This window comes from Manis javanica, chromosome 4 (genome assembly GCF_040802235.1).
Source record: "Manis javanica isolate MJ-LG chromosome 4, MJ_LKY, whole genome shotgun sequence".
Lineage (NCBI taxonomy): Eukaryota > Metazoa > Chordata > Mammalia > Pholidota > Manidae > Manis > Manis javanica.
Genome location: NC_133159.1, coordinates 113,232,499 through 113,336,168, shown reverse-complemented (window position 1 = coordinate 113,336,168; position 103,670 = coordinate 113,232,499). Strand labels below are relative to the sequence as shown.

Below are 103,670 nucleotides of genomic sequence, written 5' to 3'. Positions count from 1 at the left end.
TTTTCAGGGTATAGGTCTTTCACTTCCTTGGTTAGGTTTATTCCTAGGTATTTTATTCTTTTTGATGCAATTGTGAATGGAATTGTTTTCCTGATTTCTCTTTCTGCTAGTTCATTGTTAGTGTAAAGGTGTGCAACAAATTTCCGTGTATTGTGTATCCTGCAACTTTGCTGAATTCAGATATATTCCGGGTCTTTTGTGGTTCCATATGAATTTTAAAACTATTTGTTCCAGTTCGTTGAAGAATGCTGTTGGTATTTTGATAGGGATTGCATTAAATCTGTAGATTGTTTTGGGCAGGATGGCCATTTTAACAATATCAATTCTTCCTAGCCAAGAGCGCGGGATGAGTTCTCATTAGTTGGTGTCCTCTCTTCTTTAATTTCTCTTAAGAATGTTTTGTAGTTTTCGGGGTATAGGTCTTTCTCAACGGTGCCTTGTAAAGGGTATTTTAATAAACATTAAAGACAAGGAATATAATTCAGTCACCAGGTAAGGAGCAAGTAAATTCAAACTCAGAAAGTGGCAGGAAGCATTGACTAAATGGTGAATATAACAAGCCTAATTTTCAGACACAGATTCCAAGAGCAAATTTGCAGTAAATCACTGGAGCAATCCTCCAGCTTTCTGCAAGGGGAGAAGATAGTTTTTCACAAACCAAAACCTATGTATCCCTGGGTAACTTCCTGAAGATATTGCAGAAGCAAGAAGGGACCATGAGTACTGCTGGGAACATTACAAGACATTTATGAGTAAATATTGAACATTCCAAAACATGCCTATTTTTTTTTCAAAAGGACTAGTCCCTTTTACAAAAATAGGTGTGGGCTTGTTTCTTGTGGTTTTAATTGGTCTTAGGCTTGACACAGTTTTTCTTCCTCAGTAAGGTTTACTTTAGTTTAAAATTCAGCAAAACTATTGAATGTCACTTTAAAGGCAGGGAAAGACAATAGAACACCTAAACTGAAGCCCAGCTCTGAGTCTCAGTTAAAACCCAGTTTGCTCCAGGTCACTGGCTGGGGAATGGGAGAGGGCTTCAGGATGGGCATGGCAGTTACCCAGCAATCACCCAGTAATGCATCTGGCTCCTTTCCCTCCCTCTAGTTTTGTAGAAAGTGGGAAGCACGCAGTGTGGAGCTGTCCACATCCCTCCTGACAGCTACACCTAGAAATATCGTAATACACCAGTGTGGTTTGTTTGGTATAAACAGCTGAGTGCAATTTTCCACCATTAAACTATCTAATTAACATGTTCCCTGAGGAAATGGCAAAACCTCAAGGGGCATGACAGTGCCATGCCTGAGGGCAGGCATATCTGAAGTGACATGACTTCCAGTCAGGGCAAAATCTCCTATGCCCCAAACAAGCAGAACTGCTTCCTTCAAATGATCAGCCAGCTTGGATAATGAACATTTCATCTCTGAGCTTTGTAGGCAAAGACAGAAGTTTTCCCTAGTGCCCTGGATTACCTTAGAGCTCCTTGTACAAACTTGGATGATAGAGGGGTGGGGGGATCCCCAATAATGGTGGTGGCTTAATTTAGTGGGAAAGGATCTTGGAACAAACTAGTTTGTTTATTGAAACAAAGGAATGTGGCATTCCAGTAAAACTCAAACCTGACACATATTCTTAGAGGCAGGAATGAATAAACTGATGTTTTAGGAAGTTAAATCACTTACCCAAAGTTAATAAAGCTAGGATCTCATTCCTGACTTCTGATCCAGTATTTTCAACCTTCTCTAGTTTATCTGTTCGTAACTTTAACATTAGATATTTCATATCATTTTTACTGAATTAACATATAAATGATTCAAGTTATTGGATTAAATATATATATATATTTTATGGAAAATTATTGTGACAAAGATAGCTATATCCTTAAAGACACTAAACAGATATGAATTTCTAAAACAGTATTTATGCACAGTAATTTCTACTAGATCCTTTACTAGATACTGCTTGCAACTCACAGATGAGTGAGATAGATTTCTATCCTTAAAGTATGCTTAAAATATGAAGTGCCTAGAGGGTAAAATTTTAAAAAGAATAATTCAGAGAAAGAATTCAGGATCAAACATGTATTTTTAAAAATTAGTTTTGAGATTGAGCTAAATTAAACTAATTGGGGTGTCAACTTCTGCCACACTGAGCAGGAAGAAATCTGTATATAACAGGGGGCTCCCTCAGAATTCAATAACCCAGTCAACTGACCAGAGTCTAACTAATAAACAGTCAATTAATACATATTCATTATTTGTATTATGTACTGCATTTTTACAATAAAATGGAGAAAAAATTATTAGGAAAATCATAAGGAAGAGAAAATACATTTACAATACTATATCACATTTATTTTAAAAATCTGCATGTAAGTGCACCCACACAGTTCAAAACTATGTTGTTCGAGTGTCAACCTATTTCCAATTTAATCACAAAGCTCTTTTTCACAAAATATCAAACAGAATTAGTATAGATGAATAACCTGTTGTCACACTTCTGTTACATCATGTAAAATAATTTAGGGCCACTCTTTAACTCCCCAAGAGTAAAATAATATCTCCCTAAAGTAAAAATAATTATGAAGGAAATACTTTCAGAGGTGAAATTTATTTCTTTCAACTTTGAGATAATCCATAATAATTTAACATGATGAACTTAAATAAAATGCCTCTTTAACATGTGTCCATATCAATAATAAAGCAGTAAATAAGAAAAAACAATTAGCATTATAATTAAAATCCTATTATTTCAGTTATTGTCAATAATAATTACTGACTGAACTGAGATACCCACTTTCACACTTTCATTAGTTATCGATGCCTTTTGGTGATTCTATTGCACTTGAATTCCTAAAAATACGTTTGAATTTAGTATATTTTGACAAAATCTCTCAACAATATTACATGCTGACTATTCATTCACCAAGCTTTCAACATGTTATTCAGTCCTTTCTAAATGCAGAATGTTTCTATAAAATCACGTGTCTATTTAAATATATAGTAATGCTTTTATAGAAAAAAAAATTCCCCCATATAATTTAAGAAGGTTGATGGAAAGTAGTATGGTATTAGTGATTTTCCTTATTTTCCTCTGAGACTCTAGGATGCTGGGATCACCTGATCTTAACCATCCAGAGCCTAGAATTTACTCACTTCATCCTATGGGCTGCCACATTAAAGCAATGAACCTAGTAAAGGACTAATAGAGTATGTTCTTGCAGCAGAAGGTACAGAGTTGGAAAATGTGAGCAATTTTCTTGCAATCTGATGGCTACTCTGAGGAGCTAGAAATTTGTTGGCAATTGGTGTCATTTGCTGGCAGTCGCCAACCAACTGTGCATTGTCTGTAGTTCAAGATAGTGGGAGAAAGGAGTGGTTTATATATTAACCAAACTCTTGTAACTCCAGAAGATCAAAGCCTGAACCAAATAGGTGAGAACTTTTCACTTACAGGGTCATCTAAGGGAGAGCTATCAAGATTTACAAAGCTTGCTAATTCCATCCGAGATTCAACACTAACCTAGAAAAAAAATACAGAAACAAGCAGCTTTTTTCCAAACAGCTTAAGGGAATGTGTTACATTTGTCTTCCTTCTGATGCAAGTACCAGCTTTGTGGTCACATTGCTTGAACAAATAGGCCCCTTGACATTTTGGTCTATCAGAGAGGATGGCTTCCTAAGTAGAACGGAGGTAATAGTAATTCAGAAAGGAAGCCAGGAAACCATGACTGTCATGATCACACAGTCAAGACTCAGAACCATTACAAAGGACACTCAGTAAAAAAAATGTAGTATAAAAGAAGAGAAATAGAAGCCTTGTTCACCAGCACCTCTGTAAGTGTGCACAGAGAGAAGAGAGAACAAGTGGCCCCACTGGAGAGTCACTGGAATACAGAGCACATTCATTAAGAAAAAATTTGATATTTAGGAGAGTCTGCTTACAAAGGTCCCTCAAGGAACATTTGATGAATGAATAAATGGTCAGATTAATAAGGAGGAACCAATCCTAAATTCTGGGAAATTTGGTATGATATGGGAAGAATAGGCATTTGGAGAGTGATCAGCACTATCATGGACCCATGGGCCAATACTGAGATGTGTTTTTCTTGAAGCACATGTCCAGGAAGTGACAGTTCGGAGACCACTGTCCACTCCTTTTGATTGAACTGGGAATCAACAGTAAGTCCAGAAGAAGTCAGAGAGAATATCTAAGGAATATTTAGAAGTATCCAGTAATATACATAAGAAATAATGATTTTGCAAGGGGACCAAAAAGAATACAGATACTTATGATTTCAGGTCTTCATATATCTGAGTATGGAAAATAAAGTAAATTTCAATTTATAATGAAGGGTAAGAAACACCAACTCATAAGTCTTCAGGGTAAGTTAAATTTTACATAATATGAAAACATGTGCATTAATGAATAGAAACAGATATTTTTTGGGGAAAAAGAGAACCAAAAAAAAAGGTAGGTTGGTATTGTACATCTGATATATATCGTGTTCCTAATGAGATATATATAAGGGATAAATAATCTGACACATTGTTGGTGGCTGATACATATTTACTGAATAGATAAAAGAAAACCAATTAAACAAATAAGATTTTTAAATAAGCAAAGAAAAGTCCCTCCATCTAGTTTCCCCTTTCCCTGATTTCTTAGTTTCAAAAATCTCACTGCATCAGAGATGGTTTGGAATCTTCTCAAAAATAGTTTTGGAATGAAGGAGGACAAGACCTTGCACCTGTGACTGTGGCCCTCGGGCAGTGCAGGCCAGAATCTCAACCTTAGCAGAATGTTAGTTTCTGGAGGAAAAGTATCTGTAAAAAAATCCCAATGCTTGGACCACACCTCAGACCAATTACATCAGATTCTGAAGGGGGTGGGGCCTGGCATCAGGTGGTGCCAGTCGGCAGCCAGGCTGGAGAAGCAACCCCTGCGCCTAAGCTGAACAGGGCACCTGCCGCCTGCCTTCCACTCCCTGCTTCCCACAGAACAGGGGCAAGATCCCACATCTGCCTAGCAGGACACTCTGTTTTTCCTCCCTAGTTTTTTCTTGGCCACCTTCTCATTTGTAGACCAATGAAAGGAAACAGCAGGTATGTCCTAGGAAACTGATAAGGACTTGCCACTGCATTTTTCTGGCTGGTCAAAAGACAAACAGCAGGAGGCGGAGCCAAGATGGCGGCATGAGCAGAGCAGTGGAAATCTCCTCCCAAAAACACATAGAGCTATGAAAATATAACAAAGAAAAATCTTCCTAAAATAGAGACCACAGGACACAGGACAACATCCAGACCACATCCACACCTGCAAGAACCCAGCGCCTTGCGAAGGGGGTAAGATACAAGCCCCGGCCCGGCGGGACACGAGCGCCCCTCCCCCCGGCTCCCGGCGGTTTGAAAGAAACCTGAATGGTTTTTTTTTTTTTTTGGCAAGTGCTTTTTGGAAGCCTTAAAGGGACAGGAACCCCGTTGCTAGGGAGGCAGGGTGGCGGGACCGGTAAGCGGGTGCCTGGGACCGGCAACTGAGGACGGAGGAAATCGCGCGTTTTTCCCCTTTTTTTTTCTCTTTTTGGCGAGTGCTTTTTGGAAGCCTTAAAGGAACTGGGACCCCAGTGCTAGTGAGGCAGGGTGGCGGGACTGGTGAGCTGGTGCCTGGGACCGGCGCCTGAGGACAAAGAATATCCCGCGTTTTTCCCTGCGGGACCAGTGGGCGGGTGCCTGAGACCGGCACTTGAGGACGGAGGAAATCGCGCGTTTTTCCTTTTTTTTCCCTCTTTTTGGCGGGTCCATTTTGGAAGCCTTAAACGGACAGGGACCCCGGTGTTAGTGAGGCAGGGCAGTGGGACTGGTGAGAGGGTGCCTGGGACCGGCGCCAGAGGACAAAGAATATCCCGCGTTTTTCCCTGCGGGACCAGTGGGCGGGTGCCTGAGACCGCCACCTGAGGACGGAGGAAATCAAGCGTTTTTCCCCTTTTTTTTTTCTCTTTTTGGTGAGTGCTTTTTGGAAGCCTTAAAGGGACAGGGACCCTGGTGCTAGGGAGGCAGGGCGGCGGGACTGGTGAGCGGGTGCCTGGGACCGGTGCTTAAGGACAAAGAATATCGCGTGTTTTTCCCTGTGGGACCAGTGGGCGGGTGCTTTTTGGAAGCCTTGAAGGGACAGGGACCCTGGTGCTAGGGAGGCAGGGCAGCAAGACCAGTGAGCGGATGCTTGAGGACAAAAAAAAAAAAATCACGTGTTTTTTCCTTTTTTTTTTTTTTTCTGTTCCCTCTCTAATTGTTGCTGTTGTTGTTTTGGTTTGGAGAGTGCTTTTTGGAAGTCTTAAAGGGGCAGGACAGTCACTTAGACCAGAGGCAGGGAATCTGGGGATCTCTGGGCACTCTAACCCCCTGGGCAGCAGGGAGCACAGAGGCCCCTTACGGAGATAAATAGCCTCCCAGCCGCTCCCCCTCCAACGGGGCTCCACCATTTTGGAGGAGCAGCCCCAGCCAGGCCACGCCCACAGCAACAGTGGAGATAAACACCATAGCAAACGGGCACGTAGCAGAAGCCCTGTCTGCGCACAGCTGCCCAGCACAAGCCACTGGAGGTCGCTAATCTCCCAGGGGGCCACAAACCAACAAGAAGGGAAGCTCTTCCAGCGGTCACTTGTACCAGCTCTGCACACTATCTCTATCACCATGAAAAGACAAAACTACAGGCAGACAAAGATCACAGAGATAACACCTGAGAAGGAGACAGACCTAACAAGTCCTCCTGAAAAAGAATTCAAAATAAAAATCATGAACATGCTGACAGAGATGCAGAGAAAAATGCAAGAGCAATGGTATGAGATGCAGAGAAAAATGCAAGAGCAGTGGGATGAAGTCCGGAGGGAGATCACAGATGTCAGGAAAGAGATCACAGAAGTGAAACAATCCCTGGAAGGATTTATAAGCAGAATGGATAAGATGCAAGAGGCCATTGAAGGAATAGAAGCCAGAGAACAGGAACGTATAGAAGCTGACATAGAGAGAGATAAATGGATCTCCAGGAATGAAACAACACTAAGAGAAATATGTGACCAATACAAAAGGAAAAACATTCGCATTATAGGGATACCAGAAGAGGAAGAAAGAGGAAAAGGGATAGAAAGTGTCTTTGAAGAAATAATTGCTGAAAACTTCCCCAAACTGGGGGAGGAAATAATCGAACAGACCATGGAATTATACAGAACCCCCAACAGAAAGGATCCAAGGAGGACAACACCAAGACACATAATAATTAAAATGGCAAGGATCAAGGACAAGGAAAGAGTTTTAAAGGTAGCTAGAGAGAAAAAGGTCACCTATAAAGGAAAACCCATCAGGCTAACATCAGACTTCTCAACAGAAACCCTACAGGCCAGAAGAGAATGGCATGATATACTTAATGCAATGAAACAGAAGGGCCTTGAACCAAGGATACTGTATCCAGCACGACTATCATTTAAATATGATGGTGGGATCAAACAATTCCCAGACAAGCAAAAGCTGAGGGAATTTGCTTCCCACAAACCACCTCTACAGGGCATCCTACAGGGACTGCTCTAGATGGGAGCACCCTTAAAAAGAGCACAGAACAAAACACACAACATATGAAGAAGGGAGGAGGAGGAATAAGAAGGGAGAGAAGAAAAGAATCTCCAGACAGTGTATATAACAGCTCAATAAGCGAGCTAAGTTAGGCAGTAAGATACTAAAGAAGCTAACCTTGAACCTTTGGTAACCACGAATCTAAAGCCTGCAATGGCAATAAGTACATATCTTTCAATAGTCACCCTAAATGTAAATGGACTTAATGCACCAATCAAAAGACATAGAGTAATAGAATGGATAAAAAAGCAAGACCCATCTATATGCTGCTTACAAGAAACTCACCTTAAACCCAAAGATAAGCATAGACTAAAAGTCAAGGGATGGAAAAACATATTTCAGGCAAACAACAGTGAGAAGAAAGCAGGGGTTGCAGTACTAATATCAGACAAAATAGACTTCAAAACAAAGAAAGTAACAAGAGATAAAGAAGGCCACTACATAATGATAAAGGGCTCAGTCCAACAAGAGGATATAACCATTCTAAATATATATGCACCTAATACAGGAGCACCAGCATATGTGAAGCAAATACTAACAGAACTAAAGAGGGAAATAGACTGCAATGCATTCATTGTAGGAGACTTCAACACACCACTCACCCCAAAGGATAGATCCACCGGGCAGAAAATAAGTAAAGACACACAGGCACTGAACAACACACTAGAACAGATGGACCTAATAGACATCTATAGAACTCTACATCCAAAAGCAACAGGATATACATTCTTCTCAAGTGCACATGGAACATTCTCCAGAATAGACCACATACTAGCTCACAAAAAGAGCCTCAGTAAATTCCACAATATTGAAATTCTACCAACCAATTTTTCAGACCACAAAGGTATGAAAGTAGAAATAAATTCTACAAAGAAAACAAAAAGGCTCACAAACACATGGAGGCTTAACAACATGCTACTAAATAATCAATGGATCAATGAACAAATCAAAATAGAGATCAACGAATATATAGAAATAAATGACAACAACAACACTAAGCCCCAACTTCTGTGGGATGCAGCGAAAGCAGTCTTAAGAGGAAAGTATATAGCAATCCAGGCACACTTGAAGAAGGAAGAACAATCCCAAATGAATAGTCTAACATCACAATTATTAAAACTGGAAAAAGAAGAACAAATGAGGCCTAAAGTCAGCAGAAGGAGGGACATAATAAAGATCAGAGAAGAAATAAACAAAATTGAGAAGAATAAAACAATAGCAAAAATCAACGAAACCAAGAGCTGGTTCTTTGAGAAAATAAACAAAATAGATAAGCCTCTAGCTCAACTTATTAAGAGAAAAAGAGAATCAACACAAATCAACATAATCAGAAATGAGAATGGAAAAATCACGACAGACTCCACAGAAATACAAAGAATTATTAGAGACTACTATGAAAACCTATATGCCAACAAGCTGGAAAACCTAGAAGAAATGGACAACTTCTTAGAAAAATACAACCTCCCAAGACTGACGAAGGAAGAAACACAAAAGTTAAACAAACCAATTACAAGCAAAGAAATTGAAACAGTAATCAAAAAACTACCCAAGAACAAAACGCCGGGGCCGGACGGATTTACCTCGGAATTTTATCAGACACACAGAGAAGACATAATACCCATTCTCCTTAAAGTGTTCCACAAAATAGAAGAAGAGGGAATACTCCCAAACTCATTCTATGAAGCCAACATCACCCTAATACCAAAACCAGGAAAAGAACCCACCAAAAAAGAAAATTACAGACCAATATCCCTGATGAATGTAGATGCAAAAATACTCAATAAAATATTAGCAAACAGAATTCAACAGTATATCAAAAGGATCATACACCATGACCAAGTGGGGTTCATCCCAGGGATGCAAGGATGGTACAACATTCGAAAATCCATCAACATCATCCACCACATCAACAAAAAGAAAGACAAAAACCACATGATCATCTCCATAGATGCTGAAAAAGCATTTGACAAAATTCAACATCCATTCATGATAAAAACTCTCAGCAAAATGGGAATAGAGGGCAAGTACCTCAACATAATAAAGGCCATATATAATAAACCCACAGTCAGCATTATACTGAACAGCGAGAAGCTGAAAGCATTTCCACTGAGATCGGGAACCAGACAGGGATGCCCACTCTCCCCACTGTTATTTAACATAGTACTGGATGTCCTAGCCACGGCAATCAGACAAAACAAAGAAATACAAGGAATCCAGATTGGTAAAGAAGAAGTTAAACTGTCACTATTTGCAGATGATATGATACTGTACATAAAAAACCCTAAAGACTCCACTCCAAAACTACTAGAACTGATATCGGAATACAGCAAAGTTGCAGGATACAAAATTAACACACAGAAATCTGTAGCTTTCCTATACACTAACAACGAATCAATAGAAAGAGAAATCAGGAAAACAATTCCATTCACCATTGCATCAAAAAGAATAAAATACCTAGGAATAAACCTAACCAAGGAAGTGAAAGACTTATACTCTGAAAACTACAAGTCACTCTCTTAAGAGAAATTAAAGGGGACACTAATAAATGGAAACTCATCCCATGCTCATGGCTAGGAAGAATTAATATCGTCAAAATGGCCATCCTGCCCAAAGCAATATACAGATTTGATGCAATCCCTCTCAAATTACCAGCAACATTCTTCAATGAATTGGAACAAATAATTCAAAAATTCATATGGAAACACCAAAGACCCCGAATAGCCAAAGCAATCCTGAAAAAGAAGAATAAAGTAGGGGGGATCTCACTCCCCAACTTCAAGCTCTACTACAAACCCATAGTAATCAAGACAATTTGGTACTGGCACAAGAACAGAGCCACAGACCAGTGGAACAGATTAGAGACCCCAGAAATTAACCCAAACATATATGGTCAATTAATATTTGATAAAGGAGCCATGGACATACAATGGCAAAATGACAGTCTCTTCAACAGATGGTGCTGGCAAAACTGGACAGCTACATGTAGGAGAATGAAACTGGACCATTGTCTAACCCCATATACAAAGGTAAACTCAAAATGGATCAAAGACCTGAATGTAAGGCATGAAACCATTAAACTCTTGGAAAAAAACATAGGCAAAAACCTCTTAGACATAAACATGAGTGATCTCTACTTGAACGTATCTCCCCGGGCAAGGAAAACAACAGCAAAAATGAGCAAGTGGGACTACATTAAGCTGAAAAGCTTCTGTACAGCGAAAGACACCATCAATAGAACAAAAAGGAACCCTACAGTATGGAAGAATATATTTGAAAATGACAGATCCGATAAAGGCTTGACGTCCAGAATATATAAAGAGCTCACACGCCTCAACAAACAAAAAACAAATAACCCAATTAAAAAATGGGCAGAGGAACTGAACAGACAGTTCTCCAAAAAAGAAATACAGATGGCCAAGAGACACATGAAAAGATGCTCCACATCGCTAATTATCAGAGAAATGCAAATTAAAACTACAATGAGGTATCACCTCACACCAGTAAGGATAGCTGCCATCCAAAAGACAAACAACAACAAATGTTGGCGAGGCTGTGGAGAAAGGGGAACCCTCCTACACTGCTGGTGGGAATGTAAATTAGTTCAACCATTGTGGAAAGCAGTTTGGAGGTTCATCAAAATGCTCAAAACAGACCTACCTTTTGACCCAGGAATTCCACTCCTAGGAATTTACCCTAAGAACGCAGCAATCAAGTTTGAGAAAGACAGATGCACCCCTATGTTTATCGCAGCACTATTTACAATAGCCAAGAATTGGAAGCAACCTAAATGTCCATCGGTAGATGAATGGATAAAGAAGATGTGGTACATATACACAATGGAATACTACTCAGCCATAAGAAGTGGAAAAATCCAACCATTTGCAGCAACATGGATGGAGCTGGAGAGTATTATGCTCAGTGAAATAAGCCAAGCGGAGAAAGAGAAATACCAAATGATGTCACTCATCTGAGGAGTATAGGAACAAAGGAAAAACTGAAGGAACAAAACAGCAGTGGAATTACAGAACCTAAAAATGGACTAACAGGTACCAAAGGGAAAGGAACTGGGGAGGATGGGTGGGCAGGGAGGGATAAGGGGAGGGAAGAAAAAGGGGGTTATTAAGATTAGCATGCATGGGGAGGAGGGAGCAAGGGGAGGGTGGGCTGCACAACACAGAGAGGACAAATAGTGACTCTACAACATTTTGCTAAGCTGATGGACAGTAACCGTAATGTGGTTGTTAGGGGGGACCTGATATAGGGGAGAGCATAGTAAACATAGTATTCTTCAGGTAAGTGTAGATTAAAAATTTAAAAAAAAAAAAAAAAAAAAAAAGAAAGAAAGAAAGAAGGAAAAGGGGGATTACTCCTTAACAGGATAAAACTATTGGTAAATCAAAGATCAATGCATGCTTTAAATATCCTTAATGTTGATCACTTAAAGGGTGTCAGATGATCAGCTATGGAGGTACTCTTTTCTGATAATATTCCTTTCTCTTAATTTAAAAAAAAAAAAAAAAAAAAAGCGGTCCCTGTGTGCTGACCTCCAATGAGTTCTGCACAGTGGTATAGAGGGCATGTCAAAGTGTGGGCAAAGGGTCTGTTTGTTTCTATGCAGGAGATCAAGGCCTAGCTTGGATACCCAGAAAATGAACTAAGATACGATATGAGGAGGAGCTTCCGGCATCAGCACTCTCTGGAGGACTTGTGCCAGGGGATGATCATCAAAAAGCCTCCACAGGAATCCGGACGATGCTGCGGTTGTGGCTGCATCCAGCCCACCATCTCCTGGACTTGCCATAGGAATGAGGAGGGAGATGTCTAGGCTGGCATGTGCATACAGTGAGACAACGAATTTGACCGGATCTGTACTGTTGGAACTCAACCAGGAGTTGGGAGGGGTGCAAGTTGTAGCACTCCAAAATCTCATGACTATAGACTATCTATGGTTAAAAGAACATATGGGATGTGAACAGATCCCAGAAATGGGCTGCTTTAATCTGTCTGATTTTTCTCAGACTGTTCAAGTACAGTTGGACAATATCCATCATATCATAGATAAATTTTCACAAATGGCTAGGGTGCCTAAATGGTTTTCTTGGCTTCACTGGAGATGGATGGTAATTATAGATTTGCTTTGTTTATGTCACTGTATTCCTATTATGTTAATATGTGTGTGCAAAGTAGTTAGTAGTTTAAAACCTATACATACTTAAGATACTCTACAAGAAGATATGTCAAAGAAATAATCAATCCTCCCATGTTTCCTTCCATATGCTACATCTATAGCTTTTCTTCTTCCTTCCTAATTACAACCCTTAAATAGAATTCGTGCCTCATATCGAATTTACCGAGTATCATAATTCCTCCAGGTGGTAAAGATACCTCGAGACAAGTGCTGGGCATAGAAGCCACAGGGCATAAATCTGCAAAGAAGTAAAAAGCTAACCTTTGCAAAGAATATGGCTTCTCTCTCACTTACCAACTTTACATTTCCCTGTATGGCCCCGGAAGATGACTGGTTAGCCAGAGACGGGTAAGATTCCTCAAGGGAGGAACAACCTAAGACAGGCACAGTCGCAGGGGGGCCATCAGGTGAGAATTTGGGGATCAACAGAGGTGAGGCTCAGAACCTCACCCCCCCTGCTTTGAGAGAAATCTTCTGCATCCGTGGATGTCTTGCTGCCCTTGTCTAGCCTGGATTAATACTTAGTCCATAGGCACACACCTGATCACCTGATCATCTATATTTGCCTTCTTACAGCACTAAACTATGTTTTCTACCCTTATCTTACATCTACCTACCACTTCAGCATTTTATTAAAAATAAAAATAATAATAATAGTAGGAGAAATGTGGGATCAACATACAGATCAAGCACAAAAATCAAACGAATATTCATATTTGACCTGATTGTTTATAGGTCATATTGCATGATCAAAACCAAAAGTTTCTGTGATGACTGCCCTTGTACTGTTCACCATGTAAGAATTTATTCACTATGTAAGAATTCGTTCACCATGTAAGAACTTGTTCGTTATGCTTCAGAAGATTGGAGACTGACGAGAATTAGGCTTGAGATGGATTAATGATTGTACATTGAGCGTTGACCCCCCTATACTGAATTTTATTGTTGTTAACAACCATTTGATCAATAAATATGAGAGATGCCCTCTCAAAAAAAAAAAAAAAAAACACACAACATATGAAGAATGGAGGACAAGGAATAAGAAGGGAGAGCAGAAAAGAATCTCCAGACAGTGTATATAATAGCTCAATAGCAAGCTAAGATAGGCAGTAAGATACTATAGAAGCTAACCTTGAACCTTTGGTAACCACAAACCTAAAGCCTGCAATGGCAATAAGTACATATCTCTCAATAGTCACCCTAAATGTAAATGGACTTAATGCACCAATCAAAAGACACAGAGTAACAGAATGGATAAAAAAGCAAGACCCATCTGTATGCTGCTTACAAGAAACTCACCTTAAACCCAGAGATAAGCATAGACTAAAAGTCAAGGGATGGAAAAACATATTTCAGGCAAACAACAGTGAGAAGAAAGCAGGGGTTGCAGTCCTAATATCAGACAAAATAGACTTCAAAACAAGGAAAGTAACAAGAGATAAAGAAGGACACTACATAATGATAAAGGGCTCAGTCCAACAAGAGGACATAACCGTTCTAAATATATATGCACACAATACAGGAGCACCAGCATATGTGAAGCAAATACTAACAGAACTAAAGAGGGAAATAGACTGCAATGCATTCATTGTAGGAGACTTCAACACACCACTCACCCCAAAGGATAGATCCACCAGACGGAAAATAAGTAAGGACACACAGGCACTCAACAACACACTAGAACACATGGACCTAATAGACATTTATAGAACTCTACATCCAAAAGCAACAGGATATACATTCTTCTCAAGTGCACATGGAACATTCTCCAGAATAGACCACATACTAGCTCACAAAAAGAGCCTCAGTAAATTCCAAAATATTGAAATTCTACCAACCAATTTTTCAGACCACAAAGGTATAAAACTAGAAATAAATTCTACAAAGAAAACAAAAAGGCTCACAAACACATGGAGGCTTAACAACATGCTACTAAATAATCAATGGATCAATGAACAAATCAAAATAGAGATCAAGGAATATATAGAAACAAATGACAACAACAACACTAAGCCCCAACTTCTGTGGGATGCAGCGAAAGCAGTCTTAAGAGGAAAGTATACAGCAATCCAGGCACACCTGAAGAAGGAAGAACAATCCCAAATGAGTAGTGTAACATCACAATTATCAAAACTGGAAAAAGAAGAACAAATGAGGCCTAAAGTCAGCAGAAGGAGGGACATAATAAAGATCAGAGAAGAAATAAACAAAATTGAGAAGAATAAAAAAATAGCAAAAATCAACGAAACCAAGAGCAGGTTCTTTGAGAAAATAAACAAAATAGATAAGCCTCTAGCCCAACTTATTAAGAGAAAAAGAGAATCAACACAAATCAACATAATCAGAAATGAGAATGGAAAAATCACGACAGACTCCACAGAAATACAAAGAATTATTAAAGACTACTATGAAAACCTATATGCCAACAAGCTGGAAAACCTAGAAGAAATGGACACCTTCCTAGAAAAATACAACGTCTCAAGACTGACCAAGGAAGAAACACAAAAGTTAAACCAATTATGAGCAAAGAAATTGAAACAGTAATCAAAAAACTACCCAAGAACAAAACGCCGGGGCCGGACGGATTTACCTCGGAATTTTATCAGACACACAGAGAAGACATAATACCCATTCTCCTTAAAGTGTTCCACAAAATAGAAGAAGAGAGAATACTCCCAAACTCATTCTATGAAGCCAACATCACCCTAATACCAAAACCAGGAAAAGAACCCACCAAAAAAGAAAATTACAGACCAATATCCCTGATGAATGTAGATGCAAAAATACTCAATAAAATATTAGCAAACAGAATTCAACAGTATATCAAAAGGATCATACACCATGACCAAGTGGGGTTCATCCCAGGGATGCAAGGATGGTACAACATTCGAAAATCCATCAACATCATCCACCACATCAACAAAAAGAAAGACAAAAACCACATGATCATCTCCATAGATGCTGAAAAAGCATTTGACAAAATTCAACATCCATTCATGATAAAAACTCTTAGCAAAATGGGAATAGAGGGCAAGTACCTCAACATAATAAAGGCCATATATGATAAACCCACAGCCAGCATTATACTGAACAGCGAGAAGCTGAAAGCATTTCCTCTGAGATCGGGAACCAGACAGGGATGCCCACTCTCCCCACTGTTATTTAACATAGTACTGGAGGTCCTAGCCACGGCAATCAGACTAAACAAAGAAATACAAGGAATCCAGATTGGTAAAGAAGAAGTTAAACTGTCACTATTTGCAGATGATATGATACTGTACATAAAAAACCCTAAAGACTCCACTCCAAAACTACTAGAACTGATATCGGAATACAGCAAAGTTGCAGGATACAAAATTAACACACAGAAATCTGTAGCTTTCCTATACACTAACAATGAATCAATAGAAAGAGAAATCAGGAAAACAATTCCATTCACCATTGCATCAAAAAGAATAAAATACCTAGGAATAAACCTAACCAAAGAAGTGAAAGACTTATACTCTGAAAACTACAAGTCACTCTTAAGAGAAATTAAAGGGGACACTAATAAATGGAAACTCATCCCATGCTCATGGCTAGGAAGAATTAATATCGTCAAAATGGCCATCCTGCCCAAAGCAATATACAGATTTGATGCAATCCCTCTCAAATTACCAGCAACATTCTTCAATGAATTGGAACAAATAATTCAAAAATTCACATGGAAACACCAAAGACCCCAAATAGCCAAAGCAATCCTGAAAAAGAAGAATAAAGTAAGGGGGATCTCACTCCCCAACTTCAAGCTTTACTACAAAGCCATAGTAATCAAGACAATTTGGTACTGGCACAAGAACAGAGCCACAGACCAGTGGAACAGATTAGAGACTCCAGAAATTAACCCAAACACATATGGTCAATTAATATTTGATAAAGGAGCCATGGACATACACAATGGCGAAATGACAGTCTCTTCAACAGATGGTGCTGGCAAAACTGGATAGCTACGTGTAGGAGAATGAAACTGGACCATTGTCTAACCCCATATACAAAGGTAAACTCAAAATGGATCAAAGACCTAAATGTAAGTCATGAAACCATTAAACTCTTGGAGAAAAACAAACGCAAAAACCTCTTAGACATAAACATGAGTGACCTCTTCTTGAACATATCTCCCCGGGCAAGGAAAACAGCAGCAAAAATGAGCAAGTGGGACTACATTAATCTGAAAAGCTTCCGTACAGCAAAAGACACCATCAATAGAACAAAAAGGAACCCTACAGTATGGAAGAATATATTTGAAAATGACAGATCCGATAAAGGCTTGACGTCCAGAATATATAAAGAGCTCACACGCCTCAACAAACAAAAAACAAATAACCCAATTAAAAAATGGGCAGAGGAACTGAACAGACAGTTCTCCAAAAAAGAAATACAGATGGCCAAGAGACACATGAAAAGATGCTCCACATCGCTAATTATCAGAGAAATGCAAATTAAAACTACAATGAGGTATCACCTCACACCAGTAAGGATGGCTGCCATCCAAAAGACAAACAACAAATGTTGGCGAGGCTGTGGAGAAAGGGTAACCCTCCTACACTGCTGGTGGGAATGTAAATTAGTTCAACAATTGTGGAAAGCAGTATGGAGGTTCATCAAAATGCTCAAAACAGACCTACCATTTGACCCAGGAATTCCACTCCTAGGAATTTACCCTAAGAACGCAGTAATGAAGTTTGAGAAAGACATATGCACCCCTATGTTTATCGCAGCACTATTTACAATAACCAAGAATTGGAAGAAACCTAAATGTCCATCGGTAGATGAATGGATAAAGAAGATGTGGTACATATACACAATGGAATACTACTCAGCCATAAGAAGTGGAAAAATCCAACCATTTGCAGCAACATGGATGGAGCTGGAGAGTATTATGCTCAGTGAAATAAGCCAAGCGGAGAAAGAGAAATACCAAATGATGTCACTCATCTGAGGAGTATAGGAACAAAGGAAAAACTGAAGGAACAAAACAGCAGCAGAATTACAGAACCCAAAAATGGACTAACAGGTACCAAAGGGAAAGGAAGTGGGGAGGATGGGTGGGCAGGGAGGGATAAGGGTGGGGAAGAAGGGGGGTATTAAGATTAGCATGCATGGGGGGGAGGGAGCAAGGGGAGGGTGGGCTGCACAACACAGAGAGGACAAGTAGTGACTCTACAACATTTTGCTAAGCTGATGGACAGTAACAGTAATGTGGTTGTTAGCGGGGACCTGATATAGGGGAGAGCATAGTAAACATAGTATTCTTCATGTAAGTGTAGATTAAAAATTAAAAAAAAAAGAAGAAAGAAAGAAAGAAAGAAAAGGGGGATTACTCCTTGATAGGATAAAACTATTGGTAAATCAAAGATCACCGCATGCTTTAAATATCCCTAATGTTGATCACTTAAAGGGTGTCAGATGATCAGCTATGGAGGTACTTTTTTCTGGTAATATTCCTTTCTCTTAATAAAAAAAAAAAAAAAAAAAAAAAAACAGCAGTTACTGTGTGCTGACCTCCAATGAGTTCTGCACAGTGGTATAGAGGGCATGTCAAAGTGTGGGCAAAGGGTCTGTTTGTTTCTATGCAGAAGATCAAGGCCTAGCTTGGATACCCAGAAAATGAACTAAGATACGATATGAGGAGGAGCTTCCGGCATCAGCACTCTCTGGAGGACTTGTGCCAGGGGATGATCATCAAAAAGCCTCCACAGGAATCCGGACGATTCTGCGGTTGTGGCTGTATCCAGCCACCGTCTCCTGGACTTGCCATAGGAATGAGGAGGGAGATGTCTAGGCTGGCATGTGCATACAGTGAGACAATGAATTTGACCGGATCTGTACTGTTGGAACTCAACCAGGAGTTGGGAGGGGTGGAAGGTGTAGCACTCCAAAATCTTATGACTATAGACTATCTACGGTTAAAAGAACATATGGGATGTGAACAGATCCCAGAAATGGGCTGCTTTAATTTGTCTGATTTCTCTCAGACGGTTCAAGTACAGTTGGACAATATCCATCATATCATAGACAAATTTTCACAAATGCCTAGGGTGCCTAAATGGTTTTCCTGGCTTCACTGGAGATGGATGGTAATTATAGATTTGCTTTGTTTATGTCACCGTATTCCTATTATGTTAATATGTGTGTGCAAAGTAGTTATTGTTTAAAACCTATACATACTTAAGGTACTCTACAAGAAGATATGTCAAAGAAATAATCAATCCTCCCATGTTTCCTTCCATATGCTACATCTGTAGCTTTTCTTCTTTCTTCCTAATTACAACCCTTAAATAGAATTCGTGCCTCATATCGAATTTACCGAGTATCATAATTCCTCCAGGTGGTAAAGATACCTCGAGACAAGTGCTGGGCATAGAAGCCACAGGGCATAAATCTGCAAAGAAGTAAAAAGCTAACCTTTGCAAACAATATGGCTTCTCTCTCACTTACCAACTTTACATTTCCCTGTATGGCCCCGGAAGATGACTGGTTAGCCAGAGACGGGTAAGATTCCTCAAGGGAGGAACAACCTAAGACAGGCACAGTCACAGGGGGGCCATCAGGTGAGAATTTGGGGATCAACAGAGGTGAGGCTCAGAACCTCACACCCCCTGCTTTGAGAGAAATCTTCTGCATCCGTGGATGTTTTGCTGCCCTTGTCAAACCTGGATTAATACTTAGTCCACAGGCACACAGCTGATCATCTGATCATCTACATTTGCCCTCTTACAGCACTAAACTATGTTTTCTACCTTTATCTTGCATCTACCTACCACTTCAGCATTTTATTAAAAATAAAAATAATAATAATAATAAAGGGAGAAATGTGGGATCAACATATAGTTCAAGTACAAAAATCAAACGAATATTCATATTTGACCTGATTGTTTATAGGTCATAATGCGTGATCAAAACCGAAAGTTTCTGTGATGAATGCCCTTGTACTGTTCACCATGTAAGAATTTATTCACTATATAAGAATTCGTTCACCAATGTAAGAACTTGTTCGTTATGCTTCAGAAGATTGGAGACTGACGAGAATTAGACTTGAGATGGATTAATGATTTTACATTGAGCATTGACCCCCCTATACTGAATTTTATTATTGTTAGCAACCATTTGATCAATAAATATGAGAGATGCCCTCTCAAGAAAAAAGAATAAAATACCTAGGAATAAACCTAACCAAGGAACTGAAAGACCTATACCCTGAAAACTATAAGACACTCTTAAGAGAAATTAAAGAGGTCACTAACAAATGGAAACTCATCCCATGCTCTTGGCTAGGAAGAATTAATATTGTCAAAATGGCCATCCTGCCCCAAACAATATATAGAATTGATGCAATACCTATCAAATTACCAACATCTTTCTTCAATGAACTGGAACAAATAGTTCAAAAATTCATATGGAACCACCAAAGACCCCAAATAGCCAAAGCAATCCTGAGAAGGAGGAATAAATTGGGAGGGATCTTACTCCCCAATTTCAAGCTCTACTACAAAGCCACAGTAACCAAGAAAATTTGGTACTGGCACAAGAACAGAGCCACAGACCAGTGGAAGAGATTAGAGACTCCAGACATTAACCCAAACATATGTGGTCAATTAATATATGATAAAGGAGTGATGGGCATACAATGGGAAAATGACAGTCTCTTCAACAGATGGTGCTGGCAGAAATGAACAGCTACATGTAAGAGAATGAAACTGGATCACTGCCTAACACCATACATAAAAGTAAATTTGAAATCGATCAAAGACTTGAACGTAAATCATGAAACCATAAAACTCTTAGAGAAAAACATAGGCAAAAATCTCTTAGACATAAACATGAGTGACCTCTTCTTGAATATACCTCCCCAGGCAAGGAAAACAAAAGCAAAAAAGGAACAAGTGGCACTATATCAAGCTGAAAAGCTTCTGTACAGCAAAGGACACCATCAATAGAACAAAAAGGTACCCTACAGTATGGGAGAATATATTCATAAATGACAGATCCAATAAAGGGTTGACATCCAAAATACATAAAGAGCTCACACACCTCAACAAACAAAAAGCAAATAATCCAAATGGGCAGAGGAGGTGAATAGATAATTCTCTAAAGGAGAAATTTAGATGGCCAACAGACACATGAAAAGATCCTCCACATTGCTTGTCATCAGAGAAATGCAAATTAAAACCACAATGAGATATCACCTCACACCAGTAAGGATGGCTACCATCCAAAAGACAAACAACAACAAATGTTGGTGAGGCTGTGGAGAAAGGGGAACCCTCCTACACTGTTGGTGGGAATACAAATTAGTTCAACCATTGTGAAAAGCATTATGGAGGTTCCTCAAAAAGCTCAAAATAGAAATGCCATTTGACCCAGGAATTCCACTTCTAGAAATTTACCCTAAGAATGCAGCAGCCCAGTTTGAGAAAGACAGATGCACCCTATGTTATTTACAATAGCCATGAAATGGAAGCAACCAAAATGTTCATCAGTAGATGAATGGATAAAGAAGATGTGGTATATATACACAATGGAACATTATTCAGCCATAAGAAGAAAACAAATCCTACCATTTACAATATGCATGGAGCTAGAGGGTATTATGCCTAGTGAAATAAGCCAGGTAGAGTAAGACAAGTACCAAATGATTTCAGTCATATGTGGAGTATAAGAACAAAGAAAACCTGAAGGAACAAAACAGCAGCAGAATCACAGAACCCAAGAGTGGACTAACAGTTACCAAAGGGAAAGGGACTGGGGAAGATGGGTGGGAAGGGAGGGATAAGGATGGGGAAAAACAGGGCATTACAATTAGCATGTATAGTGTTGGGGGAGGTTATGGGGAATGCTATACAACACAGAGAAGACAGGTGGTGATTGTACAGCATCTTGCTATGCTGATGGACAGTGAGTGTAGTGGGGTGGGGGTGGGGGACTTGGTGAAGGGGGAGTCTGGTAAACATAGTGTTCTTCATGTAATTGTAGATTTATGATACCAAAATTTAAAAATAAATAAACTCAAAAAAAAAAAAAAAAAAAGACAAACAGCAGATCCCACAGTGTCCCATCTGGGCTTTGATGACATCTCAGGCTTGGGTTTTTAAAAGCATTCATAGCTCTTAGTACATGACACCGTTTTTGTAAGCACTCTCATGTATTAACATCTGTATAGCGATCCTGCAAGGGGTACTGATGGTGCCATTTTACAGGTGAGGACTGTCCTCAGTGAAGAGCCACCAACCTGCACTCCTACCCCCTCCTGGGGACCCGTGACTTGGCCACATGGCCCACCTGTTGGCCAGCCCAGCACCAGGGCTCCCTGCAGCACTGGGCGAGCCCTTGGTGAGGACCTGGCCCCCCAGCCTCCCCTGCGCTCAGACGTGGCTGCCCCAGCCCCACTGTCGGTCCCCAGAGCCCCTCTGGAAGACCTCCTGCTGCTGACGCCTGGCAGCCTTTTTCCCAAGGAAACAACCTGCCAACCCCATATCCCCCAGAGGCTCAGACTCCAGATCCCATCCTACTGCCCAAAACCGACTGGTTGGGCACTCTTCTGGAAGGACACTTTTTAGGTTGAGATTCTACCTCTTGGTGACTTCCCCCACAAGCTCCTAATGCTCAGAGGCCCCTGGAACCCCGTGCCATCCTTTCCCTGGGGCTGGTCCTCTACGGGAAGTGAGTCCACAGCTCCTGCTGCTATCCTTCCCACTGCGGCCAAGCTTGAAGTCTGCTTGCCGTCACTCTCGATGTCTCAGGATCTGGTGCCCCGGGGCATCTGCCTGTGCTGCGCCTCTGCTTGGAACCACCATCGCCTGCTTGCCGGTCACTTCCCATCAGACCCCCCAACTCCACCACATTGCTGAAGCACTCTGCACCCCTGGTCCGGTGCTCAGGCTGTGTGAATACGACATTAGCACTTGCTTCCCACCCTGCAAGCCCCTTGGGGACAGGGCCTGGCCCCTTTCTGCTCACCATACATTCCACTTGGATGCTCTCTGGCTGGGAGCCACAAGCCAAGTGGGATAGCCATTTACTCAACAAGTACTGCGGGCCAGGCTCTGTGTTACGTGCTGTGGATATGAGACACCTGTATGGCTATGTGGACACATGCCCCTCCCCACTTTCAGGCACACTCTTTTACCATGCAGCCCAAGACAACATCTTTTTTCATTCCTACTCACCTGGTTTCTCACCATCACCCTTGGTCCAGGATAATAGGGTTGATGCCGCTTCCCCAGCAAACACTGCCAGCCACTGCAGCAGAAGGGAGGTGGAGAGCTTAGGAGCACACACCAGTCCTCCGAGATGCTGCCCAGAAACTACACCATTTCTTCCTTGTTAAAATGCAAGTGTATCTGATCCATTCAGCGGTTATTGCCCCATTCCTGAGTGTCTAGTGGGCATACCTGGCAACTGTCAGGATCCCTTCTTCAACTCTGATCCACTGGGTGAGGACTCCAACAGTTGAAGAGCTATGGGTGTGCTCCTGAACTTCACTTCCCTACAGAGAATGGAAACAAGAGGCAAAACTGTATCCCTGGGGACTTCAAAGATAAATGTCCTCAGACTTGAAAGCAGTACAGAACAAGCTCTCACATTTCCGAGTAACTCACCTGTCGGAACAGTGCTGTCTTGGGACTCGAAGGGAAAACAGCCTCAGCAGGGGCCATCAGAGAGACAGCGTCTTGACTGGAGTGAATTGCCCAGCCCAGCACTAGTGCGCAGCCACCGACCTGGCTCATAGTCTTTCCCTCCAATCTGTAAGGTCCACTGATGTGGACCACCTTACCCAGCACCAACAACAACGTGCTTCACAGGAAAACCCCAGGGCTGCACTGCTTGTGTTCTGCTACAGCAGTCTACAGACAGACTGACATTTTGCTGACTGGATCTGATAAGCAGGAAGCAGCAAATGCTACAGATTACACTGATTCATGGGGAGTTACCGACAGCTTGAGAAGATGGTCAAGGACTTGGAACAGGATTGAAAGTGAGTGACAAGATCTGCTTAGGGACAGACCCCTCAAAATGGACATACTGTGAAGATCTGTGTCCACACATGCCCACCACCTCTACAAAGGATGCTCTTAATGACGGGGAACAAAAGTGCACATCTGGTGCATGTCAGCATCCCTGCTTGTCAGACCCATGAACTAAACAGCCATCAAGACAAGTGGAAGCTAAAATAGGCTCACCGTCAGACTTGCCTTGACCAAAGCCCCCAGGTTAACTATGGCTCAGTGCCTAACAACAGAGTCCAGCGCTGAATCCTGGAATGGCACTTCCTAAGACCAGCTAGCCACCTCGTGGCAGGGTGACTGCACTGGGCCTCTCTGTGATAGAGAGAACAGAGACTTGTCTTCACTGGAATTAACCCTTATTCTGGGTATGATTTGCTTGCCCTGCCTGCCACGACCACCACCACCACCACCACCAGCCACCGTCATGATGTTCCACATAGCCTTGCTTCTGATCAGGAAACCCAATTCACAGCAGAGGACACCCACAAGCAGCGGGCTCGTACCTGCAGACTGCCTGTTCTTACTGCACCACCCACCACCTGGAAGCAGGTGGGCTTACTGAAGACTTGCTTGTGGTGAAGGGATAGGGCTGTCTTCCAGGAACTGGGGACATTAAATGGTGCTGACTCTGCACAGCCAGCACCTCCAGGTCTGAGGGTTGGCACTTTTTAGTATTATACTTAACTCAATTGCCAACTTTTCGTAGTCCTGTCCTGAAAACCGGGCTTTGCCAGTTGGAGATCTTAGACCCCAAGAAGGGAGCTCCCCCAGGACACCACATGGGTTCTATTAAAGCTGAAGGGCTGGCTGCACTGCGGTACAGGACTAGGCCTGGAACCCATAAGGATTCTCTGGCGCCTCTTGGTGTTTCCATGAAGGGCTGTGAAGGATCTTGCGACCATAGGGACAGGAACAGACACTTCAGAAAGGAAGGCCTGGGTTGGCCTGGTGAAGAGCAGCTGAGGGCAGTTCCCAGGGCAGGCGAGTGGCAGCAGGAAGTCTGTGCCATCAGAGAACCAAGGGCCGTGCTCGTCTTGCTCGCTTGCAGACGCTGCAGTCATCACCTGGAGCCCTCACTACAAATGCACCTCCCAGGCCCTGTGATATACCGTAGCAGGAGTTCCTGCATTTAAAGCCTCTCAGGGATCTCCTATGACATCAGACCAAAAGCCCATAGTTGTCCTGAATCCCAGATACATCACTATCCTGCCCGAGAGAGGAAGCAGCTGAAAGCAGCAGGGGGCCACTCATGAAAAAATTAGGAAATGCAGGGCACATGGCCGCCCACCGCGCCAGCACAAACCCCAACTGCAGCTCCAGCTGCTGAACTCGGGGCTTCCGTCTCAGCAAGGCCTGCCCTGGATGGCGTCCACGGGCCGGCGTCTCACCCTCTGCTCCATCTCACTGTGGCTGCCACAAGTAAAGGCAGAGCCAGCTGACTTTCAGGACAAAATGCAACTTTATTATGAGAGGAAAGACTACAAGCCAATAAGAGGGGAAAGAGACGAACAGTTCCTCAAAATGACAGGTAAGGGGAGGTGTGAACATCTTAATAGTAAAACTCACAGCACAGTCACTGGAATTTTTTCCTTACAACTTTTGTTTTCAAAGTTATAGTAAATCAAACAGCCACATGAACTGTCAGAACAGCTACTTTATCCCATGAAAGCAAAAGCACCGAGCCCAACTAGCGCCACTGTGGGGGCAGGTGCTGCGGGAGGCCTGGCGCAGAGGCCGCAGCCCCACAGGTGCCCCTCTCCTGGGAACACCATTCAGCCATCAAAAGGCGGGCAGCCCTGTCCACTGTTCATGGGGACTGCTGAGATGACAGCCAGCATCTCAGAAATACAGGTTGTTTTCATTAAGCTGGGGATGTGGAGGGGGTCACCAATGACTCATCAGTGGTCAGATGCACTTGGTAATAGACTTAACACCAAGAGAGCCTTTTTCCTGAATTTGGTAACTGGATAGGGAGCCCAAAGAAACGAAATTCCCAAACCCATGTACTCTTTTGTTTCTAACAAGGCAAATCAAATGTGTACAACGGTGCAGGTGGCTGGGCAAAGGGGCTGGAGCTGGCAACAGAGAGCTACATGCTCAGAACACCAGTGCCAAAGAAACAGAATGAACATGGGTGCAGAAGTTTAAAATAACGTCTACAGAAGAAAAACATGGCCTCAATGTTCTTCCAACCCTAGCGTTCTTGTGTAGCTGAGCCTCTGAACACCAGCAGAGATGGGAAGGGGTGCAAGGGAGGACACAGGTGTGGGGACGCAGGGCTGGCCAGGCCAGAGGTCATCTGCCAGAAAACCCCAGACCAATGCGTTCACTCTGTCCCCGGTGCATCTAGGACGTGCCAGGAGAGCAGGGAGGCTGTGAGGTAGCACATGGCAGGAAGGGACTTCAGTGGCTCAGAAAGCTACAGGCCAATGTCAGCTGATTCTCCTTTCCACAGATTTGTTCCTTTTTGAAAAACAACACCTCTCCCAAAAAGAACCCTTCATAGCACAGTCACACACAGAACTCAGGCTCATGGGGCTATTTCTGAAGATCTGTACCCATCCACACTTCTCTGGTAACACCTGCTATTTTAAAACATGTTTTCTTTAAATACAGAAACATAACTGAGCATCAGCCGGGCAAGTGCCTGGACAGCCCCGCCACCAAGGAGCGTGTCGTGTCATGTCACACACGGTGCCTCTGCAGCACGGCTCTGCTTTACAGTGCTTCATGCACCTAATGCCTTCCACACCTCGCAGCATCTCCTTAGCCCCTGCTGTCCCTGCCCCCAAGCCCTGACTTAACCAGTTATCAAGCCAGACCCCGCCCTACCTAGGTGTCTGTGCACGGCCTGTCAGCTAAGAATAGTTCACACATTTTTAAAGAGCAAAAAAAAATATAAAAGAGCCTAATATATTGAAATTCAAATTTAAGTCACCATAAAGTTTTATTAGAACACAGCCCCGCTCATTTGTGTGAATTATCTGCGGCTGTGGCTGAGACCATTTGGCTCTTTGAAAACCACATGCTGGCCCATAAATTGAATGATTCCATTCTTCTCCAGGAACAAAAATTCCACAGGCTGCACTCCCAGGACAAGCATTGCTTTTTGCACAAACTATTAAAGCAGCTTTTCCTCCCCCATGTCTCTGGGTTCTGATTTCTCAGAAACGGATAAACAGTCTAAGTTTGGGTTTGAATATAGACACATGCAAGGTATCTTACAAGAACAACGCCCAGCGTTCCAGCTCCTCCACAAGGACTGAGGCCACACAAGGGAAGCAGAGGCCCTCGGCCATGAAATGCAGTCTCCACAGAAGCCACCCCAGCTTCTACCCACACCACCCAGCAGCTGCTGGGATGGCCGGTGGGATGGTGGCCAGGAAGAACACGAGGAGAACAATGGAACCACCAGATGATTCATTTCGTCAAAACATCAACAGGAGAGAGACAGGCAGATTCAGCTCTGCAGCATCCGCCAGTTTAACCAGGACATGGATGCACACTGGGGGTGGGGGGAGGGGAGCGATGACAGCACCACACTGAAAAGCAAAACTCACTCTTGGGAGCAAAGGAAAAACTATCTACATTTCAGTATAAACTCAGTAATTCATTCACATTACTACCAGTACATTTATGAAATTCACCATTTGTGGAAAAAGAGAGAATGGGTGGGGGATAAGAAAATGCCTATTTCTAGAAAACCGAGAGAGGTGACGCTTCCGCATGCAGCTCGATGCTAAGTTATCTGCAGAACAGACGTGCCTGGAAGCCCAGTTAGTGTATTCAGTCCCGTGGGCTCTGGGAGGCCCTTCTTACAGCACAGAGGCTGAGCTTCACACTTAGGTACACAGACGCGTGCAAAGTCCTTATCCCATACACTGCCTCCTTCACTTTACTGCTTTAATGGATCCATGCTTTTTAAATGGGCTGGCGCCCTTTTAAACTCTGCAGCTGTGCAGCGGAATGAAGCGCCTGGGCAGGGCCGCCCCACGCCCCCATTGCCCACAGGAGGGGCCCAGGAGTCGTGCTGGTAGCGTGTCTCCTCTGCCCCCAAGGGCATGCCCGTCGTTCCACTTTTCTGTTTGCAGCCACCAGAGCCATCCTGGACCGTGCCTGCCATACCCACGGCGATGCCAGGCACTGGCTGCGGCCCCACCTCGGGCCAACGCTCTTCTGTGTGGGCGGTGTGGTCATGACATCGGGGGCTGGAGTCGTTCGGAGACGGAGGCCGAAGCGCCACCTTGACTTCTCCCGACCAGCTGCAGATAAGGCTACTCGTATTCCAGGAACTGTTTGTGGTAGAACAGCAGGTACCTGAGGACAGAGAGCGTGCTTACACACTGATCACGGGAGGCTGAAGCAACACCGGCCTCCCCAGCCAGAACCACTGCACCAAGGCCTCAGCGCACAGCTGCAGTCTGATATGTCAGCTGGGTGTTTGGGGTTCTCAGGCCCCAAGGAGGGTCCTCAACAGGGTAGTGGCAGTGCCCCCGCCTAAGGCCCCCGCATACCAGAAAGCTCAGCCCTCGCACCCGGCTGCTCCCACCTATGACTGCTGCGTCCTTTGCGTTAGAGCTATTTTGCTAAGTTTCCAGCACTGGATTCCAGTCTAAATCCACCCTTCCCACTGCCACAGGCTGTCCTCTCAAACGCAACCCTCTCACACGGACCCGAGGGGCCCCCCATGGCCGGGCTCACGGCAGCTCGTCACTGGAGCCAGGAATCCGACAGATGGTCTCACAGCGAGGCCTCAGTGAAGCTAAAGGATAACGATGAGACGGGAAGGAGCAAAGCAGGTGCAGGGGGGCTGCCATGGAAGCAGGGTGCCGACTCCCATGATCAAGTGAGCGGCCACCAGCATGACCACCTCAGGGTGCCAGGCCGGGGATGCCCTCCTATCCAGTGAGCAACTGAGGCTGGTGTCCTGTCCAGAACAAGCCTCATCACTTCGACAAAAGAAGCGAACAGCCTTGAACAGTCCTAAGCACAGCCGTGCCTTGGGCTCTGCTGCCCACGCGGAGAAACCGGCTGCCGGCTTGACGTACCCCTCACTGTCCAGCACATCCTCGATGCTGGCCTTGGTGATGATGGCGTCGTCACACTTGAACCACTGGTCCTTGTGCTGCCGGATGAAGCTGGTGTAGTGGCCACTCTCCAGGGTGCCTTGGTGGTTGACTACTGCAAACAGGGAGTATCTGGTCCGGGAGGAAAGGGTAGATGGAGCAGTTAATTTACCACCACCAGAAACCAGTGAGAAGCCTGCATAGTAAGGGGTAAGCCCACTGACCCCAAATGGTGACATCCCAGGGTTCATAGGTGAAGGGGGGGAAGAAAGGGCCTGCCTGGCCCCCACTCAGCTCTCTGCATCGGGAGACAAGGGGCCACTCTCCCCTTTGGTTCTTTCTACCACACCAAGGGTAAGGAGGACAATGACGGCAAGGTCAGGGGCCCAGAGGCCCAGAATTCAGACACTGAGCTTCCACTCTAGGACTGCAATGGCCAGGCTGACCTGGGTCAGGGGTCAGGACAGAGCGTTTAGGGTGCAGGTGAAAAGCCCCCTACTAACGGGAGTCTCAAGTATTTTCAACAAGGGCCATGGGGCAGCATGACAGAAGGCCAGGGGCCAGACACAGGAGCTGTGTCACCGCCACACACAGATGGAGTCACCTCCCCGGGACACACCGGCAGGCTGCCCCCATCCCACACTGCACCCCCACCCAGAGAGGTCTGTGCACACCCACAAGCCACCACTTACTTATTATCATTACTGAGACTATCTGGTGGCTGCTGGTACTGCCCATTCATTCTGCTCTCTTTGCTGTAACAAACAACAAACTCAGCATCTTGTAAAATCATTAACCAAAGAGCACGGCTTGAAAGAGAATACCAGTATTCCTGGGGGCCCACCACACCAGACGCCACACTGGGGCCCCACAATGCTTTCCAGTTCTTCCAGCCACTCTGCCTTCCAGGAGGTCACTCCCGTGCTACGGTGGGGAGCCGAGGCTCAGGCTGGCAAAGTGAACCATGCAGGGCATACCTCCTGCAAGGTGCAGAGCCAGAGCTGGCCCAGACCTCCCAGCTACACCTCCCAACAGGGACTGGAGCGGCCCCCTGAGGAAGCACTGCCCTGCCAATGCCTGTTGCTTTTGGCCACCAGCTTGTGGTCACCTGCAGAGTGGCCCAGGGAGCCAGTATGTGTGTGCTCTATAAGTTTGTGTCATGGTTATTTCCGAGGGCAAATTTTAAGTGGTCTATGATATAAAGATCTGAAACTACAGAGGTGGAATCTGTAACTGAAAACCCAAGCATGTTTTATCTGTATCCAAAAGGCACCACCAGCTGAAGCACAGCAGCCTCCTCACTGTGGTCCTACCTTGATGACTGCTACAGGGAAACCCAAAGCTAGGACAGCGGATGGGGAGCAGCTCAAACTGAAGTGTGTCTTGGGTTAAGATGAGGATAGTGACTCAGTCTCAGCAGCTGTGGCTACAGCCACCTCATCAGGGACCCAGTGCCATCACTGACCACTGGAGCCACAGCCCTCCCGACACAGAGCTGAACAAACCCCCCCATACCTGGATGCCATGAAGGGGGTCATGTCCAGCTCCAGGGGGAAGGACACATACGTGGTAATCTTCCGCCTCAGCTTGGCTGAGTGTTCAAATCGCTACAGGGGAAGAGGAGAGAGGGGAGGAGGGAAGCTGTGGGCTCCCCCATAGTGCTTGCCTGCACTTCCCAAAGAGGTCTTTTCGTTCACTCTGAATTGATTTTTGGCCACGTCCAGGCTTTCAGATTCAGTAACAGTACCAATCCATGTAAATTTAAGTGATGAGGTTGAAGTCAAGTCTTCAAATTACGTGATTATTCAAAGTGATAAACACCAAGTGTACAAAGAAGTCACCTCACAACAAACCCAGCAAAGTGCAAGGTGGCAGATAACAGAATGAACATCCGTAGCATCTAGGAGCAAAAATGTACATATGGTTCCCTTCACCAGACAAAAGACACTCCTTTGACTAAACCAGGGGCCACCAAACTCAGCCAGCCAGCCAGGGATGGTTGGTTCGGGTTTGTTTGTTTGTTGTTGGTATTTTTTCACATTTTTAAAGGGGCATAAATGGAACAAAAATATGAAACAGAGATTGTATGTGGCTGGAAAGCCTAAATATTTACTATCTGACCCTTTACAGAAAGAGCTTGACGATCCTGGGACTAGATTATCATGTTAAGGGTTTGTTTTTAGGTAAAAAGAAAGCAGGTGATGTGACGTGGGGAGGATGGGGGAGCTCGGCAGGAGCAGCAAACTTCCCGCCCCCAGCAGAACTTCTGCACCTGTCACTCTAAGTGATGACGTGGCTCCCACGACAAACCTCTGCAGTAACAGGGGGCGCAGAGCTGAGACTCGCCACCTGCCTTGCCTCAGCTGAGTCACCGCGTCACAGAACGCTTCTGGACACCCACCAGCAGGCTCTAAGTTGGCCTGGGGACTGAACACTGAGTCAGTCACAGGAGTTTGTTTCCTGGAAAACTTACTTTGAGATGAAAACAGGCCACAATGGGCAGTTTCTTCATGGTCAGCTGTTTAGTGGACTCCTGGTAGCTATGGCAACCACTGCACTTGATCTTGGCACTGCTTCCTAAGTGCTCCGGTCTGGTGAATCTACGATTTAGAAAACATGTTTTTAGGAAGAAAATGGCAGGGGTAAAGGAAAGAAAAGAGTTAACTTTATCACTTTTAACAGGTCAATTTTCCTACAAAACCACACAATTTCTTCATCTTTTCATTTTAGCACTTTAATAAAAATTTTTTCAATGAAATCTGATGAAACAGTAATTTTCTAACTACCATAAGACCCAGCAATCGAATTTGTCCCAGAAAATGAAAAGTGTATTCATACTAAAACTGTGCACGAATGTTTTTTAGCAGCTTTATTCCTAATAGCCCCAAACTGGACACAACCCAGATGTCCTTCACTGGGTAAATGATTGAACAAGCTGTGATATACAACACACGGAATACTAGTCAGTGATAAAAAGGAACTATTGGTATACGCAACCTGGATGAACCTCCAGAGGATGATGATGAATGAAAAAAGCCAGTCTTGAATGGTAACATGTTATATGATTCCATTTGCATAACATTATCAAAATGTGCAATTTGCAGAGGTGGACACCAGATCCCCCTGTCAGGGCTTAAGGAGGCAGTAGTGGTGGGAGGGCAGAGGTGTGGCTGTGAGGGATCCTGGTGATGCAAATGCCCTGCATATCGTCAATATCCTGGTGGCTGTGTTCCATATCCTGGTTGTGATATGGAAAGAAAATTTTGTAAGATGTTCCCACAGGGGAAAACTGGGTTTTTAAAAACTACATGGGACCTCTCTGCATTTGCAATTTCATACATGAACGGGATACTACAATTATCTCAAAATAACAAGACTAATTTAAAAAAAAATAGAGAGAGACGTTTGGAGAGATGGTGATTCTCCACTGATGAAGCTCCATTACAAGACAGAATGGCCGCGCTGGGTAAGCCAGCAAGCATTTCTGGCACAGTCGCAGCTACCAAAGATAAAACCCGTAAAGCAGATGTTTCCACACAGTTCATGCCGGATTTTTAAAGCTTAAAGCTGAAAAACAAACAGAAAATTCAATCTTCACAATGGGGTTTGGACATCCTGGCTTATCCTTAGGAACCATCTTCTAAGCAGGGCCAGACAACGGCCTCTGAACAGAGCTGGCCCAGCCTTGCCTGAGAGGCTCCCAGAAGCGAAGTGTGAGAACAGGTAGGCCTGGTCGGGGAGGCAGTCGGGGGCGAGGCATCTGGAGCCGGCTCACTATGACCTGCAGGACTAGCCCACAAATGCGATCAGCAAAATCCAAGTGTGGGAAATTCTCCGGACAAATGACCCTGTCTTTTCAACACAGAAATGGCAAGAAAGAAAAGCACAGACTTACAAGACCAACCAAGCAAACTTAACATGTGGACCTAGTTTGGATCCTGACTTGAACTAATTGTAAAAAAATAGCTTCTAAAAAATAGAGGCAGTTTGAACACTGACTGGACACCTGATTGGAGAAGAATGTGCCCCTGTGACACTGTACATAATCTGACTTTCCAGCTCAAACAGTTGTGCCCCAACCACACTCCTCAGGACACCAAGAACCACAGCTGCTCCTCCAACTTCTTGGCCAGCTTCCTCCGTCAGTCAGCCACCACCAGAGCAGGGACAAGTACTTGGACATGTGTCACTGTGGGGCAGAGAGGACAGGGCACAGCAAGCCCTTGCTTTTAGAAGTGAAGTCCAATGCCAACCCACAGCTAAAATCAGGCAGAGGACTCCACCTGGCTCTCCAGGATGCGGAGCGCTAAGCAGGTGTGACAGATACCACACACTCCCTTGCCACAACCTGGCTACACGAACGCTTCCTTTAAGGAGCCCATGGGCACACCGACGACTCAGAGGCTTCCATGACAAATGCAGAGTGCTGTGGCAAGCCAAGCTGGACTTGGGGTGTGAGCATCCCAATAATCCTCAAAGCTTGGCTCACATGCTTCACGTCAATTATATTCACTTTGCTATTATCAATTAAGCAACTGATCAATAAGCACACTGCTTTTCATGACAATATTTAAAAATATTTTTTAAAATTTACACCAGTGCAGTGTAAAATGCTCAAAGTAACCTTCTAATGTTTTCTCACTTTTTATTCTTCTGGAAGTTTCTGATCATTTGTTATTTTCCTTCCCGTGTGTAGTGCCTGCATGTTCAACTACAACAGCTTCCAGAACCCATCTCTGCCAAACTATGCCACCTTCCTACCAGCAGAATGTCAACCAAACCTGCTTCAGTGCTGCTGGACATGAGAATCTGACTTCAAATTCGCGTAATTATAAATAAAACAATTATGGTAGGAAGAGGGCACCCAACCCATATGCCTTCTCAAATATCTATCAACGCCTCCCTCCCCTCCCCTTTGGAGAACCCTAAGCCTGGGAGGAGGCAGGGCCCACCTTCCCTTTATGGAGTTCACCACAAAAGCCAGGTATTTGCTGTCCCGCCCACCAGCAGCGAGGGCAGGAGCTGGCAGCCTGCTATCTCTGAACCAGGACTCTGCATCTGGACAATCATTCTGCGGAAGCAGCCAGGGGAAATACCTGTCCTGCAGAACAGCAGCTTAACGGCACCGGGGCAGGGAGCCCAGCGGCAGGCTGCGAGCTTCCAGACATCGGTCACCAAGCCTCTTGTGGTTACTGCCTGTCTGCTGAGCAGGGTTCTCCTTCCCCTTCCTGGGGACTCTATATACCACCCCGTATCCCTTCCTGCTTAAGGTCACCAGAGTCAGTTTCTGCCATTTGCAACCTTATAAGGCCTCTCACCCAGAAAATGCAGGCAGTGCTCAATGTCGTCACCATGCCCAGGGCTACAGGGGAACCCAAAGACAGCTGGAGACACTCTCCTCCCCTGAAGGGGTTGCCCTCCCATCCAGATTGAGACCACAGGGCTAAAAAAGCAGCACAAAGCTATTGCCAAGTTCAGGTGCACCACGGGGCCGGTACAGAAAGGACCATGGAAACCCCAGGAAGCAGCCAGCTTTGCCAAATGGTGCCACAGGCCTGGAAAAGTTCCCATGGTCCCACTGAGTCCACCTCCTCCAGGAACAGTTCCAAGGGCACAGTGTGAGCACTCCTGCAAGGAGGCCACCATGGGGCGACGGCCACTGAGCCACCCCACAGTGCTCACCGCATCAAACACTAACTCAGTCTATAGCTACAAAATCACATGTACCTCAAGTTCCTCCCATCAGCTTTGTAATCTATGCTCAGTATAACTTGAAACCAACCCTTTGCTGTTAATAAAAGCTGGACACAAACACACTCCACCTTTTCTCAGCCACTTGGGTGCTGACTCAGCACACCAGTCCATACCACAGGACTATGCATTTCAGTTTGCCAAGCGAGGTTTCTCCCTCATTGCTTGCTCTGTGGCCAAAGTTTCAAGTTAACTGAAATTTAGAACTAAATCTAATTTACTTGATGACTAGGATTTTATTTTTGTTTCTTGTTTTGGTTTTATTTGCTTGTTTTCCAAATTAAAAATTTGGTACCCCATTTATATGTGGACCTACCAGTGTAACAAAAGATGGTCCTTTTTAAAATTCTAAACATGAACTTTTGGGCCTGCTGACTATGCATCAAGATAAAACCCAGAACAATCATCCCTCCCTGTAAGTGCAGAACACCACAAGTATGTTTCCATCCCCCTTAGAGGAGGCCGGGCCAAGGCGGGAGGGGCCGCTCTTCTTGGCTGGAACCCAAAGCAAATTATTAGCCACAGAGGGAATGAAGCTTTTTCTGCCCTTTGGCCCTCCATTAACTCATACAGGCAGCAGGGTGGAATAGCAGCGGCAATGCAGACACCCTACAATGCAAAGCCAGGTGGACAGACATTTCCCATCATCATGCAAAAATGTGAGAAACCATTATGAGCCCGAGTGCCCACTGCACCCCAGCTGTAGGCTGACCTGTCTTTTCTCTGTTCTATATGGAACTTGTGAAAGGAAACACTATCAGGGCCCTGAGTTTATTAGGACTTCACTCAGATCAGTAACTTCTCTGAACAGCCCCAAGGCAGGGAGAGACCCTCTCTTTCTTGAAACTGCCAGCAGGTTTCTTACCTTCGCAAGCAGTCGGTGAGAGTGGTGGTTCCCGACATGTGGCTTTCCCCATTCACCACACTGCCCTCGCTTCCGGGACTCAGGGGCCAGAACGGGGTAGAAGAGCCAGGCAGGTCAAGGCTGATGTCCCAAAAGGGGTCAATGGTGGTGGAGACACCACTGGAAGCAAAGGGAGATGGACACACGTGAGCCTGACAGCCCTGGGGAGCCCCAGAGCAGCTGATGCCAGAGCAGATCTCAACCTCCTTTCACAGCTCTGCCATTTTAGTCAAATACATGGAAGGTCAGAAAAAGCAGATGTGTTCTCACACCCTGCACATCCCGGGCTCCCAAGTTGGCCCCAGGGAGGGACAGTGTGTATACCACTAAGGTAAAGGCTGGTCCTAAAGCATGTTTCCCAATCCGAAAGGCCATCACAGTCACTCTGGAAATTTTTGAAAAATATAAACTCCTGGGCCCCACATCCAAAGACTTTGAACTGACAGCAGAGCATCTGAGAGCTACAGATTCTTTGCCTGGGGCTGGAAACTGCCAGCCTAGTGGTCCTGCAGTCCCAAGCACACCTTGCACAAGAGCGCACACTGGCTGGCCTGGCGTAAGCTCAATGGCATTCAGTGTTCTGTTTAGCAAAGCAATTCCTTCCTGGAGACTTATTTTACAACACACAAAAAGGAAACTCAGATTGGGCAGTTTACTACAGGTATTTAAATAGGACATAAATGAGAGACAACCTCCTGTTAATGGAATTCAGTAGTATGAGGCCAAACCATGGGTCTAAACACGGCTGGGAGCGATAGCCATGAGGATGTGGGTGACAACAGAACAGCAGGTGACAATCCATTATAAGCTCTGAAATAACCTTAGTTGATCAAGGCCAGGGTTTTCAAGAAACATAAGTGGAACAGAAGACACCACAGGGCACTGAGATTGAATGGGTCTTCCTGAAAGTAAGAGGCCTTGAGCTCTGAGCAGAGACAACACACGTAAGTAGTTAGGGATACTACTTTGGAGAAAATGGAAAAGGAGACTGTAAAATAATTAAAACCGACACTTTGGAACTTGTATGTCACATATGTGCCTTATGTGGGTGAGACGTTTCCGATGGGGGCTCTTAGTTGGCTCCTGATGTCGGGACCCTCAGGAAAGCAGAGGTGGGGGGAAGACTCCAAAGTACAGGTTGCAGGGTGTGCACAGTGACAAGACGGCCCCAGTACACAGGGTTGCCCCTGGGTACTCCTGCCCGGATGCCCTCCAGCCCGGGTCTTCCTGCCGAGCTATTCCACTCAACACAAGCTTGCGCACGGCTACTGAAGATTCTGCTTCTCCTGATTGCTGCTGCAGGTGCTCTGGTGTGTGAGTCACACCACCTTCTGGCTCCCTCATCACCAAAAACGCTCAACTGGGGTGGCAGCAGCTAAATAAACTCCAGGCCCCAGGCCTATAAAGACTTTAAGAACATCCCAGAACACAAGCCTCACTGCCTGAGCCTGATGCTCCATAGGCAGCAGCCACAGCGGCTTCAGCCACCCCCACAGCAATCAGCACCCCGCGGGCACTTACTGGCAGACCTGACAGGTGACGTCCGACTGCAGGCCGCCTGTGAAGATCTGGTCGATGATACAGTTGCAGTGGTTGGGATTGCTGGCTTTCTTCCCATTGTCGTCGCCTGCGGAGAGACCACAGCGGTGATGCTCTAGGCACCCCGAGGTCAGCAGTCCCCCACAAAGGCGCAGCGGAGCCAAGTGCCCATGTGCTCCCACGGCCAGGAGACGCGAGGACCAACGGGACGACCCTGCAGCTTCTTCTGACTTTTGTCTTTTTCTCATGCCCCAGATCTGCTCAGGCTCTTTCTTGGCACCAAAATATATCTGATGCCCAGAAACTGGGGAGTTACAGACCCCTTTTCAAGGATGGAACAACTGAAGACACAGTTCCAGTGAGGAGGCCTGACAACCCCGGGGAAGCCCTCCTACCTCAGGACTAGATGGGAACATGCCCCTGCGTCGGAGCAACATCATGGCAGGACCCCTGCTGCTGGTCTTTCTCACCTGCTCCTGCATTTGGGAGTAGCTAACTCCCATCCCTGGCTGCCTAGTCCATAGGCAGTTCATTTATGTACCTCTGTGTAGGCGTACAGACATAAAACCACACGGTGGCCACAACACATTATACACCTCATTCCACATCCTACATAATGCTCATTAAACTAGACAAAAGGGATGCCATCCATATATATTACATACCAGAAAAGTCAGATTATGGCTACTGGATCTTCTAACAGTGGTTGCCTAGAGAGAGTGGGCGGAAATGCTACCAGAAGCGCTTCTAATTCATGGGATACAATGCTAGGATGTGGATGAACACAGAAAGATGTAAAGAAAAAGCAGCTGAAAGATACCTGATGATAGCAGCTTCATGAAACAACACTCAACCAAGTGCATGGTAGGCCTGGCTGCACGCCTCCCCATGTGCTCTGGACTACCAACCCACGGGTCCCAATTCTGCTGACTGTGCTTCTAACGGGAGGGGCCTTCCATTTCTTCTCAGACATTTCAAATGGATCATCAGAGTAGATCACAACACTTCCATCATTTTGGTCATACAAACATTTAACAGAAATGCATTTTCAAACAGTTGATTTTTATAACACATTCATGCTTACGACAGATGTCTCTTAATTATTCTCAAGTGCTGGGAGTAACAGATCAGTAATCCTTCACAGTGCTTCTCTTCTGTGTGTTACACTTTATACTAGGAAACCAAACCTTAGCCAAACTATTAAGCAATGTTTATTTCGTTCCCAGGGAAAATATTAAAAGGATCATGTGTATTTTTTCAGGAGAAAAAACTGAAGTACAAATAAAAGCTAGGATCCAAAGCGTGACAGCCGATCCCAGTAAGCCTGTTTTGAGGCTGGCCTGTCTCTGAGCTGTGATTCCAGAATGCACAGGGCACCACACAGCAGCCCAGCACCAGGCCACTAAGGAGCAGCAGGAGCCATGCCACAGCCGCACCAAGCAGGACGCTACTCTCCATGAGGGTGACCCCAGTGAACTGTCACCCACAGCCACCTGCACTGGGGAGGTCACAGGTGATCGTGTGACTGCCAGCAGCACAAGTTGGTAACAGTCGAGACTGTACTATGTGAACAAGTGGAGACCCACTAGGAACAAAGCGTCCCCTGAACTTACCCCAGACCCAGCAAGGAAACACCAGAGAGCTCTCAGGTGGCTCTGACCCATGCTCAAGCTTGAGAATCACCATTCAGCTGATGCCTGTGATGGTGCAGTTCAAACTGGAAGCCCGCAGTGCAAGGGTGGAAAAGAAACCACACTCGCTGTTATGCAGGCCTCATCTCCAGCCCCAAGAGCTGCTGCGTGCTGCACCACCCCACCCCCAAACCAACAAAACCTGTATGTATCTGGGTATCCCACTGAGGCCACCACCCCTTGGGCCAGGTGGTGGGACTATATTATGGGAGAAGCCAAGTTCCAGTGAAATCCTAAGAGACACTTTAAAACAAAAGGCCCGATCTCAGGGCCAAGATGGCAACATGAGTAAAGCAGCAGAAATCTCCTCCCAAAACCATATTTATCTATGAAAATATAACAAAGACAACTCTTCCTAAAATAAAGACCAGAGGACACAGGACAACATCCAGACCACATCCACACCTGTGAGAACCCAGGGCCTCGCGAAGGGGGTAAGATACAAGCCCCGGCCTGGCGGGACCCGAGCACCCCTCCCCTCAGATCCCAGAGGGAGGAGAGGAGTCAGCAGGGAGGGAGAAGGAGCTCAGGACTGCTGAACACCCAGCCCCAGGATTCCGGACCAGAGCACAGACACACTGCATGCGTGCGGTCCTGCATACTAGGGAAACAGGGCGGCAGGACCAGTGAGCGGGTGCCTGAGACTGACGTCAGAGAACAAAGAAACGGGACCGTCTTTTTTTTTTTTTCTTGGGGAGAGCTTTTTGGAAGCCTTAAAGGGACACGGACCCCAATACTAGGGAAACAGGGCAGCAAGACCGGTGAGCGGGTGCCTGAGACCGGCGCCTGAGGACAAAGAAAATTGCACGTTTTTCCTTTTTCTTTTAAAATTATTTAATTTTTTTTTCTTTTGTTGTTGCTGCTGTTGTTTTGGTTTGGAGAGTGCTTTTTGGAAGTCTTAAAGGGGCAGGGCAGGATACTTAGTGAAGAGGCAGGGAATCTGGGGATATCTGGGCACTCTAACCCCCTGGGCAGGAAGGAGCACAGACGCCCCTTACGGAGATAAATAGCCTCCCGGCCGCTCCTCCTCCAACGGGGCTCCACCATTTTGGAGGAGCCGCAGGAACCAGGCCACGCCCAAAGCAACATCAGAGATAACTCCATAGCAACTGAGCAGGAAGCAGAAGCCCTGTCTGCGCACAGCTGCCAAGCACAAGCAACTAGAGGTCACTATTCTCCCAGAAGAGGAAGGCCACAAACCAACAAGAAGGAAAGCTCTCCCAGCTGTCACTCGTACCAGCTGTGCAAACTATCTCTATCACCATGAAAAGGCAAAACTACAGGCAGACAAAGATCACAGAGACAACACCTGAGAGGGAGACAGACCTAACCAGTCTTCCTGAAAAAGAATTCAAAATAAAAATCATGAACATGCTGACGGAGATGCAGAGAAAAATGCAAGAGCAATAGGATGAGATGCAGAGAAAAACGCAAGAGCAATGGGATGAATTCTGGAGGGAGATCACAGATGTCAGGAAGGAGATCACAGAAGTGAAACAAACCCTGGAAGGATTTATAAGCAGAATGGATATGACGTAAGAGGACATTGAAGGAATAGAAACCAGAGAACAGGAACATATAGAAGCTGACATAGAGATAAAAGGATCTCCAGGAACGAAACAATACTAAGAGAACTATGTGACCAATCCAAAAGGAATAATATACGTATTATAGGGAAACCAGAAGAAGAAGAGGAAAGGGATACAGAGTGTCTTTGAAGAAATAATTACTGAAAACTTCCCCAAACTGGGGGAGGAAATAATCTAACAGACCACGGAATTACACAGAACCCCCAACAGAAAGGATCCAAGGAGGACAACACCAAGACACATAGTAATTAAAATGGCAAGGATCAAGGACAAGGAAAGTTTTAAAGGCAGCTAGAGAGAAAAAGGTCACCTATAAAGGAAAACCCATCAGGCGAACATCAGACTTCTCGACAGAAACCCTACAGGCCAGAAGAGAATGGCATGATATATTTAATGCGATGAAACAGAACAGCCATGAACCAAGGATACTGTATCCAGCACGACTATCATTTAAATATGATGGCAGGATTAAACAATTCCCAGACAAGCAAAACCTGAGGGAATTTGCTTCCCACAAACCACCTCTACAGGGCATCTTACAGGGACTGCTCTAGATGGGAGCTCTCCTAAAAAGAGCACAGAACAAAACACACAACACATGAAGAATGGAGGAGGAGGAATAAGAAGGGAGAGAAGAAAACAATCTCCAGACAGTGTATATAACAGCTCAATAAGTGAGCTAAGTTAGGCAGTAAGATACTAAAGAGGCTAACCTTGAATCTTTGGTAACCAAGAATCTAAAGTGTGCAATGGCAATAAGTACATATCTCTCAATAGTCACCCTAAATGTAAATGGACTTAATCCACCAATCAACAAAAGACACAGAGTAATAAAATGGATAAAAAAGCAGGGCCCATACATATGCTGCTTACAAGAAACTCACCTCAAACCCAAAGACATGCACAGACTAAAAGTTAAGGGACAGAAAAACATATTTGAGGCAAAGAACAGTGAGAAGAAAGCAGGGGTTGCAGTACTAATATCAGACAAAATAGGCTTCAAAACAAAGAAAGTAACAAGAGATAAAGAAGGACATTACATAATGATAAAGGGCTCAGTCCAACAAGAGGATATAACCATTCTAAATATATATGCTCCCAACACAGGAGCACCGCATATGTGAAACAAATACTAACAGAACTAAAGAGGGAAATAGACTGCAATGCATTCATTTTAGGAGACTTCAACACACCACTCACCCCAAAGGATAGATCCACCAGGCAGAAAATAAGTAAGGACACACAGGCACTGAACAACACACTAGAACAGATGGACCTAATAGACATCTATAGAACGCTACATCCAAAAGCAACAGGATATACATTCTTCTCAAGTGCACATGGAACATTCTCCAGAATAGACCACATACTAGCTCACAAAAAGAGCCTCAGTAACTTCCAAAATATTGAAATTCTACCAACCAATTTTTCAGACAACAAAGGTATAAAACTAGGAATAAATTCTACAAAGAAAACAAAAAGGCTCACAAACACATGGAGGCTTACCAACATGTTTCTGAATAATCAATGGATCAATGAACAAATCAAAATAGAGATCAAGGAATATATAGAAACAAATGACAACAACACAAAGCCCCAACTTCTGTGGGACGCAGCGAAAGCAGTCTTAAGAGGAATGTATATAGCGATCCAGGCACACTTGAAGAAGGAAGAACAATCCCAAATGAATAGTCTAACATCACAATTATCGAAACTGGGAAGAGAAGAACAAATGAGGCCTAAAGTCAGCAGAAGGAGGGATATAATAAAGATCAGAGAAGAAATAAACAAAATTGAGAAGAATAAAACAATAGCAAAAATCAATGAAACCAAGAGCTGCTTCTTTGAGAAAATAAACAAAATAGATAAGCCTCTAGCCAAACTTATTAAGAGAACAAGAGAATCAACACAAATCAACATAATCAGAAATGAGAATGGAATAATCACGACAGACTCCACAGAAATATAAAGAATTATTAAAGACTACTATGAAAACCTATATGCCAACAAGCTGGAAAACCTAGAAGAAATGGACAACTTCCTCGAAAAATACAACCTCCCAAGACTGACCAAGGAAGAAACACAAAAGTTAAACAAATCAATTACGAGCAAAGAAATTGAAACAGTAATCAAAAAACTACCCAAGAACAAAACCCGGGGCCGGACGGATTTACCCCAGAATTTTATCAGACACACAGAGAAGACATAATACCCATTCTCCTTAAAGTGTTCCAAAAAATAGAAGAAGAGGGAATACTCCCAACCTCATTTTATGAAGCCAACATCACCCTAATACCAAAACCAGGCAAAGACCCCACCAAAAAAAGAAAATTACAGACCAATATCCCTGATGAATGTAGATGCAAAAATACTCAATAAAATATTAGCAAACCGAATTCAACAGTATATCAAAAGTATCATACACCATGACCAAGTGGGATTCATCCCAGGGATGCAAGGATGGTACAACATTCGAAAATCCATCAACATCATCCACCACATCAACAAAAAGAAAGACAAAAACCACATGATCATCTCCATAGATGCTGAAAAAGCATTCAACAAAATTCAACATTCATTCATGATAAAAACTCTCAGCACAATGGGAATAGAGGGCAAGTACCTCAGCATAATAAAGGCCATATATGATAAACCCACAGCCAACATTATACTAAACAGCAAGAAGCTGAAAGCGTTTCCTCTGAGATCGGGAACTAGACAGGGATGCCCACTCTCCCCACTGTTATTTAACATAGTACTGGAGGTCCTAGCCACGGCAATCAGACAAAACAAAGAAATACAAGGTATCCAGATTGGTAAAGAAGAACTTAAACTGTCACTATTTGCAGATGATATGATATTGTACATAAAAAACCCTAAGGACTCCACTCCAAAACTATTAGAACTGATATCGGAATACAGCAAAGTTGCAGGATACAAAATTAACACACAGAAATCAGTAGCTTTCCTATACACTAACAATGAACCAATAGAAAGAGAAATCAGGAAAACAATTCCATTCACAACTGCATCAAAAAGAATAAAATACCTAGGAATAAACCTAACCAAAGAAGTGAAAGACCTATACCCTGAAAACTACAAGTCACTCTTAAGAAAAATTAAAGGGGACACTAACAAATGGAAACTCATCCCATGCTCATGGCTAGGAAGAATTAATATCGTCAAAATGGCCATCCTGCCCAAAGCAATATACAGATTTGATGCAATCCCTCTCAAATTACCAGCAACATTCTTCAATGAATTGGAACAAATAATTCAAAAATTCACATGGAAACACCAAAGACCCCAAATAGCCAAAGCAATCCTGAAAAAGAAGAATGAAGTAGGGGGGATCTCACTCCCCAACTTCAAGCTCTACTACAAAGCCATAGTAATCAAGACAATTTGGTACTGGCACAAGAACAGAGCCACAGACCAGTGGAACAGTTAGAGACTGCAGAAATTAACCCAAACACATATGGTCAATTAATATTTGATAAGGGAGCCATGGACATACACAATGGCGAAATGACAGTCTCTTCAACAGATGGTGCTGGCAAAACTGGATAGTTACGTGTAGGAGAATGAAACTGGACCATTATCTAACCCCATATACAAAAGTAAACTCAAAATGGATCAAGGACCTGAATGTAAGTCACGAAACCATTAAACTCTTGGGAAAAAACATAGGCGAAAACCTCTCAGACATAAACATGACTGACCTCTTCTTGAACATATCTTCCCGGGCAAGGAAAACAACAGCAAAAATGAACAAGTAGGGCTATATTAAACTGAAAAGCTACTGTACAGCAAAAGACACCATCAATAGAACAAAAAGGAACCCTACAGTATGGGAGAATATATTTGAAAATGACACATCCGATAAAGGCTTGACGTCCAGAATATATAAAGACCTCACACACCTCAACAAACAAAAAACAAATAACCCAATTAAAAAATGTTCTCTAAAACAGAAATACAGACGGCCAAGAGACACATGAAAAGATGCTCCACATCGCTAATTATCAGAAAAATGCAAATTAAAACTACAATGAGGTATCACCTCACACCAGTAAGGATGGCTGCCATCCAAAAGACAAACAACAACAAATGTTGGCGAGGCTGTGGAGAAAGGGGAACCCTCCTACACTGCTGGTGGGAATGTAAATTAGTTGAATCATTGTGGAAAGCAGTATGGAGGTTCATCAAAATGCTCAAAACAGACCTACCATTTGACCCAGGAATTCCATTCTCAGGAATTTACCCTAAGAATGCAGCAATCAAGTTTGAGAAAGACAGATGCACCTCTATGTTTATCGCAGCACTATTTACAATAGCTAAGAATTGGAAGCAACCTAAATGTCCATCGGTAGATGAATGGATAAAGAAGATGTGGTACATATACAATGGAATACTACTCAGCCATAAGAAGAGGGAAAATCCTACCATTTGCAGCAACATGGATGGAGCTGGAGGGTATTATGCTCAGTGAAATAAGCCAAGCGGAGAAAGAGAAATACCAAATGATTTCACTCATCTGAGGAGTATAAGAACAAAGGAAAAACTGAAGGAACAAAACAGCAGCGGAATTACAGAACCCAAAAATGGACTAACAGGTACCAAAGGGAAAGGAACTGGGGAGGATGGGTGGGCGGGTAGAAGAAAGAGGGTATTAAGATTAGCATGCATGGGGGGGAGGGAGAAAGGGGAGGGCTGCACAACACAGAGAGGACAAGTAGTGATTCTACAACATTTTGCTATGCTGATGGACAGTGACTGTAATGTGGTTTATAGGGGGGACCTGGTATAGGGGAGAGCCTAGTAAACACAGTATTCATGTAAGTGTAGATTAAAGATAAAAAAAAAAAAGAAAGAAAAGGGGGATTACTCCTTGATAGGATAAAACTAATGGTAAATCAAAGATTAACACATGCTTTAAATATCCTTAATTTTTATCACTTAAGGGGTGTCAGATGATCAGCTATGGAGGTACACTTTTCTGATAATATTCCTTTCTCTTAATTAACAAAAAGAAAAGCAGTTCCCGTATGGTGACCTCCAATGAGTTCTACACAATGGTATAAAGGGCATATCAAAGTGTGGGCAAAGAGTCTGTTTGTTTTTATACAGAAGATCAAAGCCTAATTTGCCTACCCAGAAAATGAACTAAGATACGATATGAAGAACTTCCAGCATCAGCACTCTCTGGAAGACTCATACCAGAAGATGATCATCAAAAAACCTCCACAAAGATCCAGGCGATGCTGCAGTTGGAGCTGCATCCATCCCACCGTTTCCTGAACTTGCCATTGGAATGAAGGAGATATCTAAGCTGGCCTGTGCATACAGTAAAACAACAAATTTGACTGGATCTGTACTGTTGGAACTCAACCAAGAATTAGGAGAAGCGCAAGTTGTAGCACTTCAAAATCTTATGACTACAGACTATCTACGGTTAAAAGAGCATATGGGATGTGAACAGTTCCCAGAAATGGGTTGCTTTAATTTGTCTGATTTCTCTCAGACTGTTCAAGTACAGTTGGACAATATCCAGCATATCATAGACAAATTTTCACAAATGCCTAGGGTGCCTAACTGGTTTTCTTGTCTTCACTGGAGATGGCTGGTAATTATAGACCTGCTTTGTTTATGTAACTGTATTCCTATTATGTTAATAGGTGTGCGCAATTTAGTTAGTAGTTTATAACCTATACATGCTTAAGTTACTCTACAAGAAGATATGTCAAAGAAATAATCAATCCTCCCATGTTTTCTTCCATCTGCTACCTCTATGGCTTTTCTTCTTCCTTCCTAATTACAACCCTTAAATAGAATTCGTTCCTCATATCGAATTTACCGAGTATTGTAATTCCTCCAAGTGGTAAAGATACCTCAAGACAAATGCTGGGCATAGAAGCCACAAGGCATAAATATGCAAAGAAGTAAAAAGCTAACCTTTGCAAACAATATGGCTTCTCTCTCACTTACCAACTTTATATCTCCCTGTATGGCCCTGGAAGATGACTGGTTAGCCAGAGACGGGTAAGATTCCTCAAGGGAGGAACAACCTAAGACAGGCACAGTCGCAGGGGGGCCATCAGGTGAGAAATTGGGGATCAACAGTGGTGAAGCTTAGAACCTCACCCCCTGTTTTGAGAGAAATCTTCTGCATCCATGGATGTTTTATTGCCCTTGTCTAGCTCGGATTAACACATAGTCTACAGGCACACACCTGATCATCTACAATTGCTCTCTTACAACACTAAACTATGTTTTCTACCTTTATCTTGCATCTACCTACCACTTCAGCATTTTATTAAAAATAAAAATAATAATAATAAAGGTAGAAATGTGGGATCCACATATGAATCAAGTATAAAAATCAAACAAATATTCATATTTGACCTGATTGTTTTTAGTTCATAATGCGTGATCAAAACTGAAAGTTTCTGTGATGACTGCCCTTGTACTGTTCACCATGCAAGAACTTATTCACTATGTAAGAATTCGATCACCATGTAAGAACTTGTTCGTTATGCTTGAGAAGATTGGAGACTGACGAGAATTAGGCTTGAGATGGATTAATGATTGTGCATTGAGCATTGACTCCCCTATACAGAATTTTATTGTTGTTAACAACCATTTGATCAATAAATATGAGATGCCCTCTCAAACAAAAAAAGAACAAAAGACCCTTTGTTAGACCCACAAATGCAATGGACTTAGGGTCAGGGAAGTACACGCTGTGCTCAGGCTCAGCTCTGTATTCCCAGCTCTCTCTGGTTCCCAGCTCTCTCTGGCTTTAGAATGACACTCAGGCCTTTTGGAGACACCACAGAGGATGGAGCCAGTTCTGAAGGTCCTGCCGTTTGGAGCCTATCTAGAAGCTTCCAGCCTGCCTTGATAACCCAGTGGAGCCGAAGTCCACCCCCCTCACAAAATCAGGCCAAGGGAACCTGCCAAGGAGAGCAAGCTCACTGTTCACTCTCTGGGTTACAGACCACCCAGTGCCACGGCACTTATACCCAGCAAGGTCGGGATGCAGCTCCCAAACTGCTCCCTCCTCTCTCAGAAACAAACCATGAAGAACCTCTCTGCGGCACAGCAGTGTTCTTCCGACTGGGACATAAACGCAATCAGAACACACGCCACCTGGGCAGTGCTTCAGTGCACACGCCTGCCCTCTGCACCCCCACCCCCAGGAGCCGCACCTTTGCAGTGTCGGTGCAGGACATCCAGGGCTGCAATGAGGAACTCGTGGGCATCCTGCTGCTCGTACCCTGCCAAGTGTCGCGCATGCGTCCACACCAGATGCAGCAACTTGTATGGGATGTGGGGGGACCGGTGCCCTGAGTAGAACTGCTCAGATGGAAAAAGAAACATTTGCAGGAATGACTGATCCTCTCTGAGCACAAAGCACAGAAGAGTATTTAACAGCTGCCTGGAATTTCCTATGGGCTGTTTGCCAATAATGATACTGTTTCACTTTCCTTTTATTTTGCAAGCTGTATTTTTATTTGGACTCATTGTATGTTTTGAGTCTGCATATCATTTTCTCCTTTCCCACCATCTGTTTTCTGCAAATAAGTCAAAATGAGTTATGACATGAATTTGTGAAAACAAACAGATTTGTGCAGTAAAAGGTCAATTTTCCTGTCTATAAATTACACCTTAATAAACCTGAGCCTCAAAAAACACCTGACAGAGATGAGCTGGTATCACCCCAGAGAGGGGGAAATGTGCGCATACACGGCACACTGCAGGCCAGGCCCCCAGTTGTGCCCACCTTCCCCTTTTCTGGTCCGACAATCCTTTCCAGCTGGTTCACTGCTATGGCCCCACAGTTATGGTGTGGGTAGACAGAGAATGGCTCAGGCTAGACCAGGCACCAGCAAACTTGCCTTGAGTGAGTAATCCCACTTTGCAGGCAGATGGTCCTGGCTGCCCCAGTGCTCTGCAGCCAGTGCCCATATGCAAAGTAGGGGGGGTGACAGGGGGCAGGGCAGTCCAATCTGAGTGGTGTAGGACGTCCAATCAAAGGCTACTAACAGAGACACACAGCCAGCCTGCTGGCTCCTGTGCAGACACCTCAAGTCCATCCGGGCCCTCTCAGCAACTGGAGACAAGAGCAGGGGGCAGAGCTACTTTAGCTCAGAGCCTGTTGTCAGGTCACTGTGCACAGACAGAGGGTCTGCGCACTGTCATGCTATGAGTATTGGCCAGGGAGACATGGGCAGGCACAGCCTGAGCGCAGCCTACCATCCCATCAGAAGAACAGACCCTGATGTTCAGGGCAGACGGTCACAAGGACAGGGCCTTCCAGTGAGGCACTCACAAGGTCTGCAGAGAAGAGAAGGTCCAAAGACAGGGCAAAGTAGGCTAGTGGCGTGTGTACATCCAGTCCAGAGGCCTTACTGTGAAATCAGGCTAGCAGACAAGAGAAGCTTGTTTATAGACTAATGTCACCCACTGTTATGCCCCTTTCAAAGGGCTCTCTCATCCTCTAGTCAGCAGTGTGCTTCTAAAAGTGATGTCACAACCTCTTCTCTAAGAATTCCCTTTGGAAAAAAATGCATGCCCATCATAAATGCACATACTAAATATTTACTCAGAATGTCAGAATATAAGGTTTTAGAAATTTGTTCTCCTTTATCATAGTAAACCTCATTTTTTTTATTTTTTTGCTTTCTTTATCGTCAACCTCATTTTTTTTTTAAAGGGGGGAAAGCAGTTACAGAAGCAACCGTGCAAAAGCCAACACCACTCACCTCCTGAAAAAGCGATGACATCTCGCAGACCAGACATGAGCTGGGGCTCTGCATTTCACACCTGTGCCGGTCAGACAGGAAGAAGTCTCGCAAGAGTGGCGTGTGGGTGAGTGCCTGGACAATGCAGTTCATGAAACACGTGTTTCCAAGGTTGATCAGACCGCGCAGACCTGGGCCAGGGGCCAGCAAGAGACACGGGCATGAGTTGCATGTCCTCCAGACCCCCGACGGCCCTGCAGCAGCTTCCTGCACGTTCACACGTCAGTCCCTCTGACTCACTCATATGAGAAGCAAGAAGAAAGGTACTACTTATTTAATTTTTATACCCCTTTTATACAATCTATCCTGAGGGATGTTCACCACCACATACTCCCCTTCAGCCATTAATGTTTTGACAGAATTACCCAACATCTTCTTTAACAGCAGGACAGGTCAGAAAGGAGCCAAACAAACCTTTTTAAACAGCTTCTAAAACGTATTTCTTGAAATCTCAGAAATCCGGAAAAGCCTCTAATCCACATGCCTTTCTCTCTCTGAAGACTACTGTGCACAGCCGCGACCTGGCCAAAATAACTGGAGGCCTTTCCAGGGGCGTACTGTGCAGGCCATGGGGCAGGGACAGCTCCCACCCAACACTGCGGCCGCCTCCTGCAGGCCCCACAGAGAACAGGTGCTCAACCAAAACTGGCTGCTGAGCCAACAGGTGAGTGACATGCAGGGAATCCTCTAAGCCCACCATGGGGGAAATGAGTCTGTTCTCTCAGATCCTGATACAAAGCCCATGTTTTTACATTATGCCGGCACCCTGGGAGGTTGGTCTGCCTGGAGCAAGGATGCACCACCCCGGCAGCCCTGCCACCCACCTACCTATGGTGCAGTTAGATGTGATCTTCCGCCTTTTTGGGTTGTGTTTCAGCAGTTCAAGCTCACATTTGGTTGGCTCCCAAGTTGAAAACTTCTCTCCGATGCCTAAGCAAGTCAAAGACAGTTCCAGGACTGTTAGCTAAATCTTCAGCAAGTGTGTTTATAAACAAAAGGGGTGATGACAGAGTATTTATCAGGTTGTATTTTAAAGAGGGACATCCATAACATGAGTTCTAAAACCCTAATACATGTAAGCAATGGGCTACACACAGCGCTTATAGGAGCTTCTGTAGCAAACGTGCTGCTAACAAGCTGTTTCTGGCAAGGAAAGTGACACCTCCAGTTAAAGCTGCCTTAACACTAATGCCAAGATGGGGTTTTTTCAAACCCTTCAATACTTGCAGGGACAGACTTTAGCATCGGTGTCAGTGGGAAGTACTTGGGGACTCACATGAAGGATTCTCCTGTGAGCACATGAATGACAGAAAACACATTTGTCAGAATATATTCTGAAAATGCATCTTGCTGAAAGCTGTCCCCGTAAAAGGTTTAAACCAAACACAGTAACAGTGTCGCAAACACCCTATTCATGCAGACATCTGCTCCATCTACCTCCAATTTCTGCATGATTCAAGAAGCTTTAAAAGACATAGCATCTTGCTGACAGATGGAATTCTGGAATGATTTTAGGAGAATTCTATTTTATTCTGGGTTATCCATTTCTGCACATACACCCTGTGGTTCACATGATCTGCATAAAGAAACAGGACACTCAGACTTAGCAATGTCACACTTTGAGGGAAATGAACAGAAAAGTGGGCGAAGAGACTATTCTTTAGAAAAGATCCATTAAACACAATTCTGATCACTAAGCACCCATTCCGTTTTGTTCCATTCTCAAAAAATGGGGTTGTTTTTAACAAGCAGAACAATTAAGGCAAAAATATTGTATAACACATGCTGGGTTTATGTTGTTGGTAAACGGTGGTGGTTCTGCTAGTTAAGAGATGCTCCTAGTCAAGTGGGGTAAACTATACCATTACCATTATAGTAAGCCATGAGCATCCGTTAGAAATGAAAACTAAGAGAAAGAAAAACACATCAGGAAAACTGGTAAAAAAATAAACAATAAGGATAGCACTGTATAATGTTTGGTGCATCCCTGACTGTGCACCAGATGAAGAGAGCATGTGTGGACAGGGAAGTGATAGCGAGCAGGAACCCACACTGGTTCCACAGCTCCTTGAGACCACAGAAAATACACACACTGGTCTCTGCCCTGGCTCCTGAAACCCTTGTAATTTCCTACGTGACAAGAGTACCAGGAGCATCTTTTGTTCTGCTGCTGTGACGCAGGGTGGCTCCTGGTCACCAGGAAGACCAAATCATGGTCAGAAGCTCCAGCGAGCCCCACTGCAGGAGGTAGCGGACAGGCATGGGGCGTCTTCCCGCCTGATCAGAGCTCACCCTGCAAACACCCAGTGGCCATCCTCTTTCCCAGACACTGATCTTCTCCTAGGGAATTCTGGCCTTAACAGACATGAGGAATAAAAGCAGGACTAAGAGATGAGTCAGGCACATAAATCCAGGCAAAACCAAACCTTGTATTTTCCAAGCTTTCCGCTGTTCCTCTTTGGCAATGATTTCTATGTCTTTGTCGTATATGTAGTCCTGACACAAAAAACAATAGATGCCTCCATACATAAGCTCCATGGCTGAAAGGTACAGGAGAAAAGAGACACAAAATTTAATTAAATATTAAAAGGTAATGCTTAAGAGACTCAGAGACTCCAAGAATGAACTAGTGGTTACCAAAGGGGAGGGCGGGTGGGGAGGGAGGGAGAAGGGGACAGAGGGGTATTATATTTAGTACACATGGTGTGGGGGAGAACAGTGTAGCATAGAGAAGGCACACAGTGGATCTGTGGCATCTTGATGCACTGATGTACAGTGACTACATTGGGGTATGGGTGGGGACTTGATAATATGGGTGAATGTAGTAACCACATTATTTTTTCATGTGAAATCTTCATAAGAGTGTATATCAATCATACCTTAATAAAAAAATTTTTTTTAAAAAGGGTAATGCTTAAGGACAAAAATTAAACATGTAAAGTTTTTTGGACTTTGACTGTTTGCACCATTTCCCTACTCTTAAATCACAGAATCCAATAATTATAGGATTTCTTCCTACTTCAGTTTATCCTGAGCAGATGAGGTATCTTCTCTGGAAGGTCTGAGTGTTGTGGATGAGAGAGGAAGGTCCCACATCCGTAAAGGACCTAATCTTGAGTATCAGGACTCTACTTTTCTCTGAAAGCATGATGTTTGAACCCAGGGGGACTCTCACTGAGTATTATCAGTCCATGAGGATTCATGGCCACCTGACGTATGGTAACCATGTTTTACTACATCTAGAATTCCTGTACTATTGCAGAAAGGAGTGCAGCAACTACTAGCCTACTCCTGCATTACAGACAGGGGCAAAATATCCTGACCAGATAACCCTGACTTCCTGACCCACAGAGCTACCTGCTACCCACCTGTGAGTGGGTCTTGCATACTTTCCCAACTGCATTATCTATAAAACAGAGATGATGCCTGGATCTTTGTTACTTCATTATAAAGATAAATGAGATACAGTCCTTGAGCACCTGGAAGAAAGGCACCATCTCAATTCAATAATTAAAAGGAATTTTTTGGGCTAAATTTGCTAAGCATTATCAGATGTTTGAGAGGCAATGCAGCATGGAGGAAAAAGCACAAATTTAGAAAAACTGGAAATCCTAGCTCTGCCACTTACAGTAATGTGCCTTTGATAAATTACTCCACTTCTCTGGGCCTCAGTTTCCCCATCTGGTACAATATAACAGCACTAACACCTTGTAGGTTTGTGTGATAATCAAATTAATGCACATAATACACCTCCTGATAAACATCAACATCTCACTAAAACACAGCTTTTACCATATTTCATGTCCTAAGTTACCATGACACAGACCAGTGATATTGTGGTGGATCTTTAAAGTCCTCTAAAGCAGATCAAAACTAGTTAGGAATCCCACACCACCCCTTGCATCTACCAAAAAAGCCGATTCAACTTTGAAAGTCCACATGGAAGCTACTGCAGCAAGCTCGGTCTCTGTAGCTTGGCACTATTTACTCCTGAGTGGTACCTGCCCCGCATGGGGAGAGAGAGGATCCGACCAAGACTCATAGCGAGAACGACGGGGGTGAAGCACAGGCACCGTGGGAGCGTGCCAAGCATACAGCCAACAGCAAAGACACCAGCCTGGCGAGACACGGCAATTAATTCAACGTGTGTTCAGCTCTCCTGGATGAGCCCTTCTTCAGGGTACCTTTCCACACCAATAATACTGCATAAAACTAATGCGCTAAAGGGGTGCTAACACCACTCATGGGGAAAGGGCATCCTTCTCAACAATGGTAGTGGGATATCTGGATATCCAGATGCAGGCTGAAGCTCAACCCTTACCCCATACACAGAAATTAACTCAAAATGGATCAGTGACTGAAATAAAAGCAAAAAGTACAAAACTCTTAGGAAAAAAACACAGGGCTTCACAACCTTGGATTTGGCAAGATTCTTAGACTTGACCCCAAAGCAGCTAAAGAAAATAATAGACTGGGTTTCATCAAAACCTGTCTTTATGCATCAAAGGACACCGCTGGGCAAGTGGTGAGACAAAGCCACAGAACGGGATGAACTACCTGCAATCGCACATTTGAGAAGGGTTTACCATCCAAAACGTATGCATCTCATGGACAACAAAGACAGATGCCCAAGAAAATGGGCAAGGGACTTGGCTGGCATTTCCCCAAAGACAGACCAGACTGACGAGAAGTGCAAACGCACTGAGCACATCAGGCATTAAGCAAATGCACATCACAGCCAGATGGCTAGACTTAGGAAAGTGTTGTCAAGACCAGGGAGATACACTGCCAGTGGGAATGTGAGCTGGCACAGTGAGGCACCTGCAGCCTCTGCCCCCAACTCCTGCTCATTCCTTGTGGGGCAACTAAAATAACTCTTCTAAGCTGCATGGAACAAAGCTAAAGGCATTACTTTTTAACCTTTTGTGACTCATTCAGGCAAAATCTAAGTACCCTAGTGACTCAACATTAAAAAAAACCTGCATAAAACTAACAAGTACGAAATCAAATAGCTCCACCATTTTCAACAACATAGCTGGACCTAGAGGATATTATGCTCAGCAAAATAAAGCCAGGTGGAAAAAGACAAACATCTTACGATTTCATCTATACGTGCAGTCTAAAAACAAAACAAAACAAACAGCAGCATACACACAGAAACCGAGAAGTGACCGGTGGCCAGAGGGCTGTGGCTGGTGGTAAGACAGGTGAGGGGGATAAAGAGGCACAACATCTCACTCACAGTGTAAGTCGTGGGGATGAAGGCATAGCACAGGGAATACAGTCAATAGTTCTGTAACTTCTATGTTGACAGATGGTAACTGCACTAGTTAGGGTGAGCATTTTAATAATGTACGTTAGTGTTGAATCACTATGTTGTATACTTGTAACCAGCATATTGTACATCAAAAATAAATTTTAAAAATCAATTAAAAAAGAAATAAAGGAAAAAAAGAAACCAAATAGCTCCAAGCTCATTGTCTTACTTTATTTACTACACAGCCTCAGTTACCTGGGGCTCCAACATGTACTCTTGGACACCTACCACAGTACAGATGAAGTAAATCTTCAAATCAGACTGAATACACCAAATTAAATTCTTTTGAAGTGGGTATTTTATCACAGCACATTATGGTAATTTTATAGGGTTGGCTGCACAAAGCAAGGGGAACCCCCCATTAGACTGCTGTCACCGTTCCTGTCCCATGGCAAGCTCTGTCCCCCAACAAGGCCCTCCAACAACGACCCCATTACCCAACCCTACTTTTCAGGGCATCATACCCACATTCACACAAGGCTTACTGCAGGCCTCCTATTCCTCTCCTACTAAAACCGGGTGGCCTGTGAGAAAGCTGTCTGGTAACCCACTGAGGCAGAAGAACTTGGCCTCGAGGAAGCCAAGGCTCCCCACATCTCAAACAACATTGATATGTTCAATTAAATTGCCCTGTAACATTCTGTAAAACCGCTCCACAAAATGACATCCAAAACACAGCCAGCCTGTGAAGCTGCTCCAGGAGGGCAGTGGGCGCAGCACCGGCTGGGGGATGAGCACTCTCAAGTTGGGAAAGAGAGACACCAAACCCCGAGGCGCACAGCAGGCTGCCCATGCCCACCCCATTCTCTGATTTTACACTTCAGCTTCCTTCTGTTCCCACCCTCCTCCCCACCTGGACACAGAAACCTACATTCTAGCCAGGGACTTCACAGACTCTAACACAGCAAAGAGCTGATCTTTCGCGTGTTTCATGGTTTTGTTTCTTAAAGCAAGCTTTCTAAGTCATTCTAGCAAAAGTAGAGGCAGAGTTGACCCATCAGGCTGATGAATTGGATTAAGACCACAAACTTCTTAAGTGATTTTTATAGGTGATGCTGGGTAGCAGTGAGAGTCAGTCTTCAGACAGCTTCTCTTGAGTGCAAATATATTTCTGAATTTCCATAACCCTTGACCACACACAATCACTGCCCAGGCCTAACAGCAGCCTAAATGGGTCTGATACTCGGGTACGGCAGGAGCTCTTCACTTACTGTTAAAAGCAAAGATCTACACTAAATATATAGCCCAGAACGTATCACAGCTACAGCATTCTGCTCATGCCTTCTTCCTCTGGTTACTCAGGACAAGCAGGGATCACTGCCTGCCTTGTCCCTCCCTGGGACGGCAGCCTGCACACCCATAGTGCACCAGCCCATAGTATCATTAGCTCTCCTTCCAAAAAAGCCAATCTGCTCAGCATCACCATCCGAGCCACTATTCCAAGTGTCTTTCTGCAAAGGCTTGCTTAGTTAGTTACAAAAGAGGTCTGTCCACTGGCACGACTGAGTACTACTCCATCTTTACTACTTAAAAAGGCCTCAAAATAACTTTCATGGGAATTGGTAGGATCACACAAAGTATTTCCTAGAATAGGTTCTCTGGTTTGGACCTTGTAAAAATGATTTTCTTAAGGATACCCTAACAACCTCACAGTCATTTAACAGAAAGCATTTTCTAAAGGAGAGAAACATTTTTAATGACCATAGTTTGAAAATAAAGCCAAGGGCAAAACTTTAACTTCCAGAATGTGTGATGAGTCTGAACTTTAAGTACATAAAACATAACTTATCTTCATGCTAGCCTTTCTGTGAACCTATACAGCTGAACTTTGAACAACACAGGGTTACAGGCTACTACCCCCCACTGTCAAAAATCCAGGTATAACTTTGACTACCCCAAAACTTAAGTACTACAAAGCCTACCATTCATTGACTGGAAGTCTTACTGTAACATAAAGTCAATTAACACACCTACTTTGTAAGTTGTATTATATACTGTTTCTTACCAAAAAAGCTTGAGAAAAAATGTCTTCTCAAATTGTCACAACTCTCCAAAAAATCTCCCAATTATTTACTGACAAAAACCCGTGTATAAGTGAACCCACAAAGTTCAAACATGTTATTCAAAAGTGGTTTTTATCAAGAACAACGAAAATCTACTAGAGAAAGTAGTATCAATCGCCTCTGTAGACCCAATTCCACGATGACTTCAGTAACCTAATACTGCATTTAATATCTTTCTTTGCAAACTTTTGCCTTAAGCTAATACCTTAATAATGCTTTTCAGAGGGAAAGATGAGTTTCTGGTATTCCATTAAAGAAAAAGCATTTTTCAAAGAAAGTTTGCTAAAACAGTGAGTGAACCACCAGAACTCATCATTTAAGGTTACATAAAACATGAACACCAACTTAAATGCCTAAGGAAGGTGGCCATATAGTCCAGTGAGTTAATTTCCTCCCCCTGTGGAGTCCCACAGGAGGGCCCACACTGTTGTAGGTAAAGGACACAGACTTCTGAAGAGGGGTGCCGTACATCACACTTCAAAGAAAAGAAAGCGGGGCGCTGACTCTCCTCAACATCCAGCATCTCCGGAGGGCGCCTTACCCAGGTTGTGCCGTTTTGACTTCGCATGTTCGTGAATGTGCTTCTTTGTGAAACAGCCAAAGAAGACACAGTGGAGGCAAGAGTGAAGCCTGCTCAGGTGGACACCACAAACGTGACAGACGCACGACTTTGCCTGAAATTCAGAGAAGAGAATTCAAAGCCAGCATGCAGAATGACAGTTCTCAGAGACATTCAAGTAGACGGCGCGTGGCAGGCACTAGTACCGGGAAGCCTGCGATCGCCCCTTGGTTTCACACACTAGAGAACATTTTGTTAATCCTTTCAATGGCCACAGGTACTTTGTTCATTTAGCTCAAAACCAGCTCCATGTAAGAACACTCAGTCCACAATCTCAATTAACAAAGCCCGTAAGCTACTCGGATGTCTGCGCGTGCAGCTTTAGGAGCAGTCTTGGCAGTCTCCAGAGCCCTAATGGATGCCCCAACCCCCAGCCCCCAGCACCTCTCCAGGCCGGCAGCTCACAACCTCATCACCCTCATCACCCTGGTCCTGGATATCACGTACGTTTGATATTACAGGTTGCAAGCCCACACAGCAAATTTAGACGAAGTGACACAGAGGAATGAGAAAAAAGAATGGCTTACTGCCAAGAGCTGGATCACAGAAACCCAAACTCCTAGTTGTAGCAACCACGAGGACAGGGGAAATGATTCTTATACACCCAAACCACTCAAGAACACCTCTGAAATATGACAATTACACTTACTTTATAAATATAAATATTTATCAAATTAAAACCTCTAAGATGCCACCATAGTATGTAGTTCTGTTTTGATTGGGGTGGGGGGCAGATAAACAAAGGCTGAAAATGAACAGCATATGAGGAAGGGAAGGTTAAACTAGATAACAAAGGTTGGCAACATACATAATGCCTGCTAAATGCGCCACACACTAGTGCCTGGGGTTCTGGCCCATTTCTCTCATTGAGTCCTCACAACCACCCCACAAGAAGGGTTCAAGCCCTTCTGAAGCACAAATAAACGTGTGTATAAGCTGGTGACCGCACAGCCAGAATGCAAACTAGGAACAGCCTGACCCCAAGAGCACACACCCTCCCAGAGCCCGCAGGCAGCCCTGCCCAAGGTCCCGTCTGCACACCCAAGACCACGGCTAGTGCAAAGGCCAGGGTGGCCGGCTGAGCATTCACCTACGATCCTATAATGGAGGGCTGGGGGAGGGTAAGGCCTGGCAGTGGGCTCAAACCTGTACTTACGTAAAAATCATGGTTTTACCCAGATGGCAGATGTCCTAACGGAAGCTGCACAGGAACATTAGCAGCTTCTGCAGCCTCCAGAAAAGGCACAATTGGTAGCCCTATGATGAGGAACTAGGTCAGGAGACCAATCAGAAAGCCAGAGTTGTGCATACGCTTGTGCCATATATACACTCCTTCCCAACAGGGCGCACCCAGCCGGAGCCTGTGAGACAGCAAGTCCTCCCCAGGCACGTGGGGCTCAGCAAGCCCTGCAGGCGACTACCACGCTCTCCCAGAATCACAGCCTTACAAGAACCCCAGCACGCCTGGGTAGCCATCTCCCAAATCCAGACAAAATTTCTGAACCCAATTTCAAATCTCATCATTAAAACTACTTCTTGACCAAGCATTTACTCTCAATGGCTACCTACTTTTTGAGTGTTTTTCAACAACATGAGGAGGTTATCTCTGTGCACCCGTAAGGTTTAGCCCCGCTGTATGACTTTCCAACAGCGGCACAAGGGATATTTGGGGCCCGAGCGTCGGGTGTGACACGTGCAGGACAGGGCTGCGCACATCCTGGGCTCACCGCTAGGACACCAGTAGGGCCGTCCACCCTCTGCTTGAGCACCACGGCTCTCACGCAATGCCACAGAGGCTGAGGCTTATTCAAAGACTTGTCTAATATGCTGTAATAGTAGGAACAATACTTGTACCATCTATTTATTTCTCCAATGGTAAGTCATTAACTGGAATTGTTTTCAGTAGTACAGGGGAAATTTTTAGATTATACTTACACTTTTATTTTGATGTTAAATGATGTTAACTTATTCAACAATGTTTAAGTGTTATAGAAAATTTCTCTTTACCTATAAATACTATCAGGAACAGGTTCCTGGATAGTCTTGGTTATACCCACAAGCTAGAATCCATTTACTGTTCGCTGCAATGATAGAGGTAAAGAATGGAAAAGATTAATTGGTGTCCTTTATTTTTATCACTCAGGATATTTTTTTTAATTTTTTTTATTTTGGTATCATTAATCTACAATTGCATGAAGAACATTATGTTTACTAGGCTCCCCCCTTCACCAAGTCCCACCCACATACCCCTTCACAGTCACTCACTCAGGATATTTTAAAGGCATGTTCATGATTTGTTAAAAATTTCTCCATGAGCTTATTAAATAAATAAATCCAGTTCTATCTATGTAGCAAAAAATTCAAGTGTATTACCCTGAACATATAAACGTATCAGAACAAGTACATAATTTTAACACCATCATTACATTCCCTTGAAACACAAAGTTAAAAAATTTTAATTAACGTTTCATTAATGTACAATCTTATGAAAGCTTCACATGAAACATTGGAGTCTCACCATTCACCCATATTATCAATTCTTCACCCCCCACTGCAGTCACTGTCCATCAGTGTACTAAGATGCTAGAGAGTCACTACTTGCGCCTCTTGTTGTACTGCCTTCCCCAAGACCTATCTATATTGTGATTGCAAATTAAAGTGCCCCTTAATCCCCTTCTCCCTCCCCAATCCCTTCCCTTTCGTAACCACTCGTCCCTTCTTGGAGTACGTGAGTCTGCTACTGTTTTATGAACATCAGTTTTGCTTGTCGTTATACTCCACAAATGAGTGAAATCATTTGGTACTTGTCTTTCTCCACCTGGCTTAGTTCAATGAGCATAATACCCTCTGGCTCCAGCCATGTTTTTGCAAATGGCAGGACTTCTTGTTTTTATAGCTGAATAATATTTCACCGAGTATATGTACCACCTCTTCTATCTACTTATGTCGCTTCCAAATCTTGGATATTACAGACAGTGCAGTGATAATAAACAAGGGGATGCACATGTCTTTTTGAATCAGGGATCTTGTTTTCTTTGTGTAAATTCCTAAGAGTGGAAATACTGGGTCAAATGGTATGCCTATTTTTAGTTTTATGAGGAACCTCCACACTGCTTAAACTAGTTTACATTCCCACCACCAGTGTAGGAGGGTTCCCCTTTCTCCATATCTACACCAGCATTTGTTGTTTCTTGTCTTTTGGATGTTTGCCATCCTAACTTGGTATGAGGTGGTATCTCATGTGATTTTAATCTACATTTCCCTGACGATTGGCAATGTGGAACACCTTCATGTGCCTGTTGGCCATTTGCATTTTGTTGGAGAAGTGTCTGTTCAGATCCTCCACCCATTTTTTTAACTGGGTTATTTGGTTTTGGTTGTTGAGGTGTGTGAGTTCTTTATATATTTTGGATGTTAACCCCTATCAGTTATGTGATTTACAAATATACTCTCAAATACTGTAGGATGCCATTTTGTTCTACTGATGGTGTCATTTGCTGTACAGAAGCTTTTTAGCTTGATGTAGTCCCACTTGTTCATTTTTTATTTTGTTTCCCTTGCCCAAAGAGATGTGTTCAGGAAAAAGTTGCTCATGTTTATATTCAAGAGATTTTTGCCTTTGTTTTCTTCTATGAGTTTTATGGTTTCATGACTTACATTCAGGTCTTTGATCCACTTCAGGTTCACTTTTGTATGTGGAGTTACACAATACTCCAGTTTCATTCTCTTGCATGTAGCTGTCCAGTTTTGAAAACACCAGTTGTTGAAGAGGCTGTCACTTCTCCACTGTACATTCATGGCTCCTTTACTATATATTAACTGACTGTATATGTGTGAGTTTATATCTGGACTCTCTACTGTTCCATTTATCTATCGGTCTGTTCTTGTGCCAGCATCAAATTGTCTTGATTACTATGACTTTGTAGTAGAGCTTAAAGTTGGGGAGCATAATGCCCCCCAGCTTTATTCTTCCTTCTCAGGATTGCTTTGGCTATTCGGGGTCTTTGGTGGTTCCATATGAATTTTAAAACTATTTGTTCCAGTTTGTTGAAGAATGCTGTTGGTATTCTGATAGGGATTGCATTGAATCTGTAGACTGCTTAAGGCAGGATGGCCATTTTGACAATATTAATTCTTCCCGGCCAAGAGCATGGGATGAGTTTCCATTTGTTAGTGTCCTCTTTAATTTCTCTTAAGAGTGTCTTGTAGTTTTCAGGGTATACACATCTTTCACTTCCTTGGTTAGTTTATTCCTAGGTATTTTATTCTTTTTGATGCTATTGTGAATGGAATTGTTTTCCTGATTTCTCTTTCTGCTAGTTCATTGTTATTGTAAAGGAGTGCAACAGATTTCTGTGTATTAATTTTGTATCCTGCAACTTTGCTGAATTCAGATATTAATTCTAGTAGTTTTGGAGTAGATTATTTAGGGTTTTTTATGCATAATATCATGTCATCTGCAAACAGTGACAGTTTGACATCTTCTTTACCAATCTGGATGCCTTGTATTTCTTTGTTTTGTCTGATTGCCGTGGCTAGGACCTCCAGTACTATGTTGAATTAACAGTGGGGACAGTGGGCATCCCTGCCTTGTTCCCGATCTTAGAGGCAAAGCTTTCAGCTTCTCGCTGTTAAGTATGATGTTGGCTGTGGGTTTGTCATATGTCATACCTTTCTATGTTGAGGTACTTGCCCTGTATACCCATTTTGTTGAGAGTTTTTATCATGAATGGATGTTGAATTTTGTCGAATGATTTTTCAGCATCTATGGAGATGATCTTGTGGTTTTTATCCTACTTTTATTGATGTGGTGGATGATGTTGATGGATTTTCTAATGTACCATCCTTGCATCCTTGATATGAATCCCACTTGGTCATGGTGTATGATTCTCTTGATGTATTTTTGAATTTGGTTTTCTAATATTTTGTTGAGTATTTTTGCATCTATGTTCATCAGGAATATTGGTCTGTGATTTTCTTTTTTGGTGGGCTCTTTGCCTGGTTTGGTATTAGAGTGATGCTGGCTTCAGAGAATGAGTTTGGAAGTATTCCCTCCTCTTCTATTTTTTGGAAAACTTTAAGGAGAATGGGTATTATTTTCAGTGGTGATAAATTCAGTGGTGAATCCATCTGGCCCGGGGGTTTTGCTCTTGGGTAGTTTTTTGATTACCCAATCAATTTCGTTGCTGGCAATTGGTCTGTTTAGATTTTGTGTTACTTCCTTGGTCAGTCTTGGAGGTTCTATTTTTCTAGGAAGTTGTCCATTTTCTTCTAGGTTTCTCAGCTTGTTAGCATACAGAATCTCATAGTTTCTCTAATATTTCTTTGTATTTCTGTGGGGTCTGTCATTATTATTCCTCTCCGATTTCTGATTCTGTTTGTGTGTGTAGCTTGTCATTTTCTTAATAAGTCTGGCTAGGGGCTTATCTATTTTGTTTGTTTTCTCAAAGAAACAGCTCTTGGTTTCACTGATTTTTTTCAATTGTTTTATTCTTCTCAATTGTATTTATTTCTTCTCTGATCCTTATTATGTCCCTCCTTCTGATGACTTTGGACCTCATTTGTTCTTTTTCCAGTTTCAATAATTATGACTTTAGACTATTCATTTGGGATTGTTCTTCCTTCTTTAAATATGCCTGGATTGCTATATACTTTCCTCTTAGAACCGCCTTCACTGCATCCCACAGAGGTTGGGGCTTTGTGCTGTTGTTGTCATTTGTCTCCATATTTTGCTTTATCTCCATTTTAATTTGGGCATTGATCCATTGATTATTTAGGAGCATGTTGTTAAGCCTCCATGTGTTTGTGAACCTTTTTGTTTTCTTTGTACAATTTATTTCTAGTTTTAGACCTTTGTGGTCGGAGAAGTTGGTTGGTAGAATTTCACCCTTTTCGAATTTACTGAGGCTCTTTTTGTGGCCTATTCTGGAGAATGTTCCATGTGCACTTGAGGGGAATGTGTATCCTGCTGCTTTTGAGTGTAGAGTTTTGTAGATGTCTGTTAGGTCCGTCTGTTCTAGTGTGTTGTTCAGTGCCTCTCTGTCCTTACTTATTTCCTGTCTGGTGGATCTGTCCTTTGGAGTGAGTGGTGTGTTGAGGTCTCCTAGAACGAATGCATTGCATTTTATGTTCTCCTTTAATTCTGTTAGTATTTCTTTCACATATGTTGGTGCTCCTGTGTTGCATGCATATATATTTATAATGGTTATATCTTCTTGTTGGACTGACCCCATATCACTATGTAATGTCCTTCATCTCATTACTTTGTTTTGAAGTCTACTTTGTCTGATGCAAGTATTGCAACACCTGCATTTTTCTCTCTATTGTTTGCATGAAATATCTTTTTCCCTCCCTTCACTTTTAGTCTGTGTATGCTTTTGGTTTTGAGGTGAGTCTCTTGTAAGCAGTATATAGATGGGTCTTGCTTTTTTATCCATTCTATTACTCTGTGTCTTTTGATTGGTCCATTCAGTCCATTTACATTTAGGATGATTATTGAAAGACACGTACTTATTGCCATTGCATGCTTTAGATTCGTGGTTACCAAATGTTCAAGGGTAGCTTCTTTACTATCTAACCATCTAACTTAACCCGCCTATTAAGCTATTATGAACACCGTCTGATTATTTCTCTCCCTTATTATTCCTCCTCCTCCATTCTTTATGTTAGGTGTTTTATTCTGTACTCTTTTGTGTTTCCTTTGTCTACTTTTGTGAATAGTTGATTTTATTGTTTGCCTTTAGTTAGTATTTGGTTGGTCTGCTTGCTTTGCTGTGATTTTACTTTTCTCTGGTGACACCTATTTTGCCTTAGGAGTGCTTCCATCTAGAGCAGTCTCTTTAAAATATCCTGTAGAGGTGGTTTATGGGAGGCAAATTCCCTCAACTTTTGCTTGTCTGGGAATTGTTTAATCCCTCCTTCATATTTAAGTGATCGTGCTGGATACAGTATTCTTCGTTCAAGGCACTTCTGTTTCATTGCATTAAATATATCATGCTCTTCTGGCCTGTAAGGTTTCTATTGAGAAGCCTGATGGGTTTTCCTTTGTAGGTGACTTTTTTTCTCTCACTGGCTGCCTTTAATACTCTGTCCTTGTCCTTGAACTTTGCCATTTTAATTATTGTGTCTTGGTGTTGTCTTCCTTGGGTCCCTTGTGTTGGGAGTTCTGTGGGCTTCCATGCTCTGAGCGACTATTTCCTCCCCCAGTTTGGGGAAGTTTTAGCAGTTATGTCTTCAAAGACACGTTCTATCCCTTTTTCTCTCTTCTTCTTCTAGTACCCCTATAATGCGAATATTGTTCCATTTGGATTGGTCACACAGTTCTCTTAATATTCTTTCATTCCTGGAGATCCTTTTTCCCCTCTCTGTCTCAGCTTCTCTGTATTCCTGTTCTCTGATTTCTATTGCTTCTCTGTATTCCTGTTCTCTGATTTCTATTCCATTAATGGTCTCTTGCACCTCATCCCATCTGCTCTTATGTCCTTCCAGAGATTGTTTTATTTCTGTATTCTCCCTCCTAACTTCATCCCTTAGCTCTCGCATACTTCTCTGCAGGTCCATCAGCATGGTTTTGACCTGTATTTTGAATTCTTTTTCAGGAATATTGGTTAAATCTCTCTTCCCAGGCCCTCTGTTTGGGAGTTGTCTGGGTAATTCTGGACTGGACCAAGTTCTTCTGCTTTTTCATGGCAGTAGAGATAGCTGTAGGCAGGTAGCGCGTGTATCCGCTGGAAGAACAAAGTCCCTTCCTGCTTGCTGGTCACCTTGCCCTTCTCCGCTGCCTGTGTCGGTTCCCGCACATTGGGAGCAGCCTCCAGGTTAATTCCCTGAGCTGCTGTGGGCGGGGCAGCCGTCGGGGTAGCCCAGAGCCCTGTGGGAGTGGCAGGTGTTCTGGGTGTGCTCTCCTGCAAGAACAGTATCCCTTAGCGCCGTGCCCCAGCTTCCTCTGCCTGCGCCCGGCAGCTGCACACCCATGGCGGCCTCTGGGTCAGGCCTGGGCGGCTGTGCACCGGGAGGAGACTCTGGGTGGCTGCTGTGGGCCCGGCCGCTCTCTGGCTGCTCCACTGCTGCGGGCGTGGCCACGCCGGCCGGCAGAACAAATGGCAGGGTACTTATCTCCATGAGGGGCTTCAGAGCTGCATTGCCACCCAGGGGACTGGGGCACCTGAAGTTCCTCAGGATTCCCAGCCTGCTGGGCTGAGTGTGCCAGAACGATTCCTTCCAGCTGTGAAGCCCCTGTCCCTTTAAGACTTTCAAAAAGTGCTCACTTTTCTTTTGTCCCAGGGGAACCAGCTGCAGGGACCCGCTCGCAGAGTTTACTTTTCAGTTTCCCTAATATCCAGCACACCATGCAATATGTGTCTGCTCTCCCAGTGGAGATTAATAGGACTGGTTATTTAGCAGTCCTGGGCTCCTTCTCCCTCCCCTATCAGACTCCTTTCCTCCCGCCAGTGAGCTGGGGTTGGGGGAGCGCTCAGGTCCCGCCAGGCCGCAGCCTGTATCTTACCCCCTTCGTGAGATGCTGAGTTCTCGCAGGTGTAGATGTACCCTGGCTGTTGTACTGTATCCTCTGGTCTCTCTTTTGGGGATAGTTGTATTTGTTGTATTTTCAAAAAATATGTATGTTTTTGGGAGGAGATTTCTGCTGCCCTACTCACACCACCATCTTGGCTCCTCCTCTTACATTTACATTTATTGATAGATATGTACTTATCACCATTGCAGGCTTTAGATTTGTGGTTACCAAAGGTTCAAGGGCAGCTTCCTTACTATCTAACAGCTTAACTCCTTTATTATGCTATTTCAAACATAATCTAAACGTTCTTTTTTCCCCTCTCTTCTTCTTCCTCCTCCTCCTCCACTCTTTATATATTAGGTGTCATATTCTGTATTCTTTGTGTAACCCTTGACTGACTCTGTGGGTAATTTAATTTTGCATTTGCTTAGTAATTGGTCTACTTCCTTTACATTGGTTTTATTTTCTCTGGTGACATCTATTTAGCCTTAGGAGTGCTTCCATCTAGAGTAGTCCCTTTCAAATACACTGTAGGGATGGTTTGTGGGAGATAAATTCCCTCAACTTTTGCTTACCTGGAAACTGTTTAATCCCTGCTTCAAATTTAAATGATAATCTTGCCTGGTAGAGTATTTTGGTTCAAGGCCTTTCTGTTTCATTGCTCACTGGGTCCAGGGGTGTGGGGCGGGTTGAACAGGGTTTTTTAAGGCCAGTAGACTCTGTGTAGCACCACAGTGGTAGATGCATGGCACCAAGCATCTGTCAGAACCCAGTGAACTTTAGAACCTAAAGAGCAAACCCAAATATATGCAAAATTTTATGTAACTGGTTAGGCAGTCAGGATGCCAGGCTGGAATGCAGGCTATGGCAAAAGAATTTGACCATGTTACAAATAAATGTATGCATAACTTCAGTGAAAGGGGTGGAGGGCCAAGTTACCTAAATAACTTGGAAAGGAGTGGCAAGTATAAAACTGAAGGCAAAAGATTTGTATGTCAGTACTGCAGGTGACACAGTGGGCACAGATTATCAGTCCTGAAATGCTGAGGTTAAAGACAGCACATGAATGGTGGATGGTGGGAGCCAGGTTTCTCTGTGGGACAGTCACAGATAAGCAAGAGAAGACCAGATGATCCACATTGTACTGGACTGGAGTCAGAGATCAGAATGAACTCAGGTACAGTTTAACAGGGGTGGAGATATATATATATATATATTTTTTTTTTTTTTATTTAAATAATTGTAGATATGTTGTATTCACGAGTTAGTACACACCACACACCTGTTTCCCAGCTCTGTCCCCAGCAGGCTGAGAAGCCACAACACTCCAGGACCAACAAGCACAGCCAGGGCTCAGACTGTCCTAACGCCACTCTCCAACCAAACAGTGCCAGGGCTCCCGGGAGAAACAGAGGACTCCGAGGCTGGGGCAGAAAACACACACGATGAACCCACCTCTGGCAGTACCAGAAGGCAAGTACCAGAACAACAAACAAAAACTGGTAACGGTTTGTCCAAGGGACACCGAAGACAACTGGCAGAGCAGTCCCAACCGTGTTCCAATGGCTAAAGCTGGAACAGTCTGAGCAACACAACAACGTAGTATTAGATTATAACCTGTAACATACAATAAATATCCGAGTCCATGCTGGTATAAATGACTGAAAAAATACCAAATGGGTAAGAAAGGACAAATCTTCCATAGTGGAAAATTCCAAGTAATTTATGTGCAGATACTCTGGTCTCAAGGAGGTAAAGCATAGCTGCCCCCCGTGTGGCCTGTGCGTTTGCTCTAGAGGGCACAGCAGCAGAGAAGGGAGGAAGAGCCACTCCACAGTGCAGCCACCTGGCGGCCACGAAACTGACTTCCCACCAAAGGTGGGGAGTCACGTTGACTCTACGGCCCTTGACAAGACTTGAGCAGGGACTTCATTTCTGTGGTCTTCCTCCCAAAACCCAGAACCAGTTATGAATCACAAGAAAACCATCAGACAAACCCAAATTGAAGACACCTGAGCAATACTGCCCCTAACTGCTACGGTCATCAAACAAGCCTGAGACACGGTCATGACCCAACAGCGCCCAGGGAGCCATGACCACTGAGCCCCGCATGGGGCACCTGACGGATCCTGGGAGACGAGAGCGGCAGGGAAAACCAATGAGACCTGAGTAAAGCGTGAAGTCTGGTTACAACGCATCAAGCTCGGCCGTTATTTGTGACAGAATGTGTCACAGTGACGTTGGAGGTCAGCCACTGGGGAGACTGGGAGGGGGTTGGTACAGGACCTCTGTTATTATTGATAACTATTCTGTAAATCTAAAACAACTCTACTATTAATTTGCATAGAACTAAATATACTCACACAAACAAGTACAAGTAAGACTGGGAAAAGGTGAACAAAACGGGCACATCATGTAAAAAATGGACGCATCAATTTGACATCTGGTTGGAATGTTGTATTACAGTTTTGCAAGATGTTATCATTGGGGGAACCTGGTTAAAGGAACAGGGGACCCCTCTGCATGATTTTTTTACACAAGTCAGTCTACAATCATCTCAAAAGAAAGCTTTTACCATTTTAGACTTTTTACTTGGAATAATTGCTGGGCCCCTGCTCAGTCTGAATGGTGTAAAGTTTTGTTGTTAATGACTTAAAGATTCAGTTCATCAATAGGCCTAATTTAGTCTCACTGCCTGAGCCGGGAACACATGCACCTGTCAAGGCTCTCCGTCTACTTACCAGCCAATGTGTCTGTCACTCCAGGTATTTCGTCTAAGCCAGTAACAGCAAAATGTTATTCCCCAATGATGATTCCTACTAAAAAGTTTAAACATGAGATTCATATCTCAGGAGACAGATCTGATTCCAGAACTGAAGCAGACTAAGAGAAATGACCAGAACAAAACCACAGAGCACAGCATTTCCTCAATCACATGGCAAAGTACCAGTCTCAAGTAACATAAGCCCACTTCCTACTTAAAATGACCTCCCTTTCCACACCACAACCAAAGGCCTGGACCACACTTTTAAAACACTGCCTACAAAAGCTGCTCTCTTCTCAGGCGAGCATCCACAGATTGACGATCTATCTTGTCATTATAAGCACACAAACTGAAGTTACAGCATCACATTTGTATTTTACCAAACTCTTAAACTTTCATGTTTTACACTTAGCTTGTGTATTTCTCTTTTAGTCTCCCCTCCCCCACCTCCTTTTTCCCCACACTGCACCTTTCAATGCACCTCTGGTTTGATACCAAGGAGACCAATCACATTTCAATCCCTCAGCAAACCACAACATATGCCTCTCGCCTAAGTATTCCTTAAACTGATCACCAGGCTTAAGTTCTACAAATTCTTAGTAAACTCTCCAAACTGAAGGCTAGAAAAAAAAGAGAAAATACACAATGCTGTTTCCATTCAATGGAATATTAACTGCACAGCTTAACAGAATGAATTCTACATGCATGGGCGAGCCAAGAAAGGAAACAATATACAGGGCATGTACATTTACATAAAAATAAAAATATGAAATAAATAATTAATTAAAAAATATGTAATTTTACTTTTTTTTTCTTTTTCTTCCATTTATTTATTTATTTTTTTTTTTGACAGGGCATCTCTCATATTTATTGATCAAATGGTTGTTAACAACAATAAAATTCAGTATAGGGGGGTCAACGCTCAATGCACAATCATTAATCCATCTCAAGCCTAATTCTCGTCAGTCTCCAATCTTCTGAAGCATAACGAACAAGTTCTTACATGGTGAACGAATTCTTACATAGTGAATAAATTCTTACATGGTGAACAGTACAAGGGCAGTCATCACAGAAACTTTCGGTTTTGATCATGCAATATGACCTATAAACAATCAGGTCAAATATGAATATTCGTTTGATTTTTGTACTTAATTTATATGTTGATCCCACATTTCTCCTATTATTATTATTATTTTTATTTTTAATAAAATGCTGAAGTGGTAGGTAGATGCAAGATAAAGGTAGAAAACATAGTTTAGTGCTGTAAGAGGGCAAATGTAGATGATCAGATGATCAGGTGTGTGCCTATGGACTAAGTATTAATCCAGGCTAGACAAGGGCATCAAGACATCCACAGATGCAGAAGATTTCTCTCAAAGCAGGGGGGGTGAGGTTCTGAGCCTCACCTCTGTTGATCCCCAAATTCTCACCTGATGGCCCCCCTGCGACTGTGCCTGTCTTAGGTTGTTCCTCCCTTGAGGAATCTTACCCGTCTCTGGCTAACCAGTCATCTTCTGGGGCCATACAGGGAAATGTAAAGTTGGTAAGTGAGAGAGAAGCCATATTGTTTGCAAAGGTTAGCTTTTTACTTCTTTGCAGATTTATGCCCTGTGGCTTCTATGCCCAGCACTTGTCTCAAGGTATCTTTACCACCTGGAGGAATTATGATACTCGGTAAATTCGATATGAGGCACGAATTCTATTTAAGGGTTGTAATTAGGAAGGAAGAAGAAAAGCTATAGATGTAGCATATGAAGGAAACTTGGGAGGATTGATTATTTCTTTGACATATCTTCTTGTATAGTACCTTAAGTATGTATAGGTTTTAAACTACTAACTAATTTGCACACATATATTAACATAATAGGAATACGGTGACATACACAAAGCAAATCTATAATTACCATCCATCTCCAGTGAAGCCAAGAAAACCATTTAGGCACCCTAGCCATTTGTGAAAATTTATCTATGATATGATGGATATTTTCCAACTGTACTTGAACCATCAGACAAATTAAAGCAGCCCATTTCTGGGATCTGTTCACATCCCATATGTTCTTTTAACCATAGATAGTCTATAGTCATGAGATTTTGGGGTGCTACAACTTGCACCCCTCCCAACTCCTGGTTGAGTTCCAACAGTACAGATCCAGTCAAATTCGTTGTCTCACTGTATGCACATGCCAGCCTAGACATCTCCCTTCTCCTTCTTATGGCAAGTCCAGGAGACGGTGGGCTGGATGCAGCCACAACCGCAGCATCGTCCGGATCCCTGTGGAGGCTTTTTGATGATCATCCCCCGGCACGAGTCCTCCAGAGAGTGCTGATGCCGGAAGCTCCTCCTCATATCGTATCTTAGTTCATTTTCTGGGTATCCAAGCTAGGCCTTGATCTTCTGCATAGAAACAGACAGACCCTTTGCCCACACTTTGACATGCCCTCTATACCACTGTGCAGAACTCATTGGAGGTCAGCACACAGTAACTGCTTTTTTTTTTTTTTTTTTTTTAATTAAGAGAAAGGAATATTATCAGAAAAGAGTACCTCCATAGCTGATCATCTGACACCCTTTAAGTGATCAACATTAAGGATATTTAAAGCATGCGTTGATCTTTGATTTACCAATAGTTTTATCCTGTTAAGGAGTAATCCCACTTTTCTTTCTTTCTTTCTTTTTTTTTTTAAATTTTTAATCTACACTTACCTGAAGAATACTATGTTTACTATGCTCTCCCCTATATCAGGTCCCCCCTAACAACCACATTACGGTTACTGTCCATCAGCTTAGCAAAATGTGGTAGAATCACTACTTGTCCTCTCTGTGTTGTACAGCCCACCCTCCCCTTTCTCCCTCCCCCCCATGCATGCTACTCTTAATACCCCTCTTCTTCTTCCCCCCCCTTATCCCTCCCTGCCCACCCATCCTCCCCAGTTCCTTTCCCTTTGGTACCTGTTAGTCCATTTTTGGGTTCTGTAATTCCGCTGCTGTTTTGTTCCTTCAGTTTTTCCTTTGTTCTTATACTCCTCAGATGAGTGAAATCATTTGGTATTTCTCTTTCTCCGCTTGGCTTATTTCACTGAGCATAATACTCTCCAGCTCCATCCATGTTGCTGCAAATGGTTGGATTTTTCCACTTCTTATGGCTGAGTAGTATTCCATTGTGTATATGTACCACATCTTCTTTATCCATTCATCTACAGATGGACATTTAGGTTGCTTCCAATTCTTGGCTATTGTAAATAGTGCTGCGATAAACATAGGAGTGCATCTGTCTTTCTCAAACTTGATTGCTGCGTTCTTAGGGTAAATTCCTAGGAGTGGAATTCCTGGGTCAAATGGTAGGTCTGTTTTGAGCATTTTGACGCACCTCCATACTGCTTTCCACAATGGTTGAACTAATTTACATTCCCACCAGCAGTGTAGGAGGGTTCCCCTTTCTCCACAGCCTCGCCAACATTTGTTGTTGTTTGTCTTTTGGATGGCAGCTATCCTTACTGGTGTGAGGTGATACCTCATTGTAGTTTTAATTTGCATTTCTCTGATAATTAGCGATGTGGAGCATCTTTTCATGTGCCTCTTGGCCATCTGTATTTCTTTTTTGGAGAACTGTCTGTTCAGTTCCTCTGCCCATTTTTTAATTGGGTTATTTGTTTTTTGTTTGTTGAGGCGTGTGAGCTCTTTATATATTCTGGACGTCAAGCCTTTATCGGATCTGTCATTTTCAAATATATTCTCCCATACTGTAGGGTTCCTTTTTGTTCTATTGATGGTGTCTTTCGCTGTACAGAAGCTTTTCAGCTTAATGTAGTCCCACTTGCTCATTTTTGCTGTTATTTTCCTTGCCCAGGGAGATATGTTCAAGAAGAGATCACTCATGTTTATGTCTAAGAGGTTTTTGCCTATGTTTTTTTCCAAGAGTTTAATGGTTTCATGCCTTACATTCAGGTCTTTGATCCATTTTGAGTTTACCTTTGTATATGGGGTTAGACAATGGTCCAGTTTCATTCTCCTACATGTAGCTGTCCAGTTTTGCCAGCACCATCTGTTGAAGAGACTGTCATTTTGCCATTGTATGTCCATGGCTCCTTTATCAAATATTAATTGACCATATGTTTGGGTTAATTTCTGGGGTCTCTAATCTGTTCCACTGGTCTGTGGCTCTGTTCTTGTGCCAGTACCAAATTGTCTTGATTACTATGGGTTTGTAGTAGAGCTTGAAGTTGGGGAGTGAGATCCCCCCTACTTTATTATTCTTTTTCAGGATTGCTTTGGCTATTCGGGGTCTTTGGTGTTTCCATATGAATTTTTGAATTATTTGTTCCAATTCATTGAAGAATGTTGCTGGTAATTTGAGAGGGATTGCATCAAATCTGTATATTGCTTTGGGCAGGATGGCCATTTTGACGATATTAATTCTTCCTAGCCATGAGCATGGGATGAGTTTCCATTTGTTAGTGTCCCCTTTAATTTTTCTTAAGAGTGACTTGTAGTTTTCAGGGTATAGGTCTTTCACTTCTTTGGTTAGGTTTATTCCTAGGTATTTTATTCTTTTTGATGCAGTTGTGAATGGAATTGTTTTCCTGATTTCTCTTTCTATTGGTTCATTGTTAGTGTATAGGAAAACTACTGATTTCTGTGTGTTGATTTTGTATCCTGCAACTTTGCTGTATTCCGATATCAGTTCTAATAGTTTTGGAGTGGAGTCTTTAGTGTTTTTTATGTACAATATCATATCATCTGCAAATAGTGACAGTTTAAGTTCTTCTTTACCAATCTGGATACCTTGTATTTCTTTGTTTTGTCTGATTGCCATGGCTAGGACCTCCAGTACTATGTTAAATAACAGTGGGGAGAGTGGGCATCCCTGTCTAGTTCCCGATCTCAGAGGAAATGCTTTCAGCTTCTCGCTGTTCAGTATAATGCTGGCTGTGGGTTTATCATATATGGCCTTTATTATGTTGAGGTACTTGCCCTCTATTCCCATTTTGCTGAGAGTTTTTATCATGAATGGATGTTGAATTTTGTCGAATGCTTTTTCAGCATCTATGGAGATGATCATGTGGTTTTTGTCTTTCTTTTTGTTGATGTGGTGGATGATGTTGATGGATTTTCGAATGTTGTACCATCCTTGCATCCCTGGGATGAACCCCACTTGGTCATGGTGTATGATCCTTTTGATATACTGTTGAATTCTGTTTGCTAATATTTTATTGAGTATTTTTGCATCTACATTCATCAGGGATATTGGTCTGTAATTTTCTTTTTTGGTGGGGTCTTTTCCTGGTTTTGGTATTAGGGTGATGTTGGCTTCATAGAATGAGTTTGGGAGTATTCCCTCTTCTTCTATTTTGTGGAACACTTTAAGGAGAATGGGTATTATGTCTTCTCTGTGTGTCTGATAAAATTCCGAGGTAAATCCGTCCGGCCCCGGGGTTTTGTTCTTGGGTAGTTTTTTGATTACTGTTTCAATTTCTTTGCTTGTAATTGGTTTGTTTAACTTTTGTGTTTCTTCCTTGGTCAGTCTTGGGAGGTTTTATTTTTCTAAGAAGTTGTCCATTTCTTCTAGGTTTTCCAGCTTGTTGGCATATAGGTTTTCATAGTAGTCTTTAATAATTCTTTGTATTTCTGTGGAGTCTGTCGTGATTTTTCCATTCTCATTTCTGATTATGTTGATTTGTGTTGACTCTCTTTTTCTCTTAATAAGTTGGGCTAGAGGCTTATCTATTTTGTTTATTTTCTCAAAGAACCAGCTCTTGGTTTTGTTGATTTTTGCTATTGTTTTATTCTTCTCAATTTTGTTTATTTCTTCTCTGATCTTTATTATGTCCCTCCTTCTGCTGACTTTAGGCCTCATTTGTTCTTCTTTTTCCAGTTTCAATAATTGTGATGTTAGACTATTCATTTGGGATTGTTCTTCCTTCTTCAAGTGTGCCTGGATTGCTATATACTTTCCTCTTAAGACTGCTTTCGCTGCATCCCACAGAAGTTGGGGCTTAGTGTTGTTGTTGTCATTTGTTTCTATATATTCCTTGATCTCTATTTTGATTTGTTCATTGATCCATTGATTATTTAGTAGCATGTTGTTAAGCCTCCATGTGTTTGTGAGCCTTTTTGTTTTCTTTGTAGAATTTATTTCTAGTTTCATACCTTTGTGGTCTGAAAAATTGGTTGGTAGAATTTCAATATTGTGGAATTTACTGAGGCTCTTTTTGTGAGCTAGTATGTGGTCTATTCTGGAGAATGTTCCATGTGCACTTGAGAAGAATGTATATCCTGTTGCTTTTGGATGTAGAGTTCTATAGATGTCTATTAGGTCCATCTGTTCTAGTGTGTTGTTCAGTGCCTGTGTGTCTTTACTTATTTTCTGCCCGGTGTATCTATCCTTTGGGGTGAGTGGTGTGTTGAAGTCTCCTACAATGAATGCATTGCAGTCTATTTCCCTCTTTAGTTCTGTTAGTATTTGCTTCACATATGCTGGTGCTCCTGTATTGGGTGCATATATATTTAGAATGGTTATATCCTCTTGTTGGACTGAGCCCTTTATCATTATGTAATGTCCTTCTTTATCTCTTGTTACTTTCTTTGTTTTGAAGTCTATTTTGTCTGATATTAGTACTGCAACCCCTGCTTTCTTCTCACTATTGTTTGCCTGAAATATGTTTTTCCATCCCTTGACTTTTAGTCTATGCTTATCTTTGGGTTTAAGGTGAGTTTCTTGTAAGCAGCATATAGATGGGTCTTGCTTTTTTATCCATTCTGTTACTCTGTGTCTTTTGATTGGTGCATTAAGTCCATTTACATTTAGGGTGACTATTGAAAGATATGTACTTATTGCCATTGCAGGCTTTAGATTCGTGGTTACCAAAGGTTCAAGGTTAGCTGTAATTTTACTTTTTATGTACATATGTATTTGCAATTTTTTAAAAATCTGGAAGTCCCAGATAGCAAGCAGATCTTAACAGTGTTTCTATGGGTGAGGGAATACCTGCACATTCTTGCACATTCGGTAAGCCCTTAAAAGGTGTTTTATATTTACATACTGAGAAAATATTGTTTCTGTAATTGTTTTTTAAAAATACGTATTTTTCATAAATTTTACTCTTCCTCAGTAAAGCTCATCAACATCTGAGCATTTAGAATTACCTATGCATTCCTTTTTGTGTGTCACAGGACATCTACAATTACTCTAAATTTTAAGGCAGACATTATGACCTTGCTATCTGACACCTACTGGTTATATGGCTTTCTGACAGTTACGATTTCCATTCAACACAGAAACCCAGGGTTAAGCATTAACTCAACTGGAAAGAGATGGAAGAACCACAAAAATATGGAATAATCCCACTTTCTTCCAAAGGATGCCCACTCCCACTCCAATTTCCTTAAATTATGGTGTTAGGACCACAAACACAGACACAACAGTGATAAAAGCAAGACAGGACTTCTAGATCTCAGCGTCCTCTAGCCTCTCACCTAACTCCCAGCCAGAGCTCATTCTCTTTAGCCCCTTTCCCAAACAAAATTTCCCTGAGAGTTTCTACCCAAAGAGTTGATTTCGGCCCTAATTTTGTGCCTTAAAAGCCTTCAAAAAGCTGTTTCCTGTCCTCCAAATTAAGCCAGAATTGATAATGATCCAAAATTACTAACAGCAAGTTTGACAACGCTTCTTCACTCGTACTAAAGTATATTTTGTAAAAGTGTTTATCACAGCTTCAAAAAGAAGAGCTCTGTGTTTTGAGGACAAGCTGCTGAAAAATCTTCGAGTCAAAGAAATGGTTCAAAGAGCAGAGAAATGGTTATTTAAAAGACATTACCTGGCCCCCTGAAGGTATCTATATATTCAAATATGATGTAAACTATGTTGTCATAATAACCAGAGAACCGAAAATTACTGTTATTCTTACTGTCCATTTCTATTTTCACACACAAACCGTACAGTAACATATTGGCTATATTTAGCACATGCCAGAAATTCACAGGTGAGTCCACTGTGGGTGCATGGAGTTGTTCATCTTGGAAACAGTTTTACATTCAATGGTAAGGAAGTTATAAGCCTAAAATGGGCAGACAGTTATCAAATCTGATCATGTTCTTCTGCCCATCAAAAAGAGAACCAAAGGTTGTACATAAAAACCATAAACCACCTCTACTTAGAGGAAAGTTCTAACACCTGTTCATCCAGAGGCTCATTTTTTAAGTTGACTGCAGTTCAGGCGTCAACTTGAAAAGGCATCTTTGTTTGTTTACAAAGATTGAAACTTAAATAAGTATTTTTATAGGAAACTCCAAAAACATATTATGCCTATATATCTGCTGAGAATCCTATGCAAACTGTCAAAACTCCGTACTATCATCAGGGCCAAGCTTTTCCTTGGCTGGTTCACTAGGGAAGTTATAGGACCTCAGCGATTTAAGAAAAACACCCTCCAAAATCAGAGTAAACATCGATTCATTGCTACCAAACTACCAAAAGCTACTGCAATGCCGACAGACCTGGATTTTGAAAGATGTTATTTCTTCTTCTTGTCTTGTCCGACAAGACCACCTCTTGCTGGTCTACAGCTCAAGTACTTACTTGCAAACAATATGAATGTGGTTCAATACCTTTCAAACTAAGAAAACATTACAAAATTAACCCAAGCCACGTATAACAACAAAAAGCAAGTCCTTCCTTTAGAAAACTAGGTAAAGTTAATAATGGGTTAAATGTTACTCCTCCTGATTTGTTAAAAATCACCGGGTTGGAGGTTGTGGAGGGGAAGGGGGAAGGTGATGAGTCAAGGGGATTTCCTACTTAATCCCCTGTGGAGATGAGTCACACAGTCACATAAATCTTAACCAGCGGACAATACAGAGCGGTAACAAGATCATCACCTGAGGAACACTGGCTTCAACACGGCGGTATTTTAAGGGCACACAATTTCATTAGCAAAAATCTCACTGTCCTAACAGAAATCATCTCTGATTTTAGTTCATCTTCAGAGGTAATGCTTCCCAGCATCATTACTGATAAAAAGAAAACTGGTGCTTAACATTTCCCTCAGTCTCAACGGATGTTAGTCAGTCTTGCCATAAAAACTGCTACTCCAGCTGGAACCTGCCAGCACAACTCCCAACCTCAGACAAAACTGCAAAACCGCTTTAGGTTGGGAAGACAACGGTTACTCAGACAAGAGGGAGGAGTATCGTTATTCTCTGGCTTCCAAATCATTAATAAGCCTAACCACCTAGACTGGAGGCGTATCTGAAAAAGGTAACACTAAATGCCATTTCCTCGACGGCTCACGGGGTGGTCGGTTTCTTGCTACAGCCTCCTAGCGAGAAGGCAGGACCAAGTCCCACCTTCCAGCCAGACAGATCTTCCCTCCAACCCACGCCCCCGCAGCTCCGACCCGCAGGCCTGGGTCGAGAACCAAAGGCTGTCCTATACAGGCTGCGCCCCGCCCACGGCCGGACGCGAACGGCGGCTGGAGGCCCTCCCCACGCTCGTGCTGCAGAGCCTGACCGGGGCGGAGTTCTGCCCGGCTCTGCAGCTCTAACCGAGCCAGTCCGGACGCACGGCTCCGCGCCCTACGAGGCAGCCCCAATTGGCCCTGGACACTCAAGATGGGAACAGGGGACCGAGCCCCGGCAGACCGCCCGGAAATCTCGGTCCCTTCCTTAGGCCCTGCCCGTCTTTTCTCAGCGACCGCATCCCGCGCCCGAACCCTCCCAGCCCCGGAGGGCTCCTCCGAGCGGGCAGCGTTGGAACGCCACCAGCGTCCCACCTCCGGCCCAGGCCTCCGCCACCGCCCAGGAAGGGACGCCCCGTCCCTTCCCAGGTCCGCACCCGCCCACCGCGGACCCCGCCCAGAGCGCGGGCGGAGGGGGCGGGGAGGCGCCCGTGGGGGAGGGGAGCGGGACAAGGGAGGAACGGGGTTCCAGCCCCCGCGCCCACCCCGGGACGCCGGGCGCCAGAGACCCGCACAAAGCCCGCCAGCCTCCCTGACCCCTCCCGCTGGGCCCGGGGCCCCTCCTCGCCCCGCGCGCCCTGCAGGCTGCAAACGGAGACATCTCCCGCAGCCCCGGGGCCGCACCTTGCGCTTGCGGGCCTCCGCCGTGCCGCTCCACACGAAGCACTGGTAGATGGCCCGCAGGTTCTGCTTCCAGTTGTCCACCTTGAAGCTGCTCAGGTGCGAGCAGCCCGGCAGCGTCACCACCAGCTCCGCGTCCATGGCCTCGCTCTCCGCCTCGGGCCGGGAGACCATGGGGGGAAAGGCCCGGCCGCGCGCGGGGGGCGGCGAGGGGGACGAGGACGACGCCAGCGCGGCGCGGGGACAGCTCGGCGGCGCAGCCACGCCGGCCGCGGACGGGCGCCGGGAACAAAGGCGGCGGCTGCCTAACCGGCGGACAAAGACGAGACTGCGCGTCGGCGGAAGGGAGACGACGGCTAGTCAGGCGCCGCCCGCGCTGGACTCGCCGCGCTCGAGAGGGCGGCTGGGCGGGGCGCCGGGGCCGGGGTGGAGTTACGTCACCCGCCTGTCGGGGGTGCAGCGCGCAGGCGCGGCCCGCAGGCCCCGCCTCGGGTCGGCGCCCGGCGCAGTATGAACCCCGTCCCGAGCTGGCGAGGCGCGTCCGCTGCAGCCGCGGGGCAGTTGCCTGCTGTCAGAACACCCCCTTGTGGGAACGCTGGCCACGCGGCCTTCTCGGGCTCCCGCCGAGAGCTGGGCGGCTGGGGCTGGCGCAAGTGCGCCAGGGCGCCGAACCGGTTTGCACCGGCCCGTGCTGTGCCGCTAGGAGGCGGGGCCGCCGAGAGGTCTTGTGGGGGCTGTGCAGGCCTCTCCCATCCCCGCAGCCGGTCCTGAGCCCCACAGGCTCGTCACCCTGGGCCGGAGCTGCCGTTGCATACTTGGCGCTGCTTCGCGGAAGCAGGCTGGGTCCCACTCCACCGGGATCCGCAGTCTAGGGGCGGCCTAATCCCGCGCTGTCCTAAGAAGCAGGACGCGAGCCGCATGTTTAAGATTTTCCAATAGCTACTACACTTTACAAGTGAAGTCAAGAAATAACATCCTTTGATACAGTATAGCCAATATATCATTTCAATATGTAAGCAATTTGTAAAATTACCAACGAAAATATTTTAGATTTTGATGAATTCTTAGAAATCTGGTATTTTGCATTCGCAGCACGTCCAATCCGTACTAGCCATATTTAAAGTACTAGCCGCCACCGTATTGGATAGCGCAGGTCTGATCAGTACACACAATGACAGAACCGGTGGAGACTGTGAAAAGATCTTTAATGATAAACGCAGACAATGAGAATAAAAGCCCAAAGGATGAAGGAAACCTTGGAGGCAGCCTGCTGCCACTCAGCTGTGCTCATCACACTAACTGCTTTGCTGCATTCCTGGACAGATGGAGAAAACGGCAATTGCTGGCCAGGCCAGGCCAGAGTAATCACAGGTTTAAAAGTAAATAAATAAAGATAATCTCATAGAAATTAAAGCTGCAGGGTTTAATGGGCTGAGAAGTGATAACCCATTTGTGGTTAGGACAATTTGTCAAGCACTCTTTGGCCTCACGCCTTATGCTTGCAGTCCCTTCTGCCTGTTTCACCTCATATTCCGTGTTTATACTCCCTAATCTCCTTTAGGGTTTTATCAGAACCTCCCTTCTCAGTGAGGTCTCCCCCTACCACCCCAGTGAAAATCAGAACCCCCAAGAATTTGCCATCTCCTTACTGAAAGGGCAAGAGCCCAGATTCTATTTCAGCCAATTGGGACCAGGATTCTACCTCAGCCAATCAGGACCTGGATCCTATTTCACCTAATCGGAGCTTGGTCTCTCTCCTCTCCAGTGAGCAAAGAGCTCACCCACCACCCTTAGACCCTGCCAATTGACCAGAGCCACGACCTATCACCCCACTAACTACCCCTAGATCCAGCCAATCCGCCAGAGCCACGACCATCACCCCACCAACTGCCCCAGAACCCCATAAAACCTTTGTGGTATTGAAACTCTCTTTCTCTGGCATCTTGCCAGTGCATTGGTGTAGGTGAGAGATTGAGCTCCAGCTAGCTCCAATAAAGGCTCTTTGCTTTTGCATTGGTGCTGGCTCCTTGGTGGTCTTCTGGGATTCGCGACTTTGGGCACAACATTGGGGGCTCGTCTGGGATCCCAGAGACCCTCAGGACTCCCGACCGGGAGGGCCCTGTGCCGGCTGGTGAGTGCACTCAGTTATTTGTCTGTCCTTGTCTACCTGTGTCTCACTCTGTCTTTATCTGTGTCTCACTGTTTTTGTTTGCGAGCAAGCCTGTATAAGCCTGTAGGAGCTCCAATCTGTATCTGGGTCGGCATTGACTTAGGCGGACACGTTGGCAGGTCGCTGACGAGGGGTCTTGGGAGACGTCCCTTGCCCCCGTCTGGAGGACGAGGAGTCCCACAGGCCCTCAACTTACTTTCAGTTTTGCCTCCGTGGCCGCGGCAGATTCTTCTCTGTAGGCGCCTGTTTGTTGTTTGTCGTGTTTGTCTTAGTCTTGTTGACAGAAGAAATGGGACAGATGCAGACGACCCCCTTGTCTCATGACAGACCATTTTTCTCAGACGTTAGTGAAAGGAAAGGAGCGACACATAGCAGCAATTCACCGGAGAGTTCCGCTTTATTAGGGAAAGGTGCTGGGTTATATAGGAGGGGGCATGAATTGATTGAGGTGTCACTTCTACGGGGCTGGTGGCTGTTGGCTAGGTGCTGGGATTGGGAGGGGGGCGAGAGGTGATTGGGCTTCAGGTGGCGCCGGCGGGAACTGAGGACCCCGAAGAGAAGCCGGAAGTTTGCCATCTTACTGGTGGGGACCCTTCATTCCCCCCTTTCTCCTCTATGGGTTTGTGGACGTTGCTTTCTCTCTGGCTGCTTCCTGCTGAACAGGGGCGGAGAAGGGAGTGAGGGCTTGAGGATTGGGAGGAAAGGGTTGATAGGACTCCCCACAGTAAGGACGAGTAGATGTGGACTTCTTCAGGTTGGAAATCAATGAAGGTTCCCCGTAACCATAGGTTGGCCAAGAGGATATGGGTGTCAGGAGCCAGGCGTCTGCGGCTATTGTTTCCAGGAACAGTTTCCAGTGGAGAGAGGGGTCCATCTCAGCGTGTGGTGAGGAGGTCACATGAGGGTGAGGGATCTTCTGTGGCCAGAAGCTGGTAGTTCCTGAGTAAAAGCTGGTTGAAAGCTTGATTAGAGATTTTTCTGACTTGGGATTTGATGAACTTTATTATACAGGGTAAGAAGAGACAGGCGAGAAGAATGATTATTATGGGGCCTGCAATGGGCCAGAGCCAGGTGAGGAGGGGGTTTGTTAGTATTGACGAGAATGGGTTGGAATAGGAAGCAGAGTGGAGACTGGAGGCAAGGTCGGTGAGTTTGGTAATGTCAGTTTCTACAATGCCGGATTCGTTGATGTAATAGCAGCATTCTTCCCAGAGGAAGACGCAGGTGCCGCCCTTCATGGCTGTAAGCAGATCTAGGGCCCGCCGGTTTTGAAGGGTGACTTTAGCTAGCAAAGTGACCTGTCTTTGGAGAGAGGCTAGAGAATCGGCAGTGGATGTCAGGGCTCCCTCAAGTTTGGCGTTGAGATCTCTAACTGCCTATAGAGAGTGACCCAAGGCTTCTCCCGAAAACCCTGCCCCAATGGCAGAGGTGATCAAAGAGCTACTGACCATGATGGGAAGGAAAGCAGCTCTTTTTCTGCGTGAGGGCAAGGGAGGTTGGAGCTCAAGGAATTCTGCCATGCTGTAAAGTGTTAACTGTGGGATTAGGGTGACGAGAATGCAGGGTGTATCGGAGTTGAGAGGCAGTGAGTTGAAAAGACTGCCATTACACCAAAAGACGTGTCCCAGTTGCGTAAAAGTCTTAGAGCCAGAGGTAGGGGTGTAGATAGAGAGGCAGTGAAGTGCGCTGGAGGGGGGTGGAGTTGGGCCTACACAGTGGTGGATGGTGAGATTATCTGCGTATTCTGGTTCACATAGGGGTATGTCTGCCAGGGGGCAGAGGGGTTGTCTTTCTGCATGGAAGGAGTAGTTGGAAATATTAAGGGACACGGCGGCTAGCAGTGGGCGCTGTAGTGATGCGCAAAAGAAACAATTGGCTGTGTTAAGGGTGTGGTTGAGAAAGATGGTGGTGTCCTGAATGAGCTGTAATGAAGAGTAGGAGAAATGGGAAGAGGGGTGGGGATAAGAAGATGAAGAGGCGCCGTCAAGAGTTTGGATAATGACTTTTTCGGAATGTCTGCTATCTGATGCAACTTGAGAGATCTGGGAATGATAGGGAACATACTTTCGAGAGATATGAAGGGTACTGTGGGGGGTCGAGGACCCCCCGTAGTAAACTGAGGCTGTGACTCTGGCAGCCCATCGAGACTCCCAGGGATCTGGGATTGATAAGGAGAATGAGCCATTGGGATATTTCATGAAACGGTTGGAGGAGTAATACTGTGGGTACTGGAAGTTACTCACGTAGTGAATGGTGCAAGACTAGTAGGGACATCTCCTGTAGGTGTCTGGCCATCGCCTGCAATAGGCTTGTTTTTGGTCATAGAAGAAGCAGAGGTAGGGAGAATAAGGGTAGCTGCTAGTGAACACTTCAGTGGAGGGAGGAAAGTGGACGTATAAAGGCTCAGAGCAGCTTTTCAGAGGGCAGTCTGGTGTGGCAATGAGGGCAGTAACTTGTTTGATGCTGTGTGTAAGTCTGTCTGACTTTGAATCGCCATACAAAGGAGGCTGGGGTGGTGGGGAAGACAATAGGAATGAGGAAAAAAAGCGAGACAGCAGTAAAGGAGGAAAAAGTCATGATTCGGGTATGGATGGCAAAGGGGGTGAACGGGATTTTGGAGGAAAGAGGACAGTAAGGTCAGGAGTCTGGAGGGAGGGAGAGTCTGTAAACTTTTGTAGGTTAAGAGATCTTTTAGGTGATGTGGGGACAGAATGGTAAGGGGCGCTCTGAATGTCAGTTTATGAACTTCTTTCTGCAAGAGCTGTCTAGCGGCTAATGCTCGTAGGCAGGGGGCCCATCCCTGTACTATGGGGTCTAATTGCTTGGAGATATAAGCTACTGGGGCAAAGCATATTGGCCTAGGACTCCTAGAGCTTGACTGGACCTCTCATGAATGTATAATGAGAAGGGCTTCGACAAATCAGGAGAGCTGGGGCTTCTACAAGGGCTTGACGGAGCTTAATGAAGGAGTGTCGGGGTGAGGAGGATAATGGTTTTTTAGGGGGGCTCTTGCTGAGGTTGTATAGGGGTCTTGCCAACAGGGTGCAGGGAGAAGTTAGGGATCTACATTCTAAAATATCTAGCTAGGCTTAGAAAGGGCCTAGAAAGGAAAGGATTTTTGTCTTGGTTTTGGGAATGGGCAGGTCAGAGAGGATCCATTTTCTGTCTAAGGTAATGAACTTTCTTTGTTGAGATAGAAGGAATCTGAGGTAAGTGATAGGAGGGGAAGAGATGTGAGCTTTGACGGGGGATACTCGGTAACTTCTGGAAGCTAGAAGGTTAAGTAGGGAGGCAGTGTCAAGTTGAGACTGTTCCCACGAGAGACTGCAGAGTAGAAGATTGTCTATGTATTATAAGGTGGACTTGGAGTGATCATGATGAAACTGTTTGAGGTCCTGAGCTAGGACCTGTCTAAAAATATGGGGACTATCTCGGAAGCTTTGTGGCAAAACTGACCAAGTGAGTTGTTTAGAATGTCTTGTGTATGGGTCTGTCCAGGTGAAGATGAAAAAATCTTGGGAGCAGGCGTCTAGAGGGATAGAAAAATGGGTCTTTGAGATCTAGGACTGAGAAGTGGGATGCTTAGGCTGTATGGATTTGGAACTAAGGGATGGATAGGGACAATGGCTATGTTGATGAGGTGAAGGTCTTGGACAAGGCAGCAAGATCCGTTGGTTTTTTTTAACAGCTAATATGGAGGTATGTCTTTGAGATCTAGGACTGAGAAGTGGGATGCTGAGGCTGTATGGATTTGGAACTAAGGGATGGATAGGGACAATGGCTATGTTGATGAGGCGAAGGTCTTGGACAAGGCGGGAAGATCCGTTGGTTTTTTTAACAGCTAATATGGGGGTATTAAATGGGGAGTGAGTGGGTCTGCTTGAATGATGGGCTGGAGGCCTATGAGGCCTGAAGTGGTTAGGGGGTATTGGGCCTGACAGATATACTGAGAGGGGTCACATAATTTGATAGAGGCAGGGGGACATAGGGCCACGGAGGGGCTTGTAATGTCCCAAACTTTGGGATTTACAGGGTGCATGAGGGCGGAACCGGAGCTTTCATTGGGTAGAGGGGGGTCGTCGGCTATGAGGGCCATCAGAAAGGGAGTACTGGGGGCTGTGGGAGTGGATATAGTTATGGAAACGTGGAGGAGGGAAAGGATGTCTCGTCCCAGTAAAGGGATTGGGACACTGGGGCATAACCAGGAGGGAGTGGGAGAAAGGTATGGGATTGTCTTGGATTGTGCATAAAAGGGTGGGTGGGGGGTTTAATGGGAAAATCTGTTTACCTCCTACTCTGACTATAGGAGTAATGGCTGGCGTGGTAGGGCCCCAGTATTCTCACAAGACTGAGAAGGTGGCTCCTGTATCTAGGAGGAAGGAGATGGGGTGACCGTCTACTGTTAAAGTAACCCTGGGCTCCTGTTTGGTGATGGAAATGGTTGGACGAGAAGCTCCTGGGCCCCATCAATCTTCTTCTGCCAGCCCCACTACGGCGGGCTTAGGATGGGGGTTGTTCGTCCAGCCTCCCCTTCGGGTGGTTGGGCAATCAGACCCCCAGTGGCCCTTTTTGTGGCATCTGGGGGAGGGGCACGCCCTTGACCAATGTCCCTCTTTTCTGCACTTGAAACAAGCTCTTGGGGGGACTTGTTTGTAGAGGGGTGCCCAGGTTGTGGTTTTATCAGCTGGGCCAACATCTGGAAATTGGCCTGATCAGCCTTTTGTTTACGGCATTCTTTCTCCTCCTCCCGCTTATGGAAGACTTTAAAGGCCACTGTTAGGATCTCAGTCTGTGGAGTAACGGGGCCCTGTTCTAACTTTTTGAGTTTAGCTTTAATGTCGGGGTAGCCTTGAGCTAGGAAGTATGTCATAAGGACATGTCTTCCTTCAGGTGTTTCTGGGTCCAGGCTGGTATACTGTAATAGGGCTTGAGTGAGTCTGTCTAAGAACTCGGAGGGGATTTCATCTCTCTTTTGAATTATGTCTTGGAGCTTTTGAAAATTGACTACTTTACAAGCTGCCCTTTTTCAGACCTGCTATTAAGCAGGAGGCAAAAATATCTCGAGAGCGGAGACTCATGGTGGTGTTATAATTTCAGTGTGGGTCTTGTTCGGGGACAGCAGTGGGGCCAGGGGGATAGGTGAGGTCAGTCCTGTGGGTTTCAGTAGCCTGCATTTGGGCGAAGTCCTAAACTCGTCTACGCTCTTCAGGGAGGAGAGTATTGGCCAGGAGCATGAAAATGTCATGATGTGTGAGGCTGTAAGACTGGAGGGTCTATTGAAACTCCCTGATGTATGTCATGGGATCAGTGGAAAAGGAACTTAAGTGTTTCTCTAGTTAGGCTAAATTTCTTAAGGAGAAAGGGACATGAACGCGCATGATGCCTTCGGATTGTGCTACCTCCCGGAGGGGGGCGATAATTTTGGGAGGCTCTCGGGACTGAGTCTGAGGGGGACTGAAGGGTTCTGGCTCAGTCTGTGGGGGAGTGACGCGGTCTAGCCGTGCCTAGTCGAGCAGGTCCTGAAGTGCAGAAGGGGGGCAAAGAAAATAAAGAAAGATAGAATCGGACCCACATGTCGCCAGCTAGCAGCCCAGCTGCTTGCCTCTGCTGCTTTAGTTGGGCTTGAACTCATGACTCTGAGGTTGAGTCCCATGCTCTACTGAGCTACAGCAGGGCTCCAGTTAATTGCTTATGGAATGCGTTGTTTTCTATTCCTGCCACATCGGCAAGTGGGGGAAGGGCATAGCTAGAAGCAGGGGCGGTGTTTCTACACATCTTCAAGGTCTCCCTATTTTCAGAGTGAGGAGTCTTGGCAAGATATGTTTTTGTGGACAGATAACTTCTAAGGACTGCACCGGTTGTTCTCTAGCTTGTGCTTTCCCATGCTGCATTCAGACATGGGGGAAGGTGCTTTCCCATTCTCTCTACAAACATGTGAGAAGACAAAGGCGGTCCCTAACAGGGGAGAAACAGGTGATGAGGGCAAAGACGGAGGAGGCCCCTGGGACCTAGTTAAAGGGGGGCTGAAAGGCTCAGGCTTAATCTGCAGGGAATGAAGGTGGAGGAGGTGAGATGGGGGAGGAGATGGTTGGGGAGGAAGGGAGAAGGGCTGTTCTAGGAGAAGAAGGGGAAGGGAGTGAACAGGAGGCTTCTGTGGGGGCGGTGGCTTGCAGGCTAGGAGAACTTGGGAGGGGGCGGGGAGAGGAGGAGGCAGAAAGCTTCGATATAGGGAATCTCCTTCCATTTTTTCAGGCGCTGGCAGTAGTTAAAAAGATCGCAAGTGATGTTAGGATCAAGAGTTCCCCCTGCAGGCCATTGGTTTTTATTGTCTAGGGGGTATGTCGGCCAATCTTGGGAGCAATATTTACGGAGAAGTTTTGGTTTTATATCAGGCATCAGGGAGAGGGTAGCCAGATGCTTAAGCAGGCATTCAAGAGGTGAACTTTCAGGGAGGGATGAGGAGGCTCCCATGGCTAAAGGACAGAGAATGAGACAAACAGGGGAAGACGAACGGAGATCCTCGGACTGGAAGCAGACCGCAAGGAGACAAAGGGCGTCCCCAATGATCCTTGGTGGTCTGCGGAAACTCGTATATGAGTCGGAATTTCTTGGGAAGTGTGGGTCGTCACCCAGACTTCCCTAAGAAGGCAGAGTACCGGAGTCTCGAGGTACCTAACTCTAGGCGTTTTCGGCGGACGGAACAGAAGGAGGAGGGGGGGGAAAGGGAGCGTTCTCATCCAAAAAGGAGTCACCTTGTTTATGGCTGTTGGAGTGGGGTGCCTGAGAGTCAGCCGCAGCTGTGAAGGCCTGAGACGGGGATTTATGACTGTCGGAGGAGGGGCCTGAGCTTCCGCCACAGCCGCAGCCGTAAAGGCTTGAGGCGGGGATTTATGGCTGTTTGGGGAGGGGACTGAGGGTCCGCTGCAGCCGTGAAGGCCTGAGGCGGGGAGAGTTCCCTCCTCATCCCCGAGCGTCAGGGCCTTGCCGGATGATCACGGTCAATGGCACTGCGATAGCTCGGGGAAGAGTGGCCCACCCCGGGGAAATTTTGCTTAAAAACTTTCAGCACTGATGGAAGGGATGGTGAATGCGTTTGACTGTCGGAGGAGGGGCCTGAGCATCCGCCGCAGCCATAAAGGCTTGAGGCGGGGATTTATGGCTTTTGGAGGAGGGGCCTGAGGGTCCGCCGCAGCCGTGAAGGCCTGAGGCGGGGAGCATTCCCTCCTCATCCCCGAGCGTCAGTGCCTTGCCGGACGATCACGGTCAATGGCACTGCGATAGCTCGGGGAAGAGTGGCCCACTCCGGGGGGAAAACTTACCTAAAGGCCAGAGAGGAGTGGTGAGTGTGATGAGCCAGAGCCGGAAAAAGAGGACGAGGGCAAGCTGCTGCTGGTGTCGGGGGAAGATGGGGCCCAGTTGGGGTGTCCCGTCTCCCGGGTTTCGGCACCAATGAAAGGAAAGGAGCGACACATAGCAGCAATTCACCGGAGAGTTCCGCTTTATTAGGGAAAGGTGCTGGGTTATATAGGAGGGGGCATGAATTGATTGAGGTGTCACTTCTACGGGGCTGGTGGCTGTTGGCTAGGTGCTGGGATTGGGAGGGGGGCAAGAGGTGATTGGGCTTCAGGTGGCGCCGGCAGGAACTGAGGACCCCGAAGAGAAGCCGGAAGTTTGCCATCTTACTGGTGGGGACCCTTCAGTTAGGGAGAGAGCTCACAATTTGAGCATGGACATCAGGAAGAGAAAATTTCGTGTTTTCTGCACCTTGAGTGGCCGTCCTTTAACGTTGACTGGCTGCCAGAGGGAACCTTATCATTATGTCTGAGTCTGTATGTTTGTGTGTCTAAGTGTGTAAATGAAAATATCTTTCTACCTCTGGATGGTATTAATGAAATTGATTTAAAGACAAGCGCTTGTGAAAATTGGGCATTCTAAAACTTCCAGAAAATCTGATAAAAAATATTAAGCTTTAATGCTAATTTGGGTTTGCCTGAGGCGGGCATGTCCTTGTAGTTATCAGCTGCCTAAGTTTACCTAAGGTCATTTAAGTCGATGTTATCTGCTAAATCTTTTAAGAATAAAATGCTTAAAGGCTTGGCTTTGTCTAATATTCAGTAAAGGTCTTGTAAGTAATCTAGCATAGTTGTTACGAATGAGTGAACTATGTGAGTGTGGCAAGTGAACACCTCTTGTGTGTTACAGTGTGTATACCTACCTGCAGCCTGAGAATCTTTGTAGTAACCTAAAATCTTAAAGTTTTGCCAAGTTGATATACTTTATGTTTAGTGAGAGATTGTGCTGTAAAGCTCACAGTTACAGAAATTATAAAATGTTCATAAATTTGTCAATCTAAAGAATGCTAGTGTAACAGTTTACAATAGCCTGCTTCTCAGTGTTCACTAGAAATTAAGGTACCTAATGGTTTTAAGTTCTAATTAAAACTACTTAAAGTAATAAGGAAAACATTTCTGTATGCTAAAGAACGTGTCTTTTGATAAAAGAAAGTAACTATTGTAAAGTACAGCTGTTTATTTAGAAAGAGAAATCTAAATATAAGAAGAAGGTTGTAGAAAGCTTTGGAAGAATTTAATATGGTCATGCTATATAAAATTAAAGCAAATGAATCTCAGTATCAAGTACACAGCAAAATTAGAATTTTGTTTTCAGTTAAAAAGACAAAGTTTTCTTAAACTGTTAGTCTGCTCTTAATGTTGAAAGAATGCAAAAGGCTTTCTAATTGTTTTATCAAAGAAGTTTCTCATGCTTAAAGTCTCAATGAGTTGTCTGAGTATTTAAGAAAATGACATCTTAATATTAAAAAGAGTAAAAGCTAAAGTTTGCTAACAACTGTGTAAACTTCCTTATTTGCCTTTGAGGTATTTTGTCATTCTGGTTAAATAGAAAAGTATTGCTTCATAGCAACCTATAATCCTATTTAAGCAAATGCCAAGAAACTTTCTTCTGACAACTTCCCAAAATCAAATTCAAAAAGGTACTTTTACCTCTAGTTAACTCTGATATTTTCCAGAGGGCCCATGGAACATGTCAGGAATTTTTTTTTTCCTCATTGGAGAAAGTATTTGACTAATTTGGCTTATTTATCTGATATATACTTACCTGCTTAATTACCTGGAAAGCACTGTCAAAGGGAATGATGCTAAACTTTGTTACTGTTTTTTTGTTACAGAAATATCCGAATTTCCTTATGTCTACTGTCTTGCAATAAGCTCTCATCAGATCTTTAACCATTGTCATTTGTAAGTCTTTTGCCATTTATATGTTGTGCCCAAAGTCGCAAATCCCAAGGAGACCACCAAGGAGCCAACACGGAAGCAAAAGCAAAAGAGCATTTATCGAGCTAGCCTGAGCTCAATCTCACACCCGTGCCAACACAATGGCCAGGTGCCAGAGAAAGAGCATTTTCCCCAGAACAAAGGTTTTATGGGTTTCCAGGGCGGTTTTGGGGGTGATGGCTGTGGCTCTGGCTGATTGGCTGGGCCTGGAGGTAGTTAGGGGGGTGATGAGTCGTGGCTTTGGTCAGTTTGCAGGGTCTAGGGGTGGTGGGTGTACTTCTTGCTGACTGGAGAGAGACTAAACTCCGATTGTCTGAAATAGGATCTGGGAGCTTGCCCTTTCATATAGTGACTGTTTTATTACTCCTACACTAGTAAAGAACTAGATTTCAGCAGAACAGGTATTGGTTACATAGGATTAAGTGAACTAAGGAAGATGGTTTTGTGACTTTTTGTTTCTGATGTTGCTGATAAAGTGTTTTAAGCTTTTTCTCTTAAGCTGACAACAGTTTCATGAATGACAATACCTTTATAAGCAGAATTGAAACATTTATCTTTCTCTCTACCTGACCCCTAAAGAATTTAAAAGCTTTCAGTAATTTTATGTTTCATGGCAGTATGTTTATTTGCATAAGTTCAATAAGAACCTGCTTTCCTTGTAAGAGGACCAATTAAAAACACAGGTTATACTACCAAGGCTTTGACTGGAATGTCATACCTGAGAGACACGTGCATATACTCAGATATGAACAAGACAGCTTTAAGCAACTACGGGTGACTTTATAAAGCCAACAAAGCCCCTTGGAAGAACTGGCCTGGTACCTTGCTTACAGAGTTCCCAGCAGCCTTACCAGGTGAGTAAGGAAGGTCACTTCCTGGCAGGCGCAGGAACCTCAAGAAGAGAGGAATTGATCCAAATCTACAGGTAGTGCAGGCAAAACCTGATGGCAAGTCTGGCTTGGCTGTCTGGCCTCAAGAGGCCTTTAAAAGTTCAATCTGAAATTCCTTACAAAAAGTTCCAGCAAGGCACGTTTTAAAGAGCCTATGTAATCAATTGCTCTTCTTGCTGCACTTATGCAAATAATCAAGCCAACTCTTAATTGTTTTCTTAATCTGGCTAATTCTAGTAAAAATAAGGGTGATTTTAGAGAAAAGTGTTGTTTCAATAATGCTGTCTTATCTATACTAAATCCTAATATCCAGAATTCTAGTTTCCCCCATAATACCTGACTATGATTCTCAATTAGTCTTCATATTTCTAGTTCTCATATTCAGCCATGCATTCTTAATCTCGTCAAGTTTGTCCTTCCAGAATAGAAAATCCAACTCCAGATGTTGCTACTTAACCTAATAACACAATTTGTTTTATCTTGCCTAGAAGCCGCAAAACTGCAAATAGTAATAGAAATGAAACCCAGAATAGAAGTGCCAACCTTCTGAGGCCCTCTCAACTGACCAGTGATGGAGACCTAGCTGCACCCTTTACTGCACCCCCTCTTGGCATGAAGCAGCCAGAGCGGTCATCACCCCTTTTCCCTAGCAGCAGCTAGGGTCTCCATCTGTAGAGGGGAGAATGAGACAGGGACCATAGGCTTAGACAGAATAAGGTGAGAGCCTCTGGAGAAAGCAAGGCAGGATATTTGCAATCAGAGCAATTGACTTAGCATGCAGACCCAGCTGTAGACAGCATAGTAAAAGGCAGGTTTCTTTAGCAAATAGACAATATCTCAGCCCACCTTAGAGGCTGGGCACACAGTCTTTTGATCTGTGCCTGAACCAAGGCGCCAGTGTCCCAGAGAGAAATCAAGGCAGGAAATTATTTTTAATATTCAAGGACCCCTTGCCATCCTACTCCTTTTACTAACCCTTGGGCCCTGTATCATCAACAGGCTGGTCCAGATTCTCAGAGACCATGTGGGGGCCATCCAACTGATAGTCCTCCATGCTCAATACAAGCCCCTAGTAATCTTGTTACCTTTAGACCATGTATCCTCAATAAACTGATAACTTTTATTAAAGATAGAATTAATACAGTCCAGCTAATGGTGCTAAGACAACAGTAGCAGCCTTTATCTCCTTACAACTGCAAAACCTTATTAGACCCATGATTGGGTCCCTTCTTAGGATCCAGAGAAAGGGGGGAATGAAAGGGCAAGCTCCCAGATTCTATTTCAGCCAATTGGGACCAGGAACCTACCTCAGCCAATCAGAACCTGGATCCTATTTCACCCAATCGGAGCTTGGTCTCTCTCCTCCATTCAGCAAAGAGCTCACCCACCACCCTTAGACCCTTCCAATTGACCAGAGCCACGACCATCACCCTACCAACTGCCCTAGAACCCCATAAAACCTTTGTGGTATTGAAACTCGCTCTCTTTCTCTGACATCTTGCCACTGTGTTGGTGTAGATGAGAGATTGAGCTCGAGCTAGCTCGAATAAAGGCTCTTTGCTTTTGCATCGGTGTTGGCTCCTTGGTGGTCTTCTGGGATTTGCAACTTTGGGCACAACACTTACCCTGCTTTATTTTTCTCTAAAGAATTAATTTGTTTACTTTTTACTCTGTTCCCTCAGTAGCATGAAAACTCCATAAGGGTAATGATTTTTGTGTTTTGTTAACTTCTCTATCCCCCAGTGCCCAGAATAGCAATGGTTACATACCGGTTCTCAAATAGAAAGGTTGAATTAATTAATTAGTCCAAACAACTGTTATAAGAGAATCTAACAAAATCATTCTTAGAATAAAACACTTGTCAAGTTAGGGACTATGGATGTGTTAAAGAAAGGACTATCAGTTTACTAAAAAGTCAAATCAGAAATAGTAATTTAGGAATCACAAATTATATGTGAAACACCTCTATGAATATTACATGTGGGAGTACTCCCAATATTACTGGGCTTACAAATGTGATTTGGTTTCAAGAATGTGCACTTAGAATTCAGGCCCAATAACATTCTTATTAATATGGTCATCTAATCATGGAAGAATTTCAATGTTCTTTACTCAAATTATTAATAATTATCTTAAATGCTCTGTAATCAGAATAACCTTTTACAGAAATAAAATTAAAATGCAGACTATATCCTTGAAAAACCATCCCCAGAAGAGACACCAGCAAGACTGTATAGTACAGCATTTTTCTCTACTGGGAAAAAGCCGAAAATACCCTAAGTGCCCATGAATAGAAGAATGATTGAATAAGCTATGTTACAGTTATCCGAGGGGATGCTATGCACCTGTTAAGAGTGAAATATATCTATAATTACCAATATAGAAGTCTAAAGACAAAAGTGAATAAAGCAAATTGCAGGAAAATACAAATGGAATGCTGACATTTACAGAAAAAAAATACTATGTAGGTATATATTAAAGAGCTGGAAGAAACAAACCGATCAATTAATTTCTGGTGAGGGAGAACTTAATATACAATGTTTGAAATGTTTGAATTATTTACAGTAAGAATCACATATTTTGTACTTAAAAATCAATAAAAATGAAATAACCAAATGTTAAGATACAAAGGAGCATAAAGAAACTCAGGCCCAGAGAAAGAGGACTTGCTCAAGTTCACACATTCACAGTGTTCCACACATCTAGAAAACAGTTGGGTCCAAAAGTTCCATTGATCATCTATCCAGAAAACAAGCCAGACTGCTAAGTTAGAATCCTGGCTGTACCACCTGTGTGACTTTGGGCAGGTAGTCTAATTTTCTCAGCCCATTTACGTCTCTGTTAAAATTGGGGTCGTGTCAGCTCAGTACTTACATTAAAGGGTTGTGGCAAGGAATAAACGAGATAACCCACCAAAGTTCTTAGCAGCATGCCTATTATTCATTAAGGCCCCAAGCAGTGTTAGCAATTACCTGCTCATCCCTGGGCATTGAAATGATAAGATAATACCCCATTTTAAGAATCCCATAATGTAGTGGGATAAACAGCAACATTAACAGGTAATTAAAGTAACATGAAATTGTAGAGATAAAAGGAAGTCCAGATAAGATAAAATCACTCCAAGAAACCTTACCCTAACCCAGCCCAGGCAGTCACAGTGGAGGGGACAAGGAAATGTTTTCTATGCCTTTCATAAATGTAGAAGGTGGGTAGTAGGACTTAGACAGTTTTAAAAAATAAGTGACAGAGACCGTGGATGTAGTCAGAGTAGGGTGAGGGCCTCTGGAGGGGGCAGGGCAGGATATTTGCAGTCAGCAATGTAACTACATGCAAGGAAACCCCCCTGCTAAAACTCTTATGTTAAACATTGAGCTCTAGAATCATTCTTCAGTGAAATCAGTTAATGTTCCCCAGATAAAGAGCAGCACATGTTTTATTATGCTAACCATTTATAATCATGTGTAAGGTTCATTTTAGCATACTAAAAGGCCCAGGCCTATGTGCTGTCTTTCCTCCTTCAGATCTGATGAAGTGGTTTTACAAGCCGGGCAACTAATTTAGCAAGTAAGCTCAGGCATAAACAAACACAGTAAAAGGCAGGAAGGATTCCACCTTAAAGATAAGATTGCATTTTAATACCCAAGAAGTTGAGACGTTAGAAATTATTCACTTACTCTTTAGCAAACAATGCCTTAGCCCGCCTTGGGGGCTGAGCAGGTGGCCTTGTTTCATATGCCCCCAGACCAAGATGCTGGTATCTCAGGGAGAAATCATCAGAGGAAGTTGCTTGTGTTAAGTTAATTCTAAATATTCAGAGACCACTTAACAAGTCCACACCCCTAAGTTTTTTTCATGTTCTGGAAAAATCCTCAGCTGCCTATAAAACCCCCTAGACAATGCACCACTAGGGACTCTCTTGTCCCCTCCTGGCGTGAGTCGGGAGCTCTGTCCTTTCACTGTATCTCTAAATAAAAGCCTGTACCTTGCTCTCCTACCTTGGGTATTTGTGAAGCTCATTCTTTGGCTTCATGAACAAGAAACCCGTCCGGCATCAACATGATGAAGGATCGGCCTCAAAAGGTATTCCCCATGATCCAGGAGTAACATGGCCTAAAATGTTATTTTCTATATTTATCTTTTTTTAATTTTTGCTTTTAAATTTAAGAAAATGTAAAACACCCATGGAATTATGCTTCCAAGATAGTCAAGTGATATCCTAGACTTTTGCTCCCTCAGATAACAACTGTTAACTCTGGACAGAATAAAAATCAAATCCCAGCAGACATTGAAGACTGAACCAAAGCAGGCAGTTTAGGAGGGATCAAACACTTGGAAGGGACCTGCGCAAAGGAAGAAACCTGTTTTTATGGCTTATAGACTGAGGACAGGCTACCCTCTGAGGACCCCAGACAGGGAAGCTGAAACTCTGATAGGAAACCCACAGCCTTTCTGTACTGAAACCACTGAAAAGAGGAGAGAGTCAGAGAGAAGGAGCCTCAGAGTCTGTGTCCAAATTATGCCCAAGTGTCTAGTTGACCACTGAACCACTCTTGTGTGGGGAAAATCCCAAGCAGCCCAATGAGGGCAAAAAGAACTGAACAGATACCACGCTGCTGCCAAATAAGTCAAATTCTAAATTAGTTGCGCTAAAACAAAAACGTCAATTCTTTTTGGAGGCACATCGCAAAATTCATACTGTGAACAATCTCGTTCATAATGTTCAGGATACAATCCAACATTATTTGACATATAAAGAAAAAACCGGAAAAGATTATCCATTTTCAAGAGATAAGACAGGGGTGAACAACCCTAAAATGTATCAGATGTTGAAATCAGCATGTGAGGACTTCAAAGTGGCTGTAACTGTGCCCAGTGAAGTAAAGGAAAATACACTTGAAATGAATAAAAAAGCCAGATAGAAGTACTTTGAAGAGAAATACACAGTATCTCCCAGAAAAGGTCACCAACAGGGCTTAAGAGCAGAATAGAAATGATACAGGAAATAGTTAACTTGAAGTAGATCAATTGAACTTATCCAATCAGAACAGAGAATAAAATACTGAAAACAAATTAACAGAGACTTGGAGATCTACGGGACAATATAAGAGACCTAACATATATATAATTCAAGTCCTGGAAGGAGAGGTGAGAGAATAAGACAGGGAAAAATATATTTGAAGGAAAAGAAATGGCAGAGATTTTCTCAAATTTGCCAAAAAATATAAATGGACAGAATTCGAAACTGCCATTGAATCCCAATTAGAATAAATGTGGCAAAAACATGCCTGGGTTTATCATAGCTTAATTACTGAAGACAATAATAAACAGCAAATCTTGATAGAAGCTAGAGAATGACATTAAATACAGGGGCTCTTCCTTTACAAAACCACCCCACTATGTCTTTCTCTTTTTTAAATTATATACTCCTGTCTTTGTGTCTTCTCTGTATCCCAGACAAGTTGTTCCTTCCTGTGTTTGCATTGCAGGGAGCAGGCCAGCATGCAGCCGGGGCAGGAAGGGATGGCTCAGCCCTGGGCTGGCAATGCATTCTTCCCCAGTGGATGAGTTGCCACACCACCCAAGAGGCTCCCCTGCCCCATACCAAGAAAGGAACATGTGTGTATGTGTATGTACAGAAAGCTTGAACCTTTCTCCTTGTTTCCTTGAACTCTGCCTCCTCCCCCTGTTACCGCCATGTCACATTGCTGCCCACCCCCTGGGCTCCTGTGGCAGTCCCTTCTCTATTCCCACTTTCCATTCTCTGCTGAGCAGAAGCAGTAGAACATAGTGAATAAAAACATAGGTTCAGGGTCAGACTGCCTGGGTTCAATCCCACCTCCAGTATTTAGGGGTGTGTGACTTCTAGCAAAGTAGCTAACTGTGCCCCAGTTTCCTCGTTTGTAACATGAGGGTGACAACAGTGTCCACCTCATGGACTGTCATAAGGATTCAATAAACGAGTTACCACAAGCAAAGCATTTAGGACCAGGCCCAGCATGTGGCAAACCTGAGTCACACATTTGGCCCAATCATCATTTGTACTGCACGATTTAGAAGTACACAGACACCGACTGGAGGGCATCATACAGCAATGAACACCATCACCACCACTAGAGCACTGATTGAGTACCTACTGTGTGCCATGCATCATGCTGGGCATGTGAGATCCAGCATCCTGCAGGGAAGTGGTATCAGCTGACCTTTAAGGATGAGGGCACTGGAACTAGGTAAGTCGGGGGACCCTCTCAGAATCACAGGACATCCAGTCCCCAGACTCTAGGTCTCGTTGACTAGAACCAACGCAGCTGCTGCATTTAAGGAAAAAGCTTATTCAGCACCTTACTGAGGGCCACAGCCTGAGAACAGCCCATTGACACTGTTCTGACAAACTGTTCTGAAACCCTTTGTTTGGGAACATCATAACTTTTCTTTACCTCAAGGGGTACCTCAAGTTGGTGCAGGGAAGAGCAAGGAGGTCCATGCGATGACGCAGGGAAGACAGAAGGAGACACGAAACCTAAGTCAAGAAAGCAAAGCAGGTTTTATTGCCCTTTGTACAGAGTAACACCATTACTGCTCCCTGTAACAGACTGACACACGGGCCCTGTAACAGTGACGCAGAGTGCCCTGTAAAAGTGACACTGCCCCCTGTAAAAGAGTGACACATGGCCCTCTGTAACAGTGACACACTGTCCCCTGTAACAGTGACCACACTGCCCCCTATGACAGAGTGACATACTGCTCCTTGTAACAGAGTGGCACACTGCGCCCTATAACAGAGTGACACACTGCCCCTGTAACAGTGATGCACTACCCCAAGTAACAGAGTAACAAACTGACACACGGCCCCCTGTAACGGAGTGACATACTGCTCCTTGTAATAGAGTGGCACACTGCGCCCTGTAACAAAGTGACACACTGGCCCCCATAACAGAGAGACCCACTGTCCCCTGTAACAGAGTGACCACACTGCGCCCTGTAAAAGTGACACACTGCACCCTGTAACAGTGACATACTGCACCTTGTAACAGTGACACGCTGCCCCGAATGACTGAGTGACACTGCACACTGTAACAGAGTGATGCATGTCCCCCTATAACAGACTGACATACTGTGCCCTGTAACAGACTGACACACGGCCCCTGTAACAGTGACACTGCACCCTGTAACAGTGACACTGCACCCTGTAACAGAGTGACACACTGTGCCCTGTAACAGAGTGACACACTGCCCCCGTAACAGAGTGACACACTGCCCCCTGTAACAGAATGGCCACACTGCTCCCTGTAAGAGCAAAACACTGCCCGCTGTAACAGAGTGATGTGCTGCGCCCTGTGACAGAGTGGCGTATTGCACCCTGTAAGAGTGACACACTGTGCCCTGTAAGAGCGACACACTGCACCCTGTTACGGACAGACATACTGCGCCCTGTAACAGAGTGACCACACTGCTCCCTGTAAGAGCAAAACACTGCCCCTGTAACAGTGACACACTGCTCCCTGTAACAGTGATGCCAGGGTTCTTGTTTGCGGAGCCAAAGAATGAGCTTCACAAACACTCAAGGTAGGAGAGCAAGGTACAGGATTTTATTTAGAGATAAAGTGAGAGGACAGAGCTCCCGGCTCATTCCAGGAGGGGACAAGAGAGTCCATAGTGGTGCATTGTCTAGGGGGTTTTATAGGCACTTGATTTTTTGAGAACATGAAAAAACTTAGGGGTGGGGACTTGTTAAGTGGTCCCTGAATATTAAAAATTAACTGTAAGGAATTTCCTGCCTTGATTTCTCTCTGGGACACTGGTGCCTTGATGTGGGAGCATATCAAAAGGCTGCCTGCCCAGCTCCCAAGGTGGGCTGAGGTATTGTCTACTTGCTAAAGAATCTTGCCTCTTGAATTTCCTGGGTGTTAAAATGCAATCTTTAAGATTGAATTCTTCCTGCCTTTTACCATGCCATCTACAGCTGGGTCTGCATGCTAAGTTAGTTGCTCAGTTTGCAGAATTACCTCGTCAGATCTGAAGGAGGAAAGACAGCGCATAGGCCTGGGCCTTTTAGCATGCTAAAGTTGTAGGATCTGAAGAATCAAAAGTTAGCATAAGTACAGCCATCTTAAAGGCTTAAATACCACCCCCTACCCTAGAAGGAGGAAAATTATTAGAATCTTGAAAAACAAGTTAGTCAGCCAGTGTTAAATGTAGTGACCTTTAATTAGCTGACCTCAAATCAGGTAATCATACACACCAAGCTTATCTTACTAGAACCACCCTAAACATTCCGAAGGTAATCTTATCTAACCAGACCCCAGGATGTGGCCCCAGGCAAAGATTTATGTGTCTATGAAAAAACTGTATTGTGATTGTGGAAAATGTTGCCCCCTTTGAAAATGCTATAAAACCTTCTGGCTTTGTGTGCTCAGGGTCCTTGTTGAGACCCGCTGCTTCGGGCTAACTTGGACCCCAGCTAGCTGGTTCCTGAATAAATTCCTCTTGCTTATTGCATCAAGAGACGCCTTTTCGTGAGTGATTAGGGGCGGCGTCCTCCTCTGGGAGAATCCAACAAAGTGACTCTTACACATGGTTACAAATGATTAGCATAATAAAACATGCTACCCTTTATCTGGGGAACATTGACTGATCTAACTGAAGAATGATTCTAGAGCTCAATGTTTAACATAGAGTTTTAGCAGGGAGGGTTTCCTTCCATGTAGTTACATTGCTCTGACTGCAAATATCCCACCCTGCCCCCTCCGGAGGCTCTCACCCTACTCTGACTACATCCATGGTCCCTGTCTCAACAGAGTGACACACTGCGCCCTGTAAGAGTGACACACTGCGCCCTGTAACAGAGGGACCACACTGCGCCCCGTAACAGAGTGACCACACTGCCCCCTGTAACAGTGTGACGCACTGTGCCCTGTAACAGAGTGACATACTGCCCCCTGTGACAGAGTGACAGAGGGGCTCCCTGAGGTTACTGTGAGGCTCCTTTCAGGGGGTTCTTGCCAGGGCAGGGAAGTCCTTGATAGACAGTCTTTGACCTTGGTTACCTGATCTAGTTGGTGAAATGAAGTATGGGCTGTGCTGTGATATTTTCCTTTATCTGGGGAGTTGTTTTTTTATCTAGGGTGTGTCTGGACTTTCTAAGTCACTCCTGGCCCTTGAAACTTCAGCTAATTACCTAATTAACTCTGTGAGTCCTTTCTGGCTCTCTGGTTCTATGTGGTTAACTCTTTGAGTCCTTTGCTCTCTTTCCACCCTGTTCATGTCTTTCTGCCTAACAGTTCTGTCAGTATATCAGGCAGTGTCCTAAAAGAACTGACAAGGACTCTTCTGACCCATCTCTGTGAGAGGATGCAAAGGTTAGGACTGCAAGTTATTCCCCTGAAGGGTTCTACCAGGCCGAAGAACTAGACCAGTTTGTCTTGTTTTGAGCATTCCAGGCTGCTTTTTTCTGGTCAGGGGTGAGGGGTGAGGGGCTGTGTCTTTTGATGCAGGCAAGAAAGGTTGCAGGGCATCTTCCCAGCCCAGTAAGAGCTGACCTGGCTGACTTGGGCCTCCGCAGCTTGCACAGCTCTCTTGTTTGTGGGACCATCTTGGAGAACCACAAAATTTTATACCATTTTATCTCACCATTGTGCCTGCTCCACCCCTGCAGTGGGCCAGAGATGGCATCTCCCTCTGATTTTCAAAGTTCTGTTAATGTCATCATTGCCCCACAGCAAAACAAACAGAGATTGCCTTATGCAAGCTTATCCCATCAGTCTGTGGCAAGCCAGAGGAGGCGGGGTGGCTGCCTCCTATCCTGGGAGTGGGGAGGGCTAACAATAGAGGACGAATGTGTCTGTCAAGGCCAAATTCTGCCAACTTCACACTTTCCTGGGTTCTAGCCCTAAGCTGTCCACCTGGGCAGCAAATCAGCTATCCGGAAACATCCAGTCCCACCCTGCAGTCATTCTTAGTGTGTCCTTGATGCTTGGCTAGTTGGGCATGGAGAAGTCTAGCTCAGCAAGGAGCAGGAACTGCTCACCGTGTGACTGCTTTGAGTGCTCGACTCTTAACTCTTTCTGAGGGCCCAGTGACCAAGAACACACCATTGCATGGGAACACAGCTCTTTACTTGCTTTTTCCAGGAAGCCATAAAGGTACAGCCCCTTGTAGGGTGCCACCCTGTTGGCCTCAAGAAGTGTGAGGCCCAAGGGTGATGAGAGCTGAATGAACTGCAAACTCGTGCCCTGAAGTGGCTTCCCAAGATCCAGCTCATCATAGCCAGATGGCAGTTAGGAGTGCCTAAACTTCTGCAAGGCATGGGAGGTCAAGGATGTCCAACCAGCCACCCCTTACCACTCAAGCCAGGTGGCTCAGCTGGACCCTGGGATGGGGGTCGGAGCACATAGAGCTCATTTCCTTCCTCCATGTGTGCTTCTCAGGGCATGGCTTCCTCACATCTGGATGATAGAGAGCTCTGCTTTCCATTTGCCCCCCATTGCTGCTGTGTATGAGGAAGCCCCCCTCCCCTGCACCCAGGTGGCACTCCAGCGTGTTTCCTGGCAGAGCAGCCATGGAACAGGGGGCTCCCCAAGGATCTATCTGCAGGTGCCTGTCTGCCCTCCATGTCCCGTTCCTGCCTAGCTCTCATAGCTTCCAGACCACAGGTTCAGACTGGCCGTAGCAGAGGAAAACTGAATCAAACCTCTAGGTTTAAAATTTAACACTGACATTAACTTGAAAATAAAGTCAAGTATTCCCCAGAATTTGTCACCACTAACAGGATGCATTTTCTTTTCATTCACCCTATTTTTGAGTGTCATGGTCAGAGGTAAAGCAGAAAGCTGATTTTGCAGAACCCAAGCCATCCTGCCCCAGGGACTGAGGGGGAACTGATAAGAGAAACAAAAAGCAATTGAATTGGCCCAACAATGTCAGCTTGGATCCTTGCCAGTTGCTACTTTGTGTGTCTGCACTCACGAGCACCACGGCCTCTCCCACTGGTTCCCTGTGAAAGCCCTGGGTGCTGGTGCTTCAGGGGCACAGTGGTTCTTTAACCACAAGCCCGCCACTCCCTCATTTGCGGGCAAATCAATGAATTATTCCTTTCCTTTCCTCAAAACCTTGTCATTGTATTTTGTGATTTGACTTTGGTAATAAGGACCAGTCTTCAGTGACAGGAGGAGGGCTAGTGCCTGCACTAGCACTTGGGCCAAACCACCACCAAATCTTTCCAGTGGTCACTCCAAATCCCAACAGGTCTCCCTCCCTGCTGCTCTCCTGCAGCAGCCAGAAGTGTTAGGCAGGAAAATATATATGAGTGGGGTAGAAAGAGAATAAGGCCAGGAAAGACCACTAGAAGGGACTCAAAGAGTTGACCAGTTAAAACTATAAAGCCAGAAAAGACTCAGAGTTAATGATTTAGTCAATGAAAGCTCAGAAGTCCAGGAGCAACTTAACCTACAGTGTTGAATACTCTCCAGATAAAGAAAAGTATCTCAGCAAAGCCTATGTTTTCATTGTATCAATTAGCACCCTCTAAAAGGTCCAACTTATTCAAAAATAATTCTATCTTAAAGCTAAGATTGTATTTTAATCAAACAGGCAATAACTCAGCCCACTTTGGAGGCAGGGCAGACAGTCTTGATTGATCTGCTTCCAGATAAAAACTGCTATCCTGGGAAGGAATCAGAGCCATAAATTTCTTGTGGTAAATTAGAAGAAGGAACTTAATGTCTTTTCTTAAAGATGAACATTCTGGGACCACTTAACAAGTCCACACCCCTAGCCCTTTGTCAAATTCCTGAAAATCCTCAACTGCCTATAAAACCCCAGACCCTAAACTGTTAGGGGCGTACCTCTCCCTGAGGTCACCTGCGCTTTCTAAGTGCATAGCCTTTTTCCAATCTTTCAGCAGCTCTTCTCTGAGGTAGTCCACACTCCCCTTTCTCTGAGTGTGCACCTTTTTGCGTTAAACTTCTCACTGCTCAACTTATAAAATTTTGTCCCTCTGCTTTTCCAGTGGTGTCTTTATTACTTTTCTTTGTCATTCTAATTCTCCAAATTTAAGTTCAAACCTTCACTCCCTCTGTCCTCTTTCAGATAAGTAAAGCAGGGCTGCTTAGAGCTCAGATCTGGGCTTGCAAATTACCATTGCCTGGGTACCCTGGAGGGAATTGCAGCATACTGTCATGCTCTTTAGCAGCCTGCATGAAAATCTCCTTTCTTTGCTTTTAGGAAGTTCACAGAACATAATCTCACTCCATCCAGTGCTCTGTGGCTCCCTGTAATCCTGGGGTGGTCAATCGTGCAGATCCAAGTGGACACTGAACACCAGGTGACACTGGCTTAAGAAGTTAGCAGAGGATGTGCCCCATGCTGAATAGCAGTTCAATGAACTTCCTTTATCATTCTGATCTGTCATTCTCTGACACTCTCGCTTTAATAAATTCCTTTCTCACCTTGTACTCTGACTTCCCTGCATCTCTGGACTGACTTCCCCCCATCCTCTCCTCAAATGAGGTTGCCTGCACTTTCTCTCTCTCTTTACGTGCATAACTTTAAATAAAACTTTTACTCTGCTTCACTACTGTGTATCTGCCCTTCAATTTGTTGCAGCGGGGACAAGAGCCGAGGAAAATAGACAAAGGCCCCCTAACAGAGGGACCCTGTAAAATGCATACCAGACCCTGTCCTCTGTTCAGAGCCCTGCAGTGTCTGCCTCCTCACTCAGAATCAAAACAAAGTCCCTTAATCTGAGCACTTTGAGATGGGTTAGGAGACT

The 103,670-nt window shown here is 44.3% G+C and overlaps 1 protein-coding gene across 2 annotated transcripts; it reads right to left on the bottom strand.

Annotated features, from left to right (window-relative positions):
- Positions 1-25,292: 25,292 nt before the first annotated feature.
- Positions 25,293-78,964, bottom strand: USP22 (ubiquitin specific peptidase 22). 2 transcript variants are annotated; one of them, XM_037027267.2, is made up of 13 exons: positions 78,555-78,964; positions 57,121-57,253; positions 51,626-51,739; positions 50,028-50,129; positions 49,161-49,330; positions 47,604-47,751; positions 37,095-37,200; positions 35,535-35,693; positions 31,392-31,518; positions 30,434-30,525; positions 29,611-29,673; positions 28,901-29,050; positions 25,293-28,169 (listed from the first exon to the last, which is right to left on the bottom strand). In XM_037027267.2, exons 1-13 carry the CDS (start codon positions 78,723-78,725, stop codon positions 28,127-28,129), a joined length of 1,578 nt encoding a protein of 525 aa, XP_036883162.1. In that variant the 5' UTR covers positions 78,726-78,964; the 3' UTR covers positions 25,293-28,126. The 2 variants fall into 2 exon arrangements, with proteins under 2 accessions (XP_036883162.1, XP_036883163.1); XM_037027268.2 differs by lacking the exon at positions 57,121-57,253 and having other exon boundaries at positions 78,555-78,690.
- Positions 78,965-103,670: the final 24,706 nt, after the last annotated feature.

Excerpts from the sequence above, each read along its gene's own strand:
- USP22 (XM_037027267.2), bottom strand. The coding sequence starts at position 78,725 with ATGGTCTCCCGGCCCGAGGCGGAGAGCGAGGCCATGGACGCGGAGCTG. Across the intron at positions 47,752-49,160 it reads TGTCATCGCTTTTTCAGGAG|TTCTACTCAGGGCACCGGTC; the intron begins GTGAGTGGTGTT and ends CCATCTGAGCAG. Across the intron at positions 30,526-31,391 it reads TGGCCTGTTTTCATCTCAAA|CGATTTGAACACTCAGCCAA; the intron begins GTAAGTTTTCCA and ends CTTCCCCTGTAG.